The sequence below is a fragment of the Molothrus ater genome, chromosome Z, assembly GCF_012460135.2.
Source record: "Molothrus ater isolate BHLD 08-10-18 breed brown headed cowbird chromosome Z, BPBGC_Mater_1.1, whole genome shotgun sequence".
NCBI lineage: Eukaryota > Metazoa > Chordata > Aves > Passeriformes > Icteridae > Molothrus > Molothrus ater.
The window spans coordinates 68801129-68923024 of NC_050511.2; the positions used below are offsets into that span (position 1 = coordinate 68801129).

Here is a 121896-nt window from a genome sequence, read left to right on the forward strand (position 1 = left end):
AAAAGCTTGTCTATTACACCTGGTTATGTGTCAAAGATATATATATTTTTTCCCTCTGAAGTGCCTTCCTAGATGAAGTAATCTCTGAGGACTCCACAACTAGTCTGTGTGTCCCCTGTACTAATAAACAGAATACATGTGGACATCTCTCAAGGTGTTTAAAGACCACTGCAGCACCATTTGCAAAGGCTTCAAACAACCAATTATTTCTGTAATCTAAAATTATAAAAGCCATTTGCTTGCAAATCTGGCTTTGATTGATTTTCTATTATGCTGTAGTTCCCATTATTTGTAACATAAAAGCATTACAGTGATAAGAACATTTCTGTGTTCTTACTTGCAAGAAATCAGGGCCAAATTATGGCTAATTTGGAGTTCCCAAACTTTGCCCCTAACAGAAGAAAGGATGAGTGAGATGGCAGTATACTAAACTCTCAGAAGCAGCAGTGAAAATCATAGCACAGTATCCTCTGCACTGCTGGCTGGCACCTTCCACCTCTCTGTTTATTTATATTTGTTTATTTATGTTTGTTTTATATTTGCTTATTTATATTTATTTATTAAATTTGTCTATTTTCCATCTGGAATTCTCCATTCAAGTAGAAGTCCCTAGGGAGACTGATGGGATTTGGTAGAAAATAAATTTACCAGGAATTACAGCACATAATGCTCCTAATCCATCTCCTGGCACAGAGCTGAGCCATGGGGTAAGCCTCTGTGAGCAGATGTCTGGTGTTTTCCCATCAGATCTTGGGATAAACCTCCAGCTTAGACACAGGAAAGCATCAGGATGCTGCTGCCCTGCAGCCACCATTTAATCTGTGCAGTGGATAAAAACACACCTTAAGTGGCCCTGAAGATTCCAGAGTGGGAAAATGAGTTTATGGGGGCAAAAAGGAGTGGATGTGACTTGGGAAATAAAATGAAAACACATCCTGAGAAAGAAACTGGTGCTGGTTTGTCAGGACACAGCAAAATATAAAATGAGGGAAAATTTTGCCTTCTGAAAGAATAAGCAAAGAGTTTGGTTTGGTTTTTTTTTTTTTTTTAACCTTTATTTAATTTCAAAGTGTCCATTACAGATTCTCTCTTCGAGACTTGGTAAGCTGGATGAAGAGCTATGCCTCTATTTTGGCTTTTTGCTACAGGAATAAAGTCCCACAACACGAATATCTCTAACTCACAATGGAATTTTTTTGTCCTCACCTTCATTCCCAAGGCATCTTCAAGATGATTACCAGTGAATAACGGGCTAAAACAATCTGTTACCTACTTTTCCTCTCATCGGCTGGTAAAAAAATCTGCACAGACTACATACAACAGTGCCAGCAGAAGAAAACACCTCTTGTTTCACCGAGACACTGCTAAATATAGATTTTACCAAACTGCTGGTTCCTGAGTTCATAGGAGTCATTTCCACTGTTTCTCAGGGGCTCCTTCTCATCTCCCATGTCACTGTCCTTCATCTGTGCAAAATAGGCAGGAGGAGCTTTGCACTCGTAGTGCCTGTCCAGGGATTTCAGGTGGATGAGCATGTGCAGAGCATAGGCCAGGACCAGCAGCAGAATCAGGGACATCACCAAGCCCATCAGGATTGCTGGGGAGAAGAAGGATGCACAGTCCCTGGCATAGGCAAAATGTCCTTCTTGGATGTTAAAACCTTGAATCTACAGGGAGGACAAAAGGGGTCATGTTAAATAAGGTACTGGTGTTTCATTCATTTGTGTTTCATTATTTTGCTCCTGATGGCAGTGAGAATTTCTGACTTGAGACCTGCACAAATTTGTGTCTCCCACTGATAGCTGGAGCTAATGCTCAGAGTTTATCCAGGTCAGTCTCCTGAAACTCTTAGCTCTTCTAATCCCCTGCACTCTGCTGCCAAAAGGATTTTCAGCTGTGTTTCAAACAGAACTTTCCACCAAGACTCACTCTTGGTGCCTCAGCAATATTTAATTGCAGGCATGGTACCTTTCATGTTAACTGTGCACCTCCAGCATCACTGGCTGAGAGTCCCCAGAGTTTTTGCTTCAGACTGCACAAACTCCAACGTGACCAACCAGGAAATATTCTCAAGTGCCTGCCCTAGGACAAGATTTTTCTCACCAGTTCCACATGGGTGGCATGTGGCAGCAAAACTACAGAAACTACAGAAAGCTGCACCAGTTCTGGAAAACACCAACAGGTTTTATTCCTGGCTTCAGTTCTAATATGATTTTAGCACTCTGCTCCACTAAATCAGTCCATGGACATTTTTCACACAGTGACAAAAGGTTTTTCCATTCCTTTTTCAGCTCCTCATGCCCCCTGACTCAGGTATCTAAATGCAAGGCACTCTAGTCCTGCCATCCTAGGCTCCCTCCTTGTCACACGCAGAAGAATTGGCACTTTCAGAAGATTAATAATCTCATCCTAAAATAAGGGCTTAAGATGGGTCAGGGGAATTATCCAGTGGCTTTAGAGGCAGGCCGGGGTGACTATAGTCAGGGCAGAAGGTTAAAATTCCTAGGCAACAAAAGTGAAGTGAGATGAATCCCATGTCTGTTTGTCTGGTGCTGATATTGGTGCTGAGTGTGAGAGCTCAGCTCAAAATGATGTAATGACAAGAAATCAAATTCACTCACCACTAGAGGGAACACAAGCAGAAAGACTACAAAAAACAGCCTTTAATTTCCTTGGACAGGAAAAGTCTTAGTTTCTATTTTGTGCTCCGTGTGATGCCTTGGGATTTTAGCTTTTATAATTTCCATGTATTTGAGGTCCTGCAGTTCTTTAGTGTGTAACTCTAAATTCCACATTCAGTGTCAGCTGCTGCTGCCCCATTTTGGGCAGACACAACAATTCCTCTCCAGGCCTGGCAACCAAGGACACCTCACTGCCCCAGGGCCAGAAATGCAAACAAAAGGGAGTTGGGGGCAGCAAACTGGGGGTAAATTACTTAATTAGCTGAAGTTGGAATTGTTAGATTAGCCCAATATGCAAACAGACCAAACATAAAAGTGTGAAAACCTTTGACCCGCGGTCCATTTTCGGGTGTAGCCCCTGAGGGAGCTTTGTCTGCCCAAAATGTAACTAAAGGCCCTTCAATAAATATAGCAGCTTCTTATTCTATAAATTCTGTCTGGCCTCTGTTTTTAGGCAGCCCCAAAAAGGCATAAAAGGTCAAAATATTTGGTGGGTCTGACACAGGCCTGTCAGGCCGGGCCTGGAGCTGAGCCGGGCCTGTGTCCAGAGGCTGTGGGGACACAAATGGAGGCCACAGGGTGCATTTTCAGGTGTAGCCCCTGAGGGAGGGTTTTGCCTGCCCAAAATGTATCTGAAGCCCTTTCAATAAATATAACCACTTTTTATTTTCTTAATTTTGTTTGGCCTCTGTTTTTAGGTAGCCCAGAAAAACATCACAAGGTGAGGCACAAATGTGTAAACTGCGCATGGAAGGTGATGGCCTTTCCCGAGAAAGCCAAAACCTCCCCTCAACCCATCCATGGGATCCACCTGTCTGAAATCCGTGGCTGTTGAAGATTGCAATGCAAGATGTTTTCCATTGCCATCTCTAGGGCAGATTACCTTTGTCAAGTGGGCAGTTTGCCTTATCTCTCTCTTTGAGTTACCACATTCACACCTCCCTCGGGAGGGGACATTGCTGATAACAGCCATTGAATGTCCCTGCATGGCTGATAAGAACTACAGCATCCCATTGGGAGATGTGAGCCCAGAGGGAGGAGCCAAGCATTCCTACCCAGATATAATCCAGGGGTTTGGAGACACCAGCACGGCTTCTCCATGGGATTTCCCAGAGGAACAGCAGCTGCCTCTCCTTCCCCTGGATCTGCAGAGGCAGAACACATCCTTCTCTACAGATCCCCCTTGCTCCAGCAGAGCCACCCCTGACACTGCAGGAGGGCTGAGCCACGATTCCAATGGGACTGTGCCAACAGCCTGACCCACAGGGTGTCAGGCTGGGTTCTGACTCTGGCACTGTTGGTTTAGTGCACTGCATTGTTCATTTTATCCTTTTATTTTTTCCCTATTAAAGAACTGTTATTTCCTGCTCCCATGTTTTTGCCTGAGAGCCCCTTAATCTAAATTTATAGCAACTCAGGGGGGTGGGGAGGGTTCACATTCTCCATTTCAGGGGGGGCTCCTGCCTTCCTTAGCAGACTCCTGTCTTTCCAAACCAAGACAATGGCATCACCTGGAAGTCGATGAAGGTGACCTCCCAGAGGTGGGAGAGGTCGTGCTCGGAGCTGGGCACCAGCAGAGCATCGTGTCTCTGCAGGCTGCTGACCCGCTGGCAGCGGAAGGAGTGGGCGGCGGGCGCGCGGATCCCCGAGGCGTTGAAGGTCGCCTGCACCGAGTGGTTGTACAGCAGCTGCAGCCTCTGCAGGCTGAACCAGCTCTGCACCGACAGCTGGTAGTAGCTGGTGGTCAACAGGAGCCTGGGGAGGCCGTGTTGGAGCAGGGAGGAGGGAGAAAATCAGTCAGATTTAACCGCGTTAAATTCGCGCAGCGAGCGACTCCGTCAGAGTCATTGGCGTGACCGGTTTGTATTGGAATGATCAGAATTATGTGAGGTCTTGCTCCTTCCTTGGAGAAGGGAGGGACAGCTTTCCACAGAGGGTGGCAGAGCCCTGGAACAGCTGCCCAGGGAGGGCCTGGAGTGTCTGGAGACATCCCAGCCCCAGCTTCTGTGCCACTGTTCCAGGGGACCCTGTCTGGAGACAGGAATTGCACCAGATCATCTCCAGAGGTCTCTTCAGCCCCAAATACCCCCAAATACCCCTAAATACCCCCAAATACTCCCAAATACCCTGGGTTCCAACCCCAAATACCCTGGGTTCCAGCCCTAAATACCCCCAAATACCCCAGGTTCCAGCCCCAAATACCCTGGGATTCTGTGGTTTGAGGCTGTTCCCTGTGGCAGCGGAAGGAGTTTGGTTTCTCCCACAGAGCAAGAAGAATATGAGGGGATTTTGCCTCATTACTTGGAAAAAATATTAATGCAAAACTGGTATTGTACCCCTCCCACCCGGTGTATATGGAAAATCACTTCTCAAGAAATGCTGTTCTGTCAACAAGAAGCCAACGTAAAAGTGGGTCACAGTCTGATGCCCAGACCATTTTAGCTAAAATCTCAGATGCAGGAAGATTCTACACAAAAGAGATGACCCAAACTTTTCCACGAGTAGAAAACTCAGTATAGGGAAAAAAAATGCCTTAATAAAACAAGTCAGGTGACAGACATGCTGAATGCAGGTGTTTCAGTTATGCAAGAGTTTCTCTCACATTATTTTTGCTTAAACAAATTCTCTTTAATTCCCCACACAACTGCATAACAATGTATTTGTGTTATGTTATTATCTGGTAAGGATTTTATTATATAAACTTACCTGATAACAAGTCCCTTCAGATTCCCAATGTCACCAAACTTCAGGGAAAGCCTAGGTCAAAAAGCAAGTAACATCAGGCTAGGAAAAAAAAATTCAGAGACCTTCAGAGAAAAAAGCACCACAAAAGATTAAGCTCAGTTATACATTAAATTTTTTGCTCAGTCTACCCTTAAAGTCAGTGGGGAAAAACTGTAAGGATTAAATCTTCCTCTAATGAAATATACTCATTCACCTGCTGATTGGAATGAGGCCCAGACCACGCAGAAAGAATAGAAATCCGTGTTTAACTTCCAACAAAACTCAATCCCACTGCTTCCCACCCTAGCTGACAATTAGGCTCTGTGGATCTCCTCTTCCAGCCACCACATCTCAGTCAAGCATCACCCCTGCCTGTCATTAGAAAGTGCAAACAGACACCTTGTCCCCCTCTTTTTAAATATCAGAGCATGAAAGAAAGCAGAGGTGACAGCTTAGATTTCCACATTCCTTCCTCACAAATGCCCTGGCTGTAAGGCAGCTCTGCACTGCCGTGGGCACCTGAAGTTCAGTAAAGTGAAAGGCCCTCCCAGGTTAATTAATGCAATACATTATTAGGCTGAATAGATTCTTCTTGCTTAAAGGTAATATTTTGCCTCTTAAAACCTGCATGGAGATTCTCATTGTTCAAGTAAGGCAGAAAGAAAACACAGTGAGAGCATGCAGGTTCTGAAAGGCCTCCAAAATTAAAGCTGAAGATTAATTGAGAAAACAAAAATAAAACGAAACAAACAAAAACCCAACAAAATATTTAAAAACAAACAAACAAACAAACAAACAAACAAAAAACATCCAAAGCAAAAAACAGCTAGCCCCACAAGTTCCTAGGTGATCTAGACTTCTTGGGTAACACTGGCTCCCTAAGACAGGACACTGAATCCAGACCATCCCTTGCTTTATTACAAATCTAAGTCAGAGACAGTTGAGGATTACATACAGGTAAATGTGCTATTCAAGTAAAAATAAAACAGAAATGCAGCTTGGATTATTATATCTGGTACCATTCCCTGTGTTTTGAAACCCTTAATTTTCCCTTAGTTTATTTTCTGTTAGAAAATGAACTCTGTTTATTTCTGTTAAAAGACTTACTAATCAGACTAAGATTATTTTCAAATTGTAGGCCAGAAGAGAGGGAGGAATGTTTGTTATCACTTTTTTCATCTTTAACATGAGTTTATTCCATTCTCTACCTCTGCCTGTCAAAAGAGTGCTGGATAAGTTCACATGCTGACAATGTAATATTCAAACTGCCTTGTTGAATATTGTGATGCTGGGTTCTTTCTCAATTTCTCTTTTAGCTTTCTGGTAACCTCACTAAAATGTCTGTGCACCTTGTGCTGTAAAATCACAAAGAGGCAACACCTACTTTGTGACGGTACAGCACAAGGTGCACAGACATTTTTGGTAACCACGGACAAAGAGGTTACCAGAAAGTTAAAAGTGAAATTGAAAAAGAACCCTGTGCAGCACAGCTGGCGATCCCTTAGGATTTAACTTTTATATTTTTCATACATTGTGATCCTGCAGTTCTTTAGTGTGTAACTCCAAACTCCACATTCAGTGTCAGCTGCTGCTGCTGCCCCATTTTGGGCAGACACAACAATTCCTCCCCAGGCCTGGCAACCAAGGACACCTCACTGCCCCAGGGCCAGAAATGCAAACAAAAGGGAGTTGGGTGGGCAAACTTGGGGTAAATTATTTCATTACCTGAAGTTGTAATTGTTATTAATTGTATAGTTGTAATAGATTAACCCCCAATATGCAAATGGACCAAACTTATAAAAGTGTGAAAACTGTGACCTGTTTTCCCTTTTTGGGTGTAGCCCCCGAGGGAGGGTTTTGTCTGCCCAAAATGTACATGAAGCCCCTTCAATAAATAGAACTACTTTTAATAGCCTTCATTCTGTCTGCCCCTGTGTTTAGGTACTCCCAAAAACTCATCACTGGCACACACCCCTTGAAGGGAAAATTAGTCATGCACAGCACCTAAGCCCCACATTCAGCACAGGATCCCCTCTCCATCCCCACAAGCAGCTGTGTAAAACAGCTGGAGATGAAACAGACCAACAACTTCAGCCCCATGGGCACTGAGAGCAGACCTGGCTGCCCAAGGAGGGGCCACAGCACTGCAAAAAGTGAGTATTGAGTGTCCACAGCAGGCTGGGCTTAAACTACACAACCCACAGTGGCAGGACATCATCAGAAAAACCTGGGCCTCTTGATGCCTTGGAGTGGCTGCCTAGAACAGGAGCTGGATAAGATCAAAAGAATAAAGTGGGTATTTATGAAAGGCCTTCCAAAGGTGCATTTTGGACAGTCAGAAGCCTCCCAGAGGCTATACCCAAAATGGACAATGGACACGAGTTTTTCACACAATTATAAATTTGGTCCATTTGCATTTCAGGGGTTAATCCTCCAATTCCAGCTTCAGGTAATGAAGCCATTTAGCCCCAGTTTGCTCCCCAACAATTCACTTTTGTTTATACTTTCAGGGCCTGAGGCTGTAGGGTGTTGTCCTGGATAGCCAAGCAAATTGTGTTCTGTTTGCCATCTGTGTGGCAGCTGTCTTCTGTTCACTGGGCAGCATTCCTTTCCTTATCTCTTCCACAACTGGGGACACCTGCTGATAACAGCCATTGAATGTCCCTGCATGGCTGATAAGAACTGCAGCATCCCATTGGGAGATGTGAGCCCAGAGGGAGGAGCCAAGCATTGCTACCCAGATATAATCCAGAGGTTTGGAGACACCAGCACGGCTTCTCCATGGGATTTCCCAGAGGAACAGCAGCTGCCTCTCCTTCCCCTGGATCTTCAGAGGCAGAACACATCCTTCTCTACAGATCCCCCTTGCTCCAGCAGAGCCACCCCTGGCACTGCAGGAGGGCTGAGCCACAATTCCAATGGGACTGCTGCCAACACCCTGACCCACAGGGTGTCAGGCTGGGTTCTGACTCTGGCAGTGTTGGTTTGGTTTACTGCATTCTTTATTTTATCTTTTTATTTTCTTCCCTATTAAAGAACTGTAATTTCCTGCTCCCATATCTTTGCCTGAGAGCCCCTTAATTTAAATTTACAGTAATTCAAGGGGAGGGGGTTTACATTTTCCATTTCAGGGGAGGCTCCTGCCTTCCTTAGCAGACACCTGTCTGTTCACACCAAGACAGATGTCCTTGAGTGTCGCAGATATCTTTTATGGAAAAATCCCTTCCTTAGGATTTTTCCTCCTGAGAAGCCGAGAGGCCTCAGAAACGAAATGTAACCAATGGTTATCTGCTGCTGTGGAATGCAACAGGTACATCTGGGATTGGCCCATGTTGGTTGTTTCTAATCAATGGCCAATCACAGTCAGCTGGCTTGGGCAGAGAGCCGAGCCACAAGCCTTAGTTATCATTCTTTCTGATTCTATTCCTAGCCAGCCTTCTGATGAAATCCTTTCTTCTATTCTTTTAGTATAGTTTTAATGTAATATATATCATAAAATAATAAACCAAGCCTTCTGAAACATGGAATCAGATCCTCGTGTCTTCCCTCATCCTGGGACCCCTGTGAACACGGTCACACTTCAGTTTCAGAGGAATTGTGTTGTCTGACCAAAACATGAAGACAGCAACCAACATTCTGTATGGAGCTTAGAGTTATACCTTAAAGCAGCACAGGATTTGACAAATGAAACAGCTAAAACCTTAAGGCTCCACTCCCATATTCACTCCCCAGAGTGGCTGCCTGCCCCCAGCTCCCCCAGCAGAGCAGAATTCCCCTTACATGGCGCTGTCCTCGCTGCAGTTTGAGTCCCCAACATCCACGGTGGCATGGGCTCCAAAGGTCCTGTCTGTCAAATCCAGCTGGGTGTGGTTCTCCATCCTGATCAGGATCCTCCTGGCCCAGAACAGGATGCAGGGGGTGCCGTTGATGGTGACGTTCAGGGGGCTGCAGTGGCTGTGGGGGAGCCCAGGGTGGCTCCAGGGTGCTCCTTGCCACTGTCCCCCCCTGCTCGAGTTGTAGCTGACAGCCTGAGGGGCCACACAAGAGATTTCTGTCAGAAGATGTGCGTGAAAAGTGCCTGTTTTGTGATTGGCTTTTGGCCAATACTAAAATGAATATTGTATGTGTTATGTTTGAAAGTAATGCTGTATTCATGCCCTTAAGCAGTGTGTTAAATATAGTTTTAGGTTACAACAAAATGTTAAAATAGAAACTGTGCTATGTAGGATACTTTTTTAAAAGAAAGGACTGGCACTGAGATAGCAGCCACAGGACACCTGAATCTTTCAGAGAAATGGAATTTCTTGCTCCATTATCAGGAGAAATGAACTTCTTCCTGCCTCACTCAGCCCTGAAGAGCTGTCAGGATTCAGAGGAAGCAGCTGACACTGCCCAGACAGAATCCTGTGTTTGAATGGAATTTATGCATCATGGATGAAGTGTATGAATATGCAACAGGCTGTTGCTTTTAAGGGTTAATTCTCTGTTAATATGGGTCCTTTTTCGGGCTTATTTTGCCCAGAAAAAGGTACCCAGACCATCTGTAACTCTTTGTTTTAATTATCTCGTATTGTCCTAAATTCTAATTGTCCAAAATATTATTACTCTAATCATATTGCTATTTTAAAAACAATTTTATTACCATTAAACTTTTAAAATTTTAAAAACAAGTGATTGGCGTTTTTCACAGCATGGTTTCAGGAGTCACCAGAACTCGTGAGCCAGCCCTGGTCTGAGCAAGCAGGGGCATTCCTGGCTGTTTCCCCTTCCCACCATGGGGATGGCACCTCACAGAGCACCCAGCCCCAGCACAGAAGGTGCCCCCTCAGCTGCAGATTCTCTACAGCACTTCTAAAAATTGCTTCAGCCCACTGGAAAGGACTCAGGTTCTGCCAAGGACGCAGCCCACCATGCTGGAAGCACACTGGGCAGCTGTACACGTGAGAGAAATTTCTGTATTTAACCTACCTGCAGGCAGCTTGGCTCACCATGGCTTCGAATCAGGGAAATACCTGCTGCAGAATGGGATGGATCAGGTAGGGACCCCTGCCTTTACAAAATCAGGACTAAAACCCAGGGACTGCAGCTTCCGTGTCCTCTGCACACACCAGGAAACTGCCATCCCTTGTGTGCCTAATTTCATAGCCAAATTTCAATTTTCAAAAAGACAATTTGGCTGTCAGGCAAGACAATTTGACTTAGGGCTCAGGAAGAACTAAAAAAATTAAATGCCATTCTCAAATTTCACCCTCAGATTTCCAGTGACCACCTCTGTCCTATCCAAATAAGATAACACACATATTGTGTGTTTTTACCATGTCATATGATTGCAAGTTCACACTAAAACAGGAAAGGTTTCCTGAGTCCCAGTCATAAACAGCATCTCACCAGGCTCCAGAAGGGACACAGTTAAGCCCCAAGGTTTTGTCTTGGCTTAAAGAGAGATATTTTGTGTGTGTGTGTGTGTGTGTGTGTGTGTGTGTGTGTGTGCTGTTCAGGTCAGCAAATCATAACTCTCAGCTCGAACCCTGAAAGATCCCTTTTGATACTGGACCTTACATATGGCACAGGGATGTTTTAGGATTAAAACTAACAAGCACTGACAGCAACAAGCTGAAAGCAAAGCAAGATGATGGTCAGGAAATGTGCTGAGCGGGTGTGAGTGTATTCATATAAATGGCAGGGCTGTCTCCTCAGAAGTCCACATGAGAGAGATTTATTCAATGTGTTCCCGACATTGGAAAGCATCATTTTTGGTAAGGAAGCCTTTAATGCTCAGGTTTTGACAAGACCTACAGCCTGGTCTCCGGTAAAAAGCTCCCACTGAAAATATGAAGTTTTGCTCCTGCTCTTCCTTCAGGACCAGCTGAAATGAGAACAAGACTGGTGAAATCCCATTGTGCAGAACGTGGATATAAGGATTTTGTCCCAAAACCATGGCCAGCCAGCACCAGCAACAGCACCTGTGCTGTCATTGCAGTCCTCAGAAAAGCAGAGAATATTGGTACAAGTGGTGAGGCAGAATTGTACCACACTGTTTTACAGGGTTTTCTTGGCTGCTGTTTCTTGTAAACAAAGTAAATCAAATTTAATTCAGCATTGTAGTTAAATTGGAAGACCTAAATGTGCTGTGAAAAGACTTCACAGATCCAGCCCTCCAGGCATTACCTGTGCAATTGTCTCCTGATTGACATTAAACTTTGGTTTCACACGACCATTGTAATGCTGACCTGCAGAAGGAGGAGTGTTACTTCATTATTAGCATATTATAAACACACATTCATAAACACATTTATAAAAACACACATCTATGAAATTTTGCATGTTCCTATGCAAATAATAATTATCTCTGCACAAAATACGTATGTCAGAATTACTGCTTTTGCCTTGGAAAATGCTTGACTGGCAGCAAATTCTGCCTTCACTACATGTATTTTCTAATTTGCCTTTCTTGTTCACCAAAGTTCCGCTTGTTTTCATTGGAGACCTCATCACCCTCACTGGGAGGAACTCCAGTGCCCCAAAATTACAGGAATCAGTCTAAATCTGTGTTTATTCATCTCAAACACATTAAAAGCTGCCTTTTTTTTTTTCCTCCATGCAGCAAATTCATCAAAGGGTATGTGCTGAACAGCCTGGCAAAAGTGTGATAACTGTGCTGGGAACTGTCTCCCTGCACTGCCAGAGACAGGGAGCTGTGACAAATGTCCTGACATCCCAACCTCTCCTTGCCAGGAGGGTGAAGTTTCACAAGCACAGATCATTTCATGGGCACTCTCACAGCCCCATCCTTCAAGCACTTCGCTCTGTTTTAAAAACTTGGTTTAAAAAAAAGGTGAATGATTTTTCCTTCCACATTCTCACTGCATCTGAGAGTTGGACAGTGAATTGTTATTTTAACAGGAAGATCCTTTTTAAGGGTGTTTTTAAAGAGGGTTATGCTTTAACAAAACATGTGACAGAAGAGTCTTCAACATCTGGGAATGAAATTAAATCTTCTACAGGCACAATAACAGAAGCAGCATCCAGGGATTCAGCCCACCAAAAGCCTTACCAACTCTCTGGAGAGAATCTTGATCTGAAAACTCATGTGAACTAGGAGAGAAGAGAAAAAATATTTATTGTGCAGCACCTGAATGCAAAGTCTGCAGCAAAGTTTAGTGGGGAAATCTGCGGCTGCTTCACTCCTCAGGACATTCCAAAGGCAGCTCAGGTCCTTGGCTGGTGCAGGCCACAGGAGCAGGGCAAAATATCCCAAAGCTGCTGTGTCCTGGCTAAAACTGTCTCATTTTCAGGGATCATTCAGCTGGAGCAGCCCATGTCCTTACCACGCTGTCCCATTACGGAGGGGCTGGGCAAAGCTGAGTGAATAGAAGAAATAACAATTGATGATTTTCCAGTGTATCCATAGCAAGGAAGAAGACAAGGCCGTCAGCATGGAAACAGATTAGAAAAGATACGTGAGAATTTTTGTAAGCTAGACTACGTGCATGAGCAGATGTATATACGTTATTAAATTTCTGTATTAAATTTCTGTATTTATTTTTGTATTATTTTGTATTATCTTATTAAATTTCTGTATTTTTTGCCTCTTATACTGACATTAATTGCTCTGCACCAATGAATATAATCAGTTATTGTGATGTAGTTAATTACTTAACACGATGCTTTATTAAGAGTATATAAGCTGGAGAACACGCTAAATAAAATACTTTTTTCTTCTTAGACCTTGATCACATGTGTGTGTCATGTCTGACCTAACAGTGCCATCTCATCCCATGGGATGTCAGTTTTGGGGTGTGTTGGGAAGGGTGAAAGTTTGACAAGAAAGTCTCACAGATATGTGTATGCATGGCAGAAAGACTTTTAAATATAGAGTCTGATGCAGGAATAGAGATGGAAGCAAGTTTTGATATAGAAGAAAAGAATTGCTGAGCCAGTCTCACTGGATAACCAAGGAGGCAAAGGGTGTGTGAGTTAGAAGGGGTTTGTATGGCTTAGAGCAAAGGATAAACCCACCCCAAACAAGAAGATGTCTTTTCCAAGCAGAAAGAGAGCACAGGCAAACAAGGCAGCAAAGTTGCAAGCAGAAAAAAGGTCTCAGAATTTTCCACTGCAAGAAAACTGAAAAACAACTTCTGGCTTAAACTGTGACGTACTGACTGTTAGTGACTGGAGAACAGTAACATGAATATGGTAATTACAGTAGTTATGATGGGCTGTAGATAATAGTTAAGGTACAGATTGGTTCTGCTGTATGAAGATGCTCAGCAAAGTCTATAATGCATTGTGACCAAAAGAAAAGTCTAGAATGCACTGTGACCAAAACCAAAGGGTCTCCAGGCCTGCCTGCAGCTGGAGCTGAGAGCTGTGGGCACAGCTCTGTCCCCACGACCCTGGGCTGCTGTAACCTCTTGGATGGAACAAACTGCATTTTGGAGAGCCCCTGCAGCCCCACATCCCTCATTTAGGCTCTCACAGTTCCAGGCAATTACAAATCCCATGGGAGTCACTGCAAGGCTGGGCTCAGGTGAGGCACATCTCAAGTGACAGCCACCAGGCTCGTGAATTTTAAAGCATTTTATTTTCTTCTGAGGCATAAGTCTTCAGCTGGTGTCAGCACAATCAGTGTGGGAATCCACAAAATCAGAGGGTTTTGGAAAAGCAGCAAAAGGCAGGCCCCAGAGACAGCAGAACTGTGATTGGAGCTGAGCAGCAGCCATGAGATTGGTCAGCAGAAAAATTATGTAAAAAGTAGAAAAGCAAGGACAAATAGAGCAATGGTCTGTGTATTAATGCTTGTCTAGAATAACTCCCTGAGCTACAGAAAGTTTATCTAGCAAGATATTAGGAAGGTTGAAGCTTAATAGTGGAGCTCTGTGCATTGTGTTTGAAGGCTCACAAGCAGGTATTGTATTTGAAATAAGCAAGCATTGTTTAACCACAGGTACCTGTGCTTATAGTGATTGGACAGAACTACTGTCAATATAGAATAGTTACTGTACAGATATAAACACTGTCAATGTGCTTTTGCTTTGTGGGATTGGGCAAAAAACTCCTGGAGTGAGTGGTGACATTGAGTTCTGTGTCTGCTGCCTGGGATGTGAGCTGGTGGCATCTTCCCATTGCCATAGCCATGGAATGGGAGTGATGGTGGGAAATCAAACAGCTCCAGGCACGTTCCCAGCAGCCCTGTCCTGTCTGTGGTTTGTGCAGAGACCCCCAGCCAGGGATAAATCAGCTTTCCCCAGCCAGAGACTCAGCCCAGTGGATTCACAAACTCCAACAAACACCTAAAGATCAGAGCCCAAGACACCAGGACCCCCTCAGGACCCGAATCCTCCCCATGAGTCCATGGATACTTTCCACATTCCAGCACCTTCCTTGGCACTGCATCCCCCCTCAGTGGATGGATTTGCTCCTGTGATGGCTCTGTCCCCTTCCCCAAGGCTTCCATCATCAGAATTCCCACTTTTCCAGCTGCGACCCTGTTCACAGGGGTGCCAGGGTGAGGGAAGAGACGAGGATCTGACTCCATGCTTCAGAAGGCTGATTTATTATTTTATGATATATATTACATTAAAACTATACTAAAAGAATAGAAGAAAGGATTTCATCAGAAGGCTGAGCTAAGAATAGAATAGCAAAGAGTGATAACAAAGGTTTGTGGCTTGGCTCTCTGTCTGAGCCAGCTGGGCTGTGATTGGCCATTAATTAGAAACAACCATATGGACCAATCCCAGACCCACCTGTTGCATTCCACAGCAGCAGATAACCAATGTTTACATTTTGTTCCTGAGGCTTCTCAGCTTTTCAGGAGGAAAAGACCCCCCCGGCACACACAGGAGGAGGGATCCCAACCCAATCCCCATCACAGCATCCTCAAGGGCAGATGAATGGCACAGCCTGGAGCCCACCCTGCTTGCCCACCCTGAAAGAACTTTTTATAAAGATCTTACACTCAGAAAAGTTCAACTGTGTCCAATAATTTGGACAGCTGAACTTTTATCTGGCAGTGTTTTTTACATAATAATTTTTATGTGGTTATGTTATTTACATATGGAGAGGCTGACTTTGTCCTCGGCTGCTGCTCTGAAACCCCAGTGGCTTCAAGAAGCATTTTCTGCTTTTTGCTTCTTCTTCTTCTGCTGCTTTTTGGGTGGCAGGGTTAGTGCTGGCCTGGGGTCTTCAGATATTCATATTTTTGTGCCAACAGCAAACAGAGATGGGTAGAAATATTCAGATTTTGACACGCAGGTAACAGAAGATGTGGCTGCAATGGACCAAAACCTGTTTTCTTGCTTACACAGAACCCTCTCTCAGGCTGCTTTACAGTTAGGAACGTGGGCCCTGCAATTTGATGTAGCTTTTTTTCAACTTTTCCAGTATTTCTTCGTGACAGATCAGGCTGAAAAAGGTAATTTGGGGGAGCATTTTTTTTTCATGGTGATGCCTAAAAAATTAGGGCACACCAAAACAATATGAATGCACATTATTTAGTTATACTGACTTTAGCTGTACTTAGTTGCAGATATATATATATATATAGTTATGCTTTGTTATACTTTTAGCTCCTCTCCATAATTAAACACTATTTGCATATATGCATAATTAAGCACTCATAGCCATTTACTCCAGCTTGGAAATCACCACCTGGACTAAAACGTTGGTGTTGGAAGAAGAATGGTGTAAAACTGTGCAATTCCTTCTATTCCCTGACAGGTTTCTATGCTGTTAATGGAGGAGGAAAGGTTAATTCTGTTTTTTGTGACTGTCCATTAAGAAAAATGAATCCTGGCTCCTCCACAGCCACCGTGGGAGAGATGTCACATCTCTGCTTTCAGCATGAAGGCACTCAAACAGAGATGAATGTGCACAGCTGGTGAAATATTCATGTTTTCATGGGGAATGCAGAGCAGAGGGTGACCCAGGAGCCACCAAGACCCGTGAACACGCTCAGCACTGAGAGGAATGGAGGATTTCTCTTTCCAGACAAGCTGTGGGTCTGCTGGTGGATAAAACCAGCACTGGGAGAGAAGAGAAACAATGGGAAGGATTCCACTGATTGGTGAATGGAAAAAGAGATTTGCCTTTACAAATAAACTTTGGGTTGGCTGAGAAATGAAATCAGACATTGAAAGGTGAAAGAAACAGTGGGGAAGAAAAACCCCTGAATTCCATAAGAGTTAAAAATGTAAAGGGAGGGTTGTACATTAGAGGGAAATCTTTGGGATCAGGTGTTCTGGGAAGTCTGAACCTCTCAAGTGCCTCAGAAATGGGGAAAGAGAGAAGGGAAATGTGGCTGGAAATTGGGATAAAAAGGAGGCTGCATCCTCCAAAAATGTGAGAGACCCCAGGGGAATGGCCCATGGCCTCTGCCTTTATTGGAATAAAGTCAAAGGACTCCTCTGTCTCCTTTCTGGACATAAACCTCTGCTGCTTGTGGGTGGATTTTCCTGACAGCCCCGTTCGTTCCAGACACAGAGAGGGAGATGCCTCCAGCCAGGCCCTCCTGCTAATTACCCTGTTAATGAGCAGCGCTGGCTGCCTGCTCTCGTCCTGCAGGAGGCAAGCAGGGCCAGCAGGAAGGGAACTCCATCACTCCCCAGGGCACAGCCAGGCTGGCACACAGGGACAATCCCACCCTGGTTTTGGGGCAGGCACGGTGGGGTGCCAAAACAGCAGCTTTTCCACCCAAAAAGGCCAGCTGGGGAATCCACAGGCAGCAGAGCCCTGTGGGGCTCAGCTGGAGCATGCCCCCGTGGGAATAAAAGTATTGAAAGTGAGAAAAGGGAAAACAACTACATGCTAAAAAATAATGTATTCCCTTTTGATTATAAAAATGGTAATTACATGCGTAAGAGAAAATAAACTAGCCAGCACTAGAGCGTTCTCCACAGCAGATAATTTGAAGCACTTTGAGTTATAGACCCTTTTACCAGCCTCTCTTAGTATGAAATTTCAGATTCACTTGATCACAAGTGGAGCATGTTTTGATGGGCCACATTTCCCCCTTGCCCATTGGTAAACAGCTCTCCCAGGTGCACCCAGGCACGTGTGTTGTACTTTGAGTTTACCATACCAAGCACGTTAGGAACCCACATGAAATTGGATTAGCCCTAATCCAAAGCACTGGAATGACTAATCACTATGCAAAACCCAATTAAATGGGATTATAAGTACAAAGAAGTGTAAATTTCCTCTTATCAGATGACATTATCCATCTACTGAAGATAACCAAGTCGGGCTTGTTTGTGTGCAGAAGTTGATAAACACTGCAGGTCTTGAGGACTAAACAGCATTTTCTGCACTCAAATAACCACACGGCTAATCCTGGCACTCAGGACTGAGTGTGGAGGCCACAGGCAATCTTCATGCCCTGTCCACACTCCTACTCCTCATATCACTGCTCTGATAAACTGCACCAGATGGGGAAATGCACTCTGCACCTACAGAAACATTCTGTATGTGAAATTACAGAAATTTAAAATTTCCCGTGTTTCCATTAGTTCAGGGTCGTCTCCCTAAGACTGGCAATCTCCAGCGGCAGAATTCCTCACTGGCTGCTGAACTGGTTAGAGCCAGTTTAGGAAAATCGCATGTGAACCTCTCAAATGCGCCGAAAATAAAATTGTGAGAGGTGAGGAGCACCTGGGGGCAATGCACTGCTTGTGGTCCTAGGGACACTCAACATAAGGAATTGCAGTGAAGTTATTAATGCCATAAATGTGTAAGTTTGGAGAGACCAGATTCAAGGAAAGAGCTGGCTCCTTCTAAGAAACATCCTGACAAAAAACATCACTGACTTTTAAATGCCTCTGTGTAAGTTCTATCAATGAGAAATATCTAGAAACCCACAACTCCTCTGGTTTTTTAATGTGTGATTTAACACAGGGAAACAGATTTCCATAAATGTTTTACAAAGCACTGATTACTGGTGCTGATTTGCAACTTAAGGGATGTCCAACAAGGTCTGGATCAGAGCAAGGTGATACTCAAGCTTCCATTTTCAACACAAAAAGAGAAACTGAGCTCAGAAAACTTCCAGCAAAATTACACTGTGCAGGCACAGTCCCACTCCCAAGGAGGCAAAATTCCCATTTGATTCACTGGCATCAAGATCATGACTTCATCTGTTAATATTTATTGCAATACAGTTCAGGAAATGCTCCACTGTTTGTTATCTGTCAGATTTTGGTCTGACTGAAAGACAAAGAAGTGAAATTATCTAAGAAGAGCAGTAAGAAATCAGAGAGCTGGCAGAGGAGAGCAGCAAGTAAGCTGTTTAATGAAAACATATTGTAGCATTTATCAGTAACTGGCTACCAGATCTCTTAATACAAGCTTAGGCAAATCACCACACGTCCCTCTTGCCTCAAATGCACAGATTTTACTGGCAGCTGCGACCCTCACCAGCACGTTTGCTCTGTGGTTTTGTCTCTGTTTCTGGTGCCTTTGGGCATCACTCAGCTCACACAGCTCAGGCTGTTTTCACTTTCCCAGTGCTTGGCTCCACAAAGTCCCCTCTTCCCCCTGCTGTGGTCTGGGCTCACTGTGTTTCACCAGAGGGTGAAACAGCACCACCAATAATAAACCCAAACCTCCAGTAATTTTTTAAGTACTTGCAATATTGTATTCACACTTCAGATATTCCATGCAAGCAGAATGTTTCCGTGCCTGAGTTTCTTGGAGTAGTTTTCACACCCTTGCTGTTGTGCTATTTATAACTCCCTAAAATCAGCGTGGGAGTCAATAAAGCACAAATTAAACCCAGGACGGATTCACAGAAAGCACCCGATTTTAAACAACGTTCACAAAATTCTTTCAAAGTTACATCTCCAACGCACCGCCTGCTTCAAAATAATATTTTAATGCAATATATTGTATTAATTTATATATATATAAATTTATAATATATGTAAAATTATAATATATAAAAATTTATAATATATAAAAATTTATAATATATAAAAATTTATAATATATAAAAATGTATAACATAGAAAAATTTATAATATAGAAAAATTTATAATATATGTAAATTTATAATATAGAAAATTATATATATATATAAAAATTTATAATATATGTTTATTTATAATAAAATATATTTTTTAATAAAAAACAATAACACCCTGCAATAGCCCGCGGTGTTTTCAAACCTTGAAGGGAAAGCAGAGCCACGTCCTGGCGTTCTGCACGAAGGACAGAATTGGAAAAAGCCTGCGCTCCGGGTACCGACCTGTTCGCGGCGGGGCTTCGCTCCTCGGAGCGGCCGAGCGCGGCCAGCAGCAGCAGCAGCAGCAGCAGCAGGAGCCGCAGGGCAGCGATCCGGTCCATGGGGCGGCCGGGAGCCGCTGCCCGCCCGGCACAGCAGCGCCGGCTCCGGGGGCGGGACAGCGCCGGGGGCGGCGGCTGCGGGCGGAGCTGCTGCTGCATCTCCATCCCCGCTGCATCCGCGTCCTGTCCCTGGATCCATCCCCGCCTCATCCCGCTCTGTCCCTGCTCCATCCCCGGCTCCATCCCCGGCTCCATCCCCCGCTCCATCCCCGGCTCCATCCTCGGCTCCATCCCTGCTCCATCCCCGGCTCCATCCCCCGCTCCATCCCCGGCTCCATCCTCGGCTCCATTCCCGCTCCATCCCCGGCTCCATCCCCGGCTCCATCCCTCGCTCCATCCCTGGCTCCATCCCCCGCTCCATTCCCGCTCCACTCCTGGCTCCATCCCCGCTGCATCCCCGGCTCCATCCCCGGCTCCATCCCCGCTCCATCCCCGCTCCATCCTCGGCTCCATCCCCTGCTGCATTCCCGCTCCACTCCTGGCTCAATCCCCGCTTCATCCCCGCTCCATCCTTGACCCATCCCCTCTCCATCCCCGGCTCCATTCCCCACTCCATCCCTGCTCCAGCTCCATCCCTGCCTCATCCCCAGGGTTATTCCCCTCTCCATCCCCGCTCCATCCCTGGCTCCATCCCCGGCTCCATCCCCGCTCCATCCCCGCTCCATCCCTGCTCCAGCTCCATCCCTGCCTCATCCCCAGGGTTATTCCCCGCTCCATCCTCGGCTCCATTCCCCACTCCATCCCCACTCCTTCCTTGACCCATCCCCGCTCCATTCCCTGTCCTATCCCCACTCCATCCCCGCTCCAGCCGCACTGACACTGCCCTCCGTGTGCTCCCCTGTGCACCTCCCAGGTATCTCCTGAAGCCATGATCACAGTCTGGGGAAATTGCCCCCGGGTGAGAGCTGCTTACTCGGGGGGAAGAGGGAACAGGATCAGAGGGCTCCAAAATCACACTGAGGGTCACTTCCCATCTGCACTTAACCCCAGCCTTGAAGGGAGGCGAGAGTGATGTTCAGGAGCAGCTCTGGAATTTCTCCTTCTGTTCACAGAAAGAATTGAGCGCATTCTGAAGTCTTATTGTATCTTATGTCACCTACAGATAAAAGAGATGAGATAGATGTTAATGTTAAATGATAGATGTTGTGTTAAATATCTCCACCTAACTGATGTGAAAGCAAGGCACTGCAAGCTTTGGAACCAAATATTTGGAAGCAGTTTCCTTTCTTCAGCACTAATGCAGTTCATGTGTGTCCAGCTTCTTGGAGCAATTGTTTTGGTGCTTTGAATTCTAAAATTACTGAGTGGTTTGGGTTGCGAGGGATCTTAAAAATCACCCAGTGCCACCCCTGCCATGGCAGGGACACCTCCCAGGGTCCCAGTGTCCAGCCTGGCCTTGGGCAGTGCCAGGGATGCAGGGGCAGCCCCAGCTGCTCTGGGCACCCTGTGCCAGGGCCTGCCCACCCTGCCAGGGAACAATTCCTCATTGCCAAGATCCCAGCCAGCCCTGCCCTCTGGCACTGGGAAGCTCTAGGCCAGGCCGCAGCTGTGAAATGCCCACAGAATTGCAGTTTGGTGTTTCAGATCAATGCCGGGGTCTCTGCTGCTCACAGTGACCCCAAGATGTGTTAGAGAGTCTCTGTTCCCAGCCCAGCAGTTGAAGAAGCAGTCAGAGCTCTTCATTTCTCAGTCTCAAGGTTGTTTATTGTTCCTTATCTATAAAATTCTTTCTCCTGTCCTGCCCAGGTCCGCTCAGCAGGACACTCAGAGGCACTCTGCCTGCCCCAGGGCAGGGTTATCTTTTTATACTAAAAACTACCTGTGCAATATTTACAGTTACTTCCCAATACCTGTCACCCATGTTAGACAGTGAGCTTCTACTCTAAACCAACCCAAAAGTGCCAACATCACCCAGAAGATGAGGCCAAGAAGAAGGAGAAAGGCTGGACATGCCCAGATCCCTCCATCTTGCCCCCTGAACCCCCATACCAAAAACCCCAAAATCTACTTTTCCAACCCATGATAAATTCACTGTCATTCTGCTTAATTTGTCCTGGCTGGCAGATCTTCCTCTAAGGTTGGTAACTTGCCCCATGGGTCACAATCAAACCCACAGGGGCATCCTGGGCTCTGTGCCAGGGTCTCTGAGCCCCCTGGCAGGGTCTGGGCTGCTCAGGACAGACAGAGGGATGTCTGGGTGCTGACAGATCAAGACACCAAAGCCCCCCCACATCACTGTGACTGCAGGGGGTTGCCTCTCTCTGGGTCATCCTCAAGAGATTTGTGGGTCAGACACACTGGGAGCCCTAAGAATCACAGAGTCATAGAATGGCTTGGGCTGGAAGGGACCTTAGAGGTCATTTAGTTCCAAAATCTGTAAGAGCCAAAATGAGGGATGTGGGGCTGCAGGGGCTCTCCAAAATGCAGTTTGTTCCATCCAAGGCATTACAGCAGCCCAGGGTCATGGGGACAGAGCTGTGCCCACAGCTGTCAGCTCCAGCTGCAGGCAGGCCTGGAGACCCTTTGGTTTTGGTCACAGTGCATTCTAGACTTTTCTTTTGGTCACAATGCATTATAGACTTTTCTTTGCTGAGCATCTTCATACAGCAGAACCAATCTGTACCTTAACTATTATCTACAGCCCATCATAACTACTTTAATTACCATATTCATGTCACTGTTCTCCAGTCACTAACAGTCAGTACATCACAGTTTAAGCCAGAAGTTGTTTTTCAGTTTTCTTGCAGTGGAAAATTCTGAGACCTTTTTTCTGCTTGCAACTTTGCTGCCTTGTTTGCCTGTGCTCTCTTTGTGCTTGGTAAAAACATCTTCTTGTTTGGGGTGGGTTTATCCTTTGCTCTAAGCCATACAAACCCCTTCTAACTCACACAGCCTTTGCCTCCTTGGTTATCCAGTGAGACTGGCTCAGCAATTCTTTTCTTCTATATCAAAACTTGCTTCCATCTCTATTCCTGCATCAGACTCTACATTTAAAAAAATTTCTGTCAAGCATACACATACCTGTGAGACTTTCTTGTCAAACTTTCACCCTTCCCAACAAAATCCTTAAATATCAGGCAGGACACAGCCATAGACCAACCTGCAGGCATCAGACACCCAGTCCTGCCCTGCTACCTGCTGATGGCACCACCACCAGTGAAGCTTCACTTGGCTGATTAGGAGCTCCTGCCTGTGGCATTCCAGATATTGGAGAATGATGGGGGCTTTAGCATTGTAATCATTAAAAAGGATTTGCCATCTTAATTCATTTCTCCTTCTGGGATGCAGAGGGTATCTGCTCATCTGAGAAATCCCCCAACAGCTTGTCCTCAGTTGAGCGGCTTCTATCCAATTTAAGGAGGAGTAAAGATGCTTATGTGACAATCCCAGATTGAAAAATGAGATGAGGGAATGTAGGATTAAGCAAAAACCACTTGAAGATAACCCCTAAATTTTCTGAGAAGCACCAGCAATGCATGATGCTGAAGTTAGAGCAATTACACCAGAACAGACGCAGGGCTCAGTTAAAAAATCTAAGGAGCCCAGGGAATGGACAGAAGTGTCACACACTTTTCTAAACACTGTGAGGTCACTAATGCCACTGCCCAATGCCTCAGCACTGCTGGCTCCTAAACAAATGGAGGGAAAGGCACAGAGAGGCTTTCTGGTGGTGCCTGGAGATCTGATCCACGTGCATCCACTTCCCAAGCATTCCTCATCCACTTGGAAGTAGAAGCTAAGAAATAAAAACGCTGAAACACAAACCAGCAGGGGCCAAAAGAAGGAAAAAAAAAAAAAGTGTTCTTTCAGGGCAGAGGAAGTGAAAGAAAGTGGCATAAACAATAACCTAGCAGGCCACAGGTAAAGTCAGCACAGGCTGAGCCCCAGATGATGCTCTGTGACAATTGAATGCACCTTTAACTGCATTTCCACCCACTGTGTTTCTATTTATCAATTGATCAATACCTGCTTTCTTGAACCACCATGTCACACCAGAAAAAATATTGCCAATTTGCCCAGAAAAAATGGGGAGATTGCAGACAACCCAGGAAACACCTAACACCAAACTGCCAGCATAGATTAAACCAGAATAAATCAGTGAAAATATCCTGTCTCGCTTTATATTAATGCTAGGGGTACTGATAATAAATCAGTAATCAGCAATCAACTGGAATATTGGTGAAGCAAAGAGCAAGAGTAAAAGCCTTTTCTCACCCCTTGACTCTTGCTGATAGCAACAACAAATCAACATTTCTTAAAAAATGCTGCTTTTTCATGAGGTTCAAGCATAAACAAATACACTTGGTACCTGAAAAGAAATTAGGTCCTCATTCTGGTGAAGAATGATGACAAAATCAGCATCTCAGAGTTACTGGGGTGTGTAAGAAATTCAGAATAGAGCCTTGCACGCAGCAGTGCTGACAAGGGCGTGGTTAGGGGAGCTCCTGTGATTCCTTTTTTGAATTGCTGTCACACTTTTGCCTGGTTTTTGTTGAAACACTTACGAGCCTTAAAACGCAACGCACAGAGCTCCATTATTAAGCTTTAACCTTCCTAACATCTTGTTAGATAAACTTTCTGTAGCTTAGGGAGTTATTCTAGACAAGTGTTATTGTTCTATTTGTCCTTGCTTTTCTACTTTTTACATAACTTTTCTGCTGCCCAATCTCATGGCTGCTGCTCAGCTCCAATCACAGTTCTGCTGTCTCTGGGGCCTGCCTTTTGCAGCTTTCCCAAAACCCTCTGATTTTGTGGATTCCCACAGAAATCAACCAGGAAAAGCTTCATCCTTGAACATTTTGTGGCCACAAATGAACCACCTGTAGGGCAAAGTCAGTGGGAAGTCAGCAGAATCCCAGGATCACAGAGGGTGGAGAATCCCTCCCAGCCCATGGAGTCCCAGCTGTGTCCCATCCCCACCCTGTCCCCAGCCCAGGGCTCTGAGTGCCACCTCCAGGGGACACCTGCAGGGCTGGGCACTCCAAACCCCCCTGGGCAGTGCCAAGGCAGCTCCTGAGCCCCCTTTCCATGGGGAAATTCCTGCTGTGCCCACCCTGAGCCTGCCCTGGCCCAGCCTGAGGCCGTTTCCTCTTGTCCTGCTGCTTGCAGCCTGCAAGATGGGCAGTGCTGGGCTGAAAATGGTCAATGCTGGGCTGGAAAGTGCCCAGCATTCCGAGAAAACTGCTGTTTGTCATCCTTCCTCCCCCCAGTTTGGAGGTGAGGTGTTGGTTGTGGTTACTCCTGATGCAGAACTCGTCCTGTGAGGATCAGGCAGCAAGGTGCCACTTGTCTGCTCCCCATCTCCCACCAAGGCAGCCCAGACATTCCCACCCCCAGGAAGGAGGCACTGCAGCTCTTATTGTACTTTAAACAATGGGTTTTTTGTGGGTTTTGGTTTGTTTTTTTTTTTAATCTACCTTAGAGAAAAGGTGATGATATTCAGTTGAAGTCAGTGCAAAGGCTCACAGCTCTTTGTCAGGGGTGTGAAGCATCCAGAGAGTGACAGGGGGGACGTGGCACCCTGGCCACCCCCGGTGTGTCACCGCTGTCCAGCCACCCCCTGTCACACAGGGCGACCAGATGGACACTCGTGGGGACCCGGGGGTGACAGCTGTGCTGCAGGAGCTGTGCACAGGCTGGGTTTGCGTGGCACGAGGATGGATAACTTATCCCTGTGGCTGCATCTCCTCGAGCACACACACACACACAGCACAAATCATTTCCAGCTGTTTGCAGTTACCTCCCAGTGCCACTTCAGGTCACCACAAAGCTTCCCAAATTAGCCAAAGTGTGAGGTGTCAGCCACTTCAAACATCACCTTTTTAATCTAACAGCAGATCGTTGCTGCTCTGACTCACAGCTCACTGGCAATGCAAGGAGGCAAGGACAGAAAACTGGCCTTAAAACACACAAAAATCTTGTCTCAGTTCCAACACCATCCTCCCTCTGGGAAACTAACCAGGCCAAAAAGCATCCTTCCGGGATAGGATGCAAAAAATAATCCTTTTACACCTATTTTCTGCTTCCCTGGGAGGGCAGGCAGCCCAGCTGCCCCTGGATCCCTGGCAGTGCCCAAGGCCAGGCTGGACACTGGGGTTTGGAGCAGACTGGAAAGTGTCCCTGTCTCCATGATATTTTCTGAAAAATCCCTTTGCCAGGATTTTTCTCCTGAGAAGCCTCAGAACAGAAATGTCAACAAAGATTATCTGATTGCTTGGAATGTGGTTTGGGGGTTGCTCACCAACAGGTGCATCTTTGGTTGGTTCCATGTGAATTGTTTTTAATTAATGACCAATCACAGCCCAGCTGTGTCAGGCTCTCTCAATCTGTCACGGGTTTTTATTAACATTCTTTTCTAGCTTTCTGATGTCTCCTTTCTCTTTCTTTAGTATAGTTATAGAATAGAATAGAATAGAATAGAATAGAATAGAATAGAATAGAATAGAATAGAATAGAACAGAATTATTATTATATTATATTATATTATATGTTATTATATTATATATAATATTATAATAATATTGTATAAATATATATTTATATATTTATATATCTATTTATAATATATAATAATATATTATATATAATATCTATTTTATATAAATATACATACATATAAATATATATAGAATCTATATAAATTATATATAATTATATTTATTACAATATAGTATAATAGTATAGTATATATAATTTACATAGATTATATATATAATTTATATAGATAATATATATATAAATATATAAAAATATATATTATCTATGTAAATATTATATTATATTATATTATATTATATTATATTATATTATATTATATTATATTATATTATATTATATTATATTATATTATATTAGCCTTCTGAGAACTTGGAGTCAATTCTCATCTCTCACCTCATCCTGGGGACCCTCACAACAACACCACAGCAATTAATAACCACATGTCCCTGCCATGGCAGGGCGTGGGATTTAAGGTTCCATCCAACCTAAAATAGTCTGGGATTCCGGGATTACCTTTTTTTGGGTCCCACATCCCCAAAGGATCCCACCCCTGAGAAATCCCCATGCAGACTCCAGGCCTTCCTGCCCCCTCAGGGAAGGGTCGGGGGGGGGGAATTACCCCAAAAAAATGTTTGTTTGCTTCAATGTTGGAGTTTCTTGCTTCCTGGTTTTGTGAACTTGCCTCCAAACTGCAAGAACTGGGGGAAAAACCAACGTGGTCTGCTAGCATATCCTCTCTACTTGTGTGTCTGGAAGGTATTTGTTCCCATCTTCAACTGCCCATTCCATTTCTTGGAAAAATAATCAAAAGAGGTATTGTCCCAGTCATTTCACAGGAAAAGAAGAGCTATTGAAATACAGCATGTTCTTACTCTTTGTGAAAGGGAGAATCCATTTTGCCACCGAAACTGCAGGAGGCAGCATTATTTTAGTGTAGGAGTATTATGTGAAGGTTTTCTGCCCCCCAAATTTTTTTTCTTTTTGCCCCACAGAAATCCCAGTGTGTGTCACAACCCAGCTGTGCAGCACCAGGGATCAGATTATAGCGGGAGTTTCAGGATAAGTGGTGGGATTTTGGGTGGATTTGTCCGCTTGGCCAACCGAGACATTTAATTTTAGAAGCGCTTATCTGGCAGCACTCTCCAAAGCTGCCCTGAGGGCTGTGCCCGGGAGGGGAGATCTGAAAAAAGGAAGGAGACTCAGACTCTCTGTGGGTCCCAGGAAGAACAGAATAATTCGGGTTGGACACTGATTTAATCTTGTTCCAACCCCCTGTCCCTCCAGGGACGCACCTTGAGGCCACCTGTGCCTGCACACCTCTCACCCATCAGCCTGAATATTGACTCTATTCTTATTTCTCGTCTCAAATCAGACATGTGCTTTTAACTATTGTTTATTTCACTTAGTGAAATGTTCTTATCTGAACCCATTTTTGGTACAATTCCCTTCCAGGAAAGAGGGAGAGGCTGTGTGGTGTTTAGCTGCAATCTGGAGTTAAAAAATGACATATTGGATTCAAACAAACAAACAAACAAACAAACAAAACCAAAACAAAAAAAAAAGCCAAAAACTCAAAACCAAAAACCAAACAAAAAAAAAACCCCACCAAAAAACCCAAAAAACAACAAAAAAAAAAAAAAACCAAACTAAAACAAAACAAAACAAAACAAAAAAAAAAAAAACCAGTAATTTTGAAGAATGTGGTGGAACAAAGAAAATTTGTCTTAACAGAAGTGTCCCCAAGTTCTGGTGTAGTTTAAAAAGAAAGAGCAAACCCCATCCCCATAGTAGTTCCATGGCAAACCATCTCTTTCCCAGATCTTTACCTTTTAATGAAAATTTGTCCAGTAAATACCAGTTTGTCATGGTATATTTATATGTTTTTTGTGTTCACCAATTGTCTTCCTAGTTAGCTTTTTAGTATTCCTAACTTTGTAAAGCAAAGCTGCAGCACTTTCACAAAGACAAAATGGTTTTGAAATTACCAAACGACAACTGCATTCCAATATTGGAGCTGCATCTTCAAGAGCTGTCTTTTAAAACAGTAAAATGTTTTCTCCTCAAAGTGTCGATGGGGTTTATGGTTTTGTTTGGGATTGCTTGGGGGTTTTTTTGGTTTTTTTTTTGCAGGGGGAGGTTGGATTTTTATAATACTTAGAATTTTTTTTTTATTAGTTATTATATAAAGGTTGAATGTAAAACAAGGACTGTGTTAACACAAACACGTAAATACAAAATATGTATTTTCCACTTAAGCCACGAGCACAGGCTGTGTTACAAATGATGTGTTTATATCTAATTACTGCCTCTTCAGAGTCATTCCCAAAAGGGGAAGGGAACGTTCATGATTTGGATGGATGCAGCTTGGCAGCGTGGACTGAAGCAGCTTTCAGAAATCAGAAACATGAGCTCGTTTCTGTTACAGGACTTCACTCTGTGCAGATCTCCTCAGGGACAGGGGCAGAAATTAAAATATCACAATGCTTCTGGATCTCTGGAAGTGCCCAAGGCCAGGCAGGAAGGGGCTTGGAGCAGCCTGGGATGGTGTAAAGTGTCCCTGCCATGGCAGGGCTCGTGGAATCCCAAGGAACAGGGAATATTTCTGTGTCTGCTCTGGGCTGCCCTGACCCCCAGGGCAGCACTGACTCTGACCCTCATCCATGGAGAAAGTTTCCCAGACTTCAAGACAGACTGGAATTTCCACAAAAGTGTGAAATAGGTTATAGAGAGCAGTGTAGGTGCGTCACTGGGTGAGAAATTGAGGGTTTGGGGTTTTTAGTGTGTTGTGGATGGCAGCAAGATGGAGGGCACAGGGTGTTGTCCTGGGTTTCTTCTTCAAGTTTCTTCTTCCTTCTTCTCCATGGGTTTGGGTGGCATTTTGTAATTGGGCAGAAAAGTCCCCATTGTGGGCTCCTTGGGATCAGTTATTGGGTTAAAAGGGAAAATAATCTCAGTGTCAGTTCTTAATTGGATAACTTAGCTTTAAAAGCCCTTGTAACAAGAGATTGTTGGCCATTTTGTGCCTTCTAATGAAAAGCTGATCAACTCACAGCAGTGAGACTGTTTTAGTGATAAGAAATAATAAACACCTGAGTCCAAACACAAATTACTGTCTCAAGTGCCTTCAACCCAGACCCAGAGAAACCCACAACTGAAACCCCCACAAGGGCTGGCACTGGATGGGATTTAGGGTCCCTCCCAACACACACCACTCCAGGATTCCATGAAAAGCTGCAAGCAAGAGCCACAGAGCCAGTGAGGTCGGAAAAGACCCATGAAACCAGCCAGCCCAACCATCTCCTGTGGGAATCCATAAAATTAGAGGGTTGGGGAAGCTGCAAAAGGCAGGCTCTAGAGACAGTAGAACTGTGATTAGAACTAAGTAGTGCTTATGAGATAGGTTAGCAAAAAAATTATGTAAAAAGTAGAAAAGACAAATAGAACAATGGTCTGTGTATTAATGCTTTTTTAGAGTAAGTCTTTAAGCTGTAGAAAAGTATATAAGTATATTTAGTGAGACATTAGGGAGTTTTAAGCTTAATAACGGAGCTCTGTGTATTGTGTTTTAAGGCTTACAAGTAGGTTTTGTGTTTGAAATGAGTAAGTAGTGTTTTAACTGAAGGTATGTGTGTGAATCCCCCCTGGGATGGGGACCTGCTGGGGTACCTCTTGCCCATTCCCCAACTTCTGGGACTCAGGCTGGGCCCTCCCAGGGGGCTCCTCTATCAGGGGAGACCCTCCTGGAGTGGTTTTGTGTCAGGAAAGAGAGAAACACTGGATTTCTTTGGTCTTTAGGTTCTTGTTTATTTTTATCTTACCTAAAGTTTGGCACGCTGTCCACACTCAGCACACTGGAAAAGCACCACAAAAATGGCCAACAATCTCTTCTTACAAGGTCTTTTAAAGCTAAATTATCCAATTAAGAGCTGACACCTAGATTATTTTCCTTTTTAACCCAATAACTGATCCCAAAGAGCTGCCAATGAGGACTTTCCTGCCCAATTACAAAATGCCACCCAAACCCATGAAGAAGGAGGAAAAAGAAGCAAGAAGGAAGAAGCCCAGGATGACACCCTGTGCCCTCCATCTTGCTGCCATCCACAACACGCTAAAAACCCCAAACCCTCAATTTCTCACCCAGTGACGCACCTACACTGCTCTCTATAGTCCATTTCACACTTTTGTGGATTCCAGTCTGTCTTGAAGTCAGGGAAACTTTCTCCATGGATGAGGGTCAGAGTCAGTGCTGCCCTGGGGTCAGGGCAGCCCAGAGCAGACACAGAAATATTCCCTGTGCTGCCCTGGGTTTCCACAGGGACCCGACCCCGTCCTGGCTGGACAGCCTTTTCCAGGAAGGAATTCTCCCACTATCCAACCTGAACCTCTCCTGCTGCAACTTTTCACCATTTTCTCTCACCCTGCTGCTTCCTCCCTGGGGGAATAGCAGAATCCCAGCTCAGCACAGGCTCATTCCAGGCAGAAATCCTGGTTCAAGCCTCACCAGGCCCTGGGCACAGTCCCTGCCCATCTCAGACCCTCTGTGGGACTCGAACCTGCGATCTCTGGGACCCCAGCCCTCCATTCCAGGGACGCCCAAAGGCCTCTGTAGAACAAGGCCCACACAAAGAAAAAAACCAAAAAAAACCCAAAAGACGCCAAAACCTGTGGTTTTACCTGTCAGTGATAACAATCAGGTGATCTTTTATTGGCAGTTCTGCACACCAGTAGCAGCCAGGAGCTCCTCTGAGTGGGTTGGGCACTCAGGCTTGGTGGCAAAGGTCACCAGGCAGAGCCAGGCTGGACATCACCTGTGAAAAATGTGCATTTTATTATTGGCTCTTGGCAAATCTTAAAATGAATATTATATGTGTTGTGTTAGAAAGTAATGCGGTATCATTTTCTTGAGTAGTGTGTTAAATATAGTTTTAGGTTATAACAAAATGTCAAAATAGAAGCTATGCTATGTAAGATACTTTTTCTAAAGAAAGTACTTGCACTGAGATAGCAGCCACAGGACACCTGAATCTTTCAGAGAAATGGAATTTCTTGCTCCATTATCAGAACAAATGAACTTCTTCCTGCCTCGCTCAGCCCTGAAGAGCTGTCAGGATTCAGAGGAAGCAGCTGACACTGCTCAGACAGAATCCTGTCTTTGAATGGAATTGATGCATCATGGATGAGGTGTATGAATATGCAACAGGCTGGTGTTTTAAGGGTTAATCCTCTGTTAACGTGGGGCCTTTTTGGGCTTATTTTGCCCAGAAAGAGGTACCGAGACATCTGTAACTCTTTGTTTGTATTGTCTTGTATTGTCCTAATCCAAATTGTCCAAATTTTTATTACTCTAATTGTATTGCTATTTTTATAACCCTTTTATTACTATTAAACTTTTAAAATTTTCAAAACAAGTGATTGGCATTTTTCACATCACCTCAGCCCTGTGGCCAGGTGAGGATGAAAAGAGCTGGAGCACGCGTGTGCATGTGCATTAACAGCTGTTACATTGATTAGCACGTGCAGAAGGATTTTAGAAACAGGTGTAAACCCTTTGGAATGAAGAAACACACTTGTGTAACTGTAAATGATCCACAAAACTGTATGTGATCTACAAAAGCGAGCACCTCGGTGTGGGTGACAGGATGAGACAGACACATCCCCACGCAAGCAATGCGGTAATAAATCAATGCTGATTTTCCGTGTCTAGCTTTGGTTCCACAATTTTCTTTCCCAATTTTCTCTGAGGCCTGAAGGAACCCGAGACCTCCGGCGCACGAACCGCCCTCACCGGGACTCGAACCCGATACCACCAGAGGGAGGGGGTCCTCACTGCACCGCCCTGGCGGGACTCGAACCCGGGCCTCTCTGCTCTCTGCGAGGCCGCCCCTCGGCGTGCCGGTCGGTATTTGCATCAGGCGCGGCGCGGGCAGCCTGCGCGGGTCCTGCCGGGCGCGGCTATAGGCGGCGGGCGCGGAACCTCCTCCCTCCTTTCTCGCTCGGCAGTCGCGCGGAGAAGATGGGTGAGAACCGTGCCGCGCCGGGGCCGGGGCGGGGAGCGGGGCCGGGAACGGGGCTGCAGGATCCCCATCGCTGCCCGCGGCACTCCGCTGGCGCTGCCCGCCCCTCCGCAGCTGGCTGTGTGCGCTGCGGGCAGCGCTGCGGGCCGTGAGGCCGCGTCCGCCATTACCCGCTGCGTGCCCGCCATGGGCCTCAGGCCGCCTTCCCCTCATGGCTCCCTCCCCTCCTCACGCCGGCCCCGTCTCGCCCTGCAGGGAAGTGCCGAGGCCTCCGCACCGCTCGGAAGCTGCGCAGCCACCGCCGGGACCAGAAGTGGCACGACAAGCAGTACAAGAAGGCGCACCTGGGCACGGCGCTGAAGGCCAACCCCTTCGGGGGCGCTTCCCACGCCAAAGGCATCGTGCTGGAGAAAGTGTGGGTGATCCTCCCGGCTGGAATGGGCGTCCCAGAACCCCTGGGATGCAGCTCCCGTGAAGGATGAAAAACAGGGATTCGGGGTGGTTTTTTTCCAAAAATTAAGGGGGAAGAAATAAAGATCTTGGGCCAGAATCAGTTGAAAATAAAATAAAAATGGGAGGGTTGGTACAGGTTACGGCAGAATGAAAAACGTGTGGGGTTTTGTCAGAAATTAGGAAAAAACAGGATTTGTGGCAAGAGTAAAACAAAATAATTTTCTTTTAAAACAGATTTTTTTTTATAGTTGATAATTGGGATTTTTTGGCACCAGTGGAAGGGAAATAGTGCTCGTGTGTCATAGATCCTACCTACTTCTTGGGGTTTTTTTCCTCCTCAGTAATTTGTAAATTTCATTGGGATGCTGCCACAGCTCTGTTTTTGAGGCAGTGTTTTTGTGATTTCAGTTCTGGGATTTCTCTTTCTGCGTTTTTTTTTTAGAATTTTACCGAATTGATCTGGAGATCATTTCAGTTTCTGTTTGCCTTAGGAAGTGGTATTTTATGGATTCAGGCCTAAATCTAGTTTAAACAATATTGATTATTAATTCAGTACTTCTAAACTAGCTTACAGGTGTTGAGGTACCGATACAAATTCCACTGAACACAAGGTGAAAAGGTTAATTTTGTGTTAATTAATGCCCCTCCTGGTCCCCCACACTGATCTCTTTGCTGGCTGGTTTCCTTTGCAGGGGGGTCGAGGCCAAGCAGCCCAACTCTGCCATCAGGAAATGTGTCAGGGTCCAGCTCATTAAGAACGGCAAAAAAATCACAGCTTTTGTCCCCAACGATGGCTGCCTGAACTTCATCGAGGTAATTGCCCAGCCCCCTAAAAAGGGTGAAAATCAGATTTACTGTCTCAGCACTGATGAAATCTGGTGACGGGGCTGGGTTTGGTGGGCTTTGGTCGGCACCCTGAGCGTTCCCAGGCTGTGCTGGGGCAGGTGCAGCTCCCTCGGGGGGGTGTTTGGGGCTGGCTCTGGTGCTCACTGTCCCTGTCCTGTGCCAGGAGAACGACGAGGTGCTGGTGGCTGGCTTCGGGCGCAAGGGCCACGCCGTGGGGGACATCCCTGGCGTGCGCTTCAAGGTGGTCAAGGTGGCCAACGTGTCCCTGCTGGCCCTCTACAAGGGCAAGAAGGAGAGACCCAGGTCGTAAACCCTCACCGGCCTGACAGGACCACCAATAAAATCTTGGGTTTTAAAAGCGTTCTCTGCTTCTTACTCAGGGGTTGATGCAGGAGATGGGGAGGTCACAAAAATCTAAAAAAAAAATTTAATTTCTCCCTAGGTCTGGCCAAGGAAAAAGCCCAAATCCTAATGTTCCTTTGGGAGCACTAATCAGGAATCAAAATATCCCCTCATGGCCTCACAAACTGCAGGAAATTTAATGCATAATTGTGAAAAAGAGCCTTTCTCACATGAAGCCCTGCTGGAGTGCTGGGAATAGTGGTGTTCGTGGCAACACTTCCAGCCTCAGGTGTGAGCAGAGGCACAGAACTCGCTGGGTTTGGGCCCTGAAGGAATTATTGGACCCAACCCAGAGAGTTTCACTTCTGTTAAGTTTAAATTAACTGCTTATTTTGGGGCGAGTCTGCCCAATTTGAAAACACTGTTGTAGTACAGCAGCACTGTGCACTGACTTGGGTGTCTAAATTTTTACCTGTTTAGCCAGATAAAAATGCATAGTTCAGGGGTTTCTTAATACAGTAAAACCTCATAATACTTGGCTGAAGTCAGGGTGAACACTTCCCTTGTTACAACTGCATGGTGAGGGAAAGGCTCTAATTCAAATAATTCCCTTATTTATATAGGAATTCATGTGAGAATTCAGCAATTTATAAAGAAAGAGAGAAGGAATCTTAAGAATACGTTCAGAATCCCTCCTGAGGTTTGGGTAGCCCAGCTCCTGGGGGAGGCAGAAGGGACGGGGACTGTCTCCATGGCGGCTCTAGATTTCCAAATTCCACAGGGGAAACATTCAGCGGGGGCTGTCGTGAGGCCGTGTCGCCACCAGGTGTCGCGACAGGAGCGGGGAGGGGACAGCTGAAACGGAAATGCTCGAGACGAGAACTTGTGTGGGCTGCGACAAAGGAAACGGGGAAATTGGAGCGAACCGGGGCTGCGGAGAGGCACGAGAGCAGCCTCGTGCTGGATCCAGGCTGGGCTGAGCAGGGGAAGCAGCCCTGGGGGTGCTGAGGGGCAGGGCTGGGACCCCAAAGCCTGTGCTGAGCCCAGAGCCCCGTGCTGGGCCCAGAGCCCAGAGCCCCGTGCTGGGCCCGGAGCCCCGAGCCCAGAGCCCCGTGCTAGGCCCGGAGCCCAGAGCCCCGTGCTGGGCCCAGAGCCCAGAGCCCCGTGCTGGGCCCAGAGCCCAGAGCCCAGAGCCCCGTGCTGGGCCCGGAGCCCAGAGCCCCGTGCTGGGCCCAGAGCCCAGAGCCCCGTGCTGGGCCCAGAGCCCAGAGCCCAGAGCCCCGTGCTGGGCCCAGAGCCCAGAGCCCCGTGCTGGGCCCAGAGCCCAGAGCCCAGAGCCCCGTGCTGGGCCCGGAGCCCAGAGCCCAGAGCCCCGTGCTGGGCCCAGAGCCCAGAGCCCCGTGCTGGGCCCGGAGCCCAGAGCCCAGAGCCCCGTGCTGGGCCCAGAGCCCAGAGCCCAGAGCCCCGTGCTGGGCCCGGAGCCCAGAGCCCCGTGCTGGGCCCGGAGCCCAGAGCCCCGTGCTGGGCCCAGAGCCCAGAGCCCCGTGCTGGGCCCAGAGCCCAGAGCCCCGTGCTGGCCCCAGAGCCCAGAGCCCAGAGCCCCGTGCTGGGCCCGGAGCCCAGAGCCCCGTGCTGGGCCCGGAGCCCAGAGCCCCGTGCTGGGCCCAGCCCAGCGTGGGCAGCAGGGCAGGGGGGATTCTGCCCCTCTGCCCCTCAGTCAGAGCCCACCTGCAGAGCTGCCCCAGCCCTGGGCCAGCCCAGCAAGGAGCTGGAGCTGCTGCAGCCAGGCCAGAGGAGGCTCCAGCACGGGCAGAGGGATGGAGCAGCTCTGCCGGCAGCAAAGGCTGGCACAGCTGCCATTGCTCACCTGGGCAGGAGAAGCTTTGGCCTGAGCTCAGGGTGGCCTGGCAGGGCCTGAAGGGGCTGCAGCAAAGATGGACACAGACAATTGCCAAGGGCTGCAGGGACAGCAGCCAGGCAATGGCTGCCAGTGCCAGAGGGCAGGGCTGGCTGGGATCTTGGCAATGAGGAATTGTTCCCTGGCAGGGTGGGCAGGCCCTGGCACAGGGTGCCCAGAGCAGCTGGGGCTGCCCCTGCATCCCTGGCACTGCCCAAGGCCAGGCTGGACACTGGGACGCTGGGAGGTGTCCCTGCCACGGCAGGGGTGGCACTGGATGGATTTTAAGTCCCTTTCCAGTCCAGCCATCCTGTGATTCTGATGTTGTGCCAGTGCCCAGGAATAGTTTGTGTTACCTGGACTCTGCAGGAAGAACTCAGAGAAAGATGAGCTCAGCAAAACGTCACGAAATCACTACTAGAGTGTTTTAGAGCCTAAAAAAATACGTGTTACATAACCAAACATCCTCCCAAACAGAGGAGAATCCACAGCTGGCCACATTTTCCACCTCATCACCAAAACTAATTAATATTTTCACTTATTAAAGCAGCTGGCCAGCCCATCTGACACCAGCAACACCTGACTGAACAATAACGCTGCTACAGGAGATGTTGTTTTGTAACACACTTGAGGAAGGTGTTAAGAGGGTGCACTGTAAATCCATTCTCTGTTCAAACACAGCAGTGAAATCCCCTCTGCCTTAAGGTGAATTTGTCTTCAGGAGGTGACAGCTGCAACAAGCTCTCAAGTGGGGAACTGAAAGCTTCCTCGTGGTGCAGGGTTTTTTAAGATTTTCATGAAATCCAAGAGATAAAAACCTGTGTGACACCTCCCTAATCCTGAGCACTCAATACAGGGTTACTTCTGCAGCTCTCAGCTTCAGGCTTTTTTTTTTTTTTTTTTATTCTAGGTGGTAAGAATTTGTTGCTAAAAAACCCACCAAATTCCTTGAAACAAATTCCTTTTAAAAGCCCACATGTTGCTAAAAATAGGTATAAATACCCATACACCCGCTGTTCTCTACAAGAGAGTATTTTCGAGGGAATAATTGTAATTTCACCATTCAGAGGGAAGAGCAATCGTCCTTCCTTTGTGCTGGCACTGAATTTATACGTGTGCAATATAAATACAGATGTCCAAACAGACTCATGAAACCATCATCACAGCAAAGAGGGAAGGGGGAAAAAAGTTATTGAGAAAGTTTCACTGAAATTCATGGAGTTCCAGCAACAATTGATACTGATTACTTGGCTGTATTTAGCTGTAATTAAGTAGCTCCACATTTCCTGCCAGGAAAGGAATGTTCCTGTTAGTGAGCAAAGCCAGGCAACCTCAAATCTCCTGGCAGGGGGTTAAATTCTTACCTGGTCATGCTGACACAAATGAGGGATTATGTATGTGGCTACCAACTGCACTCTCCAGAAAAACACATTTTTTGGCCTAGGTGAACACATAAAATTAATTCCTCTTGATGATTCTGGCAACCCAGGGCAGGTATGAGACTGTTCTCTCTTACAAGAGCTCCCCAGAAGTGAAGAACCTCCCTGGATGTGTCTTCCCAGATTAGCAAAGATGAACAACTGAGCAAATTTACAAATCTAAACTGGAAATTTTCTCCTTGGTAGGATGCAAGAGGTCAGACAATGCATGTAGACAAAACCCAAGCTCAGGTCTAAGGATCTTCAATAGTTTAACTAAATAATGAATCACAACATAAAATAGAATCACAAAACAGTGCCACAATTCACTTGATTAAAAAAAAATATATAATTTTCATGCATAAAAATTCAGTTAAGATATCCTAAGTCATTAGGGTGCAAGTGTAAACAGGAAATTGGTTGCCCACCTCTCACCCCAGCCATTAAAAAGGAGATATCCAAATAGACTTATTTATCTCCTTGGTCCCAAATATTTATGTTAGCCTGTATGTGTTTCTCTATCTAACCTCCACGTATTTCTAGTAACTGAGCTGAATTTTAGTTTTCCAGGCAAATTTCGGGGAAGCATTGATACTGATGAGACACAGCACTGTCACCTCACTGTTTGAGCCCAGTGTAATGCCCTGGTCCAATAATGCCCTTCTTTCTTTGCAAATGGTGAGTTAGGGTAGAAAGCAATGGGTGTTGAGACATGTTCCATGTAAAATACAAATATTTATTTTCCTTTAGATATAAATTCCACATTTTGAAGGCTGAGTGCTTCTACTGTTCCAGGGTATCACAAGTGAAGACGACAGAGGAGGGGTGAACTTTTAACAGCTCCTAAACCTGCTGTTATCTCTTTTTGTTGGCTCTTCCTCCTGTCTAAGTCTCACTTAAATTTAAAAATGGGCTGTGGATGCAATTATCAAGCATGTGTTACCAAAAGTGTTAAAAAAAAAAATCAATGTAGCTGTGGGCCATATTTTGTAACTCTTACATGGGGAAAATGGCTTTTCAGGTTGATATGACACAGAACAAAATAAACTATGTGCTTTCATTATTAATTCCAAATGTCTGGCAAACAAATTCTGCGCCCATGGAATTTGAAGGACTGCACTCTGTATTCCCTGCCCACCAATGGCAAGTAATGGAAGTCATAATTTGAAAAAAGAGAATCTGGAACTGTGAAATCCAGCTCTGACGTGGCACACCCTAGACTCTGCATGCAAGTGACAACTGCTGAATGTACAGGGTGAAATGTGGTGTCCCATTTCCAGTGTGGAAATGCTCCAGTGTCAGCTGCTCACACTCCGTTTGACGCTGCAAACAAAATGGGAGTGGGAGAGAAGCCAGGGTGGGTGGCTGGGGAGCTCCTCATCATCTGGCTCCCCGTGGCAGCACCACCAGGCAATCCCCAAACCCCAACAGCTGTCAGGGGAGGCTGCAGCAGCACTGCAGGGCAGGGAGCAAACCTGTGAACAAGCACAGCTACAAGGAGAAACACTGATTGGGAACAACAGCAGCTCCCGGGGGCACGGGGAGCTTCCCTGGCAGGCAGCGGAGCAGGGCAGAGCCAGATGCTCCCACAGGGCTGCTCCAGGCTCCTGAGCTCCAGAGCTGGACCTGCTCACTCCGTGCAGGCTCCAAGGGCTCTGTGTGTGACAGCCCCGTCCCCTTTGCTCCCTGAGGTGTGATGTGTGGGGGATATTCCCGGGATGAGGATGTTCTGTGTACTGGGGAACACGGGCTGGAGAAGGTGGCTCCCAGTCTCAGCCCATACCCTAGGTGCCACAAGATCACACCACATCCCACAAGCATTTTTCCATTTTGCTTTCTCTGCCCCACAGATGGTGCAGATTTTCTAGAGGTAAGCTCAGTAGACCCAGCAACTCTGGCTCTGGCTTGTGCATCTGTGTGCAGCCTCAGCAGGAGATGAGTGACTTCAAGGGAGGTCAGGCCTGGGTGGTGCTGGGGAGGTGCTCCCAGAGCTGCAGCCAATTCCCACATCCTCAGTGTGAGCTCTGGCCACAGAAAGAGCCATGAGCAACCATTTGCATTCTGGCATGGCTGAGCAGCCAGGAAGGACCCTTCCACTTCACGCCCTGGGAAGTCTGCAGCAGCTTTATCACAGACTAACCACTCCCAGTCCTTCAGCTCAAGGCCCTGGAGAGGGGACAGCAGACACAGAAAAAGGAGTTAAATCAAAATCCTTGCAGCAGTTATGCCAGACCCCCAACCCTGTGCTGGGGGAACCAATATAAAACACTCCTGCACACCTGAGAGGGACCCCAGGAGCTCAGGGACACTCTGGACTCATGAAGGCTGTCAGCAATGGGCTGAGCACCTCTCTCTCTCTGCACCAATTTTCATTGCAAAGCAAGTGAGGCAACAAGGCAGGCAGCTAAGCAAAACCCTGAAAGGGGAGTCCTAAATTAAGCAAGAGCTTCAAAAGGAGGAGGAAATGGTTCTGCCATTATCCATCTGATCTTTGGAGCTGGAGGGTGGGAGAGGAAAGGATGATTTCCATTTCTCTTACCTTTCAGCCACAGCTGTGCTCTGCTCAGGAGCCAGTTTTGCATAACTCAAAGGCAGATTCAGGCCCACAACTGGGCCTACAGTACTGAGCCACAGTGTGATGTAATTTATGTGTCTAGGGAGAAAAAAAACACAAAAAAGCACCATAACTATATTATCCCAGCTTTTTCTGAATTACAGACTCAACAGTCACAAAACAACTTCAGATGGGGCTGTTCCTTCACTTTTCCTATCACAACTGTATTTTTAATATTCAGGCCTGAAGTGACAACACAGGAATCTTACTCTGCTGGCACTAAGGAAGCAGCTTTGTGCATTTCCACCCTGCAGCTGATTGGCTTTACCTGCACTGCAGAAAGCCCAGCATTGCCCCTCACCTGCGGTGCTCCTGTGAGCCTCTCAGCACAGCAGAGATGAATTCATTGGTTCGACAGGGGTGCAGGACAAAGAAAGGCTGCCCGAGGATGGGGTGCTCCTAAGAGGGAACAGAATTTGCTTTGTCATGGAAGGGAAAAACACAAAACTCATCACGTGCATCTGGAAAAGACCAGGCAACGAGCCCCTGATGCAACTTCTCTCACATCAGAATCTCAGCTCATATTGCTCTTCCTATCACAGTCATGACAAATTAAAATATATTGTATGTATTACACATCAATAATATATATTCTCCTCTGCTTAAAGGGAAATACGATCAGCAACCAGGCTACGCCACTATTTTAGTTAAAACAATAGTTAGTAACTATTAGTTAAATAGTAACTCAAGTTACTGTATCAGCATTAACTGGCTGTGGAGAGGCAAAGCTGCTGTGCAAAACACAGTTTGATCAAATGTAACACAGAAAACCCATTCCCCTCAGGAAAAAAGGTCTGCAACCACCCTGAGCCCTGGTGTCTTCTCAGGCTGGTGCTGGGAAACACACACGGAGAGGCAGCAAGAAGGGAGAAGGAAGTGCCCTCAAGGTGGCTTCAACTTCCACTTGGTGCTGAAAATGCTCTCATGAGGATCAATCCCTTTATGTCTAAGAGAACTTGAAAAAACTCCCAGAAGCTTCAGAATATACCAAAAAGGGTGTTCAGAAAGCTTTGTTTCACACTGCAAACAGATAACTTGCATAAGAATGCTACCATCTGCTGTTGTCAAAAGTGAATTGATGCAGTTTTTCTTTGAGAAAGAGTAATATTTTGAATTAAAACCCCCTTTTCATATTCTGCTCAAATTAACTTGGGCCTCCAAATAATTCCAGAAAATACATGGACTGTACCAATGGTACACCTTTAAGACAGCAAAAAAAAGTATATAGTTAATAATACTTACAAAACTATTATGCAAAGTAAAAAAAGAAAATTGTGCAAAAAATTTCAGCAAGCTTCACAAACTCTCAGAAAGAAGAGAGAAGTAACCTGGGTTTAAGTGACTCAGCTCCCTTAAAAAGGCATGAAGACAATTCCCAAAGCTGAATATTCAGCCTAAAGTTATTCACAACCATCCTGACCCCCAGTTTTTGATTTTGCCCTGCACTCCTTGCTACCACAAACCACTAGTGAGTGACACACGGAGGCCAGACTTGACTTAGTAAAACAGTTTATTATCTTTACATTCTACAACTGTCTTCTTTTAGTCCTTCTTCTTCTTACATGACAGCAGAGTGACATTGAAAATATTCCCAAACGCAGGAATTTCATGCTACTCTGGACAGGAATGTGTCACACACTCACAGGAAAATCACAGAAGTACAAGAAATCAAAAGAAATCCTGAGCCAAGAGCCATTAAGGAGCAGCCTTTAAAAAGGGAGAAGGCTGAGGTGGGGATGAGGAGCTTGTGGAGCATCAGGGAAAACACTGTGAGAGCATCAGCTCTGATTCAGTCAAATGCTCCCTTCCCAATCCTGTAGACAATGGCATCATCCTGTGAGGCTCTGATGTGCACTCAAGGTTAAATCACTGACACAGCAGCTCTGAGGAGGCAGCGTGGGGAAGCTGCCAATGAAAATGCAGGGGTTATCAAAGCCCTGGATGATTTCAGAATTGGTAATGGGCTACAGAGCCTCTCAGTGCCAGGCCCCCAGCCTGCCCTGGGAGACGGTGAGGTGCCTGTGGTGGGATGAACCCCAAGTCCTTCTCAAACACTGTCAGAAGGGTGAAAATGAAGGGAAGTTTGTGCTGCATCAGCTTCGTTAGCATTAGCTCACTGCCTGCTGCACTCACCTGGCAGAACGATGACACTCCACATGCACTGAAATATAATCCTGAGCAAAATAGGAGGGCAGCAATTCTACCCTTCATCTAGGCTGGTCCTGTGCCAGCTACACCAAAAATACACAGTCCTACTGGGACTTCATGAAGAAAAAGCCCAAAACAGTACAAACAATATGTAAGAATCATCCATTTCTTGTTTACAATTAATCTTTTTCCAGTCAGTCGGTGTGAGAGTTTCAAGTCAATTCCCACAAGCACTCGCTGGCGTTGCACTGCAAGAACCCATTTGCAGGCTGCCCACAACTCTTCTGGGCAGTAAGACTCTGACACACAGTTTATTTGAAATCAACAGCATTATTTCCTTGGATCTGTCTATGATTTTGGATCTATCCAGCTATGAGGCTGATTTACAGCAGCGCCTGTTCAGCACCACACGCTGGAATCCATCACACATCATCTGCATATCCCTCTGAGTCTGACCCAGCTGGGAGGGGGAAGGAATGCTTTCACAGCCAGGCACCAGCTCTGCTGAATTGGGAAGCTCAGAATGTTGCTTCATTTATTTGCTGTGGAAAGACCTCTCTCCCAGGTGATGCAGGAAAGATGTGTGAGGATGTTCTGTGCCTGCTGCTGTAGCTGCTGCCTCAACCTCTCCCATTAAAAAAAACCTGTGAGGGAGAGATGGATGCAAGACACAAAATGTTCCATGGGATAGACTGAAAATTAACCACAGAATGCAGGAATGGTTCGGGTTGGGAGGTGTCACAGATATTCTATGAAACATTCTTTTGACAGGATTTTTCTCCTGAGAAGCCTCAGAGGAAAAGAAAAACAATAATTATCTGCTGCTGTGGAATGCAACAGGTGCATCTTTGAGTGGTCCATGTGAGTTGTTTTTAATTAATGGCCAATCACAGGTCCAGCTGTGTTGGGACTCTGGTCAGCCACAAGATTTTATTATCATTCCTTTTCTTTCTTTGCTAGCCTTCTGATGAAACCCCTTTCTTCTATTCTTTTAGTACAGTTTTAGTATATCATTTTCTTTTAATATAATATATATCATAAAACAATAAATCAGCCTTCTGAAACATGGAGCCAAGATTCTCATCTCTTCCCTCATCCTGGGACCCCTGCAAACACCACCACAGGTAGGGGCCTTAAATCCCATCCCATCCAATCCAAGCCATGTCAGGGACACTTTCCACTGTCCCAGGGTCCAGCCTGGCCTTGGGCAGTGCCAGGGATGCAGGGGCAGCCCCAGCTGCTCTGGGAATTCCATCCCAGACCCTGCCCACCCTGCCAGGGAACAATTCCCAATTCCCAAGACCCCAGCCAGCCCTGCCCTCTGGCACTGGGAAGCTGCTCCCCACATCCCGACCCTGGTTTGCTCAGGAATGCCAGCCCAGGCTCTGGCAGCACAGCTCTGTTCACTGCCTGTGCAGGTCCAGGGCTGAGCAGGGAAATGTCACAGCACTGATCTGAGCAGTGGCAAAGACCGGGCAGTTCCCAAGCACAAGTATAATTAAGACTAAACCTCTGTCAGATTGGATTAAGTCATTTTATCACGCAGTCTCCATGTTGGATTTAAACCAAAAATAAACATTACTTCAGATAAGGGGTAATTGTCTGTAGGTTTCTGTACCGTGCTCTGCTGCTCTCCTCCCCAGCCAGCAGGAATTTTGTTGTCAGTACATCTCTTGTAACAGCACCATTTATTTTCCCTGTCATAACTGGAGCTCTTCCAGGGGTAATGGCTTCTATTTTCTCCAGTGCTACATTAAACTGCCTTCAAGCATCCATCACAACATTTATGGTCTCTCCATTGATGATAGTTCGGGGGATTTGTGCCTGAAACTGCCTCTTCCCCAACCTGGTTTGCATGATGTTGCTTTGCAAAAACAAATTCACACAGGGTTGTCAAAAAGTTCATGTAGGATCCTAACAGCAAGCACCACAGCCAGTGCCAATCAATTCCACACATTTTCCCAGCAGTCTCCAGGTCAGAAAAAGAAGGCAGAATTAATAAAACATGCCCCCCATAATCTCTTCCATTTAGGAAAAGGAAACAGTGATGCAATTAATAAAGAGGATAAACTTTTCCCCTTTTTTTCCAATTTCTGACCACATTTACTGAAACAAACAGCTGAGTTTAAGTAAAAATTCTTCACTCAAGATTATATAAGTAATTTATGTTCTTGAATTCATAGTCTATCTTCTTTTTTATTCCTTATTTTCAAATACATCAATAGTAACTTACTTGTTAATCTAATCCAACTCCACACATTTGGAAAGAGGGCAGGAAGATTTCTCTCTTCAGACTGACCCTGAGTCCCACAGCCAGAACAGCAACTGCATACATGGAACTTCAAACCTGTGCAACTTGGGGTCAAAGGGATTTTCCTCTAATAATGGAATTACTACAATGGAAAATCTATTACCATGGAATCACTATGCTGCAAGCACCACGTTAAGGAACTGTAATGACACAGGGAAGTTTTACAATCCTGACAGAAGGTGTAAATCACAGTCATAAAGCTGTTGGTAGCAGAATAATTGTACAGGGCTTCTCCATCCTACTGACTTAGGGTTATGCTGGATTTTGGGCAGGAATTGTTCCCTGGCAGGGTGGGCAGGCCCTGGCACAGGGTGCCCAGAGCAGCTGGGGCTGCCTCTGCATCCCTGGAAGTTGGTTGGACAGGGCTTGGAGCAGCCTGGGACAGCAGGAGGTGTCCCTGACCATGGGGATGAAGTTTCAGGTCCTTCCCAACCCAAACCAGTCTGGGATTCTGTCACCTGGACAGGTAAAATGTATTTACAGTCACTGACTTCAACTCTCAACCAGAAGCCGACTCATCCTGCTGGCATAACTGAGGCAAGCTTCCCGAGCTTTGCAACAAAACAAAACACAGAAACCCCACCAAACTCAAGAGCTGGAGGTGGAACAACCTGCCCTGCCTGTGACAGTGCTGAGGAATGACCTGGCAAGTGCCACTGGCACTGCTCTCCTGCCTTTCTCAGAAAATCAAAGCAGATCTGCATTGGCATAGAGCAGGGGGAAGCGTGACGGGACCCTGACAACACAGAGAAGCGCAAAGCAGCCCCCAGAAGCAGATTTCTGTGGTCACCGAGCCTTTGTGGGGGAGGCTGGTTTGATTTACACCCCAGCTCTCTGCAGGCAGCAGTTGCAGGTGCCCCCATGATTTAATGTCCCCGTTCCCGTGTGCTCCCAAAGACCCACAACCAAGTTCAGTGATGATTTTTTATTCACACCTTCACCACTTCCAACACCACGCAGCCAATCTAGCTGGATCCTGTCCTTCTTTCATCAAATACCAAGTCCCAGCTGAAAAGGCAATTAAATGGCTACGTTTTCCTGAGGAAAGCAGAGATGCTTTGGCAGATCCAGCAACACAGAAATACAAGGACACTTAACACAGCCAGAATTTCTCTGAGATGAACCACGCCTACCACTTTGCATCTGCTGCTTCAAATCCATCATGGATCCCAGCAAAGGTGCCTTCCAAACCAAACCATTCTGTGACTCTGTAATTCATATTTTATGCCCCAATTCTGCCTGATTCTGGAGTACTTACAGTTTTGAAGAGGTGGTGATTACCTTTTAAATTTTATAACTTTATTATTTTATTAAATGTTATTATTTTTTGCTTTAATTAATTTAATTAATTTAATTAAATAGCTAACAGAAAATTCCTGAAAGGCAGGAGAGGTAATGCAGGACAAGCAAAACACTAATCAAGAATAGCCAACAGTGCTGGTCCATAATTACATATTTTATATATGTATAATAAGGTTTGAATTATTAATTTCAAGAACAGGAGGGATCAAAGCAGTAGGTGACACTCAGGCATGTTTCTAAAGTTTAACAAGCTTCATTTAAGGCTTTAAAGCTTCTCACAAGCACGTAACTTATGCATTTAGGATTTTTCAAGAAAACTTTATACTTAAAAATTGGCAGGTCCATAGTTACATTGTCAAGAAATGGCATCTCAGCCATTTTCCTAAGAAAATAAACAGATGATTCTTCTTCCATGCTTGCCAAAAGTAGATTAATTCAGTTGTCACCATTTTAGTTATGTAGCATATAGTCTTAATTAATTACTATTTAAAATCTGTTCTTAAGTTATGAGATTCATCTAAGGTGCAAAACGGAACGATCCAACAAGCTGTGGAAGTATGGAAAAGACACTGGAGACAGATTTCCTACCCTGATTAAAAAATTATAAGGGAAAAAAAAACCCAAAAAACCCACAAAAAAATTATAAGGGGGGAAAAAAACCCAAAATACCCCAAACCCATGCTGGCATTTGAGAAAAGTGGCCTGAAAGGGTTCATCCCATAATCCCAGAGATTCCAGAGGATGCCCCAGCAGTGTTTCCTGCCTCCCCCAGGAGCACCTGGGACACCACACGCCTGGGCTCCCTCTGTGGTTCACTGCCCCTGCACTCCTCCAGCAGATCTGCACCCCGGGCACTGCAGGACTCACTCCTGCCAGGTAATTTTGCATCCATTTATGGACAAGTGGCCTCATGAATTTGTCTGAATGCTTTTGAACTGCTGACACCATCTGCTGTCACCACTCCAGAGCGCAGGTGCTTAGGTATAAACTGCTTCCTGTTAGCATAGATACCTAACTCCCATTTCAGTGGCACTTAAAATGCTTTTTTTAATTAATAAAGTTTAAAAAAATACGGTTTACAATGCCCTGTGGCCACTCCAGTGGCCTTTCAAATGGATCTGAGTGTGCCACATATGATACTCACTTCTTTCATACTGTGCAGCCAATGCTGTTGTGTAATTTAGGATTTTTCCGTAAGGGGGGAATGTTCAGTAGGCAGATTCATTCCAGAAGTGAATAGCCAGCAGTCAAGTGGAGGGAAGGCAGAACAGAACCCACCTCAGCTCAAGGATAAATGCCAGACCAGGCAGGGAAGGTGCTCTTACCACTTAAACCACAAATCTCTGCTTGGGAAGGTCTCTGGAAGCAGAGCCACTGCTAGATAAATTATCTCTAAATGCAATGCACAGCACTGAAACAGGTTTTTCCACAGAAGTAGAAAATAATCAAGAGAATCAATACTATTACACTGTAATTTGTTCGATTAATTACAAATCTGCATGGAAAATATTACGGAATCTTCATTTCAGAGTAACTCAAGTAACAATAGTACTGAGACTTGAAAGAATGTCCTGAATTATGCCCAAGAAACTGGCAGGGAATTCCATAGTGCTTTCATCTCTGCATGTAAATTGTTAGAGAATCCTAGAATGGTTTGGGTTGGAAGGAACTCAGACCCCATCCAGTGCCACCCCTGCCATGGCAGGGTCACCTCCCAGTGTCCCAGTGCCCAGCCTGGCCTTGGGCAGTGCCAGGGATGCAGGGGCAGCCCCAGCTGCTCTGGGCACCCTGTGCCAGGGCCTGCCCACCCTGCCAGGGAACAATTCCTCATTGCCAAGATCCCAGCCAGCCCTGCCCTCTGGCACTGGCAGCCATTGCCTGGCTGCTGTCCCTGCAGCCCTTGGCAATTGTCTGTGTCCATCTTTGCTGCAGCCCCTTCAGGCCCTGCCAGGCCACCCTGAGCTCAGGCCAAAGCTTCTCCTGCCCAGGTGAGCAATGGCAGCTGTGCCAGCCTTTGCTGCCGGCAGAGCTGCTCCATCCCTCTGCCCGTGCTGGAGCCTCCTCTGGCCCGGCTGCAGCAGCTCCAGCTCCTTGCTGGGCTGGCCCAGGGCTGGGGCAGCTCTGCAGGTGGGCTCTGACTGAGGGGCAGAGGGGCAGAATCCCCCCTGCCCTGCTGCCCACGCTGGGCTGGGCCCAGCACGGGGCTCTGGGCTCTGGGGCCAGCACGGGGCTCTGGGCTCCGGGCCCAGCACGGGGCTCTGGGCTCTGGGCTCTGGGGCCAGCACGGGGCTCTGGGCTCTGGGCCCAGCACGGGGCTCTGGGCTCTGGGCTCTGGGGCCAGCACGGGGCTCTGGGCTCTGGGCTCTGGGCTCTGGGCTCTGGGCCCAGCACGGGGCTCTGGGCCCAGCACGGGGCTCTGGGCTCCGGGCCCAGCACGGGGCTCTGGGCTCTGGGCTCCGGGCCCAGCACGGGGCTCTGGGCTCTGGGCTCTGGGCCCAGCACGGGGCTCTGGGCTCCGGGCCCAGCACGGGGCTCTGGGCTCTGGGCTCTGGGCTCTGGGCTCTGGGCCCAGCACGGGGCTCTGGGCTTTGGGCTCCGGGCCCAGCACGGGGCTCTGGGCTTTGGACTCTGGGCCCAGCACAGGCTTTGGGGTCCCAGCCAAGCACAGGCTTTGGGGTTCCAGGGCTGCTCCCTCTGCTCAGCCCAGCCTGTGCTGGTGCCTGGGACTGCCCTGACCTGGGCCCTGTTGACCCCATGGTGCCACCTCTTGTCCCTGGTCTCCACCTGGACATCGACTCACTGACCCCAAGTGCCCCAGTGTGACTACTCAGCCCCATCCCTCACCCACCCAGGGGTTCATCCACCAAACCCATGTCTCTCCAACTCAAAGACAAGGATGTCACGTCAGACAGTGTCAAACGCCTTACACAAGTCCTGGTAGATGCCACCAGCTGCACATCTGTCAGCTGCTTATCCATTAAACTTCTGTATTTACTCTATATTTAGTATTAGTTCATTTAGTCTTCTCCCTCTATTAAATTAGTTGAACTAGATTATTGTCCATGAAGTCTTATGGGGAAAAGCATGACCAAACTGTAGGGCAGCTGAACATTAATAATCAGTGGCTAAATTAATAATCAGTTCTACAATAAAACCTCCTTGGTAGCTTGTACAATACTATAGCTTGAAACCCCAGGAGTTCAACACATCGTAGAAGGTTTTAGTGGGAAATAAATACCAACCCAGCTTTGCCATCCTCATACCTTCCCCCTGTCAAATAGCTTTCCAGTCTGTACTGGTAAGACTCCCTTTTCTCAGGAAGTTGTACTAATAATTTTCCAAAAATATTAGCAGGGGATCCATAGCAACTGTTGATGCAACTCAAATTCGTTAAGAGCGATCCTAGCAACCTTCTGTTAAGAAATACTGTATACAGCCACCCCCACTTAGCAAAATCCCACAATATGGCAAGAAAGATTTGTGTGTCTAAGAATAGATACCTTACCACATTTTTCAAAATGACTGAGCCGTAATGATTTAAATCCTCCCCATCACATTTTCAGCAAGATGTGCCTCTACAACACTATATCAATGTGTTCTGTTCAGAGTTTTGACTCTTTCTCCTTTTTTAAATCACACTATTAACATCCCTGACATTTTAGAAATAATGTTTATTGATTTTCCTGTTAACACTGCTATAAATTAAGTGATGTAATGGACAGGATTATTGAGGTACTATAAAGAATGTGTCCTCCAGATTCCTAACTCCTGGCTGAAAAAGACTCTGGATTAACTCAGAAATAGGTGAAGTTCTGTGTTGTGATTTCCATAGTTTAGGTTTGGTTGAATACTTTTGATATGACAGAAAGGACATATTAAAACTACCTGCTAATGATCAAATGACAGAAGAAAACCACCTCATTTAGATGAAACTGAGAAATGAATGGTTGAGAAAAAACAGATGCAAAATTCCTGACCACTCACTACTCAGAAATGTAGGATATAGTCAGTATCAGAATGGTCTGAGTTACTTAATCTGCAGCAACAGTAAATGGCTAAACCAGGAAAATGCTGATTTATTGCTGGCAAATCCAGAACCAAGGTGCCACACATGAAATGTGTCCCCTCCCATGCCTGGGAGCACTTTGGTAGCAGAAGTAATTGCATCTGAACAGTGTTTGTTAAAAGGGAAGGGAGTCGTGTATGGACACATGTGCTCCCCAGCTTCCAGAGCCCTTTGGAATCCTGACTCACAGATTAATTTTTTCAGACTATTTCTGCAGGATCTTCAAGTCACCAAGTTTTGTTCTTGTTTTATGGGTTAGTTTTTCAGCCCCTGAGCCTCCTGCAATAATGCAATTCGATTTCTACCCTTGGATGTTTGGTTTTACATTCCATCACCACTAAGCATTGATTAAGCCTTAGCACATATTCTTGATTGTGTTTACGACTTTGTTTCCTCAGGGGAAGGTCAGCCTTTATGACAACATCACTCTGTTAAAAACAAAACTGCTGCTGATGCTACAGACTGTGATCAGCTTCATTCATCAGCTTACAAAATTCTCTTGCTAGTTTGCTTCCACGCAGGAAAAAAATTAATGGAGGGCATGGATTAGCAGAAGTAACAAAAATCAAAAATGGACTTGGGCACCTGTGTTCTTGAATTAACTACATCAATACTCAGTTTCATCATAGTCTTAGAAACATATTTGTCAGAGTGTTGTCTCTCCCCCCGTTGAAGTCCTTCTGCTTTGTCTACACTTTTATAAATATCCATCAGGGCAAAAAAGTTACAAAGATTCAGTAGTGCCTTCACCCATTTTTTTTTTCAATCCCTTATTCCACTATTATTACATTTCAGAAGGTGCTCGAGAAATCAGTGGGCCTCAGTTTACCTCCGAGTAGATGACTGTATCCATCACTCCAGCATCATTCCACGCTCTGTGGAAAATACCTGGATGTGAAGGCTACACCAGTGTCCTGGATCTTGATGGAGGCACTTCCAAACAGGTGTGAAGCCCTCAGCCACAGGAGGATTTAAATTCATGCCCTGACAATGCCTACCCCATACCCATCCTAGCAATAAAAGCCTTTCAGTCTTGCATTTCCGACTCCACGGAGAACACCCAACCAGGGCCACATGGCCTGAAGTTCTGGCTATAACCACAGAGTCACCCTCTGCTGCTTCACATCTCCCACCCATCTTCAGAGAGGTTTCCAAAATGATAAAACGTCAAATGCAGCCTCTACAAATTAACTCAGGATTAGTTATCTGTTGTTTGTTTGGTTTTTTTTAATTCCTGGTTCTTACACCACACACTACCATGTGACAATATATGTTCTCGTTCATATTTGGGAAGATTCCTCCCCATTTGTCTCATTTCTGTTCTCCACTCTCCATTCTTGTTTTTTTTTTAACTTCTTTCCTGTTCTTGTGTACTTTTATTCTCTCAATTCGCCTCACCATTTAGTATTTGACCATGGCACTTTTGGGCTGCTGCCTTCTTAAATGGGACATTACACCTGCTATTTATTATTTTTATTACACACAAAGGGCCAAATAAGTTTGAGCTGTTTAGGCAGTACCACTATGTACTTGTGTATGCTATCTTATAAATAACTACTATAAATATTATACATCATACATATAATATATGTTTATATGGTATTTAAATTACTAATATAAATAAATAATACTAAAAAGCACCCATCAAGTTACAAGTAAACAATTCAGGAGATGGGGCTGCAGTATCTGTAATTCCAGTTCTGAATCCTCCTAAAAAGAAGCTGAAAATCACAGTTGGCAACATTTCTGGAAGGCAACACTAATCCATAAATACTCCTTAATTTTCCTGTCATTGCAGAATTAAGCCACTTCCAGCTCACACAGATCCTACCAGGTGTGCTAAATTGATGTCATTATAAGTCATCAGGAAATACCCACAGAGACCTGTAGCAACATTTGGAAGTTTTGTTAAACAGCTGTGTGTTCTAATTGATTTGTATTATTTAAAACAGCTAAAGCAAGTTATCGCCGGATGTAGAGAAGGGATGACTGAAGACCCCAGGGAGATTTAACTCACAAGAAAGCCAATCACAGGAACTTCATCTGAGCATTTTAAGATTATTACTAGAGGAAGTGCAATTAAATCATCACCATTTATCAATTATCATTATAAAATACTATGCAACCTTATCATGTTAATTTATTTATGAGAAGGTAACTAGTTGACTTCTGCTTTTTGCAGTAATCTAGTCAGGAAAAATATTTCAGGATGCTTTCTCTGGAAATGAGCATAGCTTTCCACCATCATCAAAAGTAACTATAAAAATCAAATTTTTAACTAAAATTTGCAAATGTCAAATATCTCCACTCTTTGCAGTTTGTCTCAGTTCCTGAGATGTATTTCATTATAGATGTATTCTACCACAGGGAGTATACACCAAAATACAGTTGTATCAGAAATGTGCACAAGTCTGGCACCCTCATTTCATAAAATCTATGGGAAAAAAAGTCCTAAAAAGTCAGTAAGCCTTTCTTTTTTTGGCCAATCACAGTGCAGATCAGCTCTAGTTAAAAGTTAAGTAACATGCACGTTACCCTTGGCAAACTCAATTTTCATTCCCAGTGGTGGAGAGCTTGTAGCATCTAAAATTTGTATCTCTTTTGGATTAAAATCCTAAACCATTTTTTACTCTGCTGCTCATGTGCACTGAGTGCTCAAGCCTGATTTGGTGAGTTTGCCCAGTGACTTGCATTATAGGATCTGTGTCCCTGCAGGCAAAGCCTAACCCACATAACAAAATGGGTCAGCAGAAAAGCAGCAAGGCAAGACAAAACTCCGTATTTCAGTTCAGAACCCTGATTCATTTGACAGAGGAAAGCAGTTTTTTTCTTGTAGACCTGACTCTTGCTTTGATCTGAGGCTTGCAGGCTAGTTTTCATTATCTTCCATAATCTCCTTATTTCACAGAAAGTCACATTTTGCAGCTGTTAACTCTGCTAATTTCTCCAAAATGTTCTTCCTGTGTTTGTCAGTGTACTCACAGCTGACTGTACCACCTCTGGAGAGTGTCCCAGAATCACATTCAGCACTCCACACATTCTGCCACCCAAAACTCCTGTTTCTGCAGGAATTTGTGTGTAAGTATCCCACACACACCTCCAGTTATTAGATGCAGGACAGCTTTTACTTTGCTGTCCCTTAAGAAGCAAAAATAATCCCTGTGTAGGAGTGACCTGAATTTCCTTTTGGCTTCCACAACTCTGATTTCACACATCCCAAACATCCCGTTTATGCTTTATTCTCAGTAGTGTTGCATTATTACATTAAGTTATTAAAACCCAGTTTCCTCATCTTCATTCACAGACAAGCCGGGTAATTAACGCTTCATGTGAAAAGTGTGTATTGTAAGAACCTGTCGGCTCACAACTGGAATTCACACATGCACAGCAATCACCAGAACACCCATGGCTTGGTAGCTTCTCAGGAAGCTGTTATAAGATAAATAATAATCTGTGGCTGCAAAAAACCAGAATTCTGCTTGGGTTCCCATGGCTGAGCACCATCTACAAACAGGCATCCTGTAATTAAACTGGGTTATTTGAATTAAGGGAGCACCTGTAGGACCTGGTGGATGTCACATCCTTGTCATGCTGCCGTGGCAGGAGACCTGAGTGCCTGGAAACAACTGGAATAAAAAAGTCAAGGAGGGGAAGGGGAGGGAGAAAAGACACATTAGTATCTTGGTCTGATGGGGAAAAAAGTCACACCTGGAGAGTCTCAATTCTTTGTCAGATTTGTTCATGAGACCTGGAGCAAAGGGAAGACACCAGAACAAACCAGCTCAGCTCTGAGCTATTAGACACCACCAGCTTATTTCAGGATAGGAAACCAATTTTCCCTTGTTCAATCCTGAAGACTGCAAGTCTATTTAAAACTGAAAATTACACACAGTCTTTTTTGGTAATTTGATTACCAGACAATCCGAGAAATGTTACACCGATATGTTTTATTTACATAAACAAGTCTGCTTTTGTATTTACCCAAATTCACGATTACTCAGAAACTGCCTGAATTTTTGAGGGCTGGCTTTGGAGAAGTATTTTAAATGTGAGATACTGTCAAAGCAAGCCTTAAATGGTGCACACTTATATATCCTTCAAAATCCAGGACTGAAACTATTGCTGGTAAATGGTTCAGCACGACATGATATAGACATATATATATTTTTATTGTTTTATTTTTTTCCCTTCTGTGCAAGAGAGGAATAAGACCACTGAGGATCCAGGCATATATTTCATTCCCCCGTTTCATGAAGGACCAGAGGATTCTCACCTGCTGTGTAATCGTGTCCCAGGGCCCCTCCTGCAGACGAGCCTGGTAGGATGCATGAACACTTCCCCATATTTCATCCAGAGTTAAAGGCCTTCCATCTGGGGGAAAAAACAACCACCTTTAGCCAAAGCTCTTAGGCGTGCTGTGTCTTTAATACAGAACAGCAAAATTGAAACTGAAAACTGTTCCAATCCTGGCTGAAGGTGCACACAGAACCACCCTAAATTCCCTGTTTGGTTTTCTTCTCTGCCACCTGAGAGTAACAACTCACTGTGCTGATTGTAAGGGGTGAAGTGTAACTGGTTTTGTAAAACAAAGCTTTGGTGAGGTGGATTTAAAACCACAAAATAACATCATGAAGAATCACCTACTGTAAATATATGCAACTCATAGTGAGAGAGCGAAGAAAATCTAAGGAACAAAATTGTGCAGATAAAAGTTTACTGCATTTTCGTGCGTCCACAACGTTTTCTTGAGCTGCATTTATGTAGCTTTACTTCATCAGGTTTTTAGCTGTGATGCTAGAATTATGCCAAGATATTAGTGTCAACCACTTAGAAAATAAGCATGTCTATTTTTAATGATTATTTGCTTATGGCAAATGCAGTATTTGATAGACTTTCAATAAGTAGCTTCATCTTGGCATTTATCAGATGTCAGAAACCATCATCCTCTGACAATCAGTTTTATTCTACTGACATTTGTATGTCTGTAAAACAAAAAAGATTTATTCACACAATTAATATTTGAATGCCATGTTTAGACAGAAGTTCAAACCAGCTGCCTACAGCCTCTGTTTTATTTCCTGCACATATTTATAAAAAAAAAACCCAGAAGTTCTGAACTTATATAAGCACCATATAGCAGAATCACATGGCAAATGAAGTTTTTGAGGGGGTAACAGCATATTAATCAGTTTTTCCATGCTATCCTCATGAAGGTAAGACCTGTTAGACCATCACATCCACTGCTTTGAGATGACAGATACCAGAGTTGTGCTGCGGACAGTCTAATATTCAGAAAGAAATTTGCTACAACAGCATAAATTTATTTCAGAAGGATGTATTCACACTCAGATCACCTGTGTGGAGGTGATATGAAATGCCATGCATATCTGCAATTTTGTTCTCAGCAGAGAAAGCCCAAGTGTAAAATCTACAGTAACACGTGTTCTAGTGCAACATCTGATTTGCCACTCTAGATGTGCTCTGTACACCTTTCTCTGAGAATTTTTATAGTAACACTGAGATTCACATACACATGCAACGGATTACTCTGACTCTGTTAGTCCCATTTTTATAAATGATCAGAAGTTACTGAAATATTAACCATGTTTTAGTTAAAAACAAGTTTTGTTCTTTACCACATGGCGAATTCATTCTATTCACAAGTTTGGACTGGCTCTAAGCACAGATCTGTATTCTTTGGGCTCTCTTACCCCCTTTTTCCCCCTTCTCACATGTTTAGCAGCCCTGCTACACATTCTTACAACCACTGAGACCTCAAACATCCAGCTGGTCTGACAGAGCAGGCAGTAATTGTTGCTGCTGGCAACAAGGGCCCACTGTGGCACCTGCTGAGCCAAGCAGCCTCTTGCCTTCGTGCCTCTTTTCTTCCCTGGGATGGAGCTGAGCTGGGAAGTTCAGCCAGAACCTGAAGGACACAGCAGCACCAAGCCAGGAGAAGGGGCAGGAGAGGAAGGTGAAGGCTCCAGATTCACCCACCCATGCATTTATTTAGTCACCATCCAGCCACAAGGACACAGCTTGCTGTGTGTCCCAAGGCTTATCCCAGGTTCAGCTGGGATGGTTTTATTATTTACACTGTTTAGGCTACAGCAAACTTTTTGAGAAAAGCTTCTTGACTGCCCAGCTGGGGTTAACTCAATCACATCCCCACAAATGAGAGATAGTTGAAGGCAGAATACTGAGTGCCCTCTCATAGCAGCAAGGTGAGGCTGTCAGACCACACAGGAGCTGCATTCTCAGCTGGACCTTAATTTCTGCCAAGAGCAAAAATTCTTTAGGCAGACAAAACTCCGTATTTATTTTCACAGAAATTTTTCAGACTTCCCAAGTCACTGTATTCTATTTCCTTTATGTGTAGTGAGGGCTTTTAATAATTTCAGAGATTCCCAATTAAAAGCTTTAAACAATTTCTAAGATTTTCATTTAAAGGTTATTTGATGCTTTGGGTGAAAGAGTGCACAAATTGTTTTGAGGCTTCATTCTGATGTATTTTATAGAGAAACAATATTAAAAACCACTACCAAATGAGAAAAAAAAAGCTCGTGCAGCTTAAGAGAATATATGATCACAGAAATTATTCAATTTCAGTTATGTCCAAAGCCACAATTAAACCAGTTCTTACAGGATATGGTCTTTAGAGCAGCCGTGTTTCTGAGAAAGGACACGGTGGTTACATGTTTTTGAGCTCAGGAAGTAAATCTGTATTCTGGAAAGCACTTCAGTCAGGCCCAGTGTGGTTGTGAATACAGAAAGTCATGCCTTCAGGGTTGGAGGAAGTTGCCCTATCTCAGAAGCTCCCTCTCTCTAACCACTGATTAGCATGGTTTTTATTGGCAGGGATTTAGCTGCCACTGAGCTGAGAGAGTGTTTTGAGCAGGTCAGCCTGAAAACCTCATTCCTTTTCTCTTCTCTAGAGGAGTGAGGGTGCAGTCCTTGTTGACTCCCATTAGTCCTGCTCTTTCTTTTCAGTGTTTAGCCAGCTTTCCTGCTGCTCCCTCTGCCTTTGCAGGAGAAAGGAGAAGTGTGAGACGAGCCATTATTTTCCCTACACACGGGGTGATTCCTGAATGGTGCCTGTGCTCACCTGTGCTGCTGATACCTCACTGTGGGCTTTCTAATGTATGGCAAGAGGGTTCTGAATGCCTGGCTTCAGATGGGGATGGTTCAGGAAAAGACTGAAGCTCCTTGACATCTTAAAGAGTAGGAAAAGAGGAAAATACTCTGCTGATTAAAGAAAGCTTACTGGACCTAGCTCAGCCCATCTGGCTGATGCCAGCATTGAAGGGGAAGGATAATTGCCTACACCATCTGTCTCCAAGAGGGCTAATTGCTGACATCAGATATCAGCAGGGGTTCATGCATTTCTTCAACTACCTATTTGGTAGTCTCAGAAGCCAGGGGAAGAAAGAAGGGCTCAGTTTCTGGATGGTATGGCAGGCACACAGCTGATTTTGGAGAAATTAGCCTCTGCCCTGAGCTCCTGACACTTGACTGTGACTTCAGCAAGTCTGAAATTAGGAATAAATACCACGTGGCCAGTATCATGAGGCAGTGAAAAATGTTTCTTATGTATATACACACTGCCTAAAAATATCTTCTTGTACCCTATAATGTTCCCAAACACCTTTCCAGACAGTCTCATCATGCTTAATCACTATTTTCAACTGAAGTATTTGTCCTTGCACAGAACAAGATCTTCCCTGTAAATCCATCCCCTGAGATTACCAGAAAGTTTAGATGTCTCTCAAAATGTTTTAGTTCTGTTGCAATCAAAATTTCAAACCTTACCTTCCACCACCTTATGTAGCAAACTTCATCTCACAAGCAACAAAAAAAGGTCAAAAGACGAGTTAAAGAAAGCAAGTTATTTAATCCAATTGAGACAGCAAGGGCAAGGATATAATGCAACTTTTTTTCCCTTCTGCAGAAGAAGTGATCTGAAATGCCTGAACATCAGTTCTAGCAGAGAGGAGTGAGAACTGGATGTCTTCACTGGCACAAGCTCCTGAGGATGCCAACCAAGCTGGAGACCACAGGAAAATCCCCCCAGCAACTCCACGGGGAGCCTTTTTCCTAGGAGGGGCTGAGAGACCAGGTGAATGGAAGCTGCACTCACATGCAGCAGGAGAAAGGCAGGATTTCATTGATTTCAACATTCTAGAGAAGTTTGTAAAGCGTCTGCTGGAGGGCAGATTTGGACAGGCTGGCATCAGCTGCTGTTGTACAAAGGGAGGAGGTGAATGCTGCAGAAGCCCCAGCCAGGCTGAACAGAGGAATCATTGTTTCCCAGGTGTGATGGGCATTGCAGGCACTGCCAGGGAGGGAGCAGAGCTCTGAATTCCAGCTCTGTGCCCCGTGCTGGGGCAGGCAAGACGGGGCAGGGCTGTGGAACCACTGGAAGAATCCCAGCTCACCTCCAGCTCCCGAAGCCAGCTCTAATTAGCACGGGGATCAGTATGGGCAGGATCCCAGGGGAACCAGGAGCAGCTCACAGGAGACTTGTGAGGAACCCCTCCTCTTACCAGTCTACAAACAATGGTAGGAATTCAGACTGGGAAATTGAGGTAAGTCTTGGGGAGATTGTTCCTTGATTAGCGCAAGTGAGCAACGCAGTGAGCATTGCTGATTGTCTGACAAACAAAGTGAGGAGCCCATCGCATGGACTGTTACCTCAACAGGAAAAAATCTCAGGGCATCTCCCAGAGTTTTCCTCACAGCAGGTTTGGGACAAGACAAAGGATACTCTGCTCAGGTATCTCAAGTGATTGTGTGCCAACTGTACATTTCCAAAAATCCCACTTTGGGACCTTCAGACAGCACAGCACAGGCAGACCAACAACGTGCACGGAAGACAGAATTCTTCATTTTCAAAAGTAAGCTGCCCATAATTAAAATCAGAGAATACCAGCTGGTAACACTGTAGGAAACACACTTACTGCCAGCATTTAGTATCCTGCTCCCTTCAAGAGTCAGATATTGTTATAATTTAAAAGAGAATGCAAAATGCTGAAGAGAACCCAGGTGACCTTCGGAAGCATCTAAAAAAAGCCCTTGTTTTCCATTGTGAAAGGTTCCCAAGAAGTGTTTTAAAGGATAATTGTACTTGTAGGAGCAATTACAGTTCTGTACTGCAAGGGGAGCTGTTGGCACATAATACCATGATTGTGCATTAGATCATCCACTGGCTCCTGTAATATCCACTTCCAGCTATAAGGAGTCATGTTTCAACACCTCCGATTCCCTGGTGCTGACAAGCTAAACAACTTGTTTTGTCTCTGTGAGCTCTTCTCTGGTGATTAACTGCTTATGGTGAATACTAATTACATGGAAGTACAGTACAGTAGAGATACTGTCCTACTTCCTCTACCTGCACCATCTCCGTCCTCTTCTGTAGAGACACTGCACTATAAATTCAGCAAAAATCCAGAAGATGACATTTTTCAGGACCACAAATAGGCTAACCCGTCTCTCACAGCAAAACTACCTTCATCTTCCTGTCTGCACAATAAGTTCAAAGGCAAAGCACTGCACGTTTGTGAATGCCTGTAATAATGCTGGAAATAAATTTGCAACAGGATGTTTGCAAATGAGTTTTGGTGGTAAAGGCAGAGCAATGTCCCCAGTTCCCCATGTCCCACTCTGAAAATTTACCCCAAATTATCCATTCCTGAAACTGCACCTCAGACTAAAATCTTTCCACCAGGGAGCCTAAGAGAATTTGTTCTTCAATTTTGAATCTGAAGTGCTTTTTGAAACGCTAACACTGCAAAATTAGAAACCATTAAACAATATAAGGCAGAGAGTGATTAAATCTACCAAACACATTCAAAGCAGCTTAAGCTACTTTTTAATTAAAAAGGAAAAGATATCACTGGCAACATTCAGACATCTTTATCTAGATAAAGTTAAGATATTATTCAAAACACCGAAGATGCTGATCACAGAATCGTTTAGATTGGAAAAGAGCTCTAAAATGACCGAGTCCAAGCCTTAACAGCCATGGCTCACCACTCAACATTGTCCCCAAGTGCCACAAGCTGGTCCTGCTGGTCCCACCACTGCAGGCACAAGCCAGGTGCCCCTGGAGCAGAGGTACACAGGCTTGGGGCACAGAACACAGCCAGTGCTGCAGCGTGATCACTCCGTGCCTGCTGATTAAGGGAGTGACACCAACAGTGGCCTCCCTGGGAGGCTGAGTGTCCCTCCTTCCTCCCCTGACAGGGTCGGGGCTGAAATCACAGTGGCTGCAGCCACAGAGCTGTGGGTAGCAAGATGCACATACCAGGGAGGGGACAGGATCAGACTGTTTCAAGAGCCAGCTTCAATACAAAACAAAAAGTCAATATGCTATCGGTATTATTTTATTTTCCCCTAAGCAGCAAATTTAAACAGAAAACAGCATAAAAGACAGGTTTAGACCCCAGCCTTGTGGCTCAAGCACTGTGGTTATGTCTCCACTGATTGCCCAGTCCAGTTTAAATCTGCAGCACTAAGTTTTTGTAGTCATTTCAAGAGAAGAACAAGAAAAATGACCAGCAGTTTCAGTCAACCACAGGCAAGATGCCAGGAGCCAAAGATCAGCCTCCCTCAGGCTGAGATGATATCATCTCCTCCACAGTCCTGGAGCTCTGAGTCCAGAGCACTGAAAAACCCTCTGGTGAGCAGCCTCACCTCTTGGTTCCTTATTACATCCCTTCCTCAGCTTAAAAGACAAGACTCCCAACATCCAGTGCACGCAGCACGTGGGGCGCGTGCTGGCCTTACCCAAGCAGCAGGCTCTGAAATACAGCACGGGCACTTGGTAGCTGCTGGAGTAGAGGACGTGGTACTCATAGCGAACCACTTCTTCCGCGCTGCACACCCCGGCGGCCTGGCAGTCGTCCGAGGGCTCCTGCAACGACACACGAGGCCACAGCAGCACGTCAGCCTCTGCTGCTGTGCCCGGGGAAACTGCCACGGGCCCAGCGGATGCGCACAGCAGAAACGATGGCAACCGGCCCTTTCGCCGCGCTGCTCGTGCAAACTCACTGGGGAATTTTTCAACGCTAGCAGGAAAATCAGAGAGGCCTGAAACCTACGGACATCTTACGCACTCCCTTCCACAAACTAATCTGCAAGCCCTTCCAGAATTGAGATCTTTCTAAGCTGCTCTCTCTAAAATCTTCATGGCACAGGAACTGGCACAATAAGGGGACTACAGCTGTACCTGTCCTCATTACATTCAGTATAGACCATTTTAGAAGTGTATCCTTAAATAATCCGGTTTTGCTTGCCAAAAGACAAATCAAATGTATCCACCAAAAATCCTCTGATCTACTTTCTTTAAAGGCTTTTTGCCAGGAGTTGCTTTTGGTAATAATATAAAATATATCATCTAATGTAATTATAATAATAACACAAAATGTAATAATAAAACTGAGAACGTTTTTTTTCCCCCCCCGTTAGTGTATATTCCAGGTGTAAAGTACTAAAGTTTATGGTAGATTTGAAACAAATCAAAATAGATGAAACTAATTGCATTGAGATATACCACAGCTGCAGCACGAATTTCACAACATTTCAAATTAATATTCCAACAGTGCTAAGCACACAGTTGTTTGGACTTTTCTAAAAGCTGTCATAATTCAATGTCTCTAAAAATGTAACCATTAAATTAATAATGCCATTAAGATTAAACACAAGAACAAACTTTCCAAGAAGACACTCTGGGTGTGGACTTGTTCAGTGCTCAAACCCCCAAATTTACATGCATGAACTAAGCAACCATAATGCCCCACAGGTTGGGTGTGCATTTCATGACTTGGCTATTGCCAAGCAACCCTGAATATTGGCTTATGGTATCTGTCCAAGCAAAACAGAAAAAGACTGAGCAGAAAAGAAGAACCAGCATCCTCTGAACACTATGTTCATACAACACACCAGAAATTTAAAGCTATTTTGCATTTTTATCTCACATCCTTTATCAAGTCAGCAATGGATGAATCGATATATGAAAAAAATATAACAGCAGATAAACTTTAACAGTAACGACACCCAAGATATTTTCAGGTTTTATTCCTGATGTGACTTTCCCCAGATTTAGTGAATTAGGCACCCAGATGCTGCTGAGGCAGAGGGACAGAAATCCACAAGTGAAAGCCCAGACCTTGGGAAGCTGCAGACCAAGGAACTGCCCAAACATTTCTGGACACAAAATGAGAAGAAGATCACAGATGGCCACGGAGCAGAGGTTCCCTGGTAAATCCCAGATGCCTGCAGGGACATGGTTCGTTTTTGCTTATGGGGAAACAAGTGCCTAAAGCACTGAATGGGACTGTTTGAAAACATGCTCTCTGGGTTAACTTAGTTTTAAAAACTGTATGTGAAGAAGACAACCTGCCAGAAGGACAGTGATGATTGCTGTTCCTGATGTTACAGGCCAGATAAAGACAGGTATGATGTTCCCAGCTCCCACATACATGAGTGGCAGACCAAGAAGGGATGTTCTTTTCCTCCTCACACAACTCATACCCAGTGGTTATATGTAAAATACAGCTTAAAAAAATAATTCTTCTCTCTATAACATTGAACCTTCTTTAAAATTGATTAATGCTTCAGTAAGAATAGCAAAAGAGACCAGCCTGGGGAAAAGAAAACAAAAAACCAAACGCAGGTACAGTTAGGGTGGGGAAGAGAAGGATTCTGTGCTCAGAACTGAGCCTACATGGTGCTTCTCAGGCATTAATGTTTCATCAGATACCACGGCCTTGCCTCCTGCTTAGTCACCAGCTTACCCTGCCCTAAAAGATACTTCTGGAAACAGCAACACTACCTGTTCCTATGTTAAATACCCCTGTTCTAGAAAATAGACTGTCTGCATACACTGCATTTTGTATATCATGGTAAAATGACTAATTTGTGACTATTTTAGATCTGCACACAAAGGCAAATGGCTGAATCCTTCTCAGGGCTACTCTAATCCCCCTTCCTCTCAGCAAACAGCAATTTCACGTTTTCTGATTTAAAAAGACACATCACTGATGTGCAATCGTGCTCTTTACAGTCTCTGCAAGTACAGCCCACAGTATTTTTGCAGGCAAAGTACATTTTGTAGCCTACAAGTTTCGATGGTATCTCTTGTAGCTGATGAGATGAACTTTGCTGATGAGATGAATAAAACGAGTGCAGTCATTTCAGGTGATCTTTGAAACAGCTAAAAATCTACAAATGGGTCACTAGAACCAAGGAGCCTCAGACAGTTTTATATCAGCCCACAAGACCTCATTTTCACTCTTTAACCAGTACTGATAAAGCCATACATACAAAACACAGGTGTAACTTATTTTTAAAAAGCAAAACTGACACTTTATTTTTACATATGTCATGACAGCCTATTTTAAGTCTTTCTCTGAATAATTGTTCTAGGGTTTTTTTCCCTATTTATATTGTTGTTCTGACTCTTTTTGACATAATGCTAAATTTTAGTTACTGCACTGGACAACACTGAAATCAAATTTAAATTTGGATGGTTCTGTAAATACTGCAAAACAGTCACATGTACAGACACCACAAAACAAAAGACAAAACACAAACATCAGCCTTAAAAAATGTCATATACAACCCTAACCAAAAAAGGCATTTAACCAAACTGCAGTCATTAAAAATGATATGAAGAAACTTGTATCTCAAATTTTTTTGTTTCTGATTTTGAAATTTACTTGCATGCCTGCCATGCTTCAAGTTAAAACTGTGAATCCAGGACTGACTGGCTGTTTCCTAAATAAACTGGGAAGCTGTCATCAGGAAGCATCTGCTCCTCTATTGCTCACAGGTAAAATCACTCCCGTGCTATCATAATGGACTATTGAGCAGGTGTTTAAAAGCAATGTATGTATTAGAAAGAAGATAAGCAGCAACTATCTAATTAATTACATTAGTTCCATCATAAATGAATTACCACTGATTTTAATTGATATAAAATTGTCCTCAACCTTTAAGTATCCCCAAAACAAATTAAGTTGATTTGTTCCTTTTAAAATGCTAAATTATTTAAATCAATAGGTAAGAAACATTGCCAGGTGTCATTCTGAAGGCAAAATAACATATTTGTACTATTTCTATTCCTCCTGATGAGGAAGGCAAGTTTAAAACCTGGGGTGACAAGTTAATTTGACAGCAGGGGAGAGTTGATTGTGGTTTTGGGTAGTTCAGTGGCAGCAGGACAGCAGGGAGGTGTGGGTTAAGGTACCTTTGGAGAGAGACCATGAGGGGAAAGGCAAGGCAGACAGGGTAAGCTGGGAAGCTGACAGAATCACCTAAAATAAATGGATTTCCCTACTGACACCAAACATTTTCCTATCTCCACCTCACCTTCAGAGGCCCACTGGGCCAGACTTTCTTGCTCAGCCTGAATTCCCTTAGAAATTAAGAAGCAGGCGCCCTTTTGGGGGGAAAAGGTAAGAGAAGTGGTGCAAATAAACATTTCTCCTGGATGTCCAAACACGGTTGCCCTTTTCCCAGTTCCCATGTTCCACATTTCCTTCCTTGCTGCCTTGGCCTCTTTATTCCTGCCTTGTCCGGGCTCCTGGGAGATGCTCCTGCAGAAGCACAGCAGGACTGTGAAGGGGGGACACAGGCACAGGTACTGGTAATGCTGCTTTGAGTGTGAGGAAGGGAAAAAGGAGATGCAACCCAGATTAGTAAGCAAATTCGCCTTCATTGCTTGGAATGCATTTACATCTAATTTCATTTCAGCCTCTAAAGTTGAAAGTGTATCGCTCTTCCTCTCTCTTCAGAGGTGCAGAGCCACCACTAAACACAAGAACTTTCAGGAGCAGCTCTTTCAACACCCCTCCTGCCCCGGCAAACAGGGAGGTTTGAGCATGGAAGCTGAACGGTAGGACAGTGTTCATCAGGGAGAGCTGAATCAGGGTGATGAGCAGGGCGTGGCCATGTGGCGAGATGTTATCTCTGTTCTCCTCCCGGCTGTTCTCCCAAGCATCCAAACTTCCAGATCCAGTTCTTGCTGCAGCCCCCGCGGGTCCAGTCTCTGCAGGACATTTTCCTGCAGGTTTTTGTCCCTCCTGTGAAGGATTCTAAACTCAACTGAGATCTCCAGACCTTGTGGTGCCTTTGCCACCACTGGTCACTGACCATGCGGCGTGGGGTCACAGTGGTCAGCAAGGAGGTGACCCTGCCTGGGGAGGGGACACTGAGTGCCTTTACTGACTGTCAGGGTTTTTCATCACTACTAAATGCTCACACTGTGCTCAAATTTACAGGCTCTAATCAAAAGTTGCCCAGTCTACCACAGCCTGTAAAAATGCAGGCATCTCCCTGAAGAATTTCAGTGTAATATGGATGTTGTACAAAACCCTTTACCACCAGCTGCACCATTTTTATGTGCATTGAAAAACTGATCTCTTAAGTGATGGGGAATCCAACCACCTCCAGGTGGTTTCTAGTGCTGACATCACTAGTGACAGATGAGGAAAACACAAGGAAAGTAGAGGTGGTCTGAAGCATAACGAAGTTATCTTATGGATTTATCTTCTGTGTGCAGCTACAAAATCCTCCCCACCGTCTAAGACTTCTTACAATTTAGTCATCCAAGTGAAGAACCTGGTTAAATACTCAATAACAGAGAAAGAAAGTGGCCCTTAAATCATTTGGTGATACCTAAAATACTGTGTGCAAGGAGCTTTCTTTTGCAAGACACAGCTGCCCTGAAAAGCCACTATGTGGCTTTTTGACCCAGTGGAGTCAAGGTAAACAGGTAGTGGATCCCTGAAAATGCCATTTTCCAAAGGGAAATCTTCTGGCGGAACCCAGCACCCTGGCCATGACGCTATGAAAGCATCCACTCATTTTCAAAATAAAGTTTTCCCAAAAAAAGTTCTCCCCCCGCCCCGCCCCACCCCAACTCCAACCCTTCTGTTATTCACGGCATACTAAAACACCAAAACCGAGACTTCCATCCCAAAAAGACATGGCCCATAACACTGCAGTAGTTCCTCATGCATGAACAATCATTTCTAACAGCTGGAAATTAGATTTGTCTTTTGATTGCTTCAAAACCACTATCACAAGTGAAAGCAAAGCCTTTTCAAGCAAAAGAAGCAACGGACCGTGAAAACAGAACAGTTGTGAATTTTGTCTTCATATAAAGGTGGGGAGCTGTTACAAAATCACTCCTCATTCTTCCTGACTTGTCATATATAAAATGTAGAATTTGGTGGCTTTTCTCCTCCCACAGAAGAAACATTTTCTCTTGTTTTCATGTAGAGAGTACAAGGCTGTCTGCACAGGGCTGGAACAGAGGCATGGTGTGTTCGGAAACCTCTTCTGGTGGGAACGACAGGAAATCTGGGAAATGAGGCAAAGAAATCCAAGGAGACAGAGGGACACAGCTCATCTGCTGAGGGAAGATGGACCAACGCAACCTACCAACAATTCCTGAAGGGAAGATCTCCCTGAAGTTACAGACACACCTTACAGAGGATCAGAGCAGCCCCACCTGGAACCACCTCCACTGCCCCCCACCAATGTTCTATGCCAGTGTTATTCCTCAGGCTGAGGAATTCACAGCAGTTTTCTTTCCATGGAACTACGCGGGGATAAGGAGCAGTGGGAGATGGTGGTGCCTGTACCCACCCATTTTTGCCACCTGCCTTCCAGGAACAATCCCAGGATCACTGAGGGTGGAGAATCCCTCCCAGCCCATGGAGTCCCAGCTGGGCCCAGTCCCCACCCTGTCCCCAGCCCAGAGCTCTGAGTGCCACCTCCAGGGGACACCTGCAGGGCTGGGCACTCCAAACCCCCCTGGGCAGTGCCAAGGCAGTTCCTGAGCCCCCTTTCCATGGGGAAATTCCTGCTGTGCCCACCCTGAGCCTGCCCTGGCCCAGCCTGAGGCCGTTCCCTCTGCTCCTGTCCCTGGTCCCTGGAGCACAGCCCGGCCCCCCCGGCTGTGCCCTCCTGGCAGGAGCCGTGCAGAGCCACAAGGGCCCCCCTGAGCCTCATTTTGAAGGATTTTCCCATCATTTTTGTCATTATCTTCCATTTGCACAAATTGGAGAAAGCTACTGCTTTGAGGTCAAGTACTATTCCACAAGATTATTGCTTCTTCGGAACTGAAGTGCTTCCAGGACTGGGCTCTGTGCTTTACAACAGGCAAAAAAAGAGAAAAAAAAATTGCTACACTAGAAGACAACAGTAGCAGTTCAGCTGTATTTTAGGTCAGCTTTATTTTTTTAGAACAAGGATTATTATTTCTGCTTTCTGAATCACAGCAGCAACCCAGTTTTGGCCACGCTTAATTCAACAGGGAGACTGACAGCAAATGCCTACAAACCTTTACTTTTTAGAAGACAAACTCAAATCCTCATTAATTTCTCAGATGGGAAACTGTATGAAAACGATGCCAAGACTGACAGACAGTGTTTAACAGTAATTCTGGTGAAAAAGTTACAGACAGAAATGCTCAAATTATCACAAAATCTGGCGCTGTAAAAACAAGGCATTTGAAATTAAGGGTTGCAATTAGAAGTGGCTGCACTGGTGCCCACCCAGGACTCTCCAAGGGAACACCTCTGACACCAGGACAGTGACTTACTGCCAGAAATAAAACAATTGGATGCTGACCACTTGAAAAAGGAAATGGCATCTGATTAAGTTAATATCGGACAAAATGATACATCTGGAAAGTTACTTGAGATGCTAACCTAAGCTTGGCCATAGACTGTATTAGATAAGCACAACCATTAGAAACAATAATCATAAACAATGTGGCTTAATCACAACTGGCTTATTTGGATGTGAGAGATCCAATCCTATTACCTATATGTTAGGGCTAAAGCACAGGTGTTATTCTTTTATTAGCAAGACATGAAGATGATACTAAATTATAATGATCCATTTCACATTTAAAACAGCCTGAATTCAAAAATTTTAGCTATCGCTGAAAATATTTATAAAATTACTCAAAATAGTTGTGAAGTTACTCCTAAAATCTCCAAAAGAAAACCTGAATTTGTTCCTACACTTAGACAAAAATTGACAGCACTTTAGGACCCAATGATTGTCTGCATTTGGAAATATCCAAGCATAATAACTACATTTTTAAACGCAACAGGGGCAGACCCTACCAAGTCAAGAATGTTCAGCTTTTGCCCACTCTTAATAGCTATTTATTGTATTCATAAACGATACAATAAAGATGCATTTACCTTCATCTCTGTAATCACTGCCACAAAGGAAATACAAAATTCTGAACTCAGACTGGGGCAGGTCAAAAGCCCTTAAGTTCATTTTCAAACACAATACTATGTAAAAATATTCTAAATAGTAACAAACACAAAGTTATCAAATGTCACTGATCACAAACACACCAAATGTATATTGGAGACATTCACAGTGGCTGGAGATACTTCCTTTATTAGTCTGATCTCAAATGAAAACTGCCATGGAGTGTTACATGGTCTTTTCAATTTCCAGAAATGTGGTACATACTTTATGCGAACTTAACCACTTTGAATTTGCTTTACACTTCTTTAAAGCCAAGTAGAAAATCTGCATGAATTATTGACAATGTTTTTGTCTGGAATGACTCTTCCAACAGTCTCCATTCAAACTGTGTTTTATTTGACAAGAAAGCCCAGCACAGAATTAAGAATACCCAAATATTTCCGCTGCTGTATGTGGTGGGAAACATGGGGTGAAGAGCACCCACAAACACAATGAGCAGACAACACGACTGTGGCAGAAGGGTTAAAAACACCAAGAAATGGTACATAACTGCACTTGGCCAAGCTCATGGATTCTTACCAAATAAATCAGCATAATGGCTGAATTGCTAGATAAATTAATCTCATTTCAAGGAATTATTCTTGTAGTTGAATTGCTCAGAACTAGGCGGAGGGACCTCAAGAAACTGTTCTGTATACAACAGTTCAATAAACATATCAAATTTTCCCTTCAAACTTTATAAATAACCTACATAAAATACTTCAAGCAATTAGCAAGTTGTTCCAAAAAATGTTCAAACTCATTATCCCACAGGATGGGAAACAAGAAGCAAGGAAAGAGCCACTAATTGTACACATGTGTAGAGAAAGACCCAAAACGTGGCTCTGACTGTTGGGACATTTTATCTGCTCTCATTTCCCTCAAAAGCTGCTCTGTAATTTATTCCTTCCATTTGATTAAGGTATCTCAGGGGTTATTCCATATATTTATCCCTATTTGCAACTAACTGAAATCATAGCTAAGACAATGAGGTACAGGCTTGGTTAAATTGCTCTTGCTTCTCAAAACTGAGATATTCCAAGTGTCCTGAAGGCATTCAATTCCAAAACAGGAAGCCAGAGAGGAGAGCACTCAGTAATTCTAATCATGTGCAGATCTCTTGGAAAGTATTTTCCTAAACATTTGCTGCAAGAACCTTTAATTGTACTGCATGCTGCTGCTTGTACCCCAAACAGGGTCCCACAGCAAGATATTTACTACTTAAATTATCTCTGGTAATGTAAAGAAATCAGCTGGAGACAACCAGGACCATGCTTCCCTAAATATTAAACTTCAGCCAAGTGCAAAACCAGGGAATTTGGGGAAGAAAAAGCAATTTAAAATACGTTAATATATTTTTAACATCCCATACGATGGCTTAATTCATAAAGCAGAGGCTACAACTGGTAGTGTTGCACCAAAATCAAAGACAAGTTAATTGATTTTTTCTTTCTAACTTCAGTTTATAGGTTTCTGCAACTCAACTGCAATCTCTGAACAAGCAATTTTAGAAAAAAGGCTTGGTGTCCATATGATATTGCAAACAGTACTGCTGGAGTCCCTACTCCATCGCGTTTCAGGTCACAGAGCAGTTTCTGACTCAGCTGAGACTGGAGGCAACACGTGAGTGGATCAGGAATTAACGACTGCAGAAACCAGCTCCCAGGGTCCCTCATAAGCTGAATTACAGGGGACTCCACCCCATTTACAGAAAAAAGGATAATGATGCCTCTTTTCATCAATTTGCTTGTTTTTGGAAACGTCTACACACCCATGCACAGCGTGAGTGCAGGTATGTGGAACTACAGCAGACTTCTTTCCCAGCGGAAAGAAACTTTGGGTTTTGCTTTGGATTTTGTAGAATCATGGAATCATTTAGGCTGGCAAAGACCTGTAAAACCATCGAGTCCAAATGTTGATAGGCATTCACACAAAACTGACCTCTCAATAAAAAGACACCATGGGCACGCATATTTACAGGATCCTGATGCAGTTAGAGTTTTAAACCAGGAAAAGCGTTGCAAGACATTTGCCTGTTACCTAAACAGAGAATAAAAGCACAGATGAAGAAATAGCAAAATATAAATAAAATAAAATGTTAAAAAAAATTTAAAACCAACCAAACAAAAAAAAAAACAACAACAAACAAACCACAGAAACAAACAAATACAAACTGCAGGAAATTAAGTTTCTAGTGGTGGATGCAATGTTGGTATTATTTCTTCACCTAAATTTCCTGAATTAACAAACAAAGGTATTTTTATGTGGATTACCGAAGTTCTAAGATGATTATAGGATAGCTGCTTCCAGAAAATAAATCTGACTCAAAGATTACGATTACATACAAGTAAAAATACATGAAGAAAGGTGCATGCATGATATTAAGTTTATTTGACTGCTGGGTCTTGCTCAATCTCTCAAAAACAACCAACTGCAAGACACCAAGTCAGGTGGGAATCTCATCTGCCGTCAGACTGGCAGAGATTATTGAAATTTTAATGTCTTGAATGGAAAATCAAGAGCGTGCTCTGCTTTCTAGGATCAGACAGGAATTTTACAAGGTCAAGAAGAGGCAGTCGGGATTTTGTAACAGATCTTTGTGTGGTGGAGAAGGAAATGTGTTCTGGCCTGCCATGGTGACCACAGAACCACAGAACAGGCATTTCATGGGTCCTCCTGAACTCAGCATCTGTTCAGAAACTGCCCATGATAAGCTTTCTAAATCTATGTTTAGATTTTTTTAAATATTTGAGAAGTAAGGGAGATCATGAGTTAAAGCAGAAAAATTTAAATGGGAAAGGATTGGAATTTGGAAGAGGCTTAAATTAATTCAAATCAAAGATACAAAAACTTCCTAAAATTTACATCCTGAACTACTGAAAACAATATATAGGTTAATCTGCAGATCTGAGTGAATAACCACCTCACAAATGATACCAAGAGTATGAAAAGAAAATGCCCACAGAGAACAGAAAGGAGGTATGGCAATCAAAAAAACCCTACTTCGTGAAGCCTAAGTTTAAAGAAGAAAGTAAGAACTGCCAAAATTCAAGTGGTGCTTACAAACGGCAAAAGGGATTAGAAAAATTTCTGAAGGAAAGAACAATTCATCATACAGAGAGCTATGTACAAATTGGATTAAAACTTAACATTGGTTTGTCAAAGAAAGAGCAAGCCTAAGGAACCTGATACCTTCCCCTGATAAGATAACTGAATTAGTGGACAAGGAAATGCAGGAGATTCAATCTGGCTGGATGCAGTAAAATATTTGATATCTGGCCAAATGAGAAGCAGTTCTTTAAAGTGGAGAAGATGGGGATTATGTTCAAAATGTAATACACAAGAAAGTGGAAAAGGGGAGTGAATAACGTGAAAAGCTAAAAAGAGAATTATTGACCAGGAGACAGATGACTAACAAAGCACCTCCACAGCTGGGCTGTAAAGTAATCTTAGTAACAATATTCCTCCACAACCTGAGCACAAAAGCAGGAGATTGTTGACAAATTCTGCTGATGACACAAAGCTGGGCAGCACAGTCAATAGAGCAGGAGATGGAAACCGTGGCAGGAAATGGAGTTTATAACAGCGGCACTGCCACGCTGAGCTTGCCCACGAGCTGATCTCAGCCCCGCTCTCCCCTGTCACACCAGGACTGACAGGGCCAACAAATCACAAGACAAATGCCCCTCATTCCCTGCTGCCACCAGGGATCCCACACACACTCCACAGAGCTCATTGCCTCAGCCGTGATTTACACCCAGAGCAGAGAGCCAGAAATGCTGAGATTCGCCCAAATGCTGCCGTTTCCACTCCGTGGCAAAATCCGGGATTGTAACATTTGTCTTTTTCTTTAATCAATACAGAAGATAAATATGAGCACTTTTCACAGGACAAAAACCTTCTGGTCTGAGATGGTAAATATTAAAATAGAAAATGTCAGAATTTCCAAATTAAAGTGTGCCCATATAAATCTGAACAGGCTCACTCGGAATCAGCTGGACATTCGGTTTGATAATCCTGGTAGTGTGCATTAGGGCATTAGTGGGAAAAGATTTTAAAAATACAGTTCTGCTGGGCAATGCAGCAGACTATTAAACTTGCTAAAAAAAAAAAAACTTCAGGAAAGTTAAAACCTCGTCACATTTTCATTAGGATTAATCTGATTCTAGATTAACTACTTCATTTGTCTAATTAGAAAACTAAGTTCCTGAAAAAAATCTGAGTTTGTAGAAAATGGATTTTCTACTCAAAAATTCTCCTGAAACCTTCACCTGTACTGCAGCATCCACACAGCACTAAGCAAAAGAAAAGTGAATGTTCATTAAAATTGCAGTCATAACTCTGAAGGAAGAGAAAAATAAAGCCACTCCCCAGTCACAGAAAATCCATGTAACATTAAGCTAGACAGAAATTTAACCCCAGTTTTCTTGTTTTTATTATCAACCCATTTTAGGATGGCAGCGGAATGCAGACCACTACACTTAATACTGATTATACACAGTTCTGATGTGACCCGAAGTTTGTTCTAACTTTCAAGGATAGTTGACCATCTGTATCATAAATGTCAAACAGCTCAGTCCTGAAGGTTTTGTCCTCAAAAACAGTCTTTAGTGATATGACTTCTAGGCTGCAACGTGTTTGCTTATCCTACAGCTCCATCCTTGAAAAAAGTTAGGCAAAATTTTCAGCAATAAACCCAAGAAGACCAAGACACAACAGGAAAGGCAAAGTCTTAAACAGATTTTTTTTGCTGTTTAACACAGGGATAGCTGAAAGGAAAGTAAATATTGCAATGCAGAGATGGATTCATTCAAGGTAAAGTTCTTGCCTTAATGGTTTCATTGAATATTTTAAGAAGCTTTTCCAATACAAAGTGACAATACAGAGCTCACTGAATATTCTGTATCAAGATTACTTTTACGAGGTTATTTCGTTCTGTTTGCTTCTAGCCCCTACGAGAAAGAACTACTCTGTGAAAACAGAGACAAAAAAGTGAAGAGCTTTGATCAAACATACACTGCAAAATCACAACGGAACACAGTATAATTTAGTTATCCTGATCCCTACTGCCAAAATGCTGAGTATTTCCAAACATTAAAAAAAAAAAACCTACACAAAAAACCCCCACCCTCAATTAGTGACTTTATAACTCACTATTTTAGTAAAATAACTTCAAAATTGGTTCTGTTTAGGAACATCAGCAACCTTTAAAACAAGTGATGGCAGTAAAGTACCCAACAAATATTTTAGAGATCTTTGTTTTCAAATCCAAACATTTCAAAATTTAAATCAAATATTGATGGGCTGTAATCATTCAGTAGTAAAACACCTATGAATTTCAAAAGTCCTTTTAGTTTAATTTTACAATTGAAAATGGTAAAAAACATGCTGGATGCTTCACCACAGGTGAGGAGAACCTCTAATTACAGGACAACATCATCGTGCCTCAGACAGCCTTGGAACACACCCCGGCACCTTCACAGCTTTACCAACTGTAAAAACTGTGCTTTGAAACAATCTAACAAATCTCTTTTTGAATAACAACAACTCGCTGTGCTAAACGCTTATTTAAAAACAAAATCACTGCCAACAGTTCTGTGAACTATTAGACATATTTTCAAAGCATGGAGACCCTCAAATCAGAAAGAATTACATTTCCAGCAACCTTAAGGAACAGAATGAAATAATACCCAAACCTGCAAACACCAAAATTTATTTATTTCTTCAGGTGGTGCAAGACTTTTAGAAATATAACCCAGGAAAACACTACAACTGTGTCTGTAGAATTAAAAGTATTACCATGCCAGTAAGTAACTTCCAGTGTAAACCCAGGTCTCTAGAGAAGCAACAGTAAATGCAAAATTTGTTTGCATCTTTAACTTGAAAATGTAATTTCAACACTAGGAGGGTTAATACTTTTGAAAATTTTAAAAAAGCATTAATCACAGAAACAGGTGCCAAAAGCATACTTAAAACACATCTGAACGTACCCTTTTCCCACATTTTCCTCTGTGGAAGAAAATACCAATTCTTTATATAGTCTTTGGAGGACAGAGAAACACAGGAAAGAAAAAATAAACATGAATTTTACAACAAAAAACTAAAAATATATATATTTCCTTAAAATCATGAAGGATGATGAGTGGGTTACACAGCTTTTCAAAACTGACTGACCAGCTATGATGTATTTGCTTTGCTCCATTTTGCCATGGTTCAACAGAACTTCTGTGTCTTTCAACCCTTTAATATTAGGTGCTTTCAAAATAACTTTTTTTTGTTTGTTTATCTCTTAATCACACAAGCATTAAAGGAATTGTTGATACTGCAGATATTAAGTAAGAGACATAGAACCAAGCCAAATTTGGAATGGGCAAAGGAAAAAGTCAGATGCTAGATAGAAACATGTAACTTTGCTAACCTAAAATAGAAAAAAAAATAATAGTATTGAATTCTTAGTTATGGAGATTAGCCTGAAGAAAAAGCATATGCCATGTTGGGAAGTGAAAAAAAGCTATTACAGATTTTAATTTGGTTTTAAGGTGTAAGGTTAGAATCTGGTGAGTTGCCAATGTTTAGCACAGCTTATTTAATGCCCATTCTATTTTATGCTTTCATTTCCCTCCACCTAAGTCTTTTGTCTCAGATATTTTACACAATAACTTCTTTAGTCCCGTGAACTTGTTCCTTTGAACAAAAGCAGTGCAAACCCATCTGAACCTGTGCAGAAAAGAAACAATTATGCTGTCTGCTCCGAGCCCTGTCATTTCCATGAGGAAACATGACAGTGTTCGTATCATTGCCACTGGCTGCCAATCACAACTGGGAACTGTCTGACTCACTCAGACAAAATCAACCTAAAGAGAGCATATTAATATTAGATTTTATCACATAAAATTATAATTCTGTCATCAGGGTTAGCTTCTGGTTTTTTCAGTATAAACCTCAACCAAGGCACTCTGTACAGATGGTGCCAGGGTGTTTTCCTACCACCTGAGAGACTCCAGGTGCTCATGTGGACCCCTCCAGTTCGCAAGGACTCGTGCAGACCTCCAGAAAATCCCAAACTTATCTCAAGTTCCACATCCCTGCTGCTTTCCTGTTACACATCCTCCTTGGAAAAGACTCTCTGTCAGTTATGGTCCTTTTTAACACCAAATGACTGAAAAACTAAAACAAATTCCACCCAGGAAAGGAAAATACTATGTTCTCGGTAACAGAGCTGGAAACAAGATTACCAAGAAAAAGGTAAAAATCTAAAGCTATGAATAATCTAAAATTGTGTGTTGCTAAAAATTGCATTTTTAAAGACCAGAGTGCTTCTCTGCTTGAAGACAAAGCTTGGCTACGAAGGTGAAATAATTGACTAACCTTGCAGCATTTCCCTTCTTTAATCCATCAGGACATAAAAGAAGAAACTCCTAGCTGAACTTCACATGAAAACAGAACTTGGGAGACAGCTTTATAAAAGAATAAAATCTGAGGGATTTTGAGGATCACACACTCTCAGAATCAGATCCCAGGCTTTCAGGACCCTTTATGTAGGCCAAAAGTGAAAATCTCTCTCAAGAGCTATGTAAAGATGAGGGTCCTGTTTCACACAGGGAAAATATTCACTCTTGTGCAATCTCTGCTTTGATTTCCTTGCTCTCCAAGCAGCCTTGCAGAATCTGATTTTACATATAAACAAAGGCGTTAACTCTAAATGTGCATCCTGCACTGCAGCCACAGATTACACAAATGAGCCAAGATCTATAAAACAGGAGGCTAAGGGACCTCCTCTGTGATGAAGTTCAGTATCTCAATTACCACAGGTATCAAACATCATAGCATGCCTTTTTCTAGATCTATATACTTTTATCTGCAAACTAACTGACTTCAGGATACTATTTCTCCTTTTGGAAAGCTATTTCAGCATCCCACTTCTCTGATTCTACTGCATGTTTATCCAAGTTCAGTTTATAACTGCAAATTCTCATGGCAACATGATAGTTTGGTTTAAGGAGCTTTTTTTCATCCCTTGGCATTTCAAACCTTTTTTGCCCAACCTATTAACAGAGATAAACCATATTTCCTTTCAGGCTTTCTTTTTTTAACACTAAGCAAGAATTCTTCTGGTCTTTTCTCTTTTCCCAATCTGATTTTTCCAGTAAAAAATCCATTATATTTTAATTCTCTTTATTTTTTGTTTCAGTAGCTGTAATTAAACATACATGACAGACAAGTCCTCAACATCCTTGTTTAACACCAATTCCATCAGAGAGCAACAGCCAGACAGAACCTAAACCTGTCTCTATTTCATTCATGCCTATGAGCAGTTCAGAGTAACCCTATGATCAACTCAAACACCCATTTATTTCTCCTCCTCAGTCATCTCCAGCTAATGAGCATCAAGCTTCTGAAGCAGCATTACCTTACCCCTGCTCCCCAAGTACATGACCTTACACTTTGCACCGCTGAATTTCATCCTGGCTCTCTTGTGCCAGTCCTATATCTCCTCTGGCTCTCTCCACAGGAATTTCTTACCTTCTGCTGTACTGACAATGCCTCCAGATATTCTGCCACCAGCAAATTTCATTAACCCGCTCCGACTCCCTGTCCTGCAGCTGCAACTTAAAACATGAGATTCGTCTGAGGGTGAATTTTTGTGGTGTTATCACACAGCTCTGCTTTCCTGTGGTCCATTGATAAAAAGTTTTACTAAACTCTACAAGAATTAGGAGCACTCACTTGTCTTTGTCCAGTCACTCAGTTATTTTGCCAGATCATAGACAATGGTTCAATACATCCACTACCTTCTATTTCCATATTCAACCTTTACTTAAATCTTCTTTAAGGATTTATTTGAAAACTCTGAATACCACTAATTCCAGACTAATAAATATATAGCTTTTTGCCTTTTGAAACTGAAAAAAAAAAACCAAAAACCCAACAGATTCCTGACACCTGACAGAAATTCTAGGGTAGAAGTTATCTCCTACTTTCTTCTGCATGATCTCCTTTCAAAAATTGTCTCCCCCTTGATTGAAGCATCTACTATCTACAGTAGTTACTCATCAGACCCATCCTCACCAGACATCCTGCCTCATCTGAAATAATCTTTACTGGAAATAGGAATTTATTTCCATTTACCTGGCGAACAAAGTAAAATATAATTTTGTCTGCAATCTTTTCCCTGGGCTTATTTCTCTTTCTTTACTACTGCTATATGCAGAGTTAAATAACCTTCTGGTATTTGATTTGTCTCAACATCTTTTCAGACCTATTTTCCACGTGTAAAGCAGGTTCTCTTTCTGAAAATTCTTGAATCTAAAAAGCCAAAACTATATTTTTGTGCCATTCCTAAGTGTTGGGGACTTTTTCCTAATGATCTTGGTACAATGGCTGCTTCTCAGACTATCCTGCACATTTGATTGAGGAAAGGTGAAGCATGCTTCAGTCAAAACCATTAAACCTCTTCCAGAATTTAAAATTTGCCCTTTGGAAATTAAGAAACATAAACACTCAAGTTGTCCATCTATTTGTTTCAAACAGAATAAATTAATGATATGTCCTTTTGAGCCTGGTTTCTCAGGCTAGCTGTTCTGTAATTCTTACTACATGCTAAAACCAAGTCTGAAGGAGTTTCAGGTTTTGCTCATTAAGAAACACAACTATGAGAGAAATCCATCAGCTGTTACATACAAAAACCCTTACAATTTTTAGAAATAATAACCAGAGTAGTAATTGAATTTAATAATGCCATAGTTATCAACAAGCCATTTGCAATAGATTAGTGGGAAAAAATAACTCTACAAGTCTGACTTCAAATCCAATTACTGAGATACTCAAAACTTGTTTCAAGTGTTTTTTTAAACTATAAAGTTGTAGATCGTCTCAAACTGACTTATAGTCCCACAACAAGTATCTATCTCGAAGCTGGTTTTGGAGAGAAGTGTTGAAGAAGTTTTCAGTATTTTTCTTATTATTTAAGAACAATTATTTCATTTCAGGACTAACTGAAAACAGCTGCATCTACTCTATAGAGAAGAGAAATTTTTAATATCATTTTTTTAATACTGGTAGGGGAAAATTTAAGTAAAAGACAATTCAAAAAACAGACAGGGAAAAAGGAAAAAAAAAAAAAAAGCAGAAAAAACATGCTTCTGCTCTCCTGCTGCTGAAAATTAAACTATTTGCAATCTCATTTCTGGCATTATGAAGCCACTAAAAAAAAAAGTCTGTAAAATACTAGAATGGGCTCATCCCCTTCCTTACCAAGGTATTACATCAGCTCACTTCCCTCCTACTCTTCACACTTCTTTCTATTCATCCATTCATTCCCTCCCTCTATGACTACAAATTATTAATAAGTTCAGCTCAAAGTGTCAAGTGTTCAGTTCTTAATAATTATTATTTTAAAAACTTTGAAGCACTTGATTCCTTGATTTTATTTCCTTAAGCACTTTGTTGTATTACTCATGCATGGCCATTAAATGTTGTTCAATCACTAAAGAAAACTGGCAATGCTTTTTAATTACACCTTATTTACATCTTTGAGGAGGGCTGTCCTTTATGAAGGGCCTCACACATGTAAGGGAACAGCTCACCACAGCAAGATTCCCAGACATGACTGAAAAAAGAGATGATGGAACACCTGCTGCAGCTGTTTACACGTGGTAACAAGGTCTGGGATCCAGAGCTGCCTTGGAAAAACAACAGGGAAAAGTGAATTCTCAGGAACAGTTTAAAATACCAATGGTCAAAATCTGAAAGTACCAGCTAATTGAAATAGTGTGAGAATACCTTCCAGAAAACTAAGTGCACCAGAACAGGGATTACAACTTAAGGTAATGAAGTACATTAACTGAGAAACATCAGCAAGCACCTCACTCAAGTTATTTTTCTACTTCTTCTTTTTTTACCAAGATTTCTGTCACAGTATTATCTCAGCAGTTTTCAGAAAGACATTTTTTAAAAAGGACATTAAAGTCTAGTTATTTTTAGAGGTATTTCTAGAGATGGGTTTCAAGTAAAATTCTATAATGAGACCCTACTGTGGCAGCACTTTCCATGCAGAGACAAAGAAAATCAGTAGAGCTGGTAGATGAGGTAAAAAGCCTGGCACAGGAAATAAAGTCCAGTACCACAAATCTGGTTAACAGTGGAGGAAAAAAATACCTTGCCAAGGTATTCTCACTGTTCACAGGCATTCAAACCTGCCATTCACAGGGACAAATGCCGTGTCAGCTACAGTTAAGCTGGGCTCCCCCAAAGAATGCAACGTTTCAGTATCCAGGTACTTTGCATATTGTGCCAGGAATACAAGGGTGCCTTTACCCACATTCCATCAAAGGCACTCTCTGTCTTCCCAAAGCACAGGCAGTTGAGGAAACGGGGGGGGGGGGGAAATCAATAGCAAAAAAGCAGTCTCTTTTTTTACGCAAGCATAGTTCGTTAATCAATTCATATTTATTGTTTTGTATTGCCTCAAATTCAGATGACAAAATATTTTGAAATTGCTTATCAAGTTGCTTGCTACGCACTGTAAGACCAGAATTACCTGGAATTACTTTGAAATGTTTAGTGTGGGTGATTTTTCTATCCTTCAGATCTGCATCAAGTGTTAGGCCCAAGGAAGGAGAGAGCTCTTGCCCCAGCTGGGACATTTACAAAGGCCTTTGTCCTGTGGATTCTCTGGCACACAGTAAATTACCTCAGGCACAGAACTTTCATGGCCTGTCCTCCACTCAGCCACTTGCCTCCATAAGACTTGCAGGAGCTTAATTATCTTTAAAAACCTTTACTTTGCTCAAATGGGGTTAGCATCACTCGACAGAAAGAAGAATTTCTGAGAAGGGGCAAGGGCAGAGAGTGAAGCACACATCACAGAAAAACAGATCAAAACAGGTTTTCTAACACAATCCAAAGGAAAGTGTTATACCTTGCTAACCATGGTGTAGCAGACCTTTTGCAGTCTCATCTTTCCAATGTTTAACATTTTTCTCAGAATTCAAATTTGTGCAGTTATGGTTTACACAAAAACTACATCTGATCTTAAACAGCAAATGTGTCTCTATCTTTCTAAAATATAGGACAAAACCTGGGGAACATGGAATTTAGGCATCTAACAATGGGCAGCAATTAGAAATATTTTAAAAATTACAAACTTATGAGATAGTCTGCCATTTACATCTGTATTTAAATGGACAGTAGTAATAATAGCAATGGTAATATTTTTTTTTTCTGAGTGATAAACATTTCTCGCTTATACCAGACCATGGGATCAAAATTTTGATTCAATATTCTCTTCAATTTTTAACTACACTTCAGCATCTTAAACACTGGACTAATTAAATATACATTTCCATGTATTAGAACACATGCTGTGACTCTGCTGAAAGACAGGAATCCTGCAAAGGACATGTTTAAATATATTCCATGCAACCTCCTAGGTCTCAGGAATTCATAAAGGAAGTTTTTCTAGCTCTTGTGCTCTTCCTTGTAAACCTGTGCAGCTTAACTTTGCCTTAGCTTCTAAATCTTGGACAACACCGTCAAAATCAGAGATTCTCATTCGGATTGGCTTTGCTCTCTTTAAGTGCCTATGTGGCTTGATTTTCCCAATAATTTGTGCTCAGAAGCTTCTGCTGAAGAGAGGCAAAGGACCCAGTTCTGCCAAGGTCCAGGTCAGAAAAATTTAATTTTTCTGACACACCTGCCTTCCAAAAAGATCAGTATTACCTACCAACATCCCAAAGTATGGATTTCACTGAGTATGTAGGAGGGAAAACAAAGGTTTCACAAGCACTAACTGAAGTACTAACAAAGATGATGAATTCAGTTTGCTTAAGCTAGACACTTAAATCATTAAATGATATTCATCATTAAATCATATTCAGGGCTAAAGTTCCAAGTTAGTTGATGAAGAAATAACTGGTTTTGGAGGTCACCATGACCATCTACCCACATCTGCACTGCTGCTACCTGAACAGCAGATAAGATCTTAATTTAGAGATACTCAAAAGCACAAAAGGACCTCAAGAGTACACTGGGGTGACAAACAGAATCTTAATCCCCAGAGCATTTCCAAGGGAATTGAGTCAAATCCAGGCACAACCACTGGCTCCCACATACCTGCCTATGAGAGCTAAGCTTTCATCCTGAAAGCCCTGAGGCCCTCAAGGGCAGACCTGGTGGCTGCTGTTTCAGACACTGCACCTGCAGCACGTGGAAATGCAGCAGTGCCAGATCCCACGCACAACACAGGCAGCACCAAACCCTTCCCGAAAATAAAAAAAAAAAGCTGAAAAAGACAAGGGCACATCGTACAGCACCTGAAAACTTACATATACTGAAATTCATGTTCCCGAGGTCATCTCAACGCACCCCAATACTGCTCACAATTTCTGAAATCACCATCAATATTTACAGAAATGTGTGTCATTACATAACATTCAACTGAAATGGGCAGAATGCTGGGAATTCCTGTAATACTTCCAGGAAAACTATTAATAATTAATCTACCTGCTCAACACTGCAGGACTGAAGAGACTAATTTAAATTCTGGGATAGGATAAGGTAAGACAGGTGATGGATAACCCTTCTTGCTACAAACACACCACCAAAGACTCCTGCTGTATGAACATAGTGGCTTTAGATGTTCGGGATGACCAGGAGTTGGACATTTCTGAGTGGTTTGTGCTCAGAAATTATACATGAATTCCTTTATCTCATGGTCTGGCAATAAGAAACGGGTCTTCACTTGCTTTAGCTCCTTAAACCATTCCTCCCTCTCAGAGTGACACCTTCCACTCCGTTGCTATCTCACCTTCCTGAAAATTAACCAGTCCAGATGCAACAAAGAAAATAACCCCCAGGATCCCAGGAAAAGAAGGAAAACCGAGGCTGTAATGTTAGCTAACACAAGCCAGGAAATTTAAAGCGGAAATTGAAATTTCAGCCTGAGATAGACGTTTTGGCACAGATATTGCATGATTTTCCTTTGAGTATTGTCAGTCAAGATCCTCGCTCCTGGGACTACACCTTCACAGCACATTCCAAATATACACAACATGCGGAGAGGCTTTGAGAGTTGATGGTATTTGCATTTGGACTGACATCTCCTTGTAATATGTTTGACACTGAGCACTTCTGCAACAAAGAACCGAGCCGCTTTCAACCCAAGTCCTTTCCAAAGAATAACGGGCAACTACACAAGAATGAATAAGTGAACAGTTTGCTACAGCAGTGAATGCCTCCGAAAACAGCAAGTTTGCAGGCACCAGATGGAAGAGAACATTATTGCAATTCCTGCATCCCATCGTGTAACAGCCAACAGAGCCGTTAACGCTTTCGGGTGATTTCTGAGCTTTTTAATGTGCTTTCCTTTGAAGGTGGGGGGTTTTTCTGTGCCCTGTCAGTCTGCAAGCTAGGTTCAGCTGTCTGGGAAAGAAATTTTATTGGCAAGCTATCAAATAGGGAAAAACACAAAATACAGATGGAAACACTAATGATCATATTACAAAAATCACTAGATGGACACAAAGCTTATGTTATAAAGTATGACCTACAGCACAAGCCTTTTGTCTCTCAGCTTTCTCTCTCCCATACTAGACACGTCTGCCTTTCCACAACTTCATTGATCACTAATCCCAGAAAAATGTCTATCTCATGATCTCAGCGAGTCCTTACACTTTATTGTTTTCCTCTTCAAACAGCAAACTTAAATCTTATTTAGTGTACAACATTACATCTTCCTCAGAACTCAGAGAAAAATGGTGGTAAGAGATGTTTGAGTCAACGCAAATAACTCATTTTCATTGCTACCACCACAGATCGTCATGAGAAAGCCACCCATTAAGCAAAATACTCCCAGTTACATCCATTCAGGCCAAGAAGAGCATTTTCCATTCCCAAGCATTAATGTCCCCTGTGCTCAGGATGTGCTCTCAGTGTCTTGCACTCAGGAGAAGCGAGTGTTTCATTTAAAAGAAGTCAGCGAGCGTGTCCAAGTGCTGCCTGAACTAGTCCCTGGCAAACCAGGGCAGAAAGATTACACAACACTAGCAAACCTAATTCAAGTGAAAAAAAAAAACTGCTCTGCATTAAAGATCTATTGTCTTGCTCGTTCAGGAAAACACCTGTATCATGGAAGTTGACAGAACCAAATTAATTTCTGCCATATACTAGAATAGAAATTTTGAAATTGGGGCATTCATAATCACGTTAGTACCAAATTTTAGCACTCTGCATTGGCAGCATTATGTTGAGTACCAGTGCAGTACGAAAAAAGTCTTATGTTATATACACACTTTATATATAGACATGTTTTTAAAGTATATATATTAAGTCTTGACTCCTACAAGGTAAAAAAGAAGTGTCTTCTCTCTGTGTGTTGGTCTATATGGGGAAAAATAAGATATTTTTATGATTCATGAAAAATAATTTGTAACTCTAGAACACATTTTCCTGCACAAGTTCATAAGTTTCAGTGAACTTCAATGCTCCTTAGTTATATCTAGAAAGGACCCGACCTCAAAATCACACGCTGATTACACAATGTAAGTGTATAATGTTCTCGAGAAACACCACATTCTGACCTCAAGAAAAAAGCTGAATTGCTTTATTTACAATATTAACACAAAACCCACAGTGGCTGCTTCTTAATTAATAAGGCTAACAAAAAGATTTATGGTAAGGAAATCTTATCACGCGGGGAGGGGAAAAGAAAGTATGAGACTGCATCTTCTTCAAGAGCAGAAAACTGCAACCATTCTTTGTAACAAAGGGGAGAAAAGCATTTTTTCATGTATCTTGAGAGTTGAGAGACAATGAGAGTGAGATGGTGTTGGGAAGGAAACAAAACTCACAGTTGGACCTCACAGCTAAAAGGACAATAACCATGAATTTTCCACAAAGCAGCAACATATGGAAGTTTGGCCATTTAGCCTGGTTCTCAGGAAGCCACTCTGAGGCCCTAAATCTGCAATATTCACTCTGAGCCAACACGACCTGTGTGCTGCAGGCAAGCAATCCAAACACACTGAAAGATAACCATATGACACTGCTAAAAACACAGGAACTTGGCCAAAATAAAAACATTGTTCCAATACAGATGAGCATCATCATCCCCAGAAAATTAGAGCGTAACATTGAACCAGTACAATCTAATTTAAGAGAAACAAAGGCAGGCATATATATGCATGACTGGAAACATGAAGTGTTTTGAGGTTCACCATTAAAAGTAAAATGCTAACAATTGACCAGATTGTGATTTTGTTTCTATTGTGGTAAAACAGTATTGACAAACACTACAGTGTCGTGTCTCTCATTTGTGAATTAATGTCATTAAGTATTTGAAAATGTGTATTTATCTACAAAATTTACCTACACCTGGCATGGTCAGGTTGTTACAAACACAACAGAGATTTCCTTTCAGGAATGCAAGAATGTTAACATTAATCTTTCTGTGATATTTAATATCACATCCCAATGCATGTGCCTGGAGAAAAAAAATCCTTCTGCAATGTGTGTATTTCAGTGACCAAACAACTCTGAGCAACTGTGACCAATATGAATCATGTTCCACTGCATCCTAAAGTGTCTTGACATCAAAATTACATAAAAGTTGGGGAATTTAGATCCCCCCCAAAGCCTTCATTCCCGCTATCCCCGGGCACACAGCACTGCTTAGGAATTGTCACAGTGGTACTTTGTTACAACAAGCATTGCATTAGTTCAATATATTAAATAAAGGGAAGCCAAACTGTGGCCAAATGTGCCAACATAAGCACTGTTGGTATGGGCATTAGGTCAGTATCTCCTCCATTCATGGCATTTTGAACATTTTTTGCAGAGAAAAAAAGAGGGAGAGAGAGGAGGTGAACAATACAAGAAAGGAAAAAAAAATTTTTTTTTCAAAACTGTCTCTCCTATTAAGACCACAGCATAATATTTTTTAAATTGGAAGCAGAAAACCAGATTTTAATTTCTCACAAGCCTTTCCACTGATAAAACTGCAGAAGCTGGGATGTCTTGATGTTTTGCCCAGCTATCAAGGCATGCCAAGCATCAAAACATTTGATGGAAGAGTCACCAAGACTTGTAAAAAATTGTATTAACCGAGCAAGTTGAGAGGGGAAACACACAGTCCATGCAGGTGAGTGACTGTGTGGCCTACATATCTCTGATACTGCTGCTGTATATGAAATTACACACAGTTCTAAGGTAAATTAACAGAATTTACTGTGTGAAGACAACCACAGTTCAAGTCTGCTCTGGCACAAATTTTAAAAACTATTTTTTACAACCTCGTAATAATGAGTTACTGTACAAAGAAACCCCAGCAAAATGCACATTTATGACATTAAATCAAACTAGAATTATTTAATTAAATTTTAACTTAAAGAATTAAAAAAGTGTAAATACTTTACTCTGATTTTGATCTAAAAGCACTGTAAATGTTTTTCAAAACATCTTTCCAGACATCATGAGAAAATGCACTAAATGGAAACAAAACAACAATACCCGTTCTTGATATCTAAAACACGGGATCACCAGGACAAAAGGGTGAGCTGATAAATAGTTCTGTCTCTGGCATTGCTACTCTCTCAAAGCTCAGATTCTGGGAAAATCACCTTCCCTCCCCACAGGCTCCGAGCGTGCTGCACAGGAAATGAAGGTTTATTTACTGCAGAAGAAAGACATTGTGCTGGAATGACATCATGCCTTCAACCAGGCTGACTCCAACTCAACTGTCACATTCAGTTACCAAACCTTAATTAGAGCATCTTTTCCTGTGTCTGATGTAGCATTTTTTCCTAATATTAAGTGACAGCTCTGAATACCAAGATGGCAGATAAAAAGCTGAAATCACTCCATGCTAACATCTAAACAGAAAATGAATCACTTTTGGGGGTCATACAAAGTCCTCCTTCAGCTCTCCAAAAAGCATCATAATTAGCTTATATACTTGCTTTTGATACATTTCCTGAGATTCGTGGAAAGTTATTAGTGGGTAAAACAGAACAGCAATCAGAGAATGTGCAAGATAGAGAATTCAGATCAGGGTCCCACCACCCTCAACGACAGTCAAGCCAACAGCATGTCATCAAAGCTGTTGGAAACTAAATGTAACTACTGCTAACAAGACTTGCCAGGATTCCAACGTGACATGCAGAAAATGATGCACAAAGGTCTGTGTGTGGGAGACAAAAACCTCCCGTGCCTCCAGACCTTTACAGGAGCAGAGGGATTTAAACTTCCTCCTGGAAGACTCAGGCATCCCAGCACAGAAGGAGCCCCAGAGCAGGACTGGGACTCAGGTGGCTTCTGTCTGAGGAATTCTGCTTTTTCTGAGGGCTCTCCAGCTCCAGGAAGGGGGGCAATGCCTCCACCAAAGTTCCTTCCAGCCCTGTTATTTCTAAACAATGCCTTTATTTTGCCAAGCCTTTCCATGCAGACAACAGTTAATAAAATCCACACTGGAATATTTTCCTGTGGTTTAATAAAGGCTAATTCTTCCACTTTCAGATTAATAGATTTTTAAGCAAAATCACGAGGATCTTCACTGTGTTTTTGCAATACACTTTAGAACTCTTCTGCATAAGTGGTTTGTTGATTTATTTCTTACAGGTCTCCATTTGGGCTTCATTTCTGTGACATCTGAAAACAGTGCTGGTACACAAGCAACTTCACTGCTCTTGAGCCCGACACATTTACTACAAACTGATGGTTTGGGTATGCAATACTTGATTTTCTTCCTCTTTACTAAGGTACTTCCATTATTTCCTGCAGTGAATGCTGGATTCTATTAAATGTATTTACATTATTCTCCTTAAGCACTGTTTGCTGGGTTTTCACTTAACCATCCAACAAATACTGTGGTTATGCAAATGTTTACACTGTGTTCATCTTATTTATTTCTGCACAGAAAAAACAAAAAGGAGCTGTTCCTAATTGTAAAAATACCGGATTTGTTTAGAGAAAAAATTATCAATAATTGCTAAAAATTGTAGTTTTCTATTTTCTACAATCTTAAAAGCACAGCTGAACAGCAAATCATGGAATCAGGACCTTTAAGAAAGATGTCAGACTCATTGCCACATCCCCCATCAGGCAGAACCTGACCAACACTCAAGAACAGCTGCCAGCAAAGGTGGAGCCCACAATGCAGCAAATGCACAACTTCATCAGTTTTTGCTGGGGCTCAGTGCTCGTTTTCCAAAGGCAGTATCAGGTATGAGCAGACCTTCAGCATTCCCAACCTGCCCACTCCCTTATAAAGTGGCAGTGGCTCCAGCTCCAGGAATGGTTCCATGCTGACTCACTTCTTCTGCAATACCCAGAGGAGCTGAGACAAACCACACACTGAGAATTATTACTCCAAGTTATTGCTTCCCTTGGGCTATTTGAATAACAAACAAAGAGAACGCATAAAGTGAATCCAGATTTTCCCATTTTACTCGTTTAGAGTATAAGCTCTTTGAGGCAGGAGAACTACCTTCACTTCGAATCTTGTACAGTATTTTTCACCTTATCAACAATTCATGCAATAACGTATGTAACTGTTCTGTCCTTGCTAGAAATGAAGACACAGTCCCATGTTCACTGATAAAGACCCTGACAGATGTCCTGGGAGGACAGATTTGATTTGGATCAAGAAAGAATACATACTGAAGATTGTTGTTGAATTAGCCAGAACGCTTTATGGTGGTTACACAAGATTTATGCTGTCTGTGGAAAAGTACAGATGACACTCAGCTGGCATAAAGTCAGAACAGCTCAGAAAGGCAACAACTGATTCAATAAAAATTTAACCAGAACAAAATGGCAACTTAAAAATTTTCAAATGGCGCCCATGTGTTCCTATCTGTCCCTTGCTTTGCATCTCAGGCTATTTTTATTCTTTTGGAAGAGACTCTAAAAGGTTTATGACTCTTCAGCTCATATCCAGGGGACTGAATCTCATCTCATTGGTCAGAAGAGCATCCTCCACCAACTTGGCCTGAAGTTTATTATCAGTCACAATGCCATTAGTAGTTTCTGTTTACCATTCAGAATGTTGAAATAAACATCTCGATTAAACTAAAACCACAAAAAACAGAGGATGGCACACCAGAAGAGCAGTGTGAACCCTCTTCCAGGAGGAAGGAAAAATGGAAAAATAGGGTCTGCCTAAGACAGGATCCCCAGGCAGCTCATTAAGATAAACAGCTTGACAACTGAGACACTGCCAAGTATAAAAAGACAAACTTCCTTAAACTGTCTTTAAGTTGCTACTTCACAAAACACAACCCTCAACTAAGGATGAGCTCCACCATCAGAGTGAAATCTCAGCTCCAGTGAAGTCACCAGCACAAATTCCCAGCGCTGTGCGGAGCCCAGAGCCACCTTTTGCTGCAGGGGGCTCACATGACAACATGCAGGCATCTAGAGCCATGCAGCTTAACCTGGATCACCCCTGAGGAAAACCACACACTTTTAGACTCATCCTCTCGTAGAGGAGACACCTAAAATAGGTCAACTGATTTATACCCAAAAAGGCTTTTTTACCTCCTCAGGCTGAAACAAAGATTTAAGTGACAAGCTCTATATTGCAGATGTCTAAAATAAGCAGAAAGAAACCCACATAGAATTTTATTCTTGGTTTTCAGATGGAAACACAACTTGTATAAAAGGAACCAGCACATAATACAGACTGCTCTGTGGAAAAGACCAGAATACAAAGTTATTCATCACTCCCTCACCAGGAAGGCTCCTGATATTTAGACACCAATCAATGAGATGGAAGGCTGGAAACATTAACCATCCATGCTAATCAATGAGGTGAAACAAACTCCAAGTAAAATGGCCAGGTTTCCAGTAGATCCCATAAGATTAGCACATTTTTGAAGCTGTGATAACTGATAATTGATTTTCTATTTAAATAAAGTTGCTTCAGGCTATTTGTGTATTTTCTTCATCATATCATTAGGTTTCAGTGCCTCTTCACAGAGTAAACTCACACTAAAAATGAGTAGAGCAATGATAATTCTGCCCCTCAGCAGTTTTAACATCCTAACTGTACCCCACTACAACAGGATATATTTATTATTTATTCTACATCACCTCCTCCCTGATGTGTCTTGGGTTCAATCCCTTACACAGGAGTTAAATCCTCACTATGAATAACTTTCCCATAACTTCACTTCAAAAATCTGTCTTCTGATTTTCCTCCAAATTTCCACCTTTTCTGCCAAAACTGATGTTCTATTTCTAACCTTTGAAGTGGATTGCCAGGATGAGGGGAGGGAAATCTCCTGGCCTCTTATGCCCTGGCATATCCCACAGCACATTCTTTTTTTATTTGTGTCAACACTGATTGTTCCTAACAATGAATCTTGATTACTCAGGTCTTAATTTCCTTATTTTTCCTTTCTTACTGTTCCTGGTTTATTATTATTTGCATATGCATCGTATCTACCACACCTTGGAGGAGATCAGATTAGTCAGATGGAAACGTTCCAGTAAGATACAAATAATAGAGATATAATATAGAAAAATCAAGATCATAACAGTAACTCAGGAACTGAAAATTGTGAAACATGCAACTATCAGTCAATGGTTGGTTTTTTTTAACAAAGTAAATTTTATTTCCTATTTAGAGCTTTTTTAAGCTCCAAATATATAAAAACATTTTTTTATTTTCAAAAAAAAAAAAGTAAATACTGAATGCATATAGCCAGAAGAAATCTTTTCATTTTCCACCAAGATCACAACTTTTGCTTTTCATCAGAATGCATTTCAATAACTTACTCAAACAGATTGCAGTAATTCCATTACACCATGTGATTTATGGGTACAACATATATTAAAACTAAAAAAAAAACCCCTAAAACCTAACACCTATTTAAATAACAGATTGTTATTAAGAGTGGAATTGGTCTCTAGCACTCAATATCTATGAAAAAGAACATGCATCTTACACAGGAACTACTGTGCCTAAGAAAATGTAACCTCTCTACAGTCACCATTTTCATATTTCTTAGTGTTAAACACACAGCTTTACTGTACATATCCAAAGCAAATTTCATTTTCCTATTTGACAGATTAAATAACTTTAACAGTCTGGCTACCCTTCAGCTCAATGTAGAATGTAAATTTTACATCGTATCTATTAGGCATTGAATATTGTGGAGAAGAAAGTAAATTATTTTCCTTATGGTCTAATAACCTCCATAATTTTCTGAGACCTTTCTCTTGTTTCACTCTTCATCTTTACTGCTCCTACATGACAGGTACAAAGGTTCCTTCTCAAAGAGGGTCCTTCCAACCTGCACATTACTGTGGCTCAAAACCAAGAAATCTTTCCAAATATCTCAAGGACTGCTCGCTTCAGTATCTTGATAAATCACAAAACTTGGCCTGGAATCTTATTTCAGGGTATTATTTCTTATAATATTTCAGTGTATTTAACATTTCCGTGTGTTAAGAGACTCTGAAGTCTCTTTTGTTTTATGATATTTTCTGTAACTGACACCAGAAAAGGACTCAATAGCTTCTTACAGGTGTTCTTTTAAAATGCACTCTATAACGAAGACTTGATTCATTATTTAAGGAAAAAAAGGTCACAATAATCAAGAGCAATTTCCAATATAAACAGTAATCTCTTGTTACAAGTCAGGACTGAAGTAAACAAACACTGTTGTTAATGACAATTAAATGACAACCCCTGAAGCACTGATACCCACCTTCTTTCTACAAAATACGAGAATACAATTTAAAGAAAAACTTGAAAAATGCCTCAGCTATTCGTTAAACAACTTAGATATCTATCCCTCTTTAAAGGCAGCTGAAACCTGTGAGTGAGCTCAAAAATCAGTAGAAATGACTGTGTCACAGCCTAATAGCACAATTGTTTTAAGTGCCATTTCCTTTAGAAACCAGGCCAAAAGAATACTCATTTCAGACCAGAAATGTCTTAAATGTACCAGAGTCTCAGTGGGGAAAAAAATTGCAATCAGAGTGCTGATGAAAAAAGGAAAGGAATTGCAGAAAAAGGTAACTGCAAAGTTTACCACATCCACCTATTCAACAGCTTATAGCATACACAGTACATTGCTTTCAGTCTATTATAATCCAAGATTTATTTTCCTTTTTAAGGTAACAACACAACAAGGGAGGGCATCCCTGTCATGTATATCCTGATTGGTCAATAATCTGGAGCTCTAATGAAGACTCAAGCAAGCAAGTAATTATTCAGATCAGTCCAACCAGAGTTTTCATTTTCTGGAAGAAAGACACTTATTCTCCTTCAGGAACACCTCATTTCCCCCCACCAGTTTCAAAAAATTGCTCAGTCTTTAAGTCAGTTCCACAGCAGAAAAGTAGCCATTGAGTATAAAAGTCTTATTCAATAAATATCACTTCAAGTGAGTATTAACCTCAAAGTTTCCTTTATTCTTTTAACTAACATTTACCTCTAAGTTAAATAAATCTTGATGATTAACCTTTTTCCAAACACACACACACAAAAAAAAAAATTCTTTAATGTTATTGAACAAAAATGCCAAGAAATATTATTCTATGAGGAGAACACCTACACAAAGGATGCTGGAATCTTTTTCATTTCTTCCCAATTTTCATCATCAATACAGCTCAATGAGGTATATTAATTAGTTTTCCTATAACTGTATGACAACTAATTCAAAGCCACTGGTAACTTCAGATCTGAAGTCTTGTTGGAAGGACTTACTAGCATAGTGGTTTTTATTTTTATTACTTATTTTATAAACACATAAGTTCAAAAACGTGTACTTACTTCTACATGTGCAAATAACATTTGTTCAGCGCTATCATTGTTTTTCTCCTTGAGGTCTGGTGGGATGTGTCTGTTTCTTACTTGGAAATGTGTCTTACTAAGGTAACCATCACCAAGGTCCTGCGTTCAGAAAAAGAGAAAGAAAAAAGACATTTTCCGTAACCAAAATGGTAAATGCCTTCACTGTTCTAGAAAATAAACAGAGCATGGTATTTAGGCACAGGCTCCAAGTCTTTTTATAGGCACTGATGACTGCAGTGCTCCTCAGCACCTTCTCACGGATGGTTTACACCAGCTCTTGGTGTTGAAGGAAGTCAAAGACCTCAACAGCAAAAATAAAGTTTAATACAGCTATTAATGGAATAAGACAACAGCACCCTGGGGATCAGGATAAGTGCCTAGGAACAGGAAGGCAGTGCACCAAGGTGATGAAGAGATGAGGAGCTATTAGCAATTTTGACCTATTTCAATGCGTTCATGCCAGGATGAACGTCCCAACTCTTGCGAGGTTGGTTTGGTTTTGCTCTGTATCCCCCTCTAACTTTACAAAGTTCTGAAAACAAAACAAAACCAAAACCGCTCCAGAATTTATGTATGCAGAGTCACAACTTGTTTCCTTCTCTTGATCACCTCTGAGGTGAAATGTAAGAGAAAACAGACGAAGCTGTGCCTTCTCCCAGTTCCCATTTTATCATTTTGCTTCCCAGGCCACAGTTGTTAAGTGCCCTTGAACAATCCCAGAGTGGCAGAAGAAAGGTTTAGGAGTTTTCCTGCTTTACTGGCCTGTCTACCTGGACATTTTATTTTTCCTAATTAGGAGCAAGAGGAGAGAAAATGTTTAATAACAGGTACACTCTGAAAGGAAGAAAGCAAGTACAGAACACAAAGAACAGTAGTTGCTCGTTGAGGATTTACTTCTCAAAGGAAACAAATAAATTGGGAGTTTATTAGCTGTTTCATTACATTTTATTTTAGACAAACAGCATATGCACAACATCTGATGAAAAAGGATTCTATTCAAAACAGTCTCACTACAAAATTCATTAACAGCACTAAATTTTTAGACAAGACTGCAAATTTAACTATGATTTAACTCTTTGGTTAATTTGTCATTGCTGACACAGTTTATGCCATTTATTTTTACCTTCAAACCATCACAGGTTTTATACTGACACACTAGTTCTCTCTTTCCAAAGACACTGTAGATTAAATGTACCTCCAAAATCTACTATGAGCTACTTGTTTACTTTGTTCTGATCAAGTTTCACACATTAAAAAAAGGATAATGCACTCTACGTGTACTTTTTCCATTGATTTTTAAGCATGAATAACAGTACAGCCAATTACATTGCTGACTTCTTCTACATTATGCCTGATTTTCTCAACAGATCTTGTTAAGAGCATGAACCCCCCAAATCTTCCTGCAAGTCCTGGCTGCAGAGCCAAGTGCAGCCTATGCAGGGAGGAACCCAGTGCCCAGAGAACGGTGAAAGAAAAACTAAGCCTAAACTGGTGATAGAAAATCCACTTCTTTCACTCTCAACTCCCTCTCAGGCATCTCCTCGTGGAGCTTCCCACCAGTGCCAGCAGGAGGAAAGATCCCTGCACAGGTATTTGTGCAACTAAGAGCAGCAGAAGAAGGGCTGCAGCCACCCACAGAGGAGAAATGCCCCACGGCACAGCGAGCTGCGCCAGAGCAGGGCTGGACTGAGCCTCCTCCTCCTCCTCCCTGAACCTGGTTCTTCCCCCGCCAGGAGAGTGCAGCCAAACTTCACAGCCCTTGCATTCTGTGAGTGCCACGAGAAAACATGGATGGGTGATGGATGGATGGATGGATGGATGGATGGATGGATGGATGGATGGATGGATGGATGGATGATGGATGGATGGATGGATGGATGGATGATGGATGATGGATGGATGGATGATGGATGGATGGATGGATGGATGATGGATGGATGGATGGATGGATGGATGGACGGATGGATGGATGGATGGATGGATGGATGGATGGATGGATGATGGATGGATGGATGGATGATGGATGGATGGATGATGGATGGATGGATGGATGGATGGATGGATGGATGGATGGACGGATGGATGGATGGATGGATGGATGGATGGATGATGGATGGATGGATGATGGATGGATGATGGATGGATGATGGATGGATGGATGGATGGATGGATGATGGATGGATGGATGATGGATGGAGGGATGGATGGATGGATGGATGGATGGATGGATGGATGGATGGATGGATGGATGATGGATGGATGGATGGATGGATGGATGGATGGATGGATGGATGGTGGATGGATGATGGATGGATGGATGATGGATGGATGGATGGATGGATGATGGATGGATGGATGATGGATGGATGGATGGATGGATGGATGATGGATGGATGGATGATGGATGGATTGATGGATGGATGGATGGATGGATGGATGGATGGATGGATGGATGATGGATGATGGATGGATTGATGGATGGATGGATGGATGGATGGATGGATGGATGGATGGATGGATGGATGGATGGATGGATGATGGATGATGGATGGATGGAGGATGGATGGATGGATGGATGGATGATGGATGGATGGATGGATGGATGGATGGATGGATGGATGGATGGATGGATGGATGGATGATGGATGGATGGAGGATGGATGGATGGATGGATGGATGGATGGATGGATGGATGGATGGATGGATGATGGATGGATGGATGGATGGATGGATGGATGGATGGATGGATGGATGGATGGATGATGGATGGATGATGGATGGATGATGGATGGATGGATGGATGATGGATGATGGATGGATGGATGGATGGATGGATGGATGGATGGATGGATGGATGATGGATGGATGGATGGATGATGGATGGATGGATGGATGGATGGATGGATGGATGGATGGATGATGGATGGATGATGGATGGATGGATGGATGATGGATGGATGATGGATGGATGGATGGATGGATGGATGGATGGATGGATGGATGGATGGATGGATGGATGGATGATGGATGGATGGATGGATGGATGGATGGATGGATGGATGGATGGATGATGGATGGATGGATGGATGGATGGATGGATGGATGGATGATGGATGGATGGATGGATGGATGGATGGATGGATGGATGGATGGATGGATGGATGATGGATGGATGATGGATGGATGATGGATGGATGATGGATGGATGGATGGATGGATGGATGGATGGATGGATGGATGGATGGATGGATGGATGGATGGATGATGGATGGATGATGGATGGATGGATGGATGGAGACCTGGAGCCAGCAGTCTCTGTAGCAGCATCCCTCCTGCTGCACTCCGTGGTGTTTTGTACTCTTCTACACCCCTATAAATCACAGCTGTAGCCAGAACCCTGATCCCACTAATGTGCTAAGGGAGTCCCTTCCTACTGCAGCTGTACCAAAAGCCAAAGGGAACTAATGCAGCTTTTGGTGTGATTACCTGGATTAACCTCAATAAATGTGAAACAAACACAAAGCAGAGAGCAAGCAGGGCCTTGTTTTCCTCAGCTAAATCTCGACCTCCACAGCAAGATTTAACCATTCATCCTTAACAGCAGCACCCAAGTTCAGCTCCACCAGCTCCTGCAGGAGAGGTGCTCTTGGCTTTTTTACAGCTTTCTTCCGGTGGAAAAAAAAACCCAAACCAAGAAAACACATTATAAAAATAACATCATTTGGAACATTTCAGTTACAGCTATAAATACAGGGTTCTGCCTGGGCCATGTGAGCTTGTGCACCAAGAGCCAGCTCCACGAGAACAATGAGTATTTCATCATCTAAATTTAATCTCCACAGAAAACACGGGAACACAGTTCTACCAGCCTGGTTCACTTGTGTGGTCTCTCTGCTATCAATGGGTCTATTCACGTGAGTCAGGAATGAGGAATGGGATCCAAGTGCATTACATCAGCAAAATTAAGAGTGCCCCAAACTACCCACAACACATATACTGGTTTAAAAAGGAAAAAAGGCAAAAAGACAATGAGACATCTTGTTGAGGAAAAGCTTTCTTCTCAGACTCCACACTGTAAATGGATGGTCTCCATGGCCAGGTTTTTATCAAACACTGAAATCACAGAGTCGCCAACTTGGCCCATTAAAAAAAGAAAACAACCCTCTTAGAATTTTTTTATATGAGAACAAAAAAATCTATCTCATTCTGCTATTTCCAGCAAAGCTTCTTATTTCACAGAAAGTTCAGACTTTGACCCATGTATTAAATTCCCAGTAGAGGCTCAGAGCATCTTTCTTTGTTGAATAAATCCTCACAAATATAGCCTTGAACTGAAATCTAAAGTTTCAAATGGTTTTCTGTAAGAAAGGGTGCATTGTAACACTTGGCTAATATTTGCACTCTTATAAAAACTCCTCAATAGAACAAATCTAAGTCCAAGGTACTCCCTCTTCTCCCTCTTACTGAAACTCTGATTGTCTGTGATGGAAGGGTTACAAATATTAATGTACAGCTACACATGTAAAAACGATGGCACACATTGGAAAAAGCATGACTTTTCTCCAAAAAAATTCATGAAAACATGAGTGGGAAAACACTGAAGCCATTAAACTCTAAAGAGAAAAAAAAAAAAAAAGCTACAGTAGCAGATTTTCTACAATAGAAAGATAGAATACACAAAAAAGAGAACATGAAAACCAACATGCTGGAGAAAGCCAGCATGGATCAATATATCTTCATATACTGAAACAATAAATTTTTATATACTGTATCAATATATATTTACACACTATAATACATATACTGGATAATTTGTGTACTTATACACTTATTGGTTTGACAGTATCCTGAGCAAAATAACAAAAGTCATGTAGAACTCAGTAAATGAAAAAATATGTATAGAAAAGCATTCTTCTTAAAGAAAACAGAATTTGTCAGGGTAATTTCAGAAGACATGTTCGGTTGATAAACATACAAGTTGGAACAATACATGCTCAGAATTTCCTAAGATATCTGTGGATTCCACAAGTGGAAATTTAAAATAATTAAAACAATCCCACACTGATCTATCACATGCTATAGGATGAAAATTTATTAATTCACAGATCTCAAAGTGTAACTTAAAAAATGGGTAAATCATCATAAAAGAAGTGATTCTAATGGGGTCCTTTGGGACTAGTCTTAGCCCTGTGCTATTTAAAATTTTGATTAATGACCTAGAAACAATATGTAGTTATTATTGCAGAGGTTTGAAAGTTATGGAGAAGCAGCAAATAATAAGAATTGATCAAGAATACTGGCAGATACTTCTGGTTGCTGTATGCAACTGACAGGTATTGCAATGAAAGTACTAAGCCAAGGATCTAGAACAAAGGCTATGTGCTATTTCAGCCTAAAGGGTTAAAGTGAACCTTGGATACAAAACCTCACCAGAGTAGGAGGGATTGAATTTCACAGAGACACCACATTCATTGTTCGGTTCTGCCCAGAGCTGAACAAGGGTTTTGATAGATTGGCCATGATTCAGAGATCCACAGCCCTGTCCAAAACCTGCATGGGCCTAAGCCCTCACCTCAACACGCCCATGCAGTTGAAAGGATGTTTCACCTCGTGGTGGCTCAAAAAAGCCCACCAAGAGCCTCTAGAAGCCAACGCTGTGATTGCTTTACCTTGCTGGCTCTCCACTCCCAGCCATCTCCTATCTGTTGTGAATGCTTAACAAACTCTTCACAGAACTGCTTGAATCTTTTCTCCTCCAAAAGGAAGTCTTCTTCACCTGCCATGCCACAGGATATCTGCAGAGCAAACCGAAGGTTAGTGCTGGCAGATGAGAAAAACACCGAGAAATTTCACTAAATCATAGCAGCTGAATAGCAAAATAACAAAGCATAAGGAAAAAAAAACTATTGCTCTATTGCTTTAAATAACACAAAGACTTTTCTTCAATTCCATCAGGGAATCATGAATCTGCAGAACAGCTGAGGCTGGAAGAGACCTTTGGTCCATTCCCCCTGCTCTCAGCAGCGTCAGCTCCAGCAGGTTGCTCGGGTTTGTTTCCATCTGGGTTTTGGCTATCTCCAAGGATGAGGAAGCCACAGCCTCTCTAGAGAACCTGTTTCAATGCTCAATTACCACAGCAGGGAATATTCTTTTCTTCTGTTTAAACTGGAAGCATTTACCTATCAGTTTGTGCTTGTTGCCTCAACTGAAGGAAGCCTGGCTCCATCTTCTTCATTCCTTCCCACCATGTATTTAAGGGCATTCAGAAGATCCCACTGACCCCTTCTCTTCTCCAGGCTCATTCCTCCCAGCTCTCTAAACCTTGCCTCACCAAACACCCTTAACCACCTCTGGGGCTCTTTGCTGGACTGGCTCCAGTATTGTGGTGTCTTCCCTGTACTGGGCAGCCCAGAGCTGCACTTTTAACATGTATTTTGCAGTGCAGCTCTCTGTGGCCCAAAAATAGGGTTTCAAAACCTTCCCTGTCCCTCAAAGGGTTTTCTCACAGGGTTTTGAAGATGAAATTTTTCTCAGATAATTTTGTCATTTTTGCTTGCCCCCCTCCCACCCTTGCCCATTTCAATGAGGATGTGTCATAAACAGAGCTGGTTTAATGTGTTTGTCGACATCAGGCAGCACCACAAACAAACCACTGAATCACAGAATGGTTTGGATGGAAGGAACCATAAAACTCATCTTGTTCCATGGGCAGGGACACCTCCCACAGTCCCAGGCTGCTCCCAGACCCAGTGTCCAGCCTGGCCTTGGGCAGTGCCAGGGATGCAGGGGCAGCCCCAGCTGCTCTGGGCACCCTGTGCCAGGGCCTGCCCACCCTCACAGGGAAGGATTTCTTCCCATTATTTACTCCAAACCTACTTTTTCCAATTTTAAAGCCATTCTCCTTGTCCTGTCAGTGGCTACCACAACAATTACCTGTAACTATTACAACCAGATCACACCTCTCCTTAACAAGAAATACAAGTGACACAGCATGTCACACAATGCTCATTATTTTTCAGTATCTGTCCCTGAGTCACATCATCATCCTGCCTGCCCACGACAGAAGTTATTTATTAGCACTTGAAACACATTACTCTCAATGGCACTTAACCCAAGGCTCTGTGCCTCCTGGATGCCAGGAAAGGGGAAAAGCAGGAAACATACAGTGCAGGTGTTTCTGCAATTCCCCAAGTGCCCCAGCCCTGAGGAAGGGACGCAAACCGCCCTCATTGAAAAAGGAAGAGTGCACAGCTCCCTCACAGGATTGAAACTGTGTGCTTCTGGAAAACGGCAGCTGTGAAGAAGCACCGAATCCCACACCCCTGGGGCTGGCGGGTTCCTCTGGAGCTCCCCAGCCCAGCCCTGCCCAGGCAGGGTGCCCTGGCCGGGGGCACAGGAAGGTGCAGCTGGGGCTGGGATGTCTCCAGCCAGGGACACTCCAGGCCCTCCCTGGGCAGCTGTTCCAGGGCTCTGCTGTCCCTCCATGGACACAAGTTCTCCCTCCTGCTGCCCTGCACCTCGCTGCCCTTTATTTGATGGCCACTGCTGCTCATCCTGGCACTGGCAGCACCGAGCAGAGCCCGGTCCGTGCTCTGGCAGCCCCTGGAGATGTTGGGATGCATTGATGGGATGCCTTGCCAGCGTTCCCTTCTCCAGACTCCGTGAAGGAATCCCGTGCGCTCGGACACGGGCCTGGCGGGCTGCTGGAGGCCAGGCAAGCCCCGCATAGATTTTTCCCTTTTCCTCCTTTCCACGGTCTTCCCGGCCCCGGCGGCCAGGGTCGGGGAGAGCGGGAGGGACCAGCCCCGCTCGCCGCCCCTCACGTACCGTGCGCTCCTCCTCCTTTTTCCTTTTCCTCCTCTTTTTCCTCCTTCTCCTCCTCCTCCTCCCGCCGCTCCCGGAGCGCGCCGGCCCCGCCTCCGCTGCGCATGCGCGGCTCCGCCGCTCCGGGCAGGGGACGGGGGCCGAGTGCGCGTGCGCGCGGGTCGGCGGGGGCGGGAATGGGGTAGTGAGGGGATCAGGGGGGAATGGGGGGGGGGGTGAGGGAATGGGGGAGCGAGGAGGATGGGAGGGATGAGGGAATGAAGGAGTGATGAACTGGGGGGATGGAGGAATGGGGGGATGAGGGGATGAGAGGGATGAGGGAGTGAAGGACTGACGGGGATAAAGGAGTGAGGGAATGGGATGAGGGAGTGGGGGAATGAAGGAGTGAGGGAACGAAGGAGTGAGGGAACGAGAGGGATGAAGGAATGAGGTGTGAAGGAATGAGAAGGATGAGAGGGATGAGGGAATGAAGGTGTGAGGGCGATTGAGGACTGAGGGAATGGGGGAATGAGAAGGATGAGGGAATGAAGGGATGAGAAGGATGAGGGATTGGGAGGATGAAGGAATGAGAGGGATGAGGCAATGAAGGAGTGAGGGGGATAAAGGAGTCAGGGAATGGGATGAGGGGATGAGAGGGATGAGGGAATGGCAGAATGAGAGGGATGAGGGAATGAAGGAGTGAGGGGGATGAAGGAATGAAGGAGTGAGGGGGATTAAGGAGTGATGGAATGAGAGGGATGAGGGAATGGCGGGATGCCGGGAACGAAAGGGATGAGGGCGATAAGGGATGTGAGGAGATAAAGGGAATGAGAGGAACGAAGGAAAAGAGGAGGGTGAGGGAATGAGGAGCTCTGGGGGGTGAAGGCTGAGGGGCTGCAGAGTTGAGGGGGACAAGTGGGGTGTGGTCCGGGGCTGAGGGTGGCAGAGATGGGGGACAGCAGGGCTGGAAGGGATGAGGGATGAAGGGCTGGGAGCCATGAGGGAGGGACGGGGCGGAGGTGCCTGCGGGGTGTGGAGGCCCTGGGGGGGCCATGAGGGAGCCTGGGGGCTGCAGGCACCCACCCCAGCCCGCTGAGCAGGTGAGGGAGTGCCCAGCCAGCCCGGGAGGAGCCAGCCCTCCGTGCAGCCAGCCCAGGTTGTTTTTACACCAAGGGCTCGGCTATAGCAGGCCTCGTCACCTTCCTGTCCCCGGTGGATAAATATGTAATGTTACTCCTTGAGGAGGAGGTGGTGTGGCGTTAACATGGCAGGGGGGTCACCTGAGCGCTTCCTAGGCCATTTCCAGGAGGTGCCAGCATGTTTTCCAGCGTTCCATCCATTACCCAGCTGTGCTGTTTCTGTAATTGCCTGTAGGTCTGAGGATTTGGGAGGATCATTGAAGCCGTTCTGCTATGCAAATGGTGGTGGAATTATTTCTGAATTAAAGAGTCTATTAAACCATACGTTTTCCAGTGGTAAAATCTTGCCTGGCACAGCTAGGCAGTCCAAGGTAGTGTGTGCAGAATGCACTTCAAGAGGATAGACATAAAATTCTTGTTCTAACTATTTAAAATACTAAATAGCGGACAGATATAAAATATTTGTTTTACCTGCTGTTTTAAATAGTTCTAGGACTGCTGTGTGTATAGTAAACCACAGCTACCCCACCAGTCTGGAGACCACACTACTCAGGGAAAGCTTCTGTATGCAATTGTTGGGTTGTGATGTAACACTTTCCCAACTGTGCACTTCCAAATTTCCTTGTAATTTGCTGGGTGTGGAGAGCTCAGGAGGGCCAAAGCTTTTTCCTTTTCCTTTTCCTTTTCCTTTTCCTTTTCCTTTTCCTTTTCCTTTTCCTTTTCCTTTTCCTTTTCCTTTTCCTTTTCCTTTTCCTTTTCCTTTTCCTTTTCCTTTTCCTTTTCCTTTTCCTTTTCCTTTTCCTTTTTCTTCCTTTTCTTTTCACATATTCCTGAAGTAAAGCGTCTTTTTCTTAAAATTCCTGTTAGCAGCCAAGTCCTTCAAATAAATACCAGAGTTCATGTACAAAGATGATTTTCACCACTTGTGATCAATGAAATGTTCCATCTAGGTTTACAATTTTCAACGTTAGGTGTATATATAAATGAAGTTTTACCACATTAACTTATTCTGGAGAATTATTAATTGTATGATGTGTATTAATTGTATTATTTGAACAGGTTATGGTGCCTTCATAGATTGGTATTATCACTGCATACATCATTTTTTAAATCAGCTGCATAGTTTGGGTGATGCCATTATAGGCTGTGATGCTATAGCTCTTATTTAATCGTCAGAATTAATTATTTATATAATTCTTTACTGTTTCTTTTAATTTTTTTTTTTAATTTGTTGAGTAAAACACCGCGTTGTCACCCACCCCTGAGTTTTGGGGGAGGATTTTTCACTGTGGAGTGTTCTCTCTAGGCCATTTTTGCTAACAGTAAATGCATGTGGTAATGAAAAAGTGTCACGTAATGTGCATTTCCTTGGAAGCTACAGCTCCCGATTTCTAATTTTAGCTTTGTTACTGTCTCTCTGGATTATCTTAGGGAAGAATCGTTGGGTTTGAGACATGGCTCGTGTAAAAAGTGGCTGAGAGGGCCCTGATTTTGCACCAAAGTTGGCAAAGGAGTTGCCATGGCTGACAAAATAAGGCTGAGCAGAGTGAAATTCTGTTCCTGCAGCACCTGGTATCAGCTTGGTCATCTCCAGTCCCGTTGCCAGGGCACTGCAGTAGATTGCAGTGTGTGCCTCTTTATCAAGGGAAATTCATCTGCTGAGGCTCTGAAATTACTGGACAAGAAGTCCCAAAGTGGGGGGTTCTCTCCCCTCTCTTCCTCCTTTTGCCTGGAAAATGCTTCAGGTTTCCATCTCATCTCTGCCAGGCAGGAGCATTAATAGCCCTGTTCTTTGTATCACTGCTTTAAATGCACTAAAAGGTCATTAGATCATTTAATTTTCTTCTAAATATATTATTATGCATTTAGAATATATATATATTTTTCATATATCATCATTGATGAGGATGATGATGAATGAGCAAAATCATTGATACCAATACCAAATTTTTATCAAGTATCAAAATGAAAAAATTTCCAGAGTAAATAAATTACAGTTCTTGTAGGGACTTAGTTGATTGGGAATTTTAGAGCTGAACAAAATAAAGATTGTGGAGAATAATCCTTTATCAGCCAGACTGAATGACCTCTGAAAGGTCTTTTTCATCTCTTCATCCTTCTCCTTTGTCCCAGGAAATGCGGCTCCAGCCCAAACTCCTTGATCAGTCGAGCAGTTCATGCAGCACTCCACTCTCCAAAGGAGAAAAGGTGACATTACAGCTCCCAGACTGGCACAATTAACACCATGAACATTTCATTCCATGAATCTTCCTCAGTGTGCTCCATCTCCTGACAAAGTAATTCCTCACAGTAATTCTAATGCTACTTCTTACACTTTGTTCTTTGATTACTCCTAATTTCTTACGCTGAGTGATGTTGCTAGGACAAAAAGAGATAATAATTTGTTATTGCGAGTGCCTGGCAATATTTGCAAAGTTTTGTAACAAAAGAATATTGCCAGGTGGGAAAAATCAGAAATAATGGTGTAGCCGAAGCAAAATGCTTCTGAGAATGTCTTGGACAGCACGCTCAAACCATTTCACCTGTGCTGTAACACAAAGATTCTTCATTTTCTGTACTAATATGTAATAAGAATTAAAAATAAGATAATCTGCATTTTTCTGCTGTGTTTGTTTAGGAGACTTAGTAGTCAAAATCCTGTCTCCTGATAGAACTTGGTAAGTGGACAGTTACTTTTTCAGAATTGTTAACAAACTCTGTTTTTCAGTAATCACTGTAATACTGCTCTTCTTTTGTGAGGTACACAAGTAGTCTTATTTTTCCTTTTGCTGGCAGAAAAGGAGGAATGAAGTGACCTGTTGAAGACTGTGGTAACTGCTGGGCTGCTGAATGGAGATGAATTTTGTCAACTTGTATTCTGTGCCTTGACTGTTTGAGCTCTTGGGCCCCGTGACTGCGCTGAAAGTTCAAAAGGAAATAATCTGAGAGGTACACAAACAGCATTCATTTTTCATGAAGGTTTTTATTCCACTCCAGTGGCAAATGTTTCCAATCTGAACTGAAGGAAGTACAGTCACAATGCAGCAGTTGTTGCCACCTTCTGTTTTTAGCAATTTTTCCTACCTTTTCCATTTGACATAAAAGTTGAATAAATCTTTCAGAGTTCAGATTTTTTTTTCATTTGTTTTGTATTCATTTCAAGTCACTGTTATTCATGTTTCTTTCTTGTTTTATTTTTTTGTCTCCTATTAGCCCAATATATATCAAACTCAGCTTGACGCAGGCTATCTAGGAAATACTGACACCATTCATACAAAAGGTAGCAACAGTTGAAAGTCTCAAAAGTGGTGCTCCTGAGTAGGGAAATTGAGTTTGGGGGATGTTGCAAGAAGAGAAGAGAAGGACTGCTTGATGCAGAAAGGTTTTTTTCTAATTAGCTCACAAGTTCTAGGTCAAAACAGCATTAAAATATCCGTGGGCAGTGGAGCAAAGGTCATTATTATAAGAAATTAGTAAGAGGATACACTTGGAACTGTAGTAAATATATATAATTCTAATAAATAAACAAGTTAGTCTCTCTTGTTTTACTGAATCAGCAAACTACAACGCCCCATTATTTCTGATTTCCCATGACTTGTTTTTGACTGACTTGACCATGACACAGTGTTAAGTTCACTAAAGAGTCAAAAACAAGTTCAAAGTGCAGTGTGTGAAATATTTTTGTAGGTAGATTAGAACTAGGATTACTTTTATGCAAATAACATAAATTAAACATATTTATAAGATCCAGAGTGAATTACTCTTCTGGTACAGGTCTAAAGAATTCTTTTACCTAAGGAGACCGATCTAGTTGAAGATTGAGAGGGAAATTCTACACAGGTGAAAGGGTTTTAAAGATATATAGATTTTTTTTTTTTTTTTTTGGTAAAATAATGTAGTTCAACAGCAGAAACTATGCAGAAGCCAAGCAAGAAGTAACACGAGTTTAAAAGTATTTCTGTATATTTTTGTTACGGAATTTATGTATAGTACATGCAGCACAGGTTGTGTCCCAGCAGGCTGGACTTAACAGTTGTCCTTGATGTCACAGCACAGCATGCACACAACACCCTGCACGCCAGGGATGTATGGGATCTGTATGTTTGACCCCAGGATTTCTGAGGATCACCACAGGCACTGTTCCAACTGTTAGATTTGGTTTCGTTTCCCTTTCTTGCCTGTTTTTCTCCTTGCCTGTGACAGCAAAGCGACAAGCCCTGGAGCTTAAGCTCAGAGTCCAACTGAGGCCCTTCCCAGTAAGGTTGTTACCCACAGAGTGTTATCACTCCCTGTTATTTTAGTAACAGCTAATTTCTCTTATTAGAGACCATGAAATCCTCCTCTGACTGCTCAGATCCCAGGGGGAAATGCCAGTTCCATACCTAGCAGTGGAGCGGCACAACTGCAGCGTGCTTTTGGCACGCTGGAGACACGCCAGAGCTGTGGAAATACCTCCTGATGGCAGCTGGGTGAAAACTGTGGGGCGGTATCTGTGGGTTTGGGGGGTCTGGCGAGGGGCACAAGGGGCCTGGGGGGAGCTTTGGGGGTGCCTGAGGGGGCTAAAAGGAATTATCATGGGTTTAAGGGAGTCCTGGGATGTTAAGAGAGCTATTAGGAGGATTATCATGGGTTGGGGGAGGTCTGGGGGGCTGTGGTGTTCTTGGGGTAGCTACAGGGGGATTTCATGGGTTTATGGGGGTCTGAGGGGCACAAGGGGATTGGGGGTGCTCTGGGATGTTATGGATTTGGGGCACTGTAGGGGGATATAGAGAGATTATGGGGGTGTTTGGAGAGGTCTGGGGAGGCCAAAGGGGATAATGGGGTTTATCAGGGATTTGTGGTGGTCTGGGAGGGTCTGGGGGAGCTATCAGGGAGTTATGGGGGTTCTGGTAAGTCTGCAGGGGATTTTGAGAGTGCAGAGGAGTTGGGGGGCCCTGGGGTGTTATAGATTTGAAGGGGCTCTAGAGAGGTCTTGGGGTGCTATGGGGGGTGTGGGCGTTCTAGAGGGACAAGAGGGTTAATGGGGAGGTGAAATGGATTGGGGGGCTCAGGAGGAGCTTTTGGGGCTATGAGGGCATATCATGAATTTGGGGCAGCTCTGGGGGGGTCTCAGGGGGCTATAGGGCAGTTATGGATTTGGGGAGATTTGGGGAACTACAGGGGGATTATCATGGGTTGAGGTGGTCTTTGGGAGTTGTGAGGAGGTTATGATGTGGCTCTGGGCTTCTGTACCCTAGAAAACATCCAATGGGCTGTGGACATGGATCTACAATAACAAAATTAAACTGCTTTGTGCTGTCAGAGGGCATGCTGGGAACACTAGTGTGAGTTTATTAACAGCAGATTGGAGCTGCTTCTGCAAGAAATTTAAAAGTTTACTTGGGAAAAAAATGTTATTAAATGTCTCGTAAGCACAAGTGCATAGTCTGGTGATGGTCTCTCTGTGATCATTTCAAAGCCACTTGTTAAAATATGAGTTAAATGGGTGCAGAAACAAAGTAACCTGAAACAAGGGATTATGCAGTTCTCCTTCAGGCCTCCCCTCCCCGAGGATTTCTTATCGTTTTACTGCTCTGTGGCATTCCTAATAGAACAGTTGTGGCACTGGAGAAAAAATCCCTGCTTTATGTCCTCACCCAGAGAAGATCATGCCCTCTAACTATACATTTTTAATACACCTCTTTCTCCCATTTGGTAATGATAAGAATTTTCTTTACATCACAGAAAAGGCCTGCTGCCTAAAATGAAGAGGTTGGCATAAATATCTAAGTATTTATGCTAACCTCTAAAATATCACCTCTATGCTAGACTTCACCAAATACTCTATTAAATAAGTTTATTTATAACATTCATGCTTTTGTTTATCATTATTTGGACAAGGCTCACTTTTTTTTTTCCTTTTTTTGAATTACAGAGTCCAGGAATTTACCAGAACCTCCAAAAGTCACATCAGCAGTTAAATTAGAGGTATTGTCAAATCTAGTTTTGTTTGGGTTTGGTGGTTCTTTTCCCCATAACATCTGTGCATTTATTCAGGTGAAGTTTGAAACCTGCAGCATGCTGCATAATCACTGCGTATATCAGGCAAGATGATCCTTTGAATGTTGCTGGAACACTTTCCTGACCCTGAAACTGCTGACAATTTCCACTGCAGAAGTGCGTGCAAAAAAAAAAGGAGGATTTGTTGGGCTCCAACCCTCCAAGCCGTGTCAGTAGAATTCCAGCACCAGGTTCTTGCATTTTCAGTACTCTCGTGCCCCCACACCAATACTTACCCGAGAATTTCTTACTTTTAGTCCACGATTCCCAAAAGCGCTGGCCCCACTTGACCAAATTTACCCTGGCACAAGGGTTCACTCAAGTGTTTACCTACAGCACAGTTATACCACACGGGAAGATTCCAGGCAGGGCAGGGGGTAGAGGTTATCCAAACCACTTCCAATCCCCAGCCCCAGCCATTGTGCAGCACTTTCACCGGGTAAATAATACAGCAGGAGTCAAAGGAAGTCGGGAAGAGAAGAGCCTGAGAGCAATCTGTCACCGAAATTTGAATGATTTATTTAATAACACTGTGGAATAGCACGCTTTAGCTTCAGCAGCTCATCAGCGCCAGCTCCCCCGATCCGTGCGCGGCACTGACAGCTCCTTACCATAACAATGGGACCCACGGGCCAAACTCACCGCCCGTGCGACTCTGCTGAAGTCAGGGAGGCTTTCAGTCAGAATTCATCCAGCCCAGCAATCACTCTGCATAATCCGGGCTAGTGCTGGGGCTGCCACACCTGAGGAATGACAAACCCGGGTAAGTCCTCTAAGACTCAGACTAAATCACGCTGAAGAGACCGATTCCTCTTCCCAGGAATTTCCAGAGAAACAGCTAAATTCGAGAAACAAAGCCTAAATACGATGTAAAATTAAACGGTGGGTCCCTGGTGTACGATGTATACATTTGTACGTGATTTTTAGAGGCCAGAGAGGTGGTTGCTCTGCATGTAAGACTAGTGGAATGTGCCCCCGAGCACCAATTCAAAGGAGATCCACCCAGCAGCAACATCGCTTTCCCAGCCATGGTTCTTTTGTCTGCCGTCCCGACAGTTTACCCAAATCCAGGTCATTTGCTGCTCAATCCCTTTTATCCCAACTCTTGGAAACTTTTCCTATCCCCTCTCCTGTCCAGTCAAGCCACGTCGCTTTAGGGATAGTCGTATTTCATTCATGTAAAAATACGTACCCGTGTATGTTTGCAACAACGCCTACAAATGTTGTCTGTCTGGTAAATTATCTTGCCTTTTCCAGGAAAATGTTTACACACTGAGGTGGCTAAAAGCACCTTGGGAGATGACAGCTTGTGGTGGCTTTCCAGAAGCCGAGGAACAGCTGTTCTATCCTGTTTTATCAGCTGGGGAATTGCTGGGGGATAATGGTGAGGCTGGTGCCACCCATTTTCAGCTCTCACCTTCTTCCATCTCTGCCCCTGCTCCCTCCACTGCCTTTCGCAGGTCACTGGCTCCTTGCTGCTATTTCCACCTACCTGCGGAATGAGGATGAGGAGGATAATGGAAGAGGTGTTTTGAAGATCAATTCAATAGTACTTAAGGCCCTTTCAGACGCTCAAGTGAGAGCACGGGTGTATAGAAAATCAAAGTATAATTACTATGAAAATGTACAGTATTGTTCAGAGTAAAAGGGAAGGGAAGGCAGGATGATGAGATAATCAGACCACTGTAACTGAAGGATTTTGAGACATGATATTAAGTAAGTAAAAAGGAAACATTTTTAATTGAGCTTAGGGAGGATATTTCTAGCAAGAAATGTTAATTTCCTTAATTTTTCTTTTTCATCTTAACCTTTGAGTTTGGGCAAGCCTCTAATACCAGCAAGTACAACCTTTAACCCAGCCCCACATGTTCACTAAACCGTTCCCAGGTGCCACAATGTTGGTGTCTGAAGGAGATATGGCAGTGTGGTGGGGAATGGGAGGCTGTAAAATGGTGTTTTAAGGGCTCAAGCCTGGAACCATATTCACCACACCAGTAAATACAACATTAACAAGTCTCGATTTAGGTCCCTACTGCTTTGTTATTACTGGTTATATTATCAGATAAAGGCTTACCAGGGATAATGTAAGTTTGTTATAATTGTGAGTCTTTTCTTAAGAACCATGTCATCAAAAAGCACCTGAAGATTTACCAGGTTTGAATTTATTAGAGTTGAAAGGTCCAAAGTGACCACATTGCCCTCAATTCCCTTGGTTGCTCCTGAGGAGCCAGTGTTACTTCAGCAACCAGTATTCCTTTTCAGAGGACATGATGGGGAGCACTTCCAGCTCAATCCAGAAAAGGCTAAAGGGGAGGCATTTATAAATCTCACGTTGCCACAAATCACATCAACTGTAACTGTTCTGTTCGTGATGTAAAGTCAGACATAAACGAGGTACAGCACTCAGAGAGTGGGACTCCTGTTACCGTACATTTCATTTGCTGAACTCTGTCTGCTTGTTTGGATTCCACAGTATCATGAACATTCCAGCAGCAGCCCTCTTGTTGGGGTTTCTATTTATAGCATTCTCTCTCTCTTCACTGGACGCCCCTCCATCTTACTTCCAAAGAGGCATTAATTAGGGTCTTAAAGCAGAATTCATATATCTTTAATAATTTAATTTGTATACAAAATATACTCAATATTCTTGCAAAAAAAAATGTCTTTTTTATAACTCTTTGCTATACTGTGAAAGAGGGTGCATTTCTAAACGTTCCTCTTTCACATTTTCTCCTGTTTTTCTCTTATGTATTTGGGGGCTAACAGCACATCTCCACAAATTCCAGATTTCACACATGCACATATTTAGCCATAAGGCAATTCTGAACTTTCAAAATTAAGCATACAGCTATTCCCTGTAGGATACAAGATTTCTTTTGCATTCTAAATAATTTCTGCTTTCATAGCAGAACTACTTAGCTCTGTGTAGACTCAGGCTTTGGCACTGAATTGGAGAGACAGGTTTGAAGGAGGGACTCTTGGATGGATAAGGACCTGGCTGGATGGCTGCATCCAAAAAGTTACAGGAAATCACTCAGCATCCAAGTGGGAACCAGTAACCAGTGGCACAATAAATTAATATCAGCACCTAAAAGGGAGTCGGAGAGGGAATTTGGGTGAGGACCTGGAGTGACAGGACACAGGGAATGGCTCCCCGCTGCCAGAGGGCAGGGTTAGATGGGATGTTGGGAAGGAATTGTTCCCGATATTGGGAACAATTGGGAATTAGGAATTGTTCTGTGAGGGTGGGCAGGCCCTGGCACAGGGTGCCCAGAGCAGCTGGGGCTGCCCCTGCATCCCTGGCACTGCCCAAGGCCAGGCTGCACACTGGGGAGCCTGGGACAGTGGGAGGTGTCCCTGCCATGGCAGGGGTGGCACTGGAGGGGCTTAAGGTCCCTCCAAGCCAAACCAACCTGTGATTCCATGATTCTACAACTCTAAAAGAAAAAACCAAAGCCCAGAAACATTCCGCAACCTTAATCCTGAGCACGCTGCCAGTGCGGGCCTCAGTGCAGCTCTCAGCGTTCTGGCTGGTGCTGTTGGAAACAGCAGCAGTGGCACTACAGAGAAATATTTCTTCCTTCCCATCACTTGTTGGGCATTAACTCAGGCACCAGTTAAGAAACTCTCAGTTAATAAGTTCTCACTCTGCAGCACCCCACACCAACTCCTCACTAACCCCTGGCTGCCTCCCTGCTCACAAGAGGTTCGGTGAGCTTAGGAAGGAAAACTGCATGTGAGAAGGGGTTTGAATAACAGAGCTGTGTATTTCTTTCCTCTGACTATTCGAGCTGTTTTTTACATTGTGGAAACTTTACTCCAAAATTACCTTTTCGGTGTGTGGGAATCAGACAGATAGCAATTTTGAGAATGTCTTGAGGGAGCAAGGTGATTTGAGTGATGAGACTCATAAGCCTTGTAATTACTGTAATTATGAGACCATACCTCTACAGGTAAGAACTCATAAGTAAAAACATTAGCATGACCATTTAAGAAGCTCAGTAATTCATTCCAGGGCATGTGGTTACACTGCAATGCTTAACATAAACTTCATGACTCTGCTGGCACTTGGCCTTGCCTCTGGAGCATAGATCCATCCTCCAAGTGTGGGTCCTTTTGTCCCGTGCTGTTTGTGTGCAAGTCTACAGCATCAGCACTTACAGCTCGCCAGACCTTACCCAGTGTTTTAGACACGTTTGAGCTGCAGCTTTATAAAGAAACAATGGAAACACTGAAGTGTTTTGGCTCAGACAGATTTCACTCTGAGACCCATGTTCAAAAGGAACCCCAAAACCAGGACTTTTCTGTCCTACATGTGCTTTGCTCCAATCCTGCCCTGCTGCCTAATGGGATGGATGAGCAGGAAAAGCTTGGCAGTGTGAAGAAATGGCTCATTCTTGGCCATTCTGTGCTCTCTTTTTTTGTTTGTTTGCTTGTTTACTCAGGACTTCAGTGCCAGGTTAAATCTTTTCTCAGTGTGAGCAACGTCACAAACTCACAAACCCTCTCAGTGAGAGAAGGCTGGAAGGAAGAAGTCTCTCCCTGAGCAGACATGCCGAGGCAGAGAGTGCAAAAAACACAGGGCCATTAGACGGGATATTGTTAATATTCTTCAAAGTTTGTATCCATGAGCTATAGCATGAACTGCCAGCCACAGAGTGATGGTATCATATGGAAACTGCAGACAATCCTTTTGATCGTATACAATATTTCTTGAAGGTGTGTGCAGGACAAGTTTGTACGGATCAGAGCTTGTTTGGGTTTTTATTTATACTCATTTCCCTGAGTTTTATTTCATTGGGGAATACCTGCATTGTTCACCACTTGCATATTTGATGCTAAAAAGCATATTTTATCACCCAGTGGTTTTTTCCATTTCAGTGCCACAATTTTGTTTGGACTTTGAGTCGTTCTTGTCACACAAAGTTACTGCTCTGTGCTAAAATCACTCTTAATATCAATCCATTTCAGTTACAGCTGAACTTCATTATTTATTCAAATTTTATCAATGAGGAGTCAGTACAATACTTGCAATCCAATTAAAACATGCTTGGAAAGTTAAAGAAAGCTGCAGTTTTCAATCAAATAAAAAACAAATCGCTGCATCCTCCCACAATCCACCACACAAAGCAAAACCAGCCTCATAACCTTTGCATTATCTCTGTCTTTGTTTTTGTGCTGACCTTGCATTAAAAGGTTGCAATAGCTACTCTCCAGATAAGGTAAGAATTTGGGAGTTGAGATCAACATGTTTTTGAGCATTTTCTTTCTTCTGGTAATTTTTGTTGTTGTTATTGTTGTTGTTTGATTCTTTGTTTTGTGGGGTATTTTTTTTTGTTTGATTTGGTTTGGAGTTTTGGGGTTTTTTTGGGGGGTGGGGTTTTTTTTTGTTTATGTGTAATAAAATAACTCCCCCAAAATTTTGCTTTCCTTATCACCCCCCAGATATGTTTTCAAGGACATTAAAAAAAATCCTGAAATGCACTGTTTTGAGAACAGTGCATTCTGAACATTCTTCTTGGTTTTATTTTGACTGAACTTTTCTCTGGAATCTTCACCCTGATTTTGGTTCTCCTATTGAGGAGAAGTACCCTTTAGAACTTTAGGGAAAATATTAAGGGATTAAAATTACATTTATTTTTTCTTTGTTGCTATAAAATGGAAATTTTTCCAGGATTTTAGGTGACCCTCCCTCTAGAAAAGGGGTCCTCTGAAGAGCACCATTTGTATTAACAAAACTGTCAGTATTTTGTTCATACTGTACATAAAATAATGTGTTCAATACTATTACATTTGCAAAGTCTAGTACTCAGGAGTGTCAGAACAGAGAATTTAGCTTCAATTTGTTCATTTTACACATCAGCATTCTGATGTGGTAATTAGTGGCTCATCTGCATTGTGTTTGCCCACCTTTTTGAGGGCACAGATTAGATTAAACTCTTTTAATGAGCAGCCATGTATTTTTTAATGCTCTTTTACTCAGTCTCTAATCTGTTGCTGCTGCTCTTATTTAAACCCAGGCTGGAAGATAGAATTATTAAATTGATTTTAAGTGTGTGGAAGAAGGCTTCCCACTCATTCAGAGGAACCTTCACTGTGGGCAAGCGTGGTGCCAGGGTCCCTCACAGGGATGGAGGGAGCATTTCCAGGGTCACTTTGGGAGCTGCTCTGTCCTCCCCAGCCTCTCTGATTTCCCCACTGGCTATCCCCTCAAAATTCCTGAAAACCCAAGGTTTTAGCTGCAGGACGTACCAGCATCACAGACTTGCTTTTCTGGTGTTGGCACAAAAAATAAATGGGTTTGTTGCCGTGGTGGAACGTGGGTCCCTCAGGAGTCCCTGTCTTATTGCTGTCCTCCTCCTCCACGTGCAAGGAAGAGCTTCCTAGCATATCATGAGGATTTTTCCTGGCAGGAAAAGGATCATTCTAACTCTTCCCTTTAAAAATAACCAAAAAAAAAATTTCTCAAATTAACTGATTTATTCTTTTTTTTTTCTTTTCCTTCTTCTTTATTTCTTTCTTCAGACAAAAGGAGAAGGTTGCCCAAACATTTTCTTGCTCCAAATTCCTCTCACACCCTGCTTTGAAACACAGCAGCATGGGCTCTGCTCTGGTTCCACTCCTTCCCCCTCAACTCCCAGGAACCAGTCAGTGCTCATTATACCCTGCTCAGTTAATTTCTTTACAGGGAATACAACCTGCTGCTCCAACACTGGCTGCAGGCTCCAGTGCTCCCATTATTCCAGTTTACAAAGGTACATTTTTAGAATATTTTCAAAGATTAATGCAGGCCTGGCGATGTTGCATCCAGAAGTAATGGCATCAAGACTTAGAAATGCAACATGCAGCAACCATTTCCCCCCAAAAAACAGAAAATATAAAGGGCACACAAAACAGTATCTGGACATTGGAAACTGTGTGGGAATTTTGTAAGAAACCCACAAAAATAAACTTGTTTGTAAGCCAAGATCCCTATTCTTATCAAACTCAACCCTATGACTACAGATTTAATCTTTCTCATCAGCAAGGAAAAAGCTCTTAATTTTGGAGCATTTTCTACTGAAAAGGTTACCCTGACATAAGGACTGTCTGCTCCAGGACTGTGCAGTCAATATTTGCTCTGCACCACTAGTAGGGTATACAAACTTCAGTTTACCACCAAGTTCCTCTGCTGGCCAAATTCACATTTTGGAGAGCCACTGAAATGTTAAATCCACATTTCACATGCCTATGTGTTCTTATTGCACACACTGACGAATTAAGCCACTTGCGAATGGCTGTTTGGCCTATTCTTTAAGTAATTTCCTAATATTGTAAGTTTTGCCACAAGAAGGGAAGATTTAAGATTTTGTCCACAGGGGTAACTGAAATACTGTGCCATGACTCATGACAAGAAGATTGGTAGCCACTGTACCAACAAATAGACTGCTGGCCAAACCCAAAATAATTCAAAAGATAATAACCATAAATGATTGGGCTAAAAAAAATTCAGCAATTGTTCCTTCTAGCCTAAGAAATTTCTCTAATAATTGGACAACACAACGCGACTTTTTGCAGAAAAAGAAGTACACATTGGGTATTTACTGTAGTTTAATCCATTAGGCACTGCTTAACTGCTTATCCAGACCCCATTAATCTAATTTTTAGCACCTTCATTTTCAAACCTAAATCTGTGTTTTAGCCAGCCATAAAACCAGCACACCCTCCCTGCACCATGCCTTCATTAGCACTCTGCTGTTAAGCATGTAAAAACACGACAGAGACACCAGAGACCAGATTCCAACTGCAGGCAAGGCACTCTTGGGTTAAAACTGGCATTTGCACGAACGTGGAATTGCTCCTGCACGGAATATCACAGAGATGGTTATCAACTGCAATGGGGAAGAACAAAAACTTACCATGAAAACTTCAGGAAAACGTCAATTTGGGCTGCATTGGCCATGAAAGAGTTTGCTTTCCCAACTGCTTACTCTTCTCCTCAAAAAAAAAAAAATTAATATTAATATGATTAATATTATTTTTATTTTTATTATTTTAATATTTTGTACTACCATAATATTTTTAGCAAACTAACCCTCTACCCCTGAGATCTCTGGGACTTCACCACCAGCTTCTGTGGAAGCGGCTGAGGGGTCCTGCAAAGAAGCCTCATGCTTACAGACTCTGATAATTACAATTTTGCCCAGATGCCACCCTCTTCATGAGTGGTAAATGCTGCATCTGGATTAAGGATATGCACAAGATGCACTTAGAATGCAGTTAAAATTACAGTAGTCTTTGTGTATGGTTCTGAATAGATTTAGGACAACTCTCCTGCTCCACTGGATTTGTCTTTAGTCTACTGCAACATGCTCTCTACACTTGCATTGTTATTAAACTTGCATTAGACAACCCTGCAGGACATACTTATACATGCAATATTTGATATTATAGCCATATGTAATATAATTTATATGTGATATATATTTATAGATACACATTTATATATCTCACATGTATTGCTTGGTTCTGTATCTGGAAACTTGTCCTCCAATGTGGTTGCTGATGTCTCACCTGCACTCACAGCTGGCAAAGCAGCAAATGTTCAGCAAATTAGTACAGGAATTTCAACTAAATTTTCCCCCAAAACACAATTGTACTAAACATAAAGACAACAACAAAAAAAAAAAAAAAAAAAAAAAAAGGGAAAAAAAAGACAGAAAGAAGAAGCACAATTTAAGCACTAGAACAGTATTTTCCAGAAAGTTTATAAGATTTTTCTTGAAAGGGCAGGGAGAGGTTCCTGCTTTGTGCTCAGGCAGCTCCACATTCCAAGACACATCAGTGAGCTTTCACTGGTACAGTCATGATTTTTTATTTAAAAAAAACCCCATAACACAAGTTATTCACCAGCTGCAATCAAATTAAGTTTAGAGGAGCTCAAAAATATGCCTGATCACCTCAGAAAAAGGAGGTTTGTATGAACCTGAGGAGTCACAGACAGGTACTCCCACTCTACCTAAAGGGAAAGAATAATCTCTGCTAGTTTAAGACAAATATCCTTCGATCAATGTATGACATATGTGCTCGAGATTTTTATTTTCCCTGTGGTTAGTTTACAATATCCAACTACAATTTCACTATTTCGTTCACCAATTCGGCCGGGATGACTCGTCCAGCCAGTGAGGCTGATCACGCTGCTCTCACCGCGCTGCTCACTCAGCCCCTGGAGCGCTGGCTGCGCTGGGTGCCAGCCCTCAGAGCCCTCCTCCTCCTCCTCCTCCTCCTCCTCCTCACACCGTGTCCCCATCACACACACCCCCAGGGGCATCTTCACTCCAGCATCCATCCATCCTCGGAGCTGCTGTTCCCCGCTGGGGCTGGAGGGGACGGAGCGCCAGCGGGAGCGGGGCGCGGAGCGATGCTGGCAGCGGATCCATTCCTGCGCCCCTCCGGACCCAGCCACGACCAGGGGCCATCGCCTCCATCCCCAGTGCTCCTGCTCTGCCTTCCTCCCCTTCCTCCCCTTCCTCGCCGCGCTGCGCCCGGCCGGCCGGCCGGCCCGGGGCTGCGCCTGGGGAATGTGCGTGCTGAGCCCTGCAAAGAGTTAATGCTCCTTCCACAAAGCCTTCCGAGGGCTCGGAGGGCACGGAGGACACGAAGCCAACAGAAAACCACCACCCCCCCTCCCCGAAACCTCCCAAACCCTTCGCAATGCGTGGACGCAACTTGAGGTGCGGGCGGGGAGCGCAGCTCCGGCCTGCCCAGCGCTGCAGGTGTGGGCACACCTGCCCAAACACCCCGTGCCTCCCTGCTCCAGGGCACAAGGACGGGCATTTCTGGCACTTTTCATCCTCCCCAGCCTGTGAAATTGAAACCCCATCCCGAGTGACACCCGGCCAGCCGACTGACAGCTCCTTTCCACACGTGTACCAAACCCCCCAAAATTAACAGTGAACCAAACCCCCACAACAACCAGCGGGCAAAGCAGCGCCGGGAGCCTGCCCCGCCTGCGGGTACCGCACATCCGCACCCGGGCACGGCCGGGTGGGACCCGGGGAGGCTCGGGGGACTCGGGGGGCCGGGCAGCGCCTGTGTCAGCACAAGGCGAGCGGGAGGAGCGGCGGCGGCGGCGGCGGGAGGCGGCGCGGGCCCGGAACAGCAAATGCTATTCAGCCCCAGCAGTTTCAAGCCGCCCATGCTGGGGAATTGCCGCGGCTGCCGCTGCCGCTGCCGCTGCCGCTGCTGCTGCTGCTGCTGCTGCGGGCGCCCAGCGCGGCCCCGCCACGGGAGCGCGCACGGGAGCGCGCACGGGGCCGCGCACATTCCCCCCCCCCCCCCCCGCTCGCCCCGCCGGGAGGGGGACGTGGTGCAGGGTCCCATTGACCTCCCCCCCCCAAAACTTCACCCCGCATTCGCCTGCCCCCCATGGCCGCGCTCTCTCAATCCAGATATTTTAATTTTAAAATTTTTTTTAATTTTAGATTTTTTTCCTTTTTTTTAATTTTTAATTTTTTTCATTTTTAATTTTTTATTTTAATTTTTTTAATCTTTAATTTTTTGAAATTTTAATTTTTTTAATTTTATTTTTAATCTTTATTTTTTTCATTTTTAATTTTTTTAATTTTTAAATTCTTAATCTTTAATTTTTAAAGTTTTTTATTTTTAATTTTTAGTGTTTTCATTTTTCTTTTTTTATTTTTAAATTTTTCATTTTTAATTTTTATTATTTTTTAATTTTTACCATTTTATTATTTTTTAAATTTTAATTTTTTAAATTTTTAATTTATTTTAAGCGATAAAAAAAAAATAAAACAAGAGCAGAAACACCTCACACCCCCCCCACCCCCCCTCAAGCGCGCCCCGTTCTGGGGGAAGGCAAGGGCTGACAGCCGGGGTCAAGAAACAGCTGCCGGAGTTAATGTTTCTTCCTCCCACTCCGGCTCCATGGCGGTGCCCGGCCAAGGCGAAGTGGGAGCGGGAGCGGTGCTGGGGCTCGGCCCCGGGGGATGCAGGACGGGCCGGGGGCAGCATCCCCCGAGAGCTCCGGGAGATCCCGCGAGCCCCCATCCCGCGGCCGGACGGCTCCGGGGACGGTTCCCGCTGTGCGTGCGCTGCCCGCGCTCGCAGGGTCCCCGCGGGGTCTGCCCGGGACCCCCCAGCAGCGACCCGGCCCCAGCGCTGCCGCCAGCCCGGTGAGCCCGGTCCGGCCCCGGCAGAGCACGGGAGGCTGCGCTGGCCCTCCCCGAGCACACGGCGCTCTTGGGATTCCAAAAATGCTTCCCTGGGTACATGCTCAGAGGCATGCTTCTGTCTCAAGGAATGCCCGATTCCCAGAATTCCCACTGACACAGCTGCTTGTCTCCCTCCCCGGGATGGAAGGACCTCCCTGGGAGCGACGGGATTTTTAGGAAATTGGGCAGGATTTCATTTTTTGGGGGGAGCAATCAGACGAGTCACTCTTGTTTTTCCCGCTACAAACAAGGCTGCCCCTCAGCTCGCGTTTGGTGCACACGGGATCATCCCTGCCATCAGCAGAGCCACCTATGCCAGGAGCTGCAATATCTCCATGTCCATCCCCACCTCGGGACCTGTCGTGACACGTCCCACCATGTCGTGACACGGGCTCCACCCTGTGCAGGGGCTGCAGGGGCGGCTTGGTGCCTTTGGGATATTTCTGCCTTTGCCATCGCCACGGAGAACCCACCTATTCATAAATAAAATAGATGCAGTACGAGCACTATTGACATCCTGCAAGTGTGGCTGGCGAGAGGCTCATTAAAAGCAGAGCTGTCCAGAAAGCCCTGCTGCCTCCTGGCTGGCTGGCCTGCTTCATTCTGTGCTCAATTCCCTGCTCAGGAATGGTTCACCATTCCAGTCTGTTGCTCTGCATCGCTCAGAGGACTCTGCTCTGTCTCCTGCTTTTTCCAGGTTGGTCCACCCTGCTCCTTCAGCTGTATTCTCCACACGGCTCCCTGCCCAACTCCACTACTTCCTGCTAATTAATGCCTGATTTTTTTGCTGTCTAAAAAAGATAGCACTTTGATTAGACACACAGGCACACACGTGAACATTAACTCTTCTCTTCCTGAGGAGTGAGTGACTTGAAATCCAGATGCTGGAGGACTGACTCAGAATTCCCAAGGAGTTCAGTGAGATGGGGGTTTCACGTGTGCTGCCCAGAGTTAATACCTCTAACCCAGGTCCATCAAACAGATTACCCTAATTCAGACTTCCACCGTCTCCCTAATTCAGATTCCCTGTTCAATTCTGTAGTTCCAATGAAACACCTAAATGCATATTTTGTTTGGGGTTTTTCCTGAGCCAAACCCTTGCCGCTGCAACCCATAAAAGACAGAATTATGTTTATCTTTTCAAGTTTTTCTACAACCTCAGGAGAATTAACATGCTTGGTCTTGCTGTTTAGAAACTTGCTTCAGGTTGCATGCAGCTCACAAGAACCAGCTCCTTGTCTTTTTCAGACATCTTCTCCTTTTTCCCACTCAAAGCAGCTTCGAGCATTTGCCACCTTGTGTCCAAAGTTTTCTCATGCACAAATAACATGAAACTTGGAAAAACTGCCTGGAGTTCAGATATGGAAGAGTTTTGGTTCAGAAACTCCAAGGATCTCTCCAAGATTTCCAAAGGTCATGAAGGTCATGAGAAGAAATCATCCACTTCTAAACACTGGGCCCTTTTCAGGTTTTATCCTGGAGGGTTTTTCTTTCCTCCTGAGCTTCCAAAAGTTAATCCTAACTAAAAATCAATACTTTGAAGGTACTGTTTCCAAAAAATTCGTGATCTTGTTGGTGCACTGGCAGGGCACTTTGGGCAGTGTGTCTGCAGAAGGATCTCTCTGCCCTGACTCGCCATGCCAATGTTGATTTCATGGTTTGCTGCAGAATAAAAAAATATCGACAGCTTCTGCTCCCACTGTTTCGTACAAAGGGAGAGTGGAACATCAGTATTTACAAACTCACCACCAATGAAAGAAAACATCTTATCAAACCACATGACTTCAGATGAGAGAACACATTGCCACAGCAGATAACTGAGGTCAAGCAGTTTCCAAGCTACAAAAGAAAGCAGACTTTTTTTATGAGCGGCAAGAACATTCAAAATCAGAGAAGATAAAGTAAAGCAAACATGTACAGAGGGAGATATAAAACCTTAGGTTCCAAATCTTCCCTCAATCTCAGAACAAACAAGTCAGATACGGACAGATACTGGGCAGATCACTGCACGTCTCTGCTGAGGGCTCCTTGAACTTTTATTGGAAACATCTGATTCCAGCAGCTACCGAGACAGACCAAACACCAGAGAGAGCAGGAGATCCCATCCCTCAATGGCACACCTCTGTTTGCTTTGTACTGGGGAGAATCTGCAAATTAATCTGCTGCTCCAAACTGCGGGGTCACTTTCTTCGGATGGGCAGAACACAGAGAGCTCATGGGTTGAAATAACGACGAGGAAGGCAAAGCCATGCACCAGGCAAAGCAAGGGGAGAATTCATTCCCTGCCTCCCCTTCAGCACATCCCAGGGAGCAGGGCAGTGACCGTGACCTGGGAGGACAAACAGCGCCCTGCTCCTCCCTCTGCCATCCTCATCCTCATCCCTGACAGCCTCCCCTTCCTCCCTCCTCATCCTCATCCTCACCCTGACAGCCTCCCCTTCCTCCCTCCTCATCCTCACCCTGACAGCCTCCCCTTCCTCCCTCTGCCATCCTCATCCTCACCCTGACAGCCTCCCCTTCCTCCCTCCTCATCCTCACCCTGCCAGCCTCCCCTTCCTCCCTCTGCCCTCCTCATCCTCATCCCTGCCAGCCTCCCCTTCCTCCCTCTGCCCTCCTCATCCTCACCCTGCCAGCATCCCCTTCCTCCCTCTGCCCTCCTCATCCTCATCCCTGCCAGCCTCCCCTTCCTCCCTCTGCCCTCCTCATCCCTGCCAGCATCCCCTTCCTCCCTCTGCCCTCCTCATCCTCACCCTGACAGCCTCCCCTTCCTCCCTCTGCCCTCCTCATCCTCACCCTGCCAGCATCCCCTTCCTCCCTCTGCCCTCCTCATCCTCACCCTGACAGCCTCCCCTTCCTCCCTCTGCCCTCCTCATCCTCACCCTGCCAGCATCCCCTTCCTCCCTCTGCCCTCCTCATCCTCATCCTGCCAGCATCCCCTTCCTCCCTCTGCCCTCCTCATCCTCACCCTGCCAGCCTCCCCTTCCTCCCTCTGCCCTCCTCATCCTCATCCCTGCCAGCATCCCCTTCCTCCCTCTGCCCTCCTCATCCTCACCCTGCCAGCATCCCCTTCCTCCCTCTGCCCTCCTCATCCTCACCCTGACAGCATCCCCTTCCTCCTCTTCCTCATCCCCGCCAGCATCCCCTTCCTCCCTCTGCCCTCGTCTTCCTCACCCTGTGCCAAAGGGGCTGGGACATGCCTGGGCTCACCTGGGCTCACCTGTCCTGGCCGTGTCCCCTCTGAGCTCACGAGGGGCAGGGAAAGGCCTCGGCTCTGGGTGAGCCCAGAAATGACAAAAACATCTCTGAATTACCAACCCCATGCTCAGCACAAACCCAAACTCTGGAGAGGCAATTCCCTGTGCCCCAGCTGAATCCAGCACACCGTGGCAGGTTTGGCTCTCCTCGGTCCTGTGGCTTCATCCGCCGTCCTGGACTGTAATTAACCCTCAGCTGGGCTAATTAACCCAGGGCTGGGAGTCACGGTGGGCACAGGCTGCTCCAGCAGCGCTCTGCCCTGGGAGGGGACGTGTGTAGCAGCATCAGGGGTTTCGGATGGTGGGGATGGATGGAGATGAGAGATCTCTGAGGCCAGGTGGTGGAAATTGGGGTTTATTGCAAAGGGCCACGTGCAGGGCCCTGCTGGGAGCTGCCAGGCACAGCTGGAGCAGAGAGGGGTAGGGAGGATGGGAGGGTAAGGGAGTAAGAGAGTAAGGGAGCAAAAAAGGGTAAGAGAGTAAAAGGGGTAAGAGAGCGAGGTTCCCATTACAATACAATAAATCTTCTTCTGTGTTGAATATTCTGATTCTCACTAACCAATCTAGTACAAGGTACAAATCCTACAGCATTTACATACAGCCTGTAAGAATCATTACATTACCACACTGTGTTACATTTTAAACCCTACAAACTCCTCTTTGGGCCCTTCTGCCAAGCTGGCAGGGCCTGCTCTGAGCCTTGGAGCTGTCT

At 43.8% G+C, this 121896-nt stretch overlaps 3 protein-coding genes and 1 long non-coding RNA gene across 5 annotated transcripts; 1 reads left to right on the forward strand and 3 right to left on the reverse strand.

Annotated features, from left to right (window-relative positions):
- Positions 1-1035: 1035 nt before the first annotated feature.
- LOC118699763 (V-type proton ATPase subunit S1-like protein) lies at positions 1036-19867 on the reverse strand. Its single transcript, XM_036403913.2, has 7 exons — positions 19648-19867; positions 12460-12500; positions 11574-11635; positions 9186-9433; positions 5388-5438; positions 4193-4436; positions 1036-1667 (listed from the first exon to the last, which is right to left on the reverse strand). The coding sequence occupies exons 1-7, from the start codon at positions 19848-19850 to the stop codon at positions 1365-1367; spliced, it is 1152 nt and encodes a 383-aa protein (XP_036259806.1). The 5' UTR covers positions 19851-19867; the 3' UTR covers positions 1036-1364.
- A 954-nt stretch (positions 19868-20821) lies between these two features.
- On the reverse strand, positions 20822-99662 carry ATG10 (autophagy related 10). Of its 2 annotated transcripts, none has more exons than XM_054517940.1 (8): positions 99564-99637; positions 97406-97531; positions 91716-91835; positions 60440-60566; positions 53928-54025; positions 40129-40226; positions 39753-39866; positions 20822-20841 (listed from the first exon to the last, which is right to left on the reverse strand). In XM_054517940.1, the coding sequence occupies exons 2-8, from the start codon at positions 97517-97519 to the stop codon at positions 20838-20840; spliced, it is 675 nt and encodes a 224-aa protein (XP_054373915.1). In that variant the 5' UTR covers positions 97520-97531; positions 99564-99637; the 3' UTR covers positions 20822-20837. The 2 variants fall into 2 exon arrangements, with proteins under 2 accessions (XP_054373915.1, XP_036259390.1); XM_036403497.2 differs by lacking the exon at positions 20822-20841 and adding an exon at positions 37929-39379 and having other exon boundaries at positions 99564-99662.
- RPS23 (ribosomal protein S23) lies at positions 32181-33914 on the forward strand. The gene is made up of 4 exons (XM_036403498.2): positions 32181-32260; positions 32513-32672; positions 33403-33523; positions 33720-33914. Exons 1-4 carry the CDS (start codon positions 32257-32259, stop codon positions 33864-33866), a joined length of 432 nt encoding a protein of 143 aa, XP_036259391.1. The 5' UTR covers positions 32181-32256; the 3' UTR covers positions 33867-33914.
- Positions 99663-107441: 7779 nt separating the features above from the next.
- On the reverse strand, positions 107442-115303 carry LOC118699827 (uncharacterized). Its single transcript, XR_004982127.1, has 3 exons — positions 115271-115303; positions 114616-114688; positions 107442-107460 (listed from the first exon to the last, which is right to left on the reverse strand). It is a non-coding gene; the product is annotated as an uncharacterized LOC118699827 (long non-coding RNA).
- Positions 115304-121896: the final 6593 nt, after the last annotated feature.

Coding starts and splice junctions, on each gene's coding strand:
- LOC118699763 (XM_036403913.2), bottom strand. CDS start 19,850: ATGGAGATGCAGCAGCAGCTCCGCCCGCAGCCGCCGCCCCCGGCGCTG. Junction 12,501..19,647: donor CGAAGCCCCGCCGCGAACAG/GTCGGTACCCGG, acceptor CTTCTCTCCTAG/TTCACATGAGTTTTCAGATC. Junction 1,668..4,192: donor TCACCTTCATCGACTTCCAG/GTGATGCCATTG, acceptor TCCTCCCTGTAG/ATTCAAGGTTTTAACATCCA.
- RPS23 (XM_036403498.2), top strand. Junction 32,673..33,402: donor GGCATCGTGCTGGAGAAAGT/GTGGGTGATCCT, acceptor TTTCCTTTGCAG/GGGGGTCGAGGCCAAGCAGC. Junction 33,524..33,719: donor GCTGCCTGAACTTCATCGAG/GTAATTGCCCAG, acceptor GTCCTGTGCCAG/GAGAACGACGAGGTGCTGGT.
- ATG10 (XM_036403497.2), bottom strand. CDS start 97,519: ATGGCAGGTGAAGAAGACTTCCTTTTGGAGGAGAAAAGATTCAAGCAG. Junction 54,026..60,439: donor TTTCAGAGCCTGCTGCTTGG/GTAAGGCCAGCA, acceptor TTTTTCCCCCAG/ATGGAAGGCCTTTAACTCTG. Junction 40,227..53,927: donor GGGACACGATTACACAGCAG/GTGAGAATCCTC, acceptor GTTCCCTCTTAG/GAGCACCCCATCCTCGGGCA.